The sequence below is a fragment of the Rhipicephalus microplus genome, chromosome 3 (genome assembly GCF_043290135.1).
Source record: "Rhipicephalus microplus isolate Deutch F79 chromosome 3, USDA_Rmic, whole genome shotgun sequence".
Taxonomy (NCBI): Eukaryota; Metazoa; Arthropoda; class Arachnida; order Ixodida; family Ixodidae; genus Rhipicephalus; species Rhipicephalus microplus.
Genome location: NC_134702.1, coordinates 155,405,682 through 155,549,860, shown reverse-complemented (window position 1 = coordinate 155,549,860; position 144,179 = coordinate 155,405,682). Strand labels below are relative to the sequence as shown.

The 144,179-nt window shown below is 46.4% G+C and overlaps 1 protein-coding gene across 1 annotated transcript; it reads right to left on the bottom strand.

Moving 5' to 3' along the window:
• Positions 1 to 57,741: 57,741 nt before the first annotated feature.
• On the bottom strand, positions 57,742 to 117,831 carry LOC142803019 (monocarboxylate transporter 9-like). The gene is made up of 6 exons (XM_075888118.1): positions 117,705 to 117,831; positions 103,544 to 104,020; positions 102,506 to 103,108; positions 96,322 to 96,470; positions 58,826 to 59,026; positions 57,742 to 57,816 (listed from the first exon to the last, which is right to left on the bottom strand). The coding sequence occupies exons 1-6, from the start codon at positions 117,829 to 117,831 to the stop codon at positions 57,742 to 57,744; spliced, it is 1,632 nt and encodes a 543-aa protein (XP_075744233.1).
• Between the last annotated feature and the right edge of the window lie 26,348 nt (positions 117,832 to 144,179).

The following is a 144,179-nucleotide window of genomic DNA, read 5'->3' as shown; positions in this document are numbered from 1 at the left end:
CATGGGTCCAGGCGGTGAAGGCGGGTGTGGAGAAAACCGGGCGTATTCCGCATAGACCTTGCGACATCCTGCGCAAGCGTATTAATCTTTGCTGCTGCGTCGCTTCTTGATAGTGGAATAGGTTCCATCACTCCATTTTCGTGAGCATTCTTAGCTGCATCGTCGGCATGCTCGTTACCGATGATGCCGCAATGGCCTGGTAACCACTGAAAAGATATGTCATGTCCTTCGTCTATTAGGTGATGGTACAGTTGTCGTATTTCGAGCGCCAATTGGTCTTGAGGCCCACGACGTAGAGCATTGTGTAGACATTGGAGAGCTGGTTTCGAATCAGTAAAAATGCTCCATTTTTGTGGTGTCTCTCGATCAATCCTGCGGAGTGCGCTGCGGAGTGCCGCGAGCTCCACGGCTGTCGATGTCGTCTTGTGTGACGTTCTGAACTGGATGGTTTCGGCTCTTGCTGGGAAGATCACAGCTCCTGCAGATCCTCCAACAGTTGTCGAGCCATCCGTGTAAAGTTTGACATGATCTTTGTATTCTTCGTGTAGCATGAGTAGAATCATCTGCTTTAAAGCTGGCGCCGAGAGCTCCGCCTTCTTGCGAATCCCCGGCACTGTCAAGCGCAGTTTTGGTCGGTCCAAGCACCAAGGAGGTGTTAGTATCCGTTCCGGAGGCGTGTAGACTGTTGGAAGGCACTCACGGAAAGTCAATACTCTCTTACAGAAGGAGGCACTCGGTCGATCTTCTGGAAGCGAAGCTAGGTGGTGGGCAGGGGCGCGAGCAAGGTGTCTAATATGAGCTCTAAGCACCTCCAAAGTAATGTGCACTGTGGTCGGATGATCTTTGGCGATTGCGATGGTTTCCGCTGTTGATGTACAGCGTGGTAATCCAAGACAAACTCTGAGTGCCTGGCCCTGGGCGTTTTCTATTGTGCGTATACTGCTTTTGCAAGCGTTCGTCAGAACCGGCAAGCTATACCGCAGGTACCCCAGAAACAGCGTTTTGTACAAATGCAACATCGCGTGCACTGATGTGCCCCACGTTTTGCCTCCGAGGAACTTGAAAAGTTGTGCGATGGCCGTTAGGCGCTTCTTTAGAGTGGCCACATGGGGACTCCAGCAGAGATTTCGATCGATCGTGACCCCCAAAACCTGTGGGTCCTGGCGTAGCAGACACTGTGTCCATCGATGGCGATGGGATATGACGTCATTGCCTTCCGCGTGAACGCGACCAGCGCCGATTTCTCAGGAGAAATCTCGAGGCCTTGTTCTCTAAGGTACGCCGATATTGAATTCGCTGCTTTCTGGAGTCTCGCACGTACCTGAGGACGTGTTACACCTGACGTCCAGGCACAAATATCATCTGCATAGAGAGATATCTGCACAGAATCTGGTATGCGTTCCACGAGACCGATCAGAACCAGGTTGAACAGTGTGGGGCTCAATACACCACCTTGAGGAACACCACGGTGTGTATAATGTTCAGAAGTCGGCCCATCATCAGTTTGCATAAACAATGATCTCATATGTAGGTAGCATTGGATCCAGCGGTACACTCGCCCACCCAAACCAACTGACTCGAGGGTGTCAAGTATGGCTTCGTGAGAAACATTGTCATATGCTCCTTTGACATCTAAAAATAGTGCGACAGATAACCGTCTGCTCATTTTCTGGTGTTGTACGTAGGTCACCAGGTCAATGACATTGTCAATGGAGCTCCGAAGACGACGAAAACCGGCCATGGCGTCTGGATATATTCTATGGCGTTCTAGGAACCACTCGAGTCTGGCAAGGATCATTCGCTCCATCAGCTTCCCTACGCAACTAGCCAGCGCTATTGGGCGGTATGATGTCAGCTCTAGAGGCGATTTTCCAGGTTTGAGAAGTGCAACCAACCGGCTTGTTTTCCATTCTCTGGGGACCGTTCCATCTCTCCAAGACTCATTGAATACTTCCAGCAAAGCACCTCGTGCTCGATCACCGAGATTGCATAATAGGCGGTATGATATGCCATCCGGCCCAGGCGATGACGATCGATTGCATGAAGCAAGAGCCACATTAAGTTCTTCCATTGAAAAAGGCAGGTCCAGGTGCGGGTCAAGTGAATGTGGCGTGTAATCAGTAGTAAGGGCTTCTGTGCAATTTGACGGGCCCGCAATCTTCCTACAAAAATCTTCCGCTACCTCGATATCCCTTCTATTTTGGAAAAGAGCCAAGGCTTTAAACGGAAAACGTTGTTGGGGAAATATGCGTAGGCCTCGCACGGTTCGCCATATTTGAGAAAGCGGTTTGCGAGGGTCTAGACTCGCGCAAAACTTCGCCCACCGTTGAAACTCCAGTTTGTCTATACGACGCTGGATCTTCTTTTGCATGCGCCTGGCCATCCGTAGATCTTGAATGGATTTTGTGCGTCGATATCTACGCTCCGCACGCCGACGAGTCACACGGAGGCGCTCTAACTCCACGTCCGTTTCTGAGGGCCTTGAAGAATATGCCAGCGTGCGCATCGCACTCTGCGCTGCTTGTTTGATCGCTTGCTCAATGCCAGAGGTTAAGCCTTTTTCACAAGCGTGTTCAATGTTGGTTGTGAATGCTGAAAAATCGATCCTCCGTACGGTTTTCGGCGGGTGGTCGCTAGTAAAGCCTTCGATGGTGAGATAACTGGGGATGTGATCACTACCATGTGTCTCGATGTCTAAAAACCACTTAACGCTTGTGGCGAAGCGACGTGACACAAACGTCAAGTCCAAACAGCTGCTGTACGTTGATCCTCGCAGAAATGTAGGGCTCCCATCATTAAGTAGAGACAGTTCATGAGTCGATACAAATGAAGCCAGCCTCCGGCCCGTGGCATTGACTTTTGAACTTCCCCAGATTGGGTGGTGGGCGTTGAAGTCCCCTATAATTATCCACGGATCCTGGACGCTCGAAAGAATGTCATCCAGTCTTTGGCAATCAAAACGGGCTGAGGGAGATAAGTAGACACCTATTAATGTGAAGGTGAGGGTTTTCTGCTTCACAGTCAGGCAAACATATTGGTTCTCATCATGAGGCGACACAGGTTGAATGATGTAGGTAAGCTCCCGACGAATATACACAATGACCTTGCTGCTTTCGTTTCGGGTTTTGGACGGGATTGATTCGTAGCCGGATAGCCTGATCGGGTTTGATAATTTCGGTTCACATATTACGATGATTGGGAAACGGTTAGAAAACACGTACTGACGAAAATCGGAAATCCGTGATCTAAGTCCTCTTGCATTCCACTGGATGACTGATGCTTCTCTGACGTCTTTGCGGAACGATTGTTGATCTCCTGCCATGACTCTACGCGAGGGAGGCGAGGACTGGGCTCAGCGCGTCCAACACCTGTAACCCGCTTCGAGCGGTTGGAGTTCCCAGGCTTCTTAGTATGTCTGCCATGACAGCGACGAGGGATCGTAACATCGGGATGATCTGTCGATCGACCCTTGACACATCCTCAACGGAAGTAGACTCGGTGGAAGGTGTAGGGCGGCGAGGCCTCGCAGGAGGCTCCTTTGCAGGCTGCGTACGCGGAAGCGTAGGCCACTCATCCGCAGTTGTGAGCTTCTCCACTTCATTTCGCTTCGTGCTTACTACTTCACTTGTGCTCGGAGGAAATGGGTTATGCGCAACACTCTGTCCTACACGCCTCCGTCGGCGACTACGTCGCCGCCGTACCCTTTCAGCAGCCTCTCTGTGGGTTGAATTGTCCCTAACCATTTGTTTGATAATGGCGATTTCCTTCTTAATCCGAGGGCATTCCTTGGATGCAGCATCATGCGGACCATCACAGTTTCTGCACTTCAGACTTGTTGCCCGACATGCGTCTGCAGTGTGCGGCTCAGCGCATCGGGGGCATACTGTGGTGTTTGTACATACACTCTTGATGTGCCCAATTTTCATGCAGTTATGGCACTGGAGTGGTTTAGGGACAAATGGTCGAACAGAATGTCGGAAGTGTCCCACTTTGACATGCGACGGAATGGAATCTCCTTTGAACATTATCTTTACACAACGGGTGTTTCCGAGGCGAAGTACATTCGCGATGAGAACTCCTTCGTTCGTTGGTTTTATGAGAGTTGGGAGGTCCGAGTTTGCTATGGCCAAATCAATGTCGTAGATTACTCCCGCCACGCAGGCACCGTTCATTGGAATAACCGGTCGAACTTTGATGCCTCCCAAATCTGATACTCTGCGAAGCTTGTCTATGGCGCTGGCAGTCATTGTGTCCACAGCTAGAATATTCTTCCGCGTGTTCACCCGGATATCCTTAATGTCGTTTGGTGCTACCCCCTCAAAGTACATAGAGAGAGCTTGCCTGTTTACTGCTCGAAGGTTGATGGTGGAGTCCTCGGGCATGAATAGGATGGTGTGCGGCCAGCGTTCTCCTTTTGACTGAGACGTTAATGTCCCTGCTGGTGAAGACGGCTTGATACTTCTTCTTTTGGCCTTCCTGCTTCTCACGGTCTCGAAGTCGTCATCCGACGAGTCGTCGCCAGTGGCCGAGTACAGCTCCGTGTCCTCGCTGGTGCTCGACCAGGTGCTTCGTTTCCGCGACGAGCTTGCCAAAGGTGGTCTATGGCCGGACAGAGCCGCAGAAGGCTCCGCGTCCACAGCCATGAGGCAGTGACTATCACCGTTGGCCTCACTGGTTCTGGGCCAGGCGCGCTGATTTACCGAGGAGCTCGTCATAGCAGACCTCTGGCTGGGCGGACCAGTGGATGACTCCGCGTCCGTCGCCTTGGGGCAGGGAGCAGCGTCTCCCGTAAAAAGCGAAAAACTTGATAACAATGCTCGGAGCCGAAAGCAGAAGCGTTCTATGAAGAGACACTTCGTCCGCAACTGCAGTAATTCAATACAACGCAAAGCACGTGGCTCACTTATTAGCCACCCAAAAACAATACGAAATTACAGGAAAATTTGGCACATGAAGTTTCAAACACCATCATTATTCAATGCTCACAAACAAGGCAACCCATATGTTCTGAGACTGCCTGCAAAATCGACACTACACGTCAAAGACAATTGACGGCATGATTCCGAGGTCCTACGCAACTTGACAACGTAGCCAGCGTGACAAAGTTTGCAGTGAGCTGTGCTTGAGACAAATGAAGAACTATACGCAGTTTATACTAAGCTAGTTGTCTAGATGCTGGGTGAACGTAAATTTTACTGTAGGAAGCTTTATAATTGTGATCGACCGGCATCAGCGTGAACTTTTTTCAACTTTCTAGCATTTTTCCAGAAAAAAAGGCGTCTAAAAAGTAACTCTAAACTACGGGGAAATAGAGTTGTTCACCAAGACGCAAACGTAAAATATTTCGTGTGCCGCTAATGCATCCGTTGCAAAGAACTGCTTATGTTGAATATGTACAGTCTCACTAAATGCGCTCAACATGGCTCGAAGTATGGCAGCGTTAGGACTGAACTGCTAACGGAAAGCACACTGCTGCAGCTTCCCATATCTTGCAAAAGTAAATGATCTTTAATTAAAGACGATAGTTTTTTGGGGACCCTCGACGCCGAAAGTTTGGTCTGTCTGTCTGTCTGTCTGTCTGTCTGTCTGTCTGTCTGTCTGTCTGTCTGTCTGTCTGTCTGTCTGTCTGTCTGTCTGTCTGTCTGTCTGTGTTCATTCATTTGTCTGCTTGCCCGCGGTAACGATCCTCTACAGCACCAAACGATACCTCAAACGGCCAACCCCATCTGCAGCACCCACCAATATTGCTCAAGATTCAACGTCCATACTTGTGCGATTGTCAATTAAAAATCAATTATTGCGCATATCTGAGGCACCATAACAACACGTCGGTGTTTGTATATGTGCCTTTATACTAGAGAAGGCGCCCCGCCGCGGTGGTCTAGTGGCTAAGGTACTCGGCTGCTGACCCGCAAGTCGCGGGATCAAATCCCGGCTGCTGGCTGCATTTCCGATGGAGGCGGAAATGTCGTAGGCCCGTGTGCTCAGATTTGGGTGCGCGTTAAAGAACCCCAGGTGGTCTAAATTTCCGGAGCCTCCACTACGGCGTCTCTCATAATCATATAGTGGTTTTGGGACGTTAAACCCCACAAATCAACCAATACAAGAGAAGGCACACAAGTAATTCTAAGGACCGTAGCGTTTATCACGCATCGCTGACAGTGCAACGCGATGCTCATAAAGGCAAGTGTTTTCGACGCTTTCCTAAGACGACACTGTGACACTTGTCCGTCGCTTTGCGTTCTGCACCTTATCGTCTCCGAGACAAGCGGGCATCTTTTTCTGCGGACGCGCACGCCTTCCTGCGTTTTCGAAGATAACTGCCACATGGCGCTCGTGTCTAATGTGCCTCGATGTGCTAGGTCAACTTCGCCAAGCACGCTTCCAAAACACGATTCGCCAACTTTCTCGCCTAGAACATGAAATAAACGTTTTGTAGTTCTCTCCACACGCAAAGCTATTGTCTTTCGATGACATTTACAGTGACACGTGCAGATACGGGGACAATTGTTTTAGAGGCGGAAGCATCTTATACTCGCGCCTTGTAGTGCGCCGTCCGCACCGCTTCTCGAACATTCGACAGCTGACGCGCGCGCATGCGCCGTCGCGCCGTCGCCCACCATCTGTGCCGCGCGCGCTTCTCCTTCGAGAACATTCGACATCTGACAGCGCATGCGCCGTCGCGCCGTCGCCATCTGTGCCGCGTGCGCGCTTCTCCTTCGAGAACATTCAACAGCTGACAGTGCATGCGCCGTCGCGCTGTATATATACTCAAGGTCGGCGCTCGCTCGCTCAGTTGCCGCTCGTCGGTTGGTTTGTACGGCGCGTCGACGTCGAAGGTCGCGGTGAAATGAATTCCAACGAATCCACAAACACAATGATCGACGTCCCTTCGACCAGCGCCGTCCTTTCGCATACGTGTGTACGTGTTCACTCATTTAACACCCCCTCCTACAACCACGTTAACCAATTTAGCCATCGACCCAAGTAAGTCGCAATTTAACACCCCATTTCACAACCACGTTAACCAATCTAGCCATCGACCCAAGTAAGTCGCACTTTAACACCCCGTTAACCAATTATATGCTCCGCATCCTCCTCAGTGTTCCCCCGAGGGAAGCTGCGGGCAATTTTTTATTTGGGATGATATCCCTATTACATAAACTTGGTTTAGTAGCGGAAAAAGGAATGGTGGAAGCCATGCTAGATCTTGGAGCTTGATTGGGCATGTGTTCGGCAAGTCGTATTGAGGGCGACTGTGCAGCTGTCTTTGCACGTTCGACAGGAACAGTACAGCGAACGTTTCTCGCACAGCTGACTGATCAACCACCATGCCCTCTATATCACTTCTTAATCAAATGTATGGTATTTTATTAGTTTCAAGGAATATTTTGAACTATGGGTACTTATTATGAATGTAATTAGAAGCCGTAAGTTGTGAGGTGCCTCAGACGAGTGGGAGTAACTGGAATTGCAGCGGCATTTCTGGCTAGTAACGAAGGCCTTTGCACTTGAAGATTTTGTTTTTTTGCTTCCATTCAAGCCTATCCATCATTTTGCTGAACGTGTTGATTTCCGCGCATCGCTTTCTGAGAAAGCTAAAAACACTTGGAACCCTAAAAGACGTGTCTCATCCGCTTGGTCGCTTTTGGAATAAGAAACAAAAAAACAACAATAAAACGACTTCTAACGGTTCGCAAGCACCCTACGCTTCCGGTTTATTTGTCTATCGTGCGCTTATATTAGATTCAAGAAACACTTATAAATCAGTATGACGTGCTTGTTTCTTAGCGCACGTCATTCGATTCAAGGGACGAGATGAAGCATCAGCAACGTATTTCTGGTGCTTGCATTCACTTTTTGTTTGGTTCAAATAATTCCATGATGGCAGCGAAAAAAAAGGATGTTTTTCTCAGTTATTTCAACTCTCGTGCAGCCTCGTCTTAAAATGAGCGTATGTGGAATCGCACTTCTGCATGTTATTTCATTTCATTAGTTATGCGTCATGCCGTACCTGCGGGCACTCCCTACACCAACGTTACGGCTTAAATGCCAAGTTTTAAATTCAAATCACTTCTTAGGAAACTTCGGCGACTTTGAGCGATTCTATCTATCTATCAATCTATCTATCTATCTATCTATCTATCTATCTATCTATCTATCTATCTATCTATCTATCTATCTATCTATCTATCTATCTATCTATCTATCTATCTATCTATCTATCTATCTATCTATCTATCTATCTATCTATCTATCTATCTATCTATCTATCTATCTATCTATCTTTCTATCTTTCTATCTATCTTTCTATCTATCTATCTATCTATCTATCTATCTATCTATCTATCTATCTATCTATCTATCTATCTATCTATCTATCTATCCGCTTACATTTTTAAATTTGGGTGCTCGCGTGGTCAGTCCCTTAGCCCGGCATGAACCCAAATTAGCATGGGATGGTAAGGTGGGTTGACGATTATGACGCGCTGGTCAAGGCATAAATAATGTCACACTGTCGTCGCGTTCGTCGTCAAACTCTTCCCGCCAGGAAGTGACACATAATCACGAGCGGGTATGTGCCGCTGGTATGCTGGTATGTGCCACAGGTGATTGACACTTAGTAGCTACCCAGGAACAATGAGAACATAAATGGGCAATTTTAGCGCGTGAGCGTTAAGAAAAAACTGGCATCGGTAGCGTCTCCTCAGCAAGGGCATAGAATAAATGTTCGGGTTCCAGCTGCAATTGAACCCACGCATTTTGCGTGGCAATGACGCATTCTACCACAGAGCTACCCCAGGTCTCGCCACTACTTTTGAAATAGACGTTAATTTTCGTGAAACTTCAGTAGTGGTTGCAGAGCTGCCTACCCAATTTTATAAACATTACATATGTACTCCTTTGATACAGCCGTCATGTCGGGTTGACGTCAATTATGGTTAGGTGCCATGCGCTAAAGTTGACTTATGTCGCAGTGTCCAGGGCCAGCATACTCGCGAGCATCAGAGCTTCATATGAGCTTCTGGTGTTTTTTATGCGCATGTTCCAGTTGGCATCGTTGCTCAAGTGCTAACAACTGGTTATATAAACATCTGCAACTCTTGAACATAAGTCTGTGTGTGCAACAATCATACACATATTTAGCGTCATTTCAAGGCGTGTCGCTCAATAAAAATTTGCAACATGGTCACCTTCCCTCCGCATGCTTCGCATAACGTCAATTCTCATGTACTTGGGATCTTCCGATTTTTTTTGGACATTTAAGGTGTGCCCGAGTTTCTGCTGGTAACACAACGATGCTGGTGAGTGCGCAACTGGCGCGTGGCCTGATACAGCTGAGTATCTGCGAGCCTGCCTTGGTGTGTGAAAATTTTTCATCTTGGAGAGTTAGGTCTCTTAGATTAATTATTCTCTTCTGGTTTGGATAGCCAAATGCTACTGTTTTTCGGTGTTTGAGTATCCTGGAAGTCCCACAGCCTCCCTATATGCTTGTCTTGTCTGAAAGTTTAGATTTTCCATATTTTTCTTTCCTAACGTTAGGAGAACGAGTTGGTGACCTGACTGATTACAAAAGCATGGAATAATTTGCACAGGTCTGGTTCCTTCACTTCTTGATTTTTTTGTTGCTATTATCCTTAGAAGCCTTGTTATTTATTGTACTGCGGCTTGTAGCTTTTTTCTAGCTTCTGCGTTATGAGTGTTATGCTGGATGAGCATTCCGGACACACTCGAAACGGTAGAGCCAATGTTTACATTTACTTTGACATCGATCGCAGAGTGCACTTCATTGTGGGGTCGTCCTTCTTGCTCCTGTTTCTTAATACTAAGAACTCGGGTTTCTTTAGGAAACTTCTAAGCTGAATTTTCTGTACGTATTCCTGTGCAGTGTCAGGTGCTGTTTGTAATGCTTCACAAATTCGCTAATTTGTGCTTGTGCAGATAAATAATGTGTTAGCATCATTATCATACAGTCAGTGCCTACTTTGCGGGATCTGATCCAAGAGTGCGGACAGACCACGCATACTAATGTTAAAAAGAAATGTGGATAACACAACTTTTTGGTGGGGCCACGTGTTCCAAGGTGATTTTGTAGCTTCCGACGTCGCCTAGGCTTAGCTCCGCCATGCGTTCACGCAGGAAAGCTCTGATGCAATATTAAGTGCAGCTCCGACGTTCGTTTGGGGCAGGTTGTAAAGCCAAGCAACGTAAGAAACATTATCAAATATATTACCTACATACGAGCTTTAGATGGCCCGAGTAGCTACTTGTGTTTCAGACGTAATATGTAAATTTCAAGTTCTAGCTTCATAATTTGTGTGGATAACTGTTTTCGAAATTTCACCATAGGGAGGGGGGGGTAGCAGGTCATTCAATTTTACATAAGCTGTTAGTCGTCTTAGAATAACACGCTCCATCATCTTCCCCAGGCAGGGGGCAAGGAAAATAGGTGGAAGATTTTTCAGATATAGTGTCTTGTGCGGCTTAGGAATAAAGATATATTCGCGCATGTTTCGAATATGGACGAAGTGTCCCAGACGCCCAGTGTTTTATAAACAAGTCAGTGATTGCTGTAACAAACTTATCGTTGTTGCGTTTGTGCACCGCGCACCACTTATCAGCCAGCGCCCAAGTCTGTCTCATCTGTTCCATACGATTATCTGTTTTCGCGCAGGTGCCTTGATACATTTTGCCGCCCCTTGATTTACGGCCTTCCTTTATAATCCACTGTAGAGCACGCAATGGGGGCCAATCTTTTGCACACCGTCTTTCCGCAAGCATGCCGCATTAAAGCCCTAGTTTCTGCTTCCCACGGGGGCTTCCTTTACCGGCTTGAAGCCCGACTAGGGCAAACGTAAAAACAGCCGGTGGCTGCGGCGTGATGGCGGACCCCCGGAAGGTCGGCGGCAGTAGTCGGTGAGGCCGTGGCTTTGTATTGTGGTACACCGAGTGGTATAATTTCCAGTCACTGAAGTACAAAACGTCGCTAAAGAATATTTTTGCCGCAGTTACGGTAGCAAAAACAGATTGGAATAGCTTGCTACAGATTGCTTTGTTGGTCGTAGCAGATAAGCTGAGCTTAGAGGTTAGCAGAGCTATTCGGAGACCCGGATTTGTGGGCGAAATTGAAGCCTCTAGGGCGAGTGTCGACGACATTGCTGGAGTAGCTAATGAAGTGCAAACGAAGTGCAAGTAAAGCCAGGGAAATAGGTGAATAACTCAGACAATGCCAATTAGAGCAGCTAAAGCAGACTCTGGCCACTAAGGGAGTGCCGAGACCTGTCAGTTATGACATGAGCGGTTTATATCAGCCATTTGTTATTGTTATTAAATTGGGCTTCTTGTGACAAACTTTGAGCACACTTGCACAAGAGTGGGCTTTGAGCTAATGTCCTGGCCTCAGAGACTACTCAGTCTGTTGGCAGCGGAAGCAGCACTGATTTTAGTATTTTGTTATACAATTTGGCCTTCTCTTGCAGCAGCCGTCGTATAAATTTTATTTGAAGTGGGTCCTACTCCAGCCTCGGTGATGTCTTGATCTAGCTTCTGGTTAGTATTTGCAAAGTATTCTGGCATTTCCGATGAGTTTACATGGGGGTTGAGATACCTAGTGTTCATTTTTTGCACTAATGCTTGGCTGGTGCCCAGATATTTGTAAATGAGCTGGCGCATTTTATTGCCCGACGACTGTTTAGTCTGCCCAGAATCTAATAAAAGCCTGAGGAGCTGCCTGACTGTTTTTATTTTCTAACTGGCCACTCAGCTTGTCACAGAGCTGATCCCATTGTGTTTCACGAGTTTTCTTGAAATACTTCTTAATATCCCTGTCGAGTCGCGCTGGTCGGCACTTCAAGTTTCTATTGTGCTTCTGGCGAAGCCATTGGTAGAGTAAACTGGCTTGTGCTTCCCAGAGGTGCACAAACTTCGAGCCCGGAACGGGGCCGTTTCACTCAAATGGAGTTTCACAAGTAGCCCGTTCAGCATCACTACAAAGATCTGCAGTCCACTAATCGAGATCCTCGGTAGTGATGGTTGAGCGCTTGTCCCTTAGGATTGTAAAGACGTCCCATTTTTAGTGATCTGGTGAATTTTTTTCTTGTACAACCTTTAAGTACTTCGATGGAGATTCCATAATTATAACCTTCTAAGGGTCACTCAGTAATTTTTCACGTAACTGAATTAGCGTTTTTACTAAGTGTTAAGTCGGGAGATATGTTCCGGCTTACGCTGTTCCCACTCCTGGTCGGTCCGTCGAGAAGCGTGAGTAGGGTCAATTCCAAATCTCTATTCGCTTCCAAATATTAATTATTTTATTTGCGGCCACATTTTCGGTAGCCGCATTCGGTATGTTTATCAATAAAGTCACCCATTATTAGTAGTTTTGAATGACCAGCTATACTGAGCTTACTTTTCTTAGATGTGTGGCAGCGTGGGTATTTTAGATGCGGAGCATCTTATACTCGCGCCTTGTAGTGCGCCGTCCGCGCCGTCCGCGCCGTCCACACCGCTTCTCGAACATTCGACAGCTGACGCGCGCGCATGCGCCGTCGCGCCGTCGCCCACTCTTCCACCATCTGTGCATCCCTTCCTCCTCTACACACCGCGCGCGCTTCACTCCTCCACCATCTGTGCACCCTTCCTCCTCTACACACCGCGTTCGACATCTACAATTCTCCTGATTCTCCAGTGGACGCGCATGTGGCGTCGCGCTTCGAGAACATTCAACAGCTGACAGTGCATGCGCCGTCGTGCTGTATATATACTCAAGGTCGGCGCTCGCTCGCTCAGTTGCCGCTCGTCGGTTGGTTTGTACGGCGCGTCGACGTCCAAGGTCGCGGTGAAATGAATTCCAACGAATCCACAAACACAATGATCGACGTCCCTTCGACCAGCGCCGCCCTTTCGCATACGTGTGCACGTGTTCACTCATTTAACACCCCCTCCTACAACCACGTTAACCAATTTAGCCATCGACCCAAGTAAGTCGCAATTTAACACCCCATTTCACAACCACGTTAACCAATTTAGCCATCGACCCAAGTAAGTCGCACTTTAACACCCCGTTAACCAATTATATGCTCCGCATCCTCCTCAGTGTTCCCCCGAGGGAAGCTGCGGGCAATTTTTTTGTCATTTGCCGGACTATACAAGTTTAAAATGTATACACTGCTATCTGAGCGTTTGTGAGGAAGCAGTTTAACAAAAGTGTGAGCTATGTCTAGATAGTGCAGGTCACGTTGGTTCCAGGAAGTTCCATTGAACCAGCATGGCACTGGCTGGTCGCTTATCGGAAGTAGTAAGTTCGTTGAAAGCGGCATATTCAGCATGACATTGACTTCAAATTTATCCTGGAATATCCATATTGATAATGTTACGTTTCTTCATTTGCTTTACGTAAACTTTAACATAAAATGCTTCAACATAGACTTAAAACTGCTCCCACAACTGTTAAAATGCTATGCTACACTGCCCTTGTGTTACAAAAACTAGAGTACGCGTGCATCATGTGGGACACTTACGTTGAAAGTATTATTCATACTCTTGAACGCATTTAAAGAAAGGGTATGCGATTTATAAATAAAAGGCTTTCCCTTTCAGACTCCCCTTCAGATTTTTGCATAATTAATTTATCCAATGCGGAAGAAAAACCTAGCTTTAGACCCCCCCCCCTCCCCCGCGGGGAGCGAGAAGCGCTCCTCGTGTGCTCTACACAGATGTTGCCGAGGCGGTACATATATCTGAATACCGAATAAGGATCACCGTCTACTAGCATATGCATTTACCAGAGTTTTTATTTAATGAGAAGCCTTTTTCCTGCAGTGGGCGGTACAAGCTGATGATGATGGTGATGATGATGACTGTTATCAGTTTCGGCGCACCCGATTTGTTACATTGCCTCAGAAACGTATTTCATGCAGTATGTATTTTATTCAAGATACTATGCGCATGACATTTAAAAAGTCTCGTTTAGTATATACTTGACGAATACAAGTTATATACGATTGGCAACGTGAATGAAGGCAGGGTGTACTTTCAATTTTCATTGGGTGAGGTAAACTCAACTATCTCGTCAGCTCAAAAGTTCAGTCTCTCATTGTGGCATTAGCTCTCATTTTGCTTTACTGATTTATTTTTGATTAATTTGTTTATTCTTAAAAGATAATATGCAATTTTTTTAGTTTGTACATTTTTACTGGGACAACTATTCCGTAGTGTTCACACATGAGGTGCTTCAAGTTTTCCTGACCAATCACCCAGAGTGGTTTCGTGCCAGTGCTCACAGGCAGCAAACGAACAAATGCCATCGGTGTCTACATTTGAAATTCGGTGCCATGAAACCCGGGACTACGTCCCCGGCTATAACTAAGACGGAGATGACGAGACGGGTATTGATGAGATAGCGTTCCTAACCCGCAGGTTTGTGGTTCGGCTGTCCATCACGTTAACTTCGACGACGGTAAGTCCTTTCCCTTCAAAACGATGACCCGAGGTTGGCAAGACTAGGATTCCCATAGAAAGAGAAGGTTTGCGTCCTGCCAGCCCCACCCTCACAGCAGCTAATGGTATGTCGGCTCATCAGCAAGATTTTTGCTTCGGCGAAAACTACAAGTCTCGTGAGGCGAAGACAATGAGCTTTCATAGTGATGACGCCCGTCCTGCGGGCGTAGCCCTCGAAGCTACCGACTGTTCACTAGTGGACTTGCTTTCTTTGCGTAATGATACTCATTTCAAGAGTTACGAAGACAGAATGCTAAAGCTTTTGTAGGAGAGTAACAGGAGAAGCCTACCCTTGAATCAGAGTGTACATGCCAGCATTGCTGACTATGACACGTAGGAACTGTGCAACCGCGAGCTTGAAGAAGTGAGAAAGCACCGTAGCACAGAACATAGAGCTACTCCTAGTTATGCAGCGATCATTGACTGCAAACATTGACGTAGTCATGAAAGAAAGTAACAAAATTCTTTATTCTGGGTCACCGAAGGTCAAAAGAGTTGTGGCTGAGGGCGAGTTGGTTATCTATCAACTTAGCTTGTCTTAGCGCCTACTTTTCTTGACGTCTCTGCCGTCTTTCCTTTTGCCTTTTCTTATGTGCCGTGCTAATACAAGCTAAGTTCACCGAAGGTCAGTAAGCTCAAGTAGTTACACTTAAACCTCGATGTAAAAAGGCAGGACTTGAAAGTAAATTACCACGTTTATGACAATATAAGTCTTGTGGAACTGGAAAGTGGTGTCTAGAGCTGCGAAAACGTTGACTGCATCATCATAAGCGTAATATCAGAGCTTAAACTTCAATTAGCGGAATTAAGAAAAAGAGCACAGTATGCACCTGCCCTACTAACCAGAGTTTCATTGTTGATGTCTAAAAAGAACTTCATTTAACCTTGCGGTGAGGGAATGCCCAGCGATGGCAACGCAGTCATAAGTATCCCTGTGAGGAGCTCTCCTACCGATTCATGACACTGGGTAAACAATGCAGCATTCGAAACAAGTGGTACTGAAAGTGAAGAAACAATACAAGCTTCCATTGTGCAGAACCTGTCTGAAAGAAGCTCTGGCGATTGTGCCGAGAGTTGAGTCTTAGGAATTGATGCTCTATCGTCTGCCAGTTGTGGGAGCCGTAAAGGTATTTCCGGTATTTTTGAACGGGAGCTCATGAAGAATCCTACACGACTACGATACAAACTTCCAACGTCTGTTACGAAGGCGAGGTGGTCATACCTAGGGAAATTCAAAGTTCACGTGAGAGCTCACACGGAGATACTGTTGAATACGGCGCGTGGAAATTGGTACGAGTGAATCGAATCACAGTGACACTGAGCCTGAAGGACAGCCTGCACTTCCATGGTATATGCAGGGGCGCTGTGTTCATGCTGAAGGTTAAAAAAAACGACAACAGAGAAAACACCTTACCACTTGAAACTACAAGATAACTAAATAGAAAGGAAAGAAATCCAATAAAAGAAGGTGTTCACGTGCGACAGCGAAAGAGTGCCTGAAACCAATGAGACTAAGCACCCGCGAAGACTTCTAGAGACGTGACGATATTCCAAGAACGGGCGAGGCACAGACTAAACGATTGTGTGATGAGAGACTGACCACATGAAAACAGCGTAGTCATGCCAGAGGAGCAGCTGTAGTTGAGAGCTCCTTCTGGTAGTTGTGACATAGATGGAAGAGAAACATTTCCTCGCTAATATCTAGATAGCTTTCACTTGATCGCGCAACATTGGACTGATTTGAGACTATTTCGAAGTGGGTTTGATTAACTAAACTGAACTAAAGTATCGTCGACGTTTGTGGGTGACTAATCTGAGAACGCTAAGTAGTGGTTCGTGTAGAGATTAAGTGCATCACGACTACTGTAGCTAGTGATCGATAAGATCAGAACGTGTTACTGCGGTTGCTTCGCAGTGTTTAGTTGTATATACCTCGTCATCTTTCAATTTCGATTTGTCGCAAGCAGAAACATGTTGAAAATGGAAGATGGTGCCGCACCACGTGCCTACAATGAGCATTAGGACTAAGCCTGTTTAAATAAAGGTAAAAGAAAGCAGGAATGTCATCGGTCTCTTTCTTTCTTGAAGGGGCTTCGCCCGTAATATAAGAAGCAGGCGTCACATCATGCGAATACTGTAAACATGGCGTCACACAATACCAATTTCGTACGAGTAGTTCACTGAAAGCCATCACCCATTGCAAAGGGCTCCCCCATGATTCTTCATTGTCGTTAGCTATCGATCAGCTACCGCATCAATTTATGGCGTATCTTGCAAGCCTACTTTAAAAGCGTGCCTTTATTCGTTGGCCCAAAATAGTCTTATACGGGCTCTAGAAATTCCGGTCTTCCAGCTTTCGCTGTGACTGTGCGGCAGTATACGTCAATGCCTGGCGATTTAGGGGTGGAACTCCTCCTGCTCGGGGCAAGTTTCTCGCCACTCCATTCCTTTTTTATCGCCGAGAACTGCGTGAGTGAACTCATCACGAACACCTTAGAAGCGAAAGCAGTGTTGCGGAGAGCTCGCAACGCGGCTGCAATGCATCGGTACAGAACCGAATTAGAACGTGATTCAATCGTGCTCGTCGGAGGCTTCAACATAGACATCACGGCGGTTTACCACTGCTAGGTAGTCTCGCACATGATGTCCCATTACGGTCCGTATCGTGCCACTTATAGGTCTACAAGCGACGCACCACCATCAGAGGGACCTGTATTGACATTGACTTCTCCAACTTTCAACTACAAACTCTCATTCGTGATGCTGCCGTCATGTACATCACCGACCACAAAGTAGTAATCATCAAAGAAAAACGCGTCCACATCTTTGTAATCAGTAATGTATTTTTTGTAGGTAGTTCACCTATATGTAAATGATTACACATTGTGTGTATACCAGCGCGCACAATTCCATAAATATGTAAATAATAAACATTGTGTATGTAAGTCTATATACAATTTTTTTTAAAACACGCATGGACATACATAAATTACAAATGGACCCTTCCCCCAACTCGTTCGCAAAAAAACAACAAAATGTGGCTAGGCATGTAACTTAGAAGTGTGGCAGTTTGTGCTAGTTAGTACGACATGACGATAGTTATAGCGCGAGAACATAACGACGACAAAGAGACAGGAAGGACACGAGTTTGAAGTTATAGCTCGTGTCCTTCTTGTCTCTTTGTCGTCGTTCTGTTCTCGCGCTATAACTATCGTCATATCGTTGTGGCTAGGCGCCTGGTACGCGGGCGTCGTTAATAGCGGATGGCACATTTGCACAGATGAGTGCTGAAGAATTAAACTCCATTACAATTCAAGCTTTGTTTGTTCATACATCTCTGTTTTTTCATGCTAAATTTCAGACAGCTAGAGTTCACGGCTACGTGCAAGCCGCTCGCAGTAGATGCCAGTTGTACACTCTTGTAAATCTACTTCGCATCGTACGTGTCATCTTGCCGAGAGAACACTTTTGACACTGCCTCATGACAGTGCGCACATTTTACGATAACTCGTTTTAATGTGAGAGTGTTTAGCTTCGCCTTCACCTTTTGTATGTTAAATATTAAACAAATGCGTGCATAAATGGGTCGGTGCACGTCAGCAGCCATCACGTTGGTCGATTAATGACGGCTGAAAGCAAGCAGAAGTGCTCGTCATCAAATCAGATTCCTACTCACCCCTAACTTGTTGAGTATATATATATATATATATATATATATATATATATATATATATATATATATATATATATATATATATATATATACAATGAATTTGTGACATGAAAAAATAGATAAACATGAAGTTCATTCTGGTGTTAATATTGTAACAAGACCATTTCACAACCACAAACTAACACCATATGAGCATAGTGGTCGTTCAAAGTCATCGCATGAGTTAAAAATAATGCGAGCGAACGTCGAAATCAGTCCATATTGGCGCGATGCTACAAACAACGAAACTGCCTACGAATGCTAAAAAGCGTATCCCGAACCAATCAACCGATGACGACAAGTTGGTCCTCCAAAGTGATCTAGACCGTGCACGTTTCATGGCAATGTACTTAACGGAAACAACTTCTTTCTTATAGTGGGGCAGCTGTACATTTTATTGCGCGTTCACTGCAACATACCAGGTGCGTAAGCCACGCCCACTCGTAAATGGTTGTAAAGATCACTGAATAGGCTATTTGTGTTTACGTTTATCTAATATTGTCGTGTTACACCCTCGCAACACACCTATTACTGATTACGTCTGCTTCACTTTAACAGCTCAAACAGCAGGTGACCAGAACTAAGAATGTTTTAAGAAGAGAGAAAGAGTCCTGCTGAATTAGACCACGAAGACATATATGAATTACGAACGAGGAAATATTTAGCCTAGTATGGAGATGTTGCTACTGACATCATCAATTGGTCATGTCACGTTAAAACTTTGGTATTTAAAATGCACATGCAAGAGCACAGGTATTTTAATATCTATTCCAATGGCGATGAAACGTTTCCCTCCAAATTTCGTTTTGTACGTGCGTACATGATTTACGATGGTTCTTGTTAACACTCCAGTTGAACACAGTTTTTTTCCTGCTAGTAGTTCTAATTAACGTTGATGCAACTTCCGGGTCCTTACTGCCGATGCATGAGGAAGCTCACCGTACCGCCAACGTAAGTAAACAATTGCAACAAATCGTACGACTAGCCAGCTCAAGAGCGCTCACGGGGTGCGCGCACCGCAACGCACGAGAGTTTCCTTGCGCTATGACTCAGAGATAACAGAAAAGACAGATTAATTGGGGCACGCACTCCGGCGACCTTTACCTACAGGCTTCCACCTGGAGCTTCGCCCCATGCTGCGCACTATGTGCGGCCGTCGAGCGCCTTATCCCACGGAGACGACGGCGATGGCACGCTGGCGTGCAACAAGCCGCAGCCGCACTTGTCTCGATTCCCCGCCGCTGCTTGCCCAAGAGCTACTGTGTTCGAAACAACGCCGCGTCTCTCTACTCCCGTATCAACACCTGCTGCTTCGTGAGATGCCGCGAGCGGCCACCTGTTGCTCATTGGATCGCGAGTGCCGACAGTGAGCTCTTCATTGGCGCGTCACTGCCGCCAGACCCGACGTCTTGTTTGTGCTCGAACCCTTGCGGGATCGTGAAGGATCCGGATGGTACCGGCGATGAACCTGAAGGGTTAAATGCCCTCGCAAAGGGTATGATGTTGACACCCCGGTTTAGGTAGGCGTTAAAAGGTGTTTTTCAAGCAAGTCGTGACAGTGATAGACAATGCGCGCGTTAGTACGCGTGGAATGCTTCATTAGTGCACGTGCTGAAATACTGGCGTAAGGGAAGGATTTCAGCTAGTCGAGGTTGCAGGAACCTGTCGTTGCTTTCTGTGTAAAGTGCCGCGCTACTTTGTGGTAGTTTTCAGGCATAACGTGGCAGCGGAAGGCATAGGACTGGGTTGATGGCGGATGCATTTGCGGGTGGCGTTCGCGCGTGAGCTTTTGCAGCCGCTGTATTCATTGAGGCAAATTTTAGCCGGTTACTATGAAAAGTGACGAATACACTTTGCGGGCTCTTCACCCGTACAGCTCACGCCCAAGTTATTCGTCCGACAGCATAATGCGCAACCCGCGTCATTATTTAGGAAAATCAAATTCATCATAATTTCTACATGCTCTCACGACGTCATTCTTCGATGGAATTTTTTTCTCGCCACGGCACCCAGTTTAACAACGCACGAACCGAATCGGAACTCTCATCGTTCGCAGGTGTGGCGCCCGTAGAAAGCCCATCGGTGTCGAGCAAGATCCTCGTCAAAGACGATACCATAGCGCCTACAAACTCCTCTATACAGTTTTGTCAATCTATTGTGCCGGTCTCTCCGACATCGTTGTACTCCTTTTGCTAATGACTCGTTTGCACGTCAAAATTTTGCTGACGCCATTTGTGACCGTGCAAGTCAAAGAAGTATCACTATTTTTTTTGACCAATCCATCCACGTTCATGTTTTCACTGGCGTGAGGCAAATGTCAAAGCATAGTTGAACCACTCAAATGCGCACACAAGTTATGGATGCTCGCGATGACGCACACTATCCCAGTTCCTGCGCCCTCAGTGTTGCTTCCACTACTGACTCGTCTCCCGCTGACATATTTGGTTCCTTGATTGTTAACAAACACGCACAGCCCCGCCGCTGTGGTCTAGTGGATAAGGTATTCGGCTGCTGACCCGCAGGTCGCGCGTTCGAATCCCGGCTGCGGCGGCTGCATTTCTGATGGAGGCGGAATTGTTGTAGGCTCGTGTGCTCAGATTTGGGTACACGTTAAAGAACACCAGGTGGTCGAAATGTCCGGAGCCTTCCACTACGGCGTCTCTCATAGTCGTATGGTGGTTTTGGGACGTTAAACCTCACATATCAATCAAACAAACCCGAACAGATCAAGCGTTCCAGGTTCTGAGCCGGCTGGAAAAATTCCCTTCTTGTTTAAAGATCTGGCGCATACATACTTCTTTCTGCCGCGGGTCCACTGTTGATACTAATGCTGTTGTCTCATGTATACAAAACCAACACTGATATGTGGGGTTTAACGTCCCAAAACCACTATATGATTATGAGAGACGCCGTAGTGGAGGGCTCCGGAAATTTAGACCACCTGGGGTTCTTTAACGTGCACCCAAATCTGAGCACACGGGCCTACAACATTTCCGCCTCCATCGGAAATGCAGCCGCCGCAGCCGGGATTCGAACCCGCGCCCTGCGGGTCAGCAGCCGAGTACCTTAGCCACTAGACCACCGCGGCGGGGCGCACAAAACCAACACTGCGACAACGTTAATACCGTGTCTCCCACCGAAGGTCAGGTAATTCATAACGAAGACAACGATACGCTCCGATGCGAAGTTGTACAACCCCTAGACAGCCAATAGGTGTCTCTTGTTGCTCTAGTTGCGAAGAAGGATGGTTCGGTTCGTTTCTATGTATACTACCGAAACCTCAAAAAGACCACTCGCGATGATGTTTATCCACTGCGACGAAACGACGACGTAATTGACAGCCTGGCAGGAGCAGACTTATTTCCATCTTTAAATTCACCATAGTGCTCACGCCAAGCTTGGATTATTTTTGTTCCTAGAAAGTAGCGAATATTGGTCTCTTGCTTATTAGAGTAGGATGTGTGGTAGATAACAATTCGGCTTCCCACTGTGTTGGAGGACTCACTATGCAGTAATAATGCCCCTCTACATCCCCCCTCCCCCTGCCATAAAAAATAACATAATCAGGACGTTGAAGATCACGCTTGCATTTAAAGGCACGCCTCGAATCTACTTGCCGTTTTACTCGTAAAAACCTTTTATGATTTGTCGCAATATTTTACTCTTGTTTGGTTTTTGCTCTTACAAACTTTATGAGCCCAAAATGTTTTGTGCATTTGTGCCGAGATTTGCGACGCACGCTTGATAATCTGAGGCCATAAATTCAGTTCGCCAGGCCAGCGAAAAAATTCTTAGTGCATTGCTCTTATATATATTATAAATTTTGTGTGTGGTGATGTAGCTAGACAAATACTGATAACCACGTCTGAGTCAATTTTTTTTTCTATTTTACTGAGTAGTGTGTGCCAGAGTGCAGTGTTATTGATGAAGTGATTAGCATTGTCCTTCGCAGCGGGAGCGAAGCATGCGATGAGTCAGCGAGTTATCGCGAGAGAGACAGAGAGAGTAGACTTTATTTGCGACCAGGCGCCCGTTCTCTTCGCCCAGAGGTGGGTGACTTACTCAATTCAGGTAGGCAGCAGACCAGCTCCGGCTGGTGGAAAGGGTTCGGGCGTCAGCAGTTAGCCGTGGCTACAGCGAGAAAAAAAAGGCGCACGACTGCCGCACTTTGCCGCAGGGGTGACATGTGCTTCGAACTGCGCTGAGACTCGTGCATGGAATCGTTGGCTCAAATATAGCAGTTTTGTTTAAGATACGTTCGCTCTCTCTAAATTCTGGACAGTACTACCGCGATGGCGTGTTAAACGCAAGAGGTATTTTAGCTGCGTTCGAAATGCGGCTGTCATGTTGAGTGCCTGATTTGAAGGCTGCTTACTGATATCTGTGTACACGTGTTCGCGCCACAGGTGCTAATGTGCGTACTGCGTCAAAATGGGAAAGGATGAGGATACACACAAAAGAAAACGTGCGCGAACACTCATAGTAGAATATTATTTTGCAGTTTCCCGCTTCTTCGTTTTTCTGTGCAGTGTGTTAAAAATGAAATCGCCTTCATTCTAACGCGATAGCGTTACAGAGCTCATGGCACACAAAACCCACCGCCGGCGTTGGCCCGATTGGTTGTGAGCGAAAAATCGCCTGTGCTTCTGTGACCGAAAAATCAAGTTACCTAGATAGCTGCGGGAGGCCGGTACTTGTGAACGCGTGCGCGCGCGATCACACTGAAAAAATTGCGCATTCGAAAAAAAAGTGCCCAAGGTCACGAGGCGCGGCGGTTTCTTTGCCCTGCCACTCCTCCCTGCTTAGCTTACAGCACTTTCGTCGGGACAAGGGAAGAGATAATGCAATTGCAGCATGAGACAAGCCTTTGTAACTACATTCGCACTGGACGGATACTTAACATTTTTGCGGCATTGAATTACTGAGGCAATGAGATCTTTTAGTGAATTCAATTCATTGTTACTTTAATAAGTGTTTCAGGGCCCCTTTAAGGCATTTTGTTCGACAAGTGTCCCGACGAAAACGAGCCCGTTTGGCGTAATAGCGCGCGCTGGTCCAATCAGCTGTGTGCGTGTTTGTGTGCGTGCGTGTCTATGTAACTAAACATATAAGTAAGTATGCACTTAGTGGTTGAAGGGTGAACTACGGGCCGGAATGTACTATCACGTTCAACTCCTAAATGCGATTAAGGGTCCCCCAATGTTTATTATACTGATATGTAGGACGTCTACATAAATCAATCTCAGCCCCACTGCCATGACGAGCCCCATTCAGCACAGTGTAGATCATACGTGGCAGAACAATGTTGCACAGGCTAAGCTTTTGAACAAGTAAGCTAGGGGCCAGAACACTAGGTACCAATGGTATGTTCGCTTCCAATGTGCTCATTCGTAAGTATGCACTCTTATAAAATCTCTCACATAGGCAATTATCAAAATCAGAAAGCCTTTATTTAGGTCAGGCGCTGCTACGTGTACATCTCGGAATACAATTTTGCTTCACTTTAATTGCTTTCATCGCGCTATTTTTTATTGAGTAAGAATGAAAATGAGGTACGCCTACGGGGAATATGCGTTTAGACCAGATAGACAGCTGTGAGATATAAACGTGATCACGGAGGTTATTTTTGTGCTTGCTGAAATCATACAAGTAAGTCGAGTACTGTGAATCTGTTCTTTCATGCTACGTTTTCCCTTTGTCAAAACGGCTGAGAACTTTCAGACAAGGCATTTCTTTCGAATACTGAACAGCATTATGGTACACAATAGCTCGCTTTACTCAAGTTTTTTCGACGTGAAATTGAACTTGTTCACTGTAACTGTATTTCAGTTCATCGTCTCGATTACCACCGTCATCATCGCCAGGCTGACTACGCCGACTGCAGAAAAAAAAAGGCCGCTGCCATATTTCACCAATTAAGCCGGTCCAGTGCTAGCTGCTTCCATGTTGTTCCCGCCAACTTCTTAATCTAGCCTACCCACCTAACTTTCTTTCACTCCCTCCGGGCTTGGTTTTTCTGACGAGTCTCTTACTCTGAAAGGGACCGACTACCACCCGGAAGGTGAAATGAGATAATTCTACCGATTGAAAGATAGTCCGACACACCAACGCAAACCAACCTGGCTGTTTTCACGATAGAAGGAATTAGAGTTTTTATTTCTTAATTGAAACACGCAAAAAAACTAAATTTGGCGCCTCTGGTGGCCACAGAATGAATGGTCTTATGTACTCAGTCGCGTGACAGCTGATTGCTATACGTGGTTGGTGATTTTTTGTTAGTATTGAAATTTCATCCGTACTTTCATATTACACAATATTATGCCACAAAAAACTCATATATATTTGGGTTAGTAGTACGTTTTAAAGTGACGCTGTCTTCACGTGACGTAGTGATCCCATCCTCGTGGGCCTGTCTTGAGCTACTTCATCGCGCTCATACAACTGTGCATGCTGTTTCCAGTTCACTATAAGGTTTTGGAGCGACATTGTTTTGCTACCTACACTTCGTCTCATAAATGACGTACGCTCTTACATTACCCGGCTGTGCATATGCGTAGTGACATTTTCGAAGCATTGGCTTGGCTTGTTCATCGAGTGAGCCATGACGCTGGCGCAAGCCACCCATGACACAGACGCGAGCAACCTTGGTCATAGGTGCACACACCGCCGTACAAATACAGATGCGTATAAAGGCACACTTCATTTCATTGTATTAGCTCGTTATTGTCAAAAACAGTTTTTTTAATTCAAAAATAGTTGAAAAGCTGAAATTATTGGGGGTTAGCATACCTTCAGGAATTCCCGCGAAAGCAGATTGACGACCGCTTTAACGAAGTACGAGAAGAGAAAGCGGCATCGTTATCAATTATCAGCGTTACGGGAGGAAATTATGTCGGTGTTTGCAGCCTGCAGATGCAAACACTGCGAAGGGTGAACTTTCTATTGCGCCGTAAAAAACGGCGTGAAGAACCATCGGTTGCCGGCGCCTTTATTGAGCGGCGCTTTTTTATTAAGTATATATATATATATATATATATAAAAATACAGATTCGTACCGATAGGTTGCGCTGGCTACTCCTCTTTTCTTGCACAGCAGTTATATCGCATATTATATAACAAACACAATGCTATACTTAGGTACATAGCGCAACACTTACGCAGTGAGTCCACGTTTCTCAATACAGAAATCTGTCCACACGACACATATTTAGGAAAACCACAAGTAACCACGCAATTAAAATGTGCACACTAAACGTGAAATTTCAATAAAATGTGCAACGTGATCATGTCTTTCGGGAGCACTGTAATACGGCACTATGTGACAAAGATTTTTACAAAAACATTCAAGTCAAATACAAAACACAACAATACTGTAGTGAACCATACCGGTTAACAATACCGCGAATACAATATTTTAGTTTAGTACTCTTGAGATACTTCTTACTCCTCAAGAAAGTAAACAACTACACGCGCAGTAGTGGCTTGTAGGTTTCCTTTTGGCCATGGGCCCAAGATTTTGATATTGATGGAGGTCACTCATCCAAAGAATTTAGTTTTGGTAAAGGTTTCTTTCGAGGTCCGCCAAGATTTTTACAATGGAGAAAGATGTGCTCAGCGTCGTCTTCAGCTTCTCCTCAAAAACAGGTAGGACTGCCAGCTTTTTATGTTGCCCGCAAGCTACATTCCCTGTCCATGCCGATTACTTCTTGATTTCAGGTTAAATATACTTAGCGCCTGTTTATTCCCACACCCACAGTGCTGTATTCTTGTCCCTTATGCTTACACCCACCATTTTCTTTTCGATGGCTCGTTGAATCTTTCTCCTTGTGAACTGAACTGATTTCAAAAGCATATAATTGCATGCGGTGGAGGGGGGGGTGACCGCCCACTCTAGTCACGTAAGAAGAAAAGGCACGAAATGTGCCACACACTGACTTAGTGAGGAGGAAAGGGCACTGCGATTAACTTTTGCCCCCCCCCCCCTTATGGGGAACCTCACGCTCACCAAAACACCCGCGCTTCTGTTAGTCACTAAGTACACTGAATAAAAAGCAGAAATCTGGGGTTCTACTTAAAATGAAGACAACACAGTCAGAAGTTGATAGGTGCGAACCTACAGGACAGGATGAGAGTAAAGTAGGTCAAACAACAAAGGGGTCTTATAAACATCATAGTTGAGATCAAGAAGAAATGTACATGGACAAGGCACGTAGCGCGTAGGCTGAATAACCTCTAGTAATTGAGGGTAACTGACTGGATCACAAAGGAAGGCAAACGCGCGAGAGGGGGTCAGAAAGTTAGGTGGTTATGTGAAATCCAGAAGTTTACGGGTATGACGTGGCACCATGCAGCAAGCTCAGGGCCGAGTTTGTTGGCGGCACATGGGAGCTCTTACCCTTCAGTGAGTGTAGTCAGGCTGATGATGATGATGATGATGATGATGATGATGAAATAGGTGTGGTGCAGCCATTATAATTCTTTCTCGATGATACTGGTAAACTGACGTTCATGATATGAAGACAGCTGCCAAATGTGCTCCACTCTATGCTTATTCTTCTAGTTACCTCAGCCTCACAACTGGTATCGGAGGTCATACACCTGCCCGAGTAGGTGTATCTTTATATATGTTCCGGTGTCTCGCTGCCTACCACAGACCATTGTTTCCCCAGTGTGAAATATATAAATTATTATTCATAGATGTTGTGCATGAACTGCAGCACGTCTTCTTTTGTGTACCTGTACCTGTCAATGCAGACAAGCCACACAAAGCGTGCATCTTGAATTTCTTTATCAGCAATTCTTTACCTCGTGAAGTTCATAGCTCGAACTTAAGTCTTTTGTTTCTGCTGTTACTCATACAATTTTTTTTTTCAATTTAGAGCATTGTGACACAGATATGCCTGTCTGAGTGTAGAATTCCAGAAGCTCAAAAGCCGCCAAAAAGCAGCGATCTCCATGAACAACTAAGGGCTGTATAAAGACCCCGCCAACGGGCCATGGTCTTCTGACCCAAACGTGGGCGTGGCTTGATACTAAAACTCTGTTGTTCCTTAAGAACCGAATCGAGTTTGACTGACTGATTGAAATAACTTCAGTCATAGCTTTTGAAATTAACCTGACATAGGTCTTAGGCTGCGGTGCAGTTTGAAGAAATCGCCCTGATGTCGTCTTAGTTCTCGTACTGGCAGCATGCAATCTCAACCCTGTTGTCAGGTATGCCTTAAGGTCGATACACTTCAGTAAAGCACGCTTCATAGTTAACCTACCAGCGCTTATTCACCCGTGAGCGCCAGCGTCGCCGAAAAAGTTTGTAGCTTGAGCCGTGAACATGCGAAGGCGTTGCGCTGGCGGGAGTCTTGCTTCCCGAAAGCGCGCGCCATTCAAGTGTGGATGTCGTTGGCTTTCTGCGGCGCTTTTTGTGGCAGTTCTGATAGCCGATGCTATCCTTCTCGAAGCCATAGGTGGTAGAGGAACTTTATTATCTGTGCATATGCGCTTGTAAAAGCTGCTTTACCCTGACAGACAGCTGTCACACTACAAAAAAACTTAAAACGAAGCACATAAGTTAAAGTCTATGGTGCATCTTCAACAATAGCGCAGCCAGGGCCCTATCGCTGGCACTTAAGCTGGACTAACTGCGTCATCACCGAATTCCTCCCAGGTGTCGGCACTCACTGGTGTCACGACCCAATATTTCACTTCAGCACTCACAGACGGCAACACCGCATTGCGAATAAAGAGCACTATGCGAGAGGAAATGTGTGAGATATATGAAGTTCGTTTTTTAGGGGCGAAGCTCTTTAAGGCGTGGGTCTGTTCGTCCTCCATCGTTGTCGTACGTAGCCACCGAGATGCGAGATAGGAGATGGTGGTACTAGAAGTGTTCACTAGATGGACGCACGAACGTACGCATGGACGGGTGGACAGACAGAATAGCAGATGAACGAACGGATGGATGGACGCGAGGAGCGGGTATTCGCCACAGGGGATGCGAGATGTGAGATGGCGGTACTTGGAGTGTTCACCAGATGGATGCGCGGATGGACGCATGGACGGGCGGACAGACAGAATAGCAGACGGATGGATGGACGCACGGAGCGGGTATGTGCCACAGAGGATGCGAGATGTGAGATGGCGATACATGGAGCGTTCACTAGATGGACACACGAACAGACGGGCGGGCAGACAGACTACAAGACGGACGGACAGATGGATGGACGCGCGGACGTATGGACGAATGAATACACTCACAGACGGATGGACGCAGAGATGGACGCACGGATGGTCGCATGGACGGACGGAAGCACGGACGGGCTGACGGACGCTTCTCCCCACTCATCATCATTCACTCTGTGGATATGCTGTGATTTTTTAACTGCGTCTCATGGCCGCTCAATAAAAAGAGGGTGTGGTCTGTTGTGCCGCGCTGAAACACAATGGCACAAGTTGACAGATCAACCAGGGTGGTGCAAGCAGAGGTACCGTCGAGCGCCTTCGGAACACAAAGAGTGAAAAATGAGAATCGCTGTGTGCGAAATACGCTGTCGCACCGAATATGAGCAAGCCGAGTAGTCGCTATCTTTCGTGGTATATTGAACGACAAGAAAGGGTGTCAGCGTTTTCTCCCTCAAGCTCTCAGATGATATTAAAGGATTTTAAATGTGAAATAAGATATCTTTGTTATCTTTGTCTGTCCTCAATCGTTCTTTCAAAGCACAGAAGCTAATAGACCCCACAAAAACGTGGGCACCTGATTTAAACAGCGCCTCTCTAGATGAATTGGGGTCGCCCGATTTCTAAGCCTTATACCTATTCATGATTATGGCAGTTTTGAGTCACGACAGGCATTTAACGTCAAGCTAGACTAGCTTCGCTCTTTAAATAAGGGAAAAAAGTATGGCTGCTGCACTACAGTGAAGCCCGAGGATCTGCGTTGAATATGCATTTAGTGATAACCGTTTGTATAGCTCCCCCTGCACTGTTAGGCAAAGCGTTAATGACACCAATGCTAGAGGTAAACATGAAGGCTTTCCCCGGCATAAGTAGAGTCTTGTTAAGCACATACTTCCTGCTGCCCTTTTCCGATTTCTCTCGTGTGATTTTCTTTGTACCAACGCAGGAGGGATGCAGCGGGTGGGGCATTCACTCAAACGGCGAGGTTGTGGTGCCCTCTCTTGCTCTCCGCTGAAAGCAGGCCCATGTTTTCGAAAATTCATAATAACTCATTTACTTTATAACTATTTTTGACAATCATAGTATTTTAGGCCATTTCGTTTATTTTGACCAGCGTTTTAGCACTGCTACCCTTGTAATAGCCTGTAGTGAGCACACTTCTGCTAGCGTGATCATGCCGCCACGAAGGCATGACAAGTCGATGTACCCATGGAGTTCTTTGTACATAAAGAAAATAAAAGCGAAAGTCAGATAATATATACTTACAATAAGGAACTATTTAAAAGATCACGTGGAAATGTCAGTAGCGTTTTAGAAAGTACTCTCTCTATAAAAGGGTTTGTTGATCGTACTTTGCTTTGAAGGTTGCCTATAAATGAACCGATGACGGTAATATGAAAGCACAGAGTTCAGCTCAGGAAAACAATTTTAGCCACTTTACGCGTCAAAGCCACGATATACTTACGAGAAACACCGCACTGTATGGAGTTTCAAAACCTACGGCCCTCTGAGGTTCTTCAACGTGAACTTAAATTTATTCACACGGGCCTCCAGCAATTCCCCTTTATTGAAACGTCGCCACAGCCACCGGGATAAAATGTTGAGGTTGCTTGCATGCTAATTCTCAGTTTAACTTTTAATGACAAACGCAAAACCCGTGCTGGTGAACCCTGCTTGCCTATCCCGATATTCGGTTTGAAGCACGCATCTGTTCGTGCATGAGCTCCCTGCTGGCTTGGCTTGATAGAAATATGTCATCTCCTCAGCAAGCTTGTTCGCTCAATGTATATAGAGTCAGATAATGTGCCGTAGCAAGTTTAGTTGCCTCAGAGTGATCGCGTCATCACGTTCGCTTGCAAAAAATACCCTGGTAGTCTATTGCAAAGAAGTGTGGGAGTCATTTTCTCACTTGACGCTTCCAAAATGATGAATCAATCAACTGGGAAGTGCGTTTTGCCATTTGCCGTCTTAAGTTGTCACTGACTCCTCAAGCGAATTGGCGAGCTATAGCTTAGGTTTTAGTGCGAAATTTTTTGCGAATACGGGCATTTGTGCAAGCATTATTCAAGATTGCTGCCATCTACCGTTTAGTTTAAAATATTGCTGAAGTGGGCTAGTTGATATGAATGCATAACAGAAGTCAACATTGGGAAATAAATGAGACAAAAAGAGAACAGCAACACAAGGCAAGCGCTGAACTGAGAAGGGAAGCATTTATTGCGCAGGGCCCATGCCTAAATAAGAAACCTGCGTGCAACATGTACATGATGGGCTGCCCTTGCTCTTGCTGTTTTTGTATCCTCTTTCCTTGTATTTTTTTTTCGATCTGGAGCCCCGTGTACACCTGGTATGTGCATTTGTTATTAAACCACGAGTTTCACGTCACAAGTGTGGCAGCTGGCAGTTCAGCGCTTGTCTTTTGTGTAGCTGTTCCTATTTTGGTCACTCGTTCTTTTCGTGCTGTTAATTATTATTATGCAGCTGTCGTAGGTTAGAAGCAGCTACCATTTCGGCGCTATGTGGTGCCCTCTACAATTTACTGAAATTTTACACTTATTGCGTTTACAATAACTGCGTAGGAATGCCGCGTAAATAACAAGAGGGTATATGTTTGTCTCCGAACATACACGTAAGCCTGTCGTCGTTGAGGTTGAAGCTAAGCAAGAGGACATTAATTTAGCTCGTTTTCTGCGTAGCGAAGATAAAGTTATCAGCTACCTGAATATGATACGTGTAGTGCGCGATGGTAGAAAGGAGGATTTAGCGTGCAAGACGACTAGGTACACCGATGACAGTAAGTGCTGTTGACCGATTTGAAAGCCCGTTTAACAAGGAACTGCCTGCGTTGGCCTGATGTACTGTGCCTCTCATTTTAGATAAAACGTTGTCCTCTTTTTTTGTCGTTAACACAAACATTTCACTGTAGCCACCAACGTATGTTATGCGAAGAGTTAACCGTCAGCATTATCAGTCTGACTACGCTCAGTGCAGTGCAAAGGCCTCTTCCGTGTTCTGCCAGTTAGCCCGGTTCTCTTTGTCCCGGCAATCGTCAAACATTTTGACCTCGCCTGCAGGGGGAAGTGTCCTCACTGCGAGATATATTCCTGTGACAATTTCAACAAAACTTGGCCATACCAAAAAAAAAACTACAAACCTGATTCTTTAGCCAACCTTTCCTGAGAGGGCTGGAAGGCAGATCTGCTCGGCTGCTCTGATCTGATGGTCCAAAGGGTCTTAAGGGGCGTGCCCGGGGTGCGGCCGACAACAACGGGCTCCCTTAAAAAGAAACTCACGTTGTATTTCCAAGGGGGACCCCTTAACCGATACCAACCCTCCCTGTCTAGCTATTATGCATCTTTTTCCACCCATCCTGTGCTTCGTGCTGCCTAGATTTACCGCATGATTAAACAGTTTGGCTTTTCACGCGCCTGAAAAGTGAACATGAAAAGCGTTAGTTGCTCCAAGAAGTTTAGGTACATATTGGATGGTATTTTCATTAATATCTTTCATACATCTACTCATAAATAACCCGATACGCCAACAATTATTTCGCATTCATATCGTTTCTTTCGGTTCCTACAGGGGCCTTACTTTTTCAACCCGTTTGCAGCAAGGTCGTTTTGCTTTGACGACTGAACGCTTTTTAAATCCACCTCAGCGCGCAACTAATGGCAGCATACCGAAGGCAACACACTTGCCGGAGTAGTATTTTTAACGCTTCATACGAGAAGTGTTAGACACAACTTGAGCACCTATTAACATTTTGTAGTGCACAGGGGTGCATAAAGGATGTTTTCTAAGGTGATGAGCCACGGGGAGAACTGGATATGTGTTTTTTGCATTAGAACTAAACGATAGAAACAAGCGGGGACGAGGAGGTCGTGCGATCCAGGTCGCCTCTCTGAATTTAGCAGTGATAGCACGTACAGTGCTTGACAAATACACATAGTGAAGCAATACGCACTCAAAGCAACCCACCAAACGCTACCTTGTTAAACTGTATAATCGAAGGCAAAATACAAACAACACACTCCAGGAAAATCAGTTCCTTATTAAAGTTACTATATGACCATCAATGTCGCATTTTTTTTGCAAGGTGACAGCAGGCTCTCAGAATGAATTGCAATGAAATATTGGTATGATGGCGCAAGAGAACATGTGTATTATGTGACTATGAATTGTAGTGCGGCCACCATGCGGTGGTCAATTGACATGGGAAGCACCTCATGAAATATACAACGTAAGTTAAAATCACCACATATAATTACGGAATTATGATCAGATCTACACACTGCAGCCAATGCTGCGTATGAAACGTTTGCTTGAGGGTGCACGTAAACACTAACTACAGTTACAGTAACGTTACCAAACTTCACCTTCCATCTAACAAATTCAGGCGCATCTGTTTTTGAAGTAGCCACAAGTGTCGATGGAATATCGCGTCTCACACACAATATCACTGCTTTTTGCAGCAGGACGTTCTGCTTCGTACATCACATAATTGGACAAGCGAAAGTTAGTGGATACTCTTGTTTCGGAAATACACAAAATCGAAAATCCGTGCTGAGCGACGAATTTCCGAAAATCTCCACTCTCATACTGCAAACCGTTGCAGTTCCACTGGAATATTGCACTTCTTTTGTAACAGTTAGATAGTCTGGTAGCCATGATTACCACAAGATAAGATAGATCTGATGATGATCCCAAAATTATATGCTGTGATTTTAACGCGAACCATGAATTGTGGGTTAGTGAGCGTTGTAATGTAAGGGGATCTGCTATAGTAAAAATATGCGAAGACTATGGTTACACTATACTAAATGATGGTTCTCCGACGTTTCTACGGGGACATAACTACTGCAGCGTACTAGACATTACTGTGTGCTCCTCTGAATTAGCGGCTGGAGCAGACTGGACTGCAGACACTGACACAAGAGGCAGTGACCACTTGCCAGTATTCATATATCACCCAAAGTTGAAGAAAACGAAAAATAACCGCACAACAAGAATTACAAGTTGGGCAATCTTTCGAGAACTACAGAGACAAAATCTTGAACCTTGTTCTGACGCAGAAACTTATGCATCGAAGATTAAAAATTTTCTCACAAAATCAACTCGTGTAGTACCCAATCAAGATGGGTATTCGGGTCTTGACTTTGTGTAGTTGATCCACACAGAAAATTTTCCATAGCTACAGACCTCCCACGGCACCTAGAGACAATAATCCACCGACTTCGATTGGAAGTAGCATACACAAACAGCTTCCTGCACAAGATACATCGATCCAACTCACCGAAATGCCATTATGGTAATGCTGAAGAAAATGTTCGCCATATTCTTTTGGAATGCGTAAATGCGCGAATGAAAGAGAAAAATCAAAGAACAAATTAGCAAGTTTGGACTGATGGCCCCTCAAAATAAAAAAAACTACTTGGACCATGGCCTGAGATGCAGCTCCAGAAAAAGGCAATAATCTTCCTTACAGACGTTTTAGTGGAGACCGAACTGGACAAGCGCCTATGACAGACAGCCAGAGATGGGTATATATAAAATGTGGTCATGTATATACTGACAGTAGAATAGTTTATGACTGTGTGAACTGCGCTAAGAAAACTGTGTATTGGCATGATATTTGAACTGGTTTCAGTGTGCTATTATGTTTTTTTTTCATATTGTTAATTATCGGGTACCGTTCTGTATTATTATTTTATTTTTTGCTGCAGAACTTTGTGATATGGAGTAGCCGAGGCAATAGGCACCTCAACCTCTCCACAGCGAAACAGTTAAAACAGAACAGAACAGAACAACGCAAGTTTTTTGTCAATGCTTGTACATTTCTTCTTCAAAATGCTTTAAAAAAGCTAAGCACCCTTGGTGCGATTTCGCTACCTCTGCCATTACGACGACCTTTGGTTGGTTGATCACCCTAATGTGCCTGAAAAATAAACAGAATCAAAGAATAAATGCAGGCTCGATAAGCCTTGCCAATCACATATTCGGGAATCAGAGGTAGAATGCCCGAAATGTGTCAACTGCACTGCCTTGTGCGAGACAGGCACAGTATGATGAAATGAAAGGAGATAATATGACGATTCTGAGCAGCATATGTAACTGTATTTGTCACATGCTGAAGCAGCTACATGTATGTGCTCTGGTGCATAATGTCTGAACGTAAGCATGCAGTGTAGCCAAAAAATAATATTATATCATGTAAATGGAGCCCACAGTGCCATCAACCCCCCATGCAGAACTTATAGTAACAGAAACGGCTGCACATCATGTGGAGCAATAAACACCTACACCATTCCAGAAGCTCTGCCATCAGTCGCATGTACACCACGATGATTCAGTATAGGCTACATACGTACTGTGGCAGCTGTTCACTTTTACATACCTCATTGCCATGCTCTGATATTTTACCCTTTTAAACGTCATTCTTTACTGCCTGGCACATGGCTACCTAGGACCCTTACCACACATCCTTTGTGCAATGAAGTGACCTTTTACTATCGTGAACGTCATGGCAGAAGTTCATCCCCTAACTGGCAATCGGCCATAAAGGGTGGAGCGTTGCGGTGCCAACATTTTCACTTTTACCCCCCCCCCCCGCTTTCTCATCTTTCCTTGTTGTGTTTAGCGTTATTCTGTATAAATATGCGATCACAGCCACATTTTTATTACTGGTCAGGCCAGTCTCTCAATCAGCACCCAAAGAATTTCCAGTTGTAAGATGATAAGTGAAAAAGAAACATTACATCAGCACCTCGGCAATTTTCGAGCCTATGTAACAAATGGGATTAGAGTGCAAATGAAAAAAAAAATTGTAGTGATTACTAAAATAAGCTTGCGATCTGCTCAGAGTGCGGTATGTATTTCATTCCGCTTTCATGGCACCAACCAAAGACCAGGTGAGTATTGTGTCTATGATAACATGAGAGTTTAGGTTTTGGTTGAGAAAAGTTAGATTTCAATTTTGGAGATTATCTAAACTTTCGTTTTCGAAACCCGGTTTCGATATGCCATAATAGCCCAGTGCAATGCAGACTCAATCGCTCATGATGTAAACAAAGCTCCACCGGAAATACATCTTTTGTGACCACCTAGCATATTCTGCAACCTGAGAGCACCAGAAGCTTGTACGCTCACAGCAGCGAAAAACCTCGCTGGCTGCTTTTGCTCAGGATGTAAAAGCCCGGGTATTGGCGAAGAGCTTAAGTGGTGGGCCTGAGTGCCTACTAAAGCCATCCGGCAGGGTCATAAAACTCGCTACTCTTTTTACCATAATAATGTTTCAGGACCGGCAAGCAGTAGAAGTGAACAAGGGTCTGGCAGCTTACGGCAACATGAGCAGACATGTTGCATTTCCACTTATTGCTCGCTTCCTTTTCGCTTAAGCTCGGTACAAGTAAAAATAGCGCACACATTACATTAATTTAAGTGCTTGTCCCATCCGGTTCTTTGTCCTTTACCTTTTCTTGCAAAAGCCTACTAAACAAACACTTTGTATAACGGCCAGGAGCACTATCTAGCTGTGCTGAAATGGTACCTAGCCAAATATGAACATTTCAAACTCACGCTGGCCGTGTTTACCACCTGACGACCATTATGCTAGAAGAGACTAACAAGTCCGAAATTTAGAAGTGGGTATCAGTTCAAATTAAACTTTAAACCTTTTGGTTCTCTCGTTGCTTAAATTTCTCTTCGTCAGAGGTTGCAATAACGCAGGAACGCAGGATGATTCAGGGCCATATAAGTACAATCACTTACAAAAAATTGGCAGATCCTACGTACAGTGGTAATGGATGCTATGCGAAGCACAAATGAGAAATGTTGATATGTCACATTAAAATCAGCGCAACGTTACGAGGGGGAGGTAAACCCTATCGCGAAAACCAGTGGCACTGGCCCAGCGCCATAACTGATTGCTGGACCAGTGTCCAGTGTGGCGCTGACACTGGGACAGTGCCCCACTGCACACTGGGACACCCATTATCGGCCAAAATCTTGCTTTTAAATCGTGTTTAGAATTCGTGGTCATGCACACATCGTAATTAAGGCTGAAACACTCACGCAGTGAAAAAAGAAAAAAAGCGAAAAAATGAAAAAGAAACAAAGTGAGCTAAAGTCGAACCTATAACCCTACCACATCAAGTATTCCGAGCCAGACGCGTCACCCACTACTCCACTTTTTTTTTCTTTATTACCGGTTTTCCATTAGGTACACACATCAATATAGGTCTCTGTATACAATAACATACATGACAGAAGCGATGACAAAACAGTCGCGGAACCATTAGTGGTTACAAAGCTAAAATTCCTTCAGGTTAACCAAGGGTTCAATCCTGGAGAGCCATTTCGGAACAAATCTTGTTGTTTGAGTATATCAATGTACTGAGCAATGCTTTTTGAGAGAAGCATGCGCGCCGGACGCCTGTCAGGGTCGCAGTAGTAACCGGCTATTTTTGCCCGCCTTAGACAATGGAGGCCAAGCAGCGTTATAAGATCAAAAGGCATTCCCTCCTCTTTTTCTGCTGTTAAATTCTGATACCCAGTGAATGTAAGGGAAGTCACTTTTTTAGAGTTCTCTGTAAAACATCCCAGAAGTAAACCCCTTCCTAACAATGCAAAAAAAACGTGATCTATTGTCTCCGGCTTTCGGCAGATCAAACAGATCTCTGCACAAACGTGTAATTTTGTTAGACATTCGGTAGGGCGAAAACACAGCGGTGAAACAAAGTAAAGTGCTTCCTCCTAAGCTACTCACAAGCTAGGTGCCTTGTTAAATCATGCAGAGCTGAAGCAGTTGAACAGACGAATGAAGCCTATAAGCAGAACAGTTCTCACCTTTACCCGTGGACTTAGTCTGCAGCTCCAAGCACACACGTGCGTTACTTGGTCCCTCGTGTGTGTTTTGCAGTAGGCCAAGCAAGAATAAGAGAACACGGCGAACCGAAACGAAGGCTTGCCAAACTGACGCGAAAAAGGCACGAACGAAAATCAAAACGTTGGAATGTGCGGCGCAATCTCAAAAAGCTCTTAAAATCCATCAATAGCGGCGGCAGGCAAAAAAAGGACCATGGTGAGTTTTGTTAAAATGCACGAGTTGCGGAGCTACTCAATTGTTTTTTAGCGGTCGGATAGGTTAGTTTGAATGTATTCTGCGAGGAACGCTCAACGCGGCAAAAAATTTTGTTTCCTAATGTATCAAAAGATGGGTAGAGGCATAGTTACCACGTTGTTTTTCACAAAACTAGTGAGCATTGGTTTTTGTGTTACTGCTAATAAAAATGCAAAAGCTTCATTGCGTTATTCCGATTATTTTGACACTCTAAAAGCGGCAGCTAATTGGCATCAATTAAATTTTGGTCAGTTGTGTCGTTCAAAATGTACCACGGTAGTTTTCTTCGGTCGGTGTCAGGCACCTTCGTTTTAAATCGACTTCGATATTTCAATGCCAGTTTGTGCGCCAGACTTCACATGCCGCTACCACAAAGCAAACTTGTTTACAGCCATGTCATCTGTGGCGCTTCGCTGACTTAATAAACGGCGTTGGGCTACGCAGCATAAAGCGTGCAACTTCAATGCCGGAAAATAGCCCGGAGACTACGAACAAAAACTGAACAATCACGCACAATGTGGGCATGTGCAAACGTGAGTGAAAATGCACAGCTTTCGAGCTAACAGTTCTTGTGGTTTAATAAGGTTTCTCGACTTGTCCAGCTAAAAAATGCAGAGCTTGCAAATTTTATTGACTTTTCATGAGATTAATTATTTCTTTCTCAAATTTGCTGTGAAAGACTATACTGTTAAACTATGTAGCACAGATTAAATCGTAACAGCTTCAGTTTTACTTGTGGCAGCACAAAGTGAGTCTGCTGCAATATATGCTCATAAACTCAATGCATTGCAGAGCCAAGTGAACTTGCAGTATGTGCAGTATATAAAAGCGTTTGTACATTTTTCGCAAGTTGGTCATCAAGCGTATGACTTTTCAATAAACCGTATAGTCTATCTAGATGGGTGATTAACTGGCTTTGTCCCCTGAAGCACGTCACTAAGGCATATTCACAAAAAAGTAATGTGATTTCCGTGCTTCCTTTTTTTATGCGGTGTTCCCATACTAGTTCTCTTCAGACATGCTTCACAAATCCATTGACACTTCTCCCAGAGTAACCACGACTGTTTCCCCCTCTCTCAACCCAATCGCAGCCTTCAAGAAACTGCTCATATCAGCGACGCCTGAGTGTTTTATCTTTGAACCTACCTCAAGTCAGTGGAAAATGTGTCATCACTGAAAGCGAACTCGTGGGCCCTATTCCTCGCAAGGTATGACCAGGGTCCTTCAATACTATTGAAGGACTTGAAGGACTTGAAGGAAAAGCATTGAAGGACTCTGGTATGACTGAAGACACTTTATTTTTTGAACCAATTTTTGTTCATTATTTTCTGTCTTGCCCTCCTCATCAGTTTTGTTTATTTTTTCTTCTGAAAATTTGGACAAAAGAGAGACCATTCTTTTTCAAGCCACCCTAATCAAGTCAATAGAAGTTCTACACTTGCCATGTAGAGCTTCCATGTACCACCGTTATTTACTAGGCAGACGAATGGGAGCCTTAAAGTGAGAAAAAGTTATTGTGTACAGTGTGTTCAAGCTGTAAAAGTTTTGGTGCCCAAATTGTTGCTTCTGCGTTTATGAATTACTCAGTTTAAAGGAAGCGCGCAGATTTCAAAAGTCTTCGATAGTCCATGTGATGGGGTGCACATAGAGTACTTCACTCTACGTGTCAAACTTTGCATATAGTATTGCATATTATAAAGAAAGATTTATTGAGCAGAAAGGTTGATGCTTGGAAGGCTTGGAAGGTGATGCACCAGCCACAATTTCCGAGCTCGAGCCGCCGCTGCACGCTCGATGCTGCTGCCTCTGCGCCGGAGTACTGCCTCTTCTTTACAATGGCCTCACGCAGAAAAAAAGGAGCCATCCTGGCGACTTAGTCCTGTGCAGGCGGCGTTGAACCATGGTACTGCTTGAGCCTCTGGACACGTACAACCTCGCGGTTGCGACGTCGCAAGTCTGATGGTGGCGTAAGAGGCTTAATGAGGTAGTTTACTGGCGAAGTTTGTTCGAAAATACGATATGGTCAATCGCACTTTGGCAGAAGTTTGGAAGAGAGCCCAGGTGTGCGATGCGGCACTGACAGCCACACAAGAGCACCCGGAAGAAAAATGGGAGTGGAGGTCTGGGCACCATGAATTGATTTTTGCCTGTTTTGGTCATCGCCGGTAAAGCGACGAGCTAAAGGGTGACATTCTTCTGCGTGTCTGGCGGCGTCCAAGATTGGTAGGCACTCGGACGCGTCCGGTCAATAGGGCAGAATGGTGTCAATGGTGTGGGAGGGGTGACGGCCGTAGAGGAGGTAAAAAGGGGAGAAGCCTGTTGTCGCTTACGTTGCCGTATTATAGGCGCATGTAATGAATGGGAGGACTAAGTCCCAGTTAGAGTGGTCAGGCGTCACATACATAGATAGCATATCACCTAGAGTACGATTAAAGCGCTCGGTAGCCCCATTGGTTTTAGGGTGGTAAGCGGTACATGTGCGATGTACAATAGTACACTCAGCGCGCAATTTTTCAATGACCTCGGACAAGAAGGCGCGGCCGCGGTCACTGAGGAGTTCTTGAGGGCCTCCATGACACAACGCAAAATGACGCAGTAGGAAAGTGGCAACCTCATACAATCATACAACTTTATTTATTTATTTATCGTGAGCTGTGCTCACGATAAATGTGTGCTGGAGCCTGTGCTGTAGCCGTTTGAAGAGCCGCGGTCTCAGCATAGCGCGTTAGGTGGTCGATAGCAACTAGTATCCACTTGTTGCCAGTCGGAGTCAATGGAAGTGGCCCATAAATATCTATTCCAACCCGTTCGAAGGGTCGAGAAGGGCATGGTAAAGGCTGCAGTTCACCGGCGGAGGCGTTTGGTGGAGATTTTCCGCCCTGACATTCGGCACAAGAGCGGACAAAGTTGCGGATGAAGGTGTACATACCACGCCAGTAGTAGCGATGTCGAAGCCTTTCGTAGGTCTTGAAGACTCCTGCGTGGCCACATCGTTGGTCAGAGTGAAAATAGGAACAAAACTGCGACCTCAGGGTTCGTGGAACGACGAGCAGCCACTTGCGTTCCTCTGGTGCGTAGTTGCGTCGATAGAGAAGCGTGTCACGTATCGAGAAGTGTGGAACCTGGCGCCGGAGCGTTCGCGTCTTTGGGAGTTCAGGAGTGTCGGAGAGATGATTGAGGAGAGACGCAGTCCACGGGTCATTGCGTTGTTCGATAGCAATAGTGTCAAAGTCAAGCGATGACAATGTGGAATCGCAAGCTGAGTCAGCTGTGGCATTCTGGGACAGAGGGGAACTGGAAAGGGCGTCGGTGTCAGCATGCTTCCGTCCTGAGCGATAAACCAGGCGTATGCCATAATCTTGAATTTTCAACGCCCAGCGAGCGAGGCAGCCAGATGAGTCTTTTAACGTCGAAAGCCAGCAAAGCGCGTGGTGGTCGGTCACGACGTCAAAAGAACGACCATATAGATATGGGCGATACTTTCCAAGGGCCCACACAATGGCCAAACACTCCTTTTCTGTGACGCTGTAGTTGCTCTCAGCCTTGGTAAGTGTGCGACTAGCGTATGCCACGACGTATTCCTAATGCTCCGGTTTACGCTGTGCGAGCACAGCACCCAGGCCTACACCACTGGCGTCGGTGTGGATTTCAGTTGGAGCTTCAGGATCGAAATGTCGTAGAATGGGTGGCATCCTGAGAAGCCGTCGCAAGGTGGTGAAAGCTTCGTCGCAGGCAGGGGACCACGATAAGAGGTCTTTACAGTTGCTGAGAAGTTGCGTGAGAAGTGATATAATAGACGCGAAGTTTCGGACGAATCACCGGAAATACGAACACAAGCCGATGAAACTTCCAAGTTCTTTGATGGTGGCAGGTTTAGAAAACGCCGTTACATGTCGCAATTTCTCAAGATCCAGGAAGATGCCTTCCTTGGAAACAACGTGGCCCAAAATTTTCAGTTGACGCATGGCAAATCGACATTTTTTTTAGGTTTAATTGCAAACCGGTGTTACTTAAGCAAGTAAGGACGAGCTGAAGGCGCCGTAAGTGTGTGTCAAAGTTAGGGGCGAAGACCACGATATCATCCAGGTAACACAAGCATCTCTTCCATTTTAGTTCATTTAGGATGTTGTCCATCATTCGCTCGAACGTCGCAGGTGCATTGCAATGTCCGAAGGGCATGACGGTGAATTCATGTAAACCGTCTGGGGTGACAAAAGTGGTTTTGGGGCGATCGGCCTCCGCCGTAGGCACCTGCCAGTAGCCTGACCGCAACTCTAACGAGAAAAAGAACTCGGCACCCTGTAAACTGTCCAAAGCATCGTCAATGCGCGGTAGTGGATAGACATCCTTCAGCGTGATCTTGTTCAATCGCCGGAAATCGACACAGAAACGAATAGAACCGTATTTATTTTTGACGAGGACCACCGGAGACGCCCATGGGCTCTGTGAAGGTCGAATGACGCCTTTGCGAAGCATGTCGTCTACTTGGTCAGCAATGACGCGGCGTTCTGTAGCGGACACACGATATGGTCGTTGTCGCAGCGGTGAGTGGGACCCAGTGTCGATGTGGTGTTCTACTGCTAAGGCACGGCCGAGAGATGTTTGTTCCACGTCGAAAGAAAGGCGGTAGCTCTCAAGAATGGTGAGGAGTTGTGAACGCTGCGAAGATGTCAAATCTTCAGCGATGAATGGTTGAAATATGTTCGCCGACGTTGAGTCTGCCGCTGAGACGACAGCCAGTTCACAGACGGAAGTAGAAGGCACCTCATCGGGGACGGATATAATTCTGGAAGAACTGATTGTCTCGACGTGGCCAAGGCACTCGTGACAAAGTTGGGATAAAGACGATGACTCATGGTCATTGTGGTTGAGCCTTCTACAAGGTCGAGAGCAACAAAAGGCAGGGGGAGGGCTCTTCAGGCGAGGAATATTGGAGAAGGTGTGAAGAAGACCGTGCCGTCGGATATGGCGCTGCATGAAACTGGCACGAACGCAAAAGAGCATGGAGGGATGTAGGTGTCATCGCTAACGACAAGTTCAGCGGCAGACTGGGTGTCGACGGACGCTTGGTCATCCAGTGAGCAAAATTCAACCTCAGCCCTAGCACAGTCGATTACGGCGTTGTGACGCGACAAAAAGTCCCATCCCAAGATAATATTATGGGAGCACTATGAAAGAATCACGAACTCTATCGTGTACAGAACGTCCTGAATTGTCACGCGGGATGTACATACTGCGGTCGGTTGAACAGGTTGAGCACTGGCTGTGCGAAGCGATAATCCGGAGAAAGGCGTCGTAACCTTATGAATTGAGCGGCAAAATCCAGCATGTATAACAGAAACAGATGCACCGGTATCTACAAGAGCAACAGTAGGGATAATATCGACGAACACATCAATAACATTGGTAGGTGACAAATGAGGACTTGGGCAAACCGAAACTTGCGCAGTTCTTGCCTCAGGAACTGCGTCGTCTAGTTTTTCCCCTCGTTAGGCGCGGGCCGTCGACGCATAGGAGAAGGCGAGCGGCGGTGTGGAGAGGGCGAGTGAAGACGTCCCGACCGAGGGTGGTGGTCATCCTGGTAGTGGGCTGGCATTGGAGTAGAGGAACCGTATCGCGCGTTGAAGACAAGCGGTAAGAAAGGCTCACGGCGGTTTTCATTGGTGATATGCGTCCGGCAGCGGCAATACCTTGCGACGTGTCCGGGGTATCGACAAGCGTAACATATCGGGCGACTGTCGAAGGTGCGCCACGGGTTGGCGGTGTTAGTGCTGGTCCAGTGAATTGAAGCTTGGGGATAGCTCGCGCGAGGCTGGAACGGAGGCGCAGGCGTCTTGTGAGTTGGCATGGCTGCAGCCGCGGCGTAGGTGAGAGGAGCAGCCACAAGAGTAGGCTCGCGAGCAGCTGGTAAGGCCTCGGTGACCTCTCCTTGAATGACGCCACGTAGAGACGATGGTAGAGTTGTGGTAGGTTCTGGTGTGAAAGACACCAAATAAAGCTGTCGTGCGACTTCTTCGCGGACAAATGCTTTTATTTCGGCTATTAGTGACGCTTGGTCATGACCACTGATCACACTAGACAGCGATGCCAAATCGTGCACTGGAGGACGTCTTGTCAGAGCTCGCTGCTTCCGCAATTCATCGTAGCTTTGACAGAGGCTAATTACGTCGTTAACAGTGGTCGGGCTTTTCGCCAAAAGCATTTGAAAAGCGTCGCCGTCAATCTCTTTGAGGATGTGCTTACATTTTTCAGCTTCCGTCATTGCGGCGTTCACGCGTCTGCCCAAATCGACGACGTCTTCTATGTAACTTGTGAAGGTTTCACCCGTTTCTTGTGCGCGTGTGCGTAAACGTTGCTCGGCACGAAGTTTTCGGACGGCAGGTCGATCGAAGACTGCTACAATCGACGCTTTATATTGCGGCCACGTTCGGACGTCTGCCTCGTGGTTTCTAAGCCAAAGGCTGGCTACACCCGCGAGGTACAACGACACGCCTGTCAACTTGTCCGCGTCCGTCCATCTGTTTAAAGTGCTCAACCGTTCGAAAGTCGAGAGCCAATCTTCAACGTCGTTGTCATCTGTTCCACTGAAGATTGGAGGCTCTCACTGAGAAACACTGCCTGGACAGGTGGCCGGAAGAGATAGAAGCGTATGCTGATCGGCGTCCGGCATAGCAGAAGATAGCCGTCGAGAACGGAGTTCCAGGATGGTAGCGGGAAGGTGTGAGAGACGGTACCCGGCACGGCTCCACCAATTATAAAGGAGATTTATTGAGCAGAAAGGTTGATGCTTGGAAGGCTTGGAAGGCGATGCAGCAGCCGCAATTTCGGAGCTTGAGCCGCCGCTGCACGCTCGATGCTGCTGCTGCTGATGATAATGACCTCTTAGGGATGGCGCTCACCCACAGAGGGGATGGGCCAAGAACCGGGCGACAGGATACTTAAATGAAACTGAAATGAAAACGAAGCCAATCTGAAAAAGTAGTTCCAAAATAATACTACCAAAAAACAAAACTATTTGCTGAGCAAGCAGTCAAACCATCTCTTGTTTTTCATAGACATAACTACGAATTATAAACTAAAAATCTGAAAAGGTTGGGGTTCGCTAGCACGGTAATCTTTTAGTTACATTGATGTAATCAAACACAGTGGAGCATACATCCCCGTGGCAGTAACCAAATGAAGTTCCGCCTAGTGATAAAATTACTGGTAGATTTACTTGTATTCCTAGCTTTTGTAATGGGGCTACTAAAAATCTCTTTCTCTGATAAGAATAACGATGGCAGAATAAAAAGAAATGTTCAATTGTTTCAATTTCGTTGCACCAAATGCATAGCGGTGATGCCTTGAGTCGAGCTTTGTTAAGGTAATAATTTAGTTGTGGAACTGCACAGCGCAATCTGGTATAAGTGACCTCTAACTGGCGAGATACACACCACTATTTATTCCAGCAATAGCTCAAATGCTTGAAATCTTTGAATGTATCCAAATTACATTTTCCCCACTGCAGGCAAGCGTTTCGGAACCTTAGCGCTGTCACGTAAGCCGTATCTGGCAAAACTGGGATGGTGGGCCCACCCAGGGATGCTGCTGCTAAAGAGTCCGCGATTTCGTTCAAATATAATCCGCGGTGGCCCGGTACCCAGAGCAAATGCAGTTTTTTTTTCGTTTTTCGGTACTAAATGCCGAAACGTATTCATGAGCTCTACATTTACTGCCGCAGAAATTGCATTACAAACCGATAATGAATCTGTAATGATAACTGCTAATAATTCGCTTGAGGGCAATTTGCGTTGGGCAAGAACAATGGCCAATAAGTCTGCAATAAATACCGGGGTATAATCTGGGAGTCGAATCGAAAAGGACCAGTCCAAAGAAGGAGAGAAGATGCCAACCCCAGCCTTTTCTTTTGACACAGATGGATCAGTCGCAATGATATTGCTTATTTCTAGGTGAGCTCAAAAATCTGCTAACTGGTCATTTAAATACCTATGTGCCAATTGTTTCGCGCTATGTGGAAATATATCATCAAACTGTATGCTAAGCATTGACATTAGGTTGTATATTGGACCAATATGTTTAGTTTTTACATTTAATTGCTGTAGTAGCGCTTGTGCAAATACTATTTGCGGGGTGTGTAGTCGTGACCAATGGGTTTCGAAAAATAAAGCTGGTTCTTGAATGAAAGCGTAAACTGAGAATCTTTGGTGTGAACTGTATATCTTTAAGAATGCTTGCACAGTAAGAATTTTAAACCTATTTAGCAGAGAATGTAGGTGAGCTTCCATATACAACACGCTATTTGCAACAAATTTTGGTAGACCCAGACACAAACGCAACGCTTCTCTTTCCAGCAGTATTAGGGGTCTCATTTTATAAGCTGCGCTGCCAGAAAATAATACACATCCGAATTCCATGATGAGCCGCACATAAAGTTTATATATCATTATTAGCACATCTCTTCTTAAACCCGCTTTACGGTTTGCGAGCTTCCGTAGCCACCCCATGGCCCGTGTTGCCTTGGAGTGCACATACTCAATGTGACTTCTCCAATTTAATGTGTCATTATATAGGATGCCAAAATATTTAAGGAAACTCGCCTGCGGAATGAGCTCATTGCTGTACATTAACGAGATGTTGATAGGCTGCAGAAAACAGAATGCAAGGAGCCCACTTTTCTTTACGTTCAGGGTCATATGAAGGTTTTTAAGCCATCTTTCTATGATATTAAGATAATTTTGTAGACTCTGGTATTGGGATTGAAGTTCGGTATTACTTGCAAAGAAAGCAATATCGTCCGCGTACACATATAACTGAATATCCTTAGTTCATAGAATGGAGCTTTAGAAAATGGTAAATAAAACTGGCGACAGGATAGCCCCCTGTGGGACGCCACATGTGTGCTTATATCTATTCGACGAGTACCCATCTTTAAAGCAGTAATATTTTCTCCCTCTTAGAAACTCCGACACCCACGCAGTGATGTAGTTGGGAAAGTGGTGATATTCCATCTGTTTTAATAAAATTGAATGCTCAACCCTATCGTACGCTTTAGCCAAATCTAGAGTAACTGAAGCACAATATTGGCGCCGACGCCGAGCCAGTTGTATTCAGCTCTATGAATCAACATGCGCACACCATATTGAGCAACCGGATCTAAAACTAATTTGACTAGGGTGTAATATTGCGTTATTATCAATATATTTCATTACCCGGGCATTCAGAACTCTTTCAATTAGCTTAACCAGATTCGACATGAGTGATATTGGCCTTACATTGTCAGGGGCGAATCCTTTATCCTGCTTTTTAGGAAGTGGAATCACTTTAGACAGCTTCCATTCCGCAGGTATCCAAGCTTTTGTCAAAGAAAAATTCGCCAGATTATGTACTTCAGTTGGACAAATCTCGAATATACTTTTTATCATTGCGTTTGTTACCCCGTCTGGTCCAGGTGTTGAAGGAGATAAGTGCCTTATTATCTATGCCAGCTCATCTAAAGTAACCTCTTCGAAATCCTCGCCTGCCTTTGGGTTCAAATGTGCAGTGGTATAGTTGACATATATCTATCTTGGAGCACTTTCGCAATACTTCCTACTAAATCAAGGAGCTCACGGGGGGAAAGAACAGAAGAGTCAATATTTTCAGCGTGTGATAACGTCTCTTGAGATCTTAAAAATCTGAAAAGCGCTTTTTTGTTTTTAGCCCTAAAAAGTTTGCCACGAACATATATTCAGAGATGAGCTTGAAAATTTCAAGTCAATAACAGATTTAGCGAGACCTCGGACAAAAGTGGCAGATTGCGAATTTAAACAAGATAAATTCTTGTCAATAGCCCATTCCCACAAATGTTTTCCGCTTAAATCTGTTTTAAAACCCCTAGCCACTTGATGTGAATTGAAGTCTCCAGTGATTAATATATCCTTTCTGCAGACAGAGAACATATCGTCTAGACTTCGTGTGTCTTGCACCCCGGCTGGGAAATACGCATTTACAAACGAAAAGGGAGAACCGTCGGGTAATATTATGTCTACTATCAAAATTTCACAATCTGGAGTCACACAGCGATAAGAGATTGTAGCTTTGTGACTAAACTTAGTTGCTACCAAGACAGCAAGCCCACCACCTCTGCTAGGTCGGTCTAATCGAAATAGCCGATAATTTTTTAGGTAAAACTTTTGGCTGGTTGAAAGCCAGGTTTCTTGCAGTGATATAATATTCGGGGAAAGTTGTGAAGAAAGGTATGATAGGTCTGTGGCCGCGGAAAATATAGATCTGCCATTCCACTGTAACATGATTAGTGAACCTATTTGGACGACAGAACCGTCGCAGAAACTGCTTGGTCCAAAATGTCCTTTCGCAAGAAGTCTTTCTTACACATGTTCTCAAAGAATTCTTTTTTTGGATAGATACTTTTTAGATTTCGAATTATGCGAAGAATTTTTTGATTGGGGAGATCGGGTTCGCTTCAGATTCCTATGAGAGTCCATATCCATATCTGCATATGCTTCTGAATCATCCGCGAGATCACCGTCTTCCGTTGTTTTGGAAGTCCCTGCATCAGCAGAAACCGCTCGCTGACGTGTTGTCGCACTTTCTATTTCCGTACGCAGCGCTACCAATGATGTCTGAGGATCCCAATCGTTCGTAGATGCTACACCTAGAATTTGAGATAGTTGATTGGAAATCAATCGTGCCAAGCATTCAAAAAGGTTGTTTGCGAGGCGTTTCATTTCCTTTTCCGTAGCCTTGTCTATGGCCTCTGCGATAGAAGTTGCGAGAGATGCATCCATGGCGGTGGTATTACGTGCTGCAACACCTGGATATCCTTTAAATCTCTCCTGCATTTCTGCAACGGCTTCTCTCCGAGAGCACCGCTTGCGTTCTACAATATCCAATATGGCAAGCTCCCTTTCTTTGCTGCACAGTCTGCGGAGTCTGCAGGGTGCGCCCCATTACATAAGCAGCACCTCTCCTTCTCAGAGCTGCACTCGCGGCTGTCATGATTTTCACCACACAGACGGCATCTAAGAACTAATCGACACCCTCTGACGCTATGTCCATATCGCCAATTTTTCAAACACTGCAGGGGTTTGGGAAAAAGGGGCTCTACCTTATAGATCAGTGGCCATGCCTTAGTTTGGGAAGGTCGGACTGTTTCTAAAAAGGTCACTATCACCGATTCCGTTGGGGATTTTATGTTGTCAATTGTACGGGTGCATCTGTATACTGAAATTACACCCGCCACCGAAAACAAATCCAGCACATCTGCAGGTGTCAGGCTTGTGTCTACACCGCGGACTAATCCTTTCGAGCATGCGAGGTGTGCCGGAATAAATGGGCTTACCGGATGCGCTGCGAATTCGGAACATTGCAGGAGCTCACGAATGCATTCGTGATCTGCGGAACAGCACAGGATGCCTGCGCGACCAAACTGGCAGACCTCAGTTATCTCATGGAAATGCGAAGTGGCTTTCCGAAGCTCCACTTGAATAGTCTTTGGGTTATTCATCAAAATACTGCCCCCATCTGTAGGTACCAGCGCCACAGGAACACTTCTCGCCCCACTGCGTAACAAATAGTCTATCGGCCAATCCTTGGCGGGAGTGGAAGCTAACCAAGAGGAGTGCCCTTGGCCGGGGGAAGAAAATGACATCGAGATCGAATGACTCGCTTCAGCTGAGAAAGACCGATACAGTTACCGCAAAATAACGAAATCTCAAAGAACAATAAGGAAACTGCCGCCTGATCCTGAGCCTGGGCAGCTCCTTCACAGTCGAGCCTCACAGTAGAGGTCAGGCTGCGTAGCCTCTTCACCGGGAACCCCTGCTGCCTCTGCGCCGGAGTACTTCCTTCTCTTTACAATATAAAAGTGTAGCGAATGAGCCTGTAGTATTGCCCATTTAGCAGCTCCTCTTTCTTCCACTGAGTATAGACTGGTGTGAATCTGAATGCTGTTGCGAGACAATGGGAGAGACAGCCGCAGTAGTGCTGAAACAAAACATTACCGATACCGCTTGCGTGTCGGTATTTGCACTGTCAAGGTTCTAAAAGAGGAAACTGTGTAAAATTACACATCTATAAATAATTTTGACGATATATATCGAAATCATACAAAAACACTTGCCTTCACAGGTAATAAATGACGCCGTGTAACAGAATTTAGAAGAGATAAATATTGTTACGGGTTCAGTGACTTCTTCGACCTCAAAAAGGCGTTCGACAACGTTAGCCATGCTGCGATACTTGAAAGTATACGAGCGTTGGGACTGGGCGAGAGAACGTACCACTACGTACGGGATTTTCTTACGGGCCGCCGGGCCCGATTAGCGATCGGCGGACTAGAATCGCAGGACATATACATGGGTTGTACGGGCACGCCGCAGGAATCCGTAATCTCGCCCATGCTCTTTAACCTCGTGCTTGTCGGATTACCACAAAAACTTGCTGAGATAGAAGGCCTCCACCATAGTTTGTACGCCGATGATATCACCCTCTGGGTTGCCGAGGGAAATGACGGTCACGTAGAGCAAACGCTGCAGGAAGCCGTCGACGTGGTGCAGGACTACCTTCGCGACACTGGCCTCGAATGTTCCGCCGCTAAATCGGAGCTCCTGCTCTATAGACCCTCGCGCAGGGGCCGTAAACCCAAGAACGCCGATTCCGCATTCGAGTGCGCATATAGAGAAATTAATGTACGCACATCAGACGGCGCTGTCATCCCACAAGTTAACAACATTAGGGTACTGGGCTTGCGCCTGTCCGCCAACGGCCACAACGGCGAAACCGTTCGCAGACTAGAGAGTGCGGTCAATGAAACAATCCGGTTGCTGAAACGAATTACAAATCGGCATAGCGGAATGAAGGAAAGCAATACCATTTGCCTGGTACATGCTTTCGTTATGAACCATATAACGTACGTCGCCTCCTACCTCAAGTGGCAGGCGACTGAACGCACCAAACTAGATTGTCTCATCCGCAAGGCGTACAAACGCGCAATCGGATTACCGGCCATTACCAGCACGGAAAATTTCTCGAGCTGGGGTTGCACAATACTCTAGATGAGATAATCGAAGCACACAACATCGCCCAGTACGAGCGTCTGGCGAAGACCAGAACTGGTCGACACATCCTCGAGACACTAGGTATCAACTACCATACGCAGCGCGGCGAAAAGTTCGGGAAACCCAGACGTATTCGCGAGCGCATCGTCGTTCTGCCGTTGCCTAAGAACATGCACCCGACACATCACATCGGTCGGCGCAACAGGCGCGCCCAAGACCTTGAAAAGAAATTCGGCAATAGCAAAGACACAGTTTACGTGGACCCGGCCCGTTACGACTGCCACCGCGGCTTCGCGGTCGCGATCACGGATCATGTAGGAACTTGCGTCACGAGTGCGACGATAGGCACGGAAGAGACGGAGGCAGCCGAAGAAGCTGCCATAGCCCTCGCGATAGCCACCACGGACGCCGAGGTGATAATAGGCGACTCGCAGGCGGCGATACGCAACTACGCCAGCGGCCGGATCTCCCGCGAAGCGGCCCGCATTCTCCAAATTCACGAACGCAACATCTGCCGCAAAGACGACAGTTTCCTCGTATGGACCCCCGCCCACACGGACCCTCCGCTTGCGGGCAACGCGACTGCCCACGCCGCGGCTCGAGGACTTACACGCCGAGCTGCGACGCCTGCCGACAGTCCCGATGTCTCGCACACTTCGACAGCGATGCGGGAATGGACGTGGGGGGATCGCATGACCACTTTCAGAGACATCACGCAACACTACAGACTGAACAGATGCAAATATCCACCACCCCACACCAAACTAAACAAGAAACAGCAGGTTGCCTGGAGACAACTACAGACACACACGTACCCGAATCCGGTGATCCTCCGCCTCTGCTACCCAGGCATTTATACGTCCGACGCGTGTAAGGCGTGCGGAGCCAGAGCGACGCTGCAGCACATGCTGTGGAAGTGTACCGGTAACGCGCAGCAGTCCCCTACGAACCCGGTAGACATGGCAGTCTCGAACCGCGAGGCGCGATGGGAGGCGGCTCTAAACAGCCATGACCTTGCCGATCAACTGTGGGCCGTCCGGCAAGCCCAGGATGCCGCCCGGGTCCAAGGACTCGAGGCCGTCACCTAGGCAGGGGTGCTTGTAGCCCCACCCCGCTCAATGACGCCGGACATGTTCAATAAAGTTTTTACTCACTCACTCAGTGACTTCTGCATAAACGCAATTACAGAGGAACAACCTCAAGCGAGAATCACAATGGCTGATTGGCACACTCGCGCGCCTGTCAGCTGACTCTGTCCTTCCTCTTCCGTTACTTCATCTCCGTAACAGGACCCCCGCGCGGTGGAGCGCCGTCTCGGCGCGAGTGCGACTGAAGTAGGGTTTCATGTGCGAAACATGAACAATGTCAGCAAGTGACGAACTTGGTGACGTATTGGAGTGCAATGGCGCTATCTCGTACTTGACGTCGGTAACTTGACGTAAGACTAAACAGGGTCGTGCGTATCGAGGCAAAAGTTTTTCGGAGAGACCTACACGGTGACACGGTGACCATAGGAGCACGCGGTCACCTAGGGCAAACGTTATATTACGATGCCGGTGGTCGTAGCGGGCTTTTTGCATATCCTGTGACCTGCTGAGACGAGACTGGGCAACTTGACGAGCCATGTGAGCCCGATCAATGGCTTCGCGAGCGTACTCGCAAGCAGATGGCTTGAGAGGTAAGGTAGTTTCAAATGGCAATATGGGGTCGCGACCATACAAAAGATAAAAAGGTGAGAATCACGTGGTGTCATGTCGAGATGAATTATATGCGAAAGTCACAACGTGGTGTACTAGTCACGATGATCTTCGGAGACGTACATCGAAAGCATCTCTGTGAGTGTGCGGTTGGGACGTTCAGTTAGGTCATTAGTTTGTGGGTGGTGGGCGGTAGATAGCTTATGTGCTGTGGCACACGATCGAAGGAGGTCGTCGACAGCTTTGGACAAGAAAGAGCGGCCACGGTCTGTGCGCAGCTTTCGGGGTGCACCATGGTGTAAGTTGACGTCATGAAGAAGAAAATCTGCGACATCAGTGGCGGAACTGGTTGGCATGGCCTTTGTTATCGCGTAACGGGTCGCATATTTTGTGGCGACGGCGATCCATTTATTTCCCACTGTCGTCGTCGAAAAAGGGCCAAGAAGGTCGAGTCCCACGCGATGAAATGGTTCATAGGAAAGTTCGATTGGGTGAAGCTGTCCAGCTGGCAGCAAAGAAGGTCTTTTCCGGCGCTGGCAGAGGTCGCAAGTGGCGACATATCGACGCATGGTGCGGTACGGTCCTAGCCAGAAGAACCGACATCGCACGCGGTCGTATGTGCGGGAAACACCGAGCTGTCCCGCTGTTGGTGCGTCATAAAGTTGTTCAAGTATGACCGGCCGTAGATGACGGGAAATGACAAGCAGAAGCTCAGGGCCTTCAGTGCTCACGTTCTCAGGAGCACTGAAGGCACCCTGAGCACTTCAGTGCTCAGGATGCCGTCATTCAGCACGAACATACGAAATTCGGCGTCATCGCTGTCAGACTGGATGGCGTGGATGATAGTGCGCACTGACTCATCCCGTCATTTTCAATGCGCATATTGCTGATATCAGTAAACGCTATCACGCGCTGCTCTCCAGGTCAGTCGCAACGGGATCAGGTGGGTCCACCGGATGACGAGAAAGACAGTCTGCGTCCTTGTGCAAACGGCCAGACTTGCAGCTGACGCTAAACGAAAATTCCTGAAGCCTCAAAGCCCAGTGACCCAGATGTCCAGTCGGGTCCTTCAGAGAAGTCAGCCAGCAGAGGGCGTGGTGGTCCGTAACGACGGAGAACATGCAACCATATATATATGGCCGGAACTTGGCGACGGCCCAAACTAAACCTAAACACACTCTCTTGGTGATAGAATAATTCCTCTCAGGGGCAGAAAACAGGTGACTGGCGTAAGCTATCACGCAATGTCTGCCGGGGTGCCGCTGAGCGAGAATAGCACCAATACCATGGCCACTGGTGTCGGTGCGAACTTCTGTGGCAGCAGAATGATTAAAGTGGGCAAGTAAGGGGGGGGAGGGTAGTGAAGCAGCCGATGAGAGCAGTGGACGCTTGAGCATGCTCAGAGCCCCATGAGAATGTGGTATCCTTTTTCAGCAAATCTGTGAGTGGCCTGGCAACGTCGGCGAAGTTTTCACAAAACGGCGAAAGTAGAAACATAAACAGATCAAGCTCCGGAAGTTAGATGTAGAACAGGGCACCGGAAAGCTACGGACGGTGCGGATCGTTTCTGGATATGGTTGGACGCCATCGGCGTTTACAAGATGGCCCAAATGGTAATCTGACGGCAGCCGAATTGACATTTCTTGAAGTTTAGTTGTAGCCCAGCTGTTATGAAGACTGCGAGAATCGCAGCGAGACGGGTCAAGTGGCTATCGAAAGTAGGTGAAAAGGCTATCACATCGTCTAGGTAACAGAGACAAGTAGACCACTTATAGCCATGCAAGGGAGAGTCCATCATTCGTTCGAATGTGGCAGGGGCGTTACATAGTCCAAAAGGCATCACCTTAAACTGGTATAAACCATCCGGTGTAATGAAGGCCGTCTTTTCGCGGTCCATCGCATCTACAGAAATATGCTAATAGCCGGACCGAAGATCAATAGACGAGAAGTACGTAGCGCCATGAAGGCAGTCCAACGCGTCATCGATGCGTGGTAGCGGGTATACGTACTTTCGCGTCATCTTGCTAAGGTGGCGATAGTCAACGCAGAAGCGCCACGTACCGTCCTTTTCCTTCACAAGGACGACAGGGGAAGCCCAAGGACTACTTGATGGTTCTATGACACCTTTGTTGAGCATTTTGTCAACTTTCGCTTGCATAACTCTGCGCTCGGTGTGGGAGACACGATAGGGGCGTCAGCGAATGGGACTGGCGTCACCAGTGGTTATACGGTGCTGAACGGTGGATGTTCGTCCTAGAGGTCTGTCGTCAAAATAAAAAAAAATTGTTCGTATACGACTCGAGAAGGTGATGGATGTCGTTGGATTACGCAGGATTGAGGTCGGGTGCAATCATTTTCGAGAAACGACTCGGCATTGAACAGATGCTGTTAGCTACAGGACACTGAAGTAAATCAATCTCGGTGGTGAGAGCGGCTATTTCGAATTCGTCAGCATTCAATAGACTGGCCAAGAACATGCCACGAGAAAGCCCTTGAGGGCGAATGCTGAAATCGAGAAGTGGGAGCGAGGTACAGTTATCAGCGACAGTCACAAGCGTATGGGGAATGGCGATGTTGCGCTCCAAGTGGACGTCGGCGAGAGGAAGGAGAACATATTGACCATCGGGAACCTGTGGCTGTGTGGTCAAAATGACGTAGGTGGCTGCCTGAGGTGACAGTCGCACATCCTGAAGAGAGCACAGGTGCGGCGGGGCAGTGTGGTGTTGAGCGACTATCTGAGGCAGTTCTAGCTGGAGGACGCCGGTAGCACAATCGATGAGAGCAAAGTAATTCGACAAGAAGTATAGGCCTAGGATAACGTCATAAGGGCAGTGGTAAATCACGGCTAAAATGACAGAAGCAGTGTGGTCCTTTATACTTAAGCGGGCAGTGCACAAACCGAGAACCATCGGCGTGCCGCCATCGGCCACACGGAGCATTTGTGCCGCCGCTGGTGTCAAAACTTTTTTTAAACGTGTGCGTAGGCTTGAACTCATGACCGAATTGCTTGCGCCGGTGTCTAGAAGTGCTTGTACAGGTACGCCATCTACTTCAACGTCTATTACACTTCGTCTGGTAGGAACGGAGAGAGAATTTGATGCAGAAGTCGTCAATGCAGCACCACCTGCGGGGGCTGCATTTCTCAGTTTTCCAGGACGATGCGGCCGGAAGCCACGGGGGACGAGAAGCGCCGTGGCTGCGGTGAACCGGACGATGGGCGACGTATTTGCGGTGAACGAGACTGGTGCCCCCGTGGTGAAGGCGAGCGGCTGTACCATGTGTTCCCAGAATGGTCAACGGCAAAGGACTTTTAGGCTGGTGAAAATGTGCGGGCGGTACCGCGGAAACAGGTCATATTGGTCGTTTCATGAGGTGCCGAGGACCATGTGTTGTGGCAGTAACGAGCAATATGTCCAACGCGGTGGCAGTTGAAACATATAAGGCGGTCATCTGCACTTCGCCACTCAGTCGCCTTGCGAGTACGTAGAGAAAACCGTCGGTCGGAGGAGGTCATCGCGAAAGGGCATTCGCGGACTCTGGGGGCGGTGACATGGCACACGGAATGCACACCGATGTTTTCAAGCTCCTAGCGCACGATGGCTTGAACAATAGGAACAGTAACAGGAGTGGTATCCGTACTGCGCGAATTGAACGCCGATTGCTGCCCTTTCGTGACGAACAATGCGTGTCAGGTCTTTTCCGGCGGCGATGGTCGTTGTGTTGCGGACTGGTCCTCGCCAGTCGATGTTGCAGCGGTGTTTGAAAGTCGGGCAAATGTTGCAGAATGCGGCTACTTTTTACTTGCTCAAACTGACGACACTCTTTGATGATCGCGTCCACGGTGGAACAGCCCTTGCACAGCAGGAGATTGAACGCGTCGTCGGCAATTCCTTTCAGGACATGCCCTACCTTGTCACCTTCTGTCATGTCACTTTCAGCCTTTCGGCAGAGGGCCAGCACGTCTTGAATGTATGCGATGTATGATTCTGTTGGAGATTGGGCACGGCAGGCCAATTTCTTTTTGGCGGCGATCTTACAACTGGTGGATTTGCCAAACACCTCTCGCATCTTTTCTTTATATTGGTCCCAGTTTGTGAGTTTTTCTTCGTTGTTTTCGTACCACACCTTCGCCGTGCCTCTCAAGTAAAACAGCACATTAGCCAATTGAAGTGTGGAATCTCATTTGTTCGGCACACTCATTCGTTCGAACATGGCCAACCAATCGTCAACGTCGACGCCATCGGTCCCACAGAATGTACCGGGATCTTTGAGTGGCGTGAAAACGTATGGTCTCGACGCCGGAGACGCTGACGTTGACGTGGAGGGCTCAGCATTGGCCAAGGCTGGAAATCCGATGCGGCGTCCGCTGCGGAGCTCCGTTGCCTGATAGTTACCCAGCACCTCTACCATTATATTACGGGGTCAGGGACTTCTGTATAAACGCAATTACAGAGGAACAACCTCCGGCGATAATCACAATGGCTGATTGGCACACTTTTGAGCCTGTCAGCTGATTCTTTCCTTCATCTTTCTTTACTTCGTAATAATATAATATATATGACAGGTACACATGCTTCACCGTCAGAAGAGAAATCTGGCATTGGCATTTTCTCTGAGGGTTTCCACTGGTCCTCGTCACCAAGACTTCCCGATTTCTTGTCAGTATTTTCGTCAGAATTTTCACCAGCCTCAAGTGTGGCAATAGTTACCAATTCGTTATCTTTGTGTTCGGCGCTCGCCTCCAATAGTGATTCGTATTTATCACGCAAGTTTAATTTTCTAGTCCCAGCTCGTTTAACATTAATCAGAATGATCTGGGTTCTGAGACACAATGAGATAAAACTGAATGAAATGGCGGACACTAGCGAAAGCCGTGCTCAGTGGTCCGGTACTTTCGATTATTGCCGCAACATCACTCATAATATGGGACAGATTTGGAATAGGTGCCATAATACAAGACTCTGCCAAAATATTATTCACTCACCTAAACGAATATTGTCACCTCTTGTTTACTTGGCGTAGAACGTTCTGAGCAACACGCAAAGAAGAAGTTATGTTTAAGAAATTACGCTTTATAGTTCCAAAACTAAATAACTTTATGCTTAGAGCTGGTCTGGTGCCTTCCCCTCTTGTTCATTCTGTAGCAGGGATGAAACAATCAAGCATTGTTTATTATCGTGTAGTCACTTCACTGACTAAGGATAAAACATTTCTAAAGCGGCTTTCAATCGAACTGTTTTGGAGTTTATCATTCCTAGTATCCAGTATTCTCTCCCTGGGAGCCTCCTCATAAGGTCATTGTCACCGGGATATCGGTTATGCTGTAGCAAGTTTTTAATGTAATGAAGGAGGTTTCAATTGACAATCTCTGAATTAGTGAAATTTGTTTTTCTAATCATTTTAGAAGTCATTAGATTTTAATAATATGTGATGTCACCTGTCTTCGTAGTAAGTGTGAGCCATTATTTTAGGCCATCATCATCATCACCCTTCATTAGGAGAGCCATGCCGTGCATAGGTCACCTGCACGTCATCCTCCGGGTTGTCCAGGTAAATACTCTGGAATACATAACGTTTGATGATGGGAGCAGAAGATTGAAAGCGTGCGTATAAGGACGTTTGGGGCAGTGTTCTATAAAACAGGCTGAGGAAATGGTAAAGCTTATGATCGAGTGATTGATCAAAAACTTTATTTTGGTCTTGAGAAGACGCAGGGGAAGCCCGCGCCACCCGGCTAATCCACGTAGGTGCTGTCAAGCCGAGCTTGGCGGCCCGTTCGTGGCCACTCTGGACGGCCAGGATTTGATCGTTAAGTTCGGGGCTCCGTAAGAGCACTGCCCACCTGTCCTCGCTGAAGGCTGAGCCAATGGCTTCCTATTGCCACAACACATAGTTTAATGTTGCTAATAGTTCACAGACAGGGCTATCCGCACTTGGATACCGTTCAGGGTACATGGCATGAAGAACCGCAAGGTAAGGGTACACTTGCTTGCAATAATCTAAGGGTAACTGCCTGCACCCTGCACAAGGCAGGTTGTGGCAGGAGCAATACCCGTATTTACAGATAGATGTGTTTTGTTATTTCATTGAACGTAAATAAGAGTTCTGCGCGAGGCAGAGTGACTGTGGAGGCGGCGTGGTCAGTGAGCCCTCACGTGGCCTCGTGTGCGCCCTCGTTAGGGTTAGAGGAAGAGTCCTCAATCAATCCCAGGTGAGCGGGAAACCAAGTGAGAGGATGGGTCGTGATACTATTGACACTTTGGAGAACGCAAAGTGCCTGAGGGGCTACCATCTCGGTGTCGTAGGCCTTGATAGCCGCCTTTGAGTCGCTGTATATTGACTCTCTGCGGCTATCTATCATAGCAAGCGCGATTGAAACCTGTTCGGCTATCACGGGCTTCGATGTGCGTACCATGGTGGAGCAAGTGAACCTGGAATTTGAGTCGATGATAGAAACAGCAAATGCCTCTTGTAGGGCATTTGGCGCAGCATCGGCATAGCTTGCATCAGTGGGGTTGCTACAGACGTGCTGCAGCAGAGCTCTACCCCTGGCCCTACCTCGACCGACCTTGTGCGCAGGGTGCATGTTGCGTGGAATGGGTGCGATGTTCAGTTTAGACCTAATGTCTTTGGGAATCCGCATGGAATCGGGGTACTGGTCAATGCAACTGAGGCCCAGATCGTCAAGTATCTTCCGGCCCGATTTGCTTCCCAAAAGCCTGAGCAGCTGTGAGGGCTGTTGCGCCTCGATAACCTCTTCGAGTGTATCCTGAACAAAAAGTTTGAGCAATTTGTCAGTGCGAGTGAATACAGGCAAGCAGAGGGCGAGCTTAAAGACCTTTCTTATGAGGGAATTGAGCTTATTCCTCTCTGCAACATGCCAGTTATGCATGGCCGCCAGTACGAAAGGGGGCAGACCACAAACGCATATATGATGTGGATGAGATTGCCTATGAAGTATTCTGCTCTCTTCTTAGCTCTGTTCAGTGAACTGTCGCAATATACTAATGGCAGATGTTAACACACACTGTACACAAAAAGTGTCAATCGCTGTTGAATTAGTGTAAGCAATTTGTTTTGTATATGGACGTAACCACCATACAAACAACACACAAAGTAAAAGATCTTTAATTCGTACTCAAAGGCTACTCTGAAATTGTTCAAATTAATGGGTAGCCACTAGGTTGAGCGTACATTGTACGAAATTGCATGGGGAAAAAACGAAGCCACATCTGGACTCATTATTGCGAAGTAAAAGCTACTACGAACTTGTAGCAGATCAATTCGTAAATAAGTTCATGGAGGTGACAGAATTGGTCATTCATTATGACGCTAAAAACAGCACCGACATGTGTGCGAGCAGTAAACCTTAATGTTGAAATATATGTCAATACTTATGCTTCATAACATGCTTATTTACATGGCAGAGTTACTGTAGGCAAAATGACAAGTAATGAGTAATTTGCATTTACTTGCGTTTCTTACATTGTGACTTCTTTTGTAGCATGTCGAAAGGTTTCATTTCAGCTTCCGAAATTTCATCTGCTGAGAAAGGATGATGTTCCGTTGTTTGACACCTCTAGTAAATTTAGTTTGATTTCATTTTTCAAATTATTGTGATCACTGTAGACAGACTTCTGCAAGCAGTGTCACAAACAAGGGGCTCCAAGTTGGTTTTATTTGGTGTATATATAAATGCGTTCAAATTACAGATGGATTTCTTTCATAGAAATACACAAGGATGTGCTCAGGTCAGTACATCATTTTGAATTAACAGTAGCTTTCAATTAGGCGAGTTTGAATACAGATTTTTATTGAAATAGTTGTTTTTTTATAACATACATTAAAGATGACGTGGAGGTTTTAAAGGTACCTTGATTTTGAACACAACAATAATTGAGTGCACTCGATAGGTATAATTAGGGTTGGGCAGTGTTTTTACAGCCACAACACTTTTATCATGAGCGAGAGAGACTAAACCACCCAATTATAAGCACCTTATAATGAAGCACGGTGGCAAAAAAAAGAGAATACGTGCATATGTGTGATGAACACTTCAGTGCAGCCGCCTTCGGCCACGCTTTTTCGAGAACTAGACACAAGGACGCCAGAAACTGGCGCTAATTAGCTCGGTGGTTGGTGCTCAGGCATTCAGGTTGAAAAAAAATGGGCGGGTGTACATGTACGTGATAATATCGCATACTAACAGCTATTTTATTGATATTCTTGTGTGCTATGCATCCAGAAAGAGCTTGTTTTGTATGACACCAATGTTAGGAGTAAGGCACACAGTTAGGAGGTAGTCAAAAATGAAAATGTGAATCCAGCTTCTGTTGTCGTCCATCGTTTCATCAGTACCCCAGGCTAGATAACTATGCCCCATTGGCCTCAAAAATTAGGACTCATTTAAGTATTCGTCAATGCATAGCATAACAACTTTACGAGGGTTATTTAAAAAGTAAGGGCCGTTTGGTTCCAAACAAGTAAACATTCATCAGCAAAGGCCTTTTTTATTGGATGGCTTACTTTAGCAAAAACGTACTTTACTTTTACACAGAAACACTGTTAACTTCTAAGCACTTATCGTACCACCACAGTAGTTTACTTGGTCCCTCTGCATAGAAGATCGCCACCTTGGAATTTAACCTGTTCTCAATGGTGATCTCGACACACAACAAGCTGTCGAACCTCTGGGCCCGCATTAGTTCGCAGAAAGCTAACATTTCATGGGACAAGAAGCACGCGCGGCTAGTTGTTGTTGTTGTTCTTGTTCTCCTATTTTAGTGGCGCCTACCCACTGTGGGGGATTGACCAAAAATCGAGTGGTTTCAAAATTTACTGTTCAGATTTGGAATGATGAAGGTTTAACAGAAAGGTTACCGATAGCCTAGGAAAGTGTGGTGCTTACTGTAATGCATACAAATATTTACATAAACGAATTCATTCTTAGAATAGAGCAAATATCTGATTTTATACCTATATAATTATGTGGACCTGTTAGGATAATGAAACTGGTTAATTAGTCAACCTATTAGTTTCATCAATATAGTCCCGGACGGCCGCGCATACTGTCGCATTAGAGAAACCAGAAATGGAAGCTCCAAAAAACAAAATGACAGGCAGAGATAAGTCCATACCAATACCACGTAAAGGTATTTCTAATAGGGTTTTTCTTAATGTGTTAAACCACCTGCACGTCAAAAAGAAATGGTCAATTGCTTCCAGTTCATCACAGAATGCACACAGTGGTGAAGGTGCCTGAGTAGACCCGCGTTTATAGAAATTTAGATTTGGTACCCGGCAACGCAGCCTTGTTGCGTAAGTCGATTCACGAAACGAAAAAACGTCGTAAGAGGTCATCGTTGTCACATCGGCCGCTGCAAATAAAGCGCGCTGTGACTTCCCGGGAATATGTCAGCGATGGTGATGCAGTTGCTATATTTGCTTACGTTACCGAAAAGTGCTCGTAAGTGGATTCACGAAGCGAAATTGTGCGTAAAAACAGCATGGCTGAGAAAAAATCCTAAGTGTGGTCCGGACCACTCTTAGGAACAATGTGGCTACTTAGAACCTGCTGCCGCGGCGGTATACTTTGGTGCCCTGGCTAGTTTTGAGTTAATTCACGCCCATTCACGACCGCAGGGGTGCCTGCGCAAGTAGGCGTTTGGTGTGTAGCGACACCACGAACCCGAGCTAACGGGGGAGTTTCGACTCCCTCCCACGCCTAGCCGTGCGTGGCTTTGCCGTGTCCGAGGAAAAGGGGATCCTGGGGGTTGAGCCAACGCTGGGTGATTGGACCGTTAAGGCCCCCCGGCAGAGGCAACAGACCCCTTTGGCCCCGGCTTCACGTAGACGGCACCCCTGAGCTGACCCACCCAGGGGAATCGGCAGTCGCCTTTTCCTATTTCTCTCTCCCTACATCTTCGTCTTTATCTCTTACTATTTATCTGTCCTGTCTTCTACTCTCTTCCGTTTACTTCCAAACTTCCTGGCGGCTAGCGTTAACCCTGTGCAAATAGCCTACCTTGGTCTAGGCGCATTGGGTTATAGTGGCGTTGTACGGCTGGCGTCTGCAGGTTTCAGCATTTGTAAACTTGTAGCGTCCCCTCGTTGGGCTCCGTCGTGGGTGGCCGCCAACGCTGCTGAACAACAATAAGGAAGACATGCATGGAGCATTCCCACTACTGTCTGATCGTACCGGCTTAAAGCCGGTACGCACCGATGATCTCACCAGAGAAGGATTGGCCACCCTGGTGCAGTATCTGGCCACCCCCTCCCGTAGGCATTCGTCAATTAACTCACGGCCCTCAGTCCCCACCAGCTGCGGAGCAACTGACCACGGTGGCGGTCAGATCTGCAAAGCAGCAGAGGGTGCTAGGAATCTCTGGATACGGACAGGCCACCATTGGAACTTGAACTTAGCAACGTTTAACGTTAGAACGTTATCTGGTGAGGGAAGTCTAGCTGTATTATTCGAGGAGCTAGAAGGCATTAAAAGGGATATAATATGGCTGAGTGAGGTTAGGAGGACAGATGAGGCCTATACTGTGCTACAGAATGGGCACGTCATTTGCTATCGGGGCTTGACAGACAGAAGAGAACTGGGAGTAGGGTTCCTAATTCACAGAAACATAGCTGGCAACATAGAGGATTACTATAGCAATAATGAAAGGGTTGTAGGCATTGTAATTAAACTGAATAAAAGATACAAAATGAAGGTAGTACAGGCTTACGCGCCTACATCCAGCCATGATGACGCTTCCGTTGAAAGCTTCTATGAAGACGTGGAATCGGCAATGAGTAAGGTGAAAACACAGTATACTATAGTAATGGGCGACTTTAATGCAAAGGTAGGGAAGAAGCAGGCTGGAGACCAGGCAGTAGGAGATTATGGCATCGGCACTAGAAACGCTAGAGGAGAGCTACTAATAGAATTCGCAGAACGCAATAATCTGCGTATTTTGAATACCTTCTACCGAAAACGAGAAAACCGCAAGTGGACATGGAGGAGCCCTAATGGCGTAAATAAGAACGAAATAGACTTTATAATGACTGCACACCCAGGAGTCGTGCAGGATGTGGAAGTGGTTGGCAAGGTAAGATGCAGTGACCATAGAATGGTACGGGCTCGAATCCGCCTAGACTTGAAGAAGGAACGACAGAAACTGATACGCAAGAAGCCAATCAATGAGCTAGCACTGAGGGGGAAAGTACAGGAATTCAGAGTGTCACTGCAGAACAGGTACTCTGCTCTTAGCGAGGAAACCAACCTTAGCGTAGATACAATGAATGATAATCTGACGAGTATCATCACGGAGTGTGCAGTGGAAGTTGGAGGCAGGGTAGCTAGACAGCACACTGGCAAGCTTTCCCAGGAAACGAAGAACCTAATTAAGAAGCGTCAAATCATGAAAGTGTCAAGTACAACAGACAAAATAGAACTGGCAGAGCTTTCAAAGTTGATTAATAGACGTAAAGTATGCGATGTAAGAAGGTATAACATGGAGAGAATTGAGCACGTTCTGAAAAACGGAGGAAGCGTCAAAGCAGTGAAGAGAAAACTTGGGATAGGCAAAAGGCGGATGTATGCACTAAGGGACAAAGAAGGCAAAATAACTACCAATATGAATAGGATAGTTAAAATAGTGGAGTAATTTTACAGAAATCTGTACAGTAGCCGAGACAACCACGACCTTGATACTATAAGAACTAGCAGTAACCTAGACGACACCCCACCGGTAATGATAGAAGAAGTCAGAAAAGCTTTGGAGAGCATGCACAGAATCAAAGCTGCTGGTGAGGATCGGGTAACATCAGATCTGCTGAAAGATGGAGGACAGATTGTGTTAGAAAAACTAGCCACTCTATTTACGAGGTGTCTCCTGACGGAAAAAGTACCAGAGTCTTGGAAGAACGCTAACATCATCTTAATACATAAGAAAGGAGATGACAAGGACTTGAAGAATTACAGGCCGATCAGCTTGCTCTCTGTAGTATACAAGCTATTTACAAAGGTAATTGCTAACAGAGTAAAGAAAACATTAGAATTCAATCAACCAAAGGAACAAGCAGGATTTAGAACAGGATACTCAACAATTGACCACATTCATACTATCAATCAGGTAAAAGAGAAATGCTCAGAGTATAACCAACCACTATACATAGCCTTCATAGATTACGAGAAGGCATTTGATTCAGTAGAAATATCAGCCGTCATGCAGACACTGTGGAATCAGGGCGTAGATGAAATATATATAAACATTCTGGAAGAAATCTACGGGAGATCAACTGCTACCATAGTGCTTCATAAAGGAAGCAACAGAATACCAATAAAGAAGGGTGTAAGGCAGGGGGACGCAATCTCCCCAATGCTATTCACTGCGTGTTTACAGGGCGTTTTCAGAAGCCTAGAATGGGAACAGTTAGGGATAAGAGTCAATGGAGAATACCTTAGTAACTTGCGCTTCGCCGATGACATTGCATTGCTGAGTAACTCGGGGGACAAATTGCAACTCATGATTACGGAGTTAGACAAGGAGAGCAGAAAGGTGGGTCTTAAAATTAATCTGCAGAAAACGAAAGTAATGTACAACAACCTCGGAAAGGAGCAGCGCTTTGCTATAGGTAATAGTGCACTTGAAGTTGTAAAAGACTATGTCTACTTAGGGCAGGTAATAACCGCAGAGCCTAACCACGAGATTGAAGTAACTAGAAGAATAAGAATGGGGTGGAGCACATTCGGCAGGCACTCTCAAATTATGACAAGTAGATTGCCACTGTCCCTCAAGAGGAAGGTATATAACAGCTGTATCTTGCCGGTACTTAGCTACGGAGCAGAAACCTGGAGACTCACAAAGAGGGTTCAACTTAAATTGAGGACGACGCAGCGAGCAATGGAAAGAAAAATGGTAGGTGTAACCTTAAAAGACAAGAAGAGAGCAGAGTGGATTAGGGGACAAACGGGAGTTAAGGATATCATAGCTGCAATAAAGAAGAGGAAATGGACATGGGCCGGGCATGTAGCACGTAGACAGGATAACCGCTGGTCATTAAGGGTCACCAACTGGATTCCCAGAGAAGGCAAGCGGGTTAGGGGGAGACAGAAGGTTAGGTGGGCAGATGAGATTAAGAAGTTTGCGGGTATAAATTGGCAACAGCAAGCACAGGACCGGGTTAACTGGCGGAACATGGGAGAGGCCTTTGTCCTGCAGTGGACGAGTGGACGTAGACAGGCTGATGATGATGATGATGATGAACGCAGCCTTGTGAGAGCTACTTCTTGTTTTCGAGTGCAGCAAAGTCTCTTCGCCAGGGATATAATAAATGGCGATATTCTGTAGAGTTTGTTAGTGCTGAACCTTTAAAGACTTGCATAAGCGTACGTCTGCGGAATCGAGCAGCAGTCACATAAGCGGATGATGGACAGAGCGGTAGAATTGATTCGTTGATTGACGACTTAGCTAAGGAATCGGCTATTTCATTTAGAAACGAACCTTTGTGTCCAGGCACCCAAAGTAATCGTACTTTTCTCAAATGCGCAGGTACTAATGCATGGAACGCCTTTGTTACGTGATTATCAGCACCAACAGAAAGTGCCGCACAGAGAGATAGGGAATCTGTTATTATAACAGCTGCTGTAATTGCTGTATCTAACTTGCGTAAAGCGAGCACCACTGCCAGAAACTCAGCCACAAAAACAGGTATGAAATCGCGTAGTCGAAGGGAATAAATCATATTTAAAATCGGGCTGAAAATACCAACCCCTGACTTTTCGTCGCATCGCGATGCGTCTGTAGCAATAATAACGTTCATTGTAATACGGCACAGGTGATCTTGTAGTAAACTATCCACAATATTATGGGGAAGTAATTTGGCATTATTAAGAAAAATGTCGTCGAATTGATTTTCCACTGGGGCTAAATTATCACGACTCGGCATGATGTCGCATTTACGTACGTTTAGAGGCTCCAGTAAATTTTGCATAAATATAATTTGTGGCGTGTGAAATCGCGGCCATCTAGCAGCAAAAAAATGATTCCGGGGTGGAAACAAAGGCTGTTTCTGGACGTCGTAATGGTGATTCATAAATTCTTAAGAATGTCTGAACAGTCAGAAGGCAAATCCTACAAGAAAGCGGGGGGACCCTCGATTCGAGATACAACACATTGTTGGCAACTGTTTTGGGAAGGTCAAGGCATAAGCGCAGAGCTTCTCTTTCCAGAAGAATTAGAGGCCGCAACTTGTAAGCTGGAACTCCAGAGAAAAGTAAACAAATAAATTCCAAAATGGGACGAACGTACATGCGATATATCATTACCAATGTGTCTCGTTCCATACCTGTGCGGTAGTTGCTTCGCCTACGTAATATGCCAATGGCCCGCACACCTTTTCCGGCGATATAATCGATATGAGGTCACCAGTTAAGCGATGTGTGCAAAATTACTCCAAGGTATTTAACAGATTCCACCTATGGTATATCCTCATGATGGTAAGACAGAGAGATGTTCACAGGGTATTGCAGCGGGAAAACAAGGAGGGCACATTTACTCGAATGAAGTAAAAAGCTGTTGCCAACGAGCCAGCTCTCAAATATATTAAGGTAAGTCTGCAGCCGTTCATATAAGGCGTGAATGTTATCTGCCATTGCAAAAAATGCGATATCGTCTGCATAAACATAATTTGTTATATGCTGTTTACGTGGAATGGTGCTCATTCGTAAATTAAATAGCACCGGCGAAAGCACCGAGCCTTGCGGTACTCCCCTCATTAGGGTATGAGTAGATGATGAAAACCCATATTTAAAACAATAAAATTTCCTGTCTGCAAGAAAATTGTGAGCCCACGCTACTATGTATGATGGAAAATCAAGGTATTCTAATCGATCTATCAAAATACAGTGCTCCACGGTATCATATGCTTTAGCGATGTCTAAGGTAACTAAAGCGGCATATTTTTTATGTAGCCGAGCTAATTGAAGCCGACTCTCTAAATCAACGTGGGCATCTCAAATTGAACAACCAGCCCTGAACCCGTTTCGACAGGGGCTTAGAATTGACCTCATGGTATTAAGTTCATTAATTCGTATAATGATGATTCTCTCAACCAATTTCACTAAGTTTGATGTCAGTGCGATCGGCCTTATGTAATCCAACGTGTATGCATTATTTTCATTTTTTAGCAACAATACAACTTTGGCAAGTTTCCATTCTGGAGGTATCCATGCGTTCTCTAACGAATAATTCACTAGTTCTAGCAAAAGATTAGGTGACTCCTGCAGTAAACATTTCAACATAGAGTTCGTAATCCCATCTGGTCCGGGAGCCGTCCTCGGTAAGCATAATACTGTCTGACTCACTTCAGCTAAAGAAACTTCTGGAAATTCATGCAAGTTTAAAGAACAGACTGAATAGCAAAAAAATTAGCAGTGAAGCGGCGTTCTAAACCTTGCGCAATGTCTTCTAGAGAGATGTTCATTTCTTCCGGCGTCAAGACACATGACTGCAACGTTAAAGGTGCTGGCAGTACTTCTCTTGTCCGAAAATAAGCGATCAAAGCACGCTTAATTTTATATTTGGAAAGATAATCAAAATATCTACTGTCGTATTCTTCTTTCGCGCGGTTCATTGTACGCTTAAATACGCCAGCAAGGAATTGATAGTCCTTCCAGTTTGTTGGGCTCTGATTAAGAAGAAGTTTTTTCCAAGCGGCTTTTCGTCTTTTATAATTGCGCGTACAGTAATCATTCCACCAACGAGAGGAGGATCGTTTATTGGATGGAATAGAAAATTCGGAATTTTTTCTACATCCCTCCGGCATTGAACCAATCGTAGATGCAATCTCCTTAGTACTGGCATTTCCAAGCTTGGAAATGCCAGAATGGAGGCAGGTTTGAAATTTGCTATAGTTGATGTATGTGCGTTTTGGCTGATCTAAAGTTATTGTTGGACAAGTAATGTCAAAAACTACAGGAAGATGGTCGCTGTTGCCGAATCCCGAACAGCCCATGACAAAAACCTTGACTGCATTGGAGCAAAACGTTAAATCCAATAGTGAGCTAGTTTGACCTCGGACAAATGTTACATGACCTTTATTCAGACAGGAGAAGTTGTGATCAGTAGTCCATTCCCACAGTCGCTTACCACAAGAATCTGTCCTTATACCCCAAGACAAATGACGTGAATTAAAGTCTCCTGTGAGTACAATTTCCTTTCTACAGGCTATCGAAACGCTGTCAAGATAACGCGTACTTTGCACACCGGAGGTGAAGTAACAATGTACAATTGAAAAGGGGTGGTATCCGGGGAGACACAAGTCAAATGCTAATATTTCACAATCCAAGTCTAACATTCTAAAAGAAATTTTCGCCCTATGGCATAATTTACTTGATACAAGGATCATTAAACCAACACCACGTGATGGGCGATCTAATCGAAAAGAACGAAAACCTGCAAGATGGAAATTTTTATCTGGTGTGAGCCAAGTTTCTTGGAGAATATGATATTAAGATTATAATTATTGCAAAAGTAATGTAAGTCGGTTGAGACTGAGAATATAGAACGGCAGTTCCACTCTAGTACCCTCAACTGACCTATGGTGTTGAGCGCACCGCAGCGGCGCATGTCGCGCCCTTGTTAGCATCTTCACGCGAAATAGCTGATTCATTCCGTTTAGATTTGGACTTGAGGTCAGTGAAGATAGGTGATCTGGTACGTTTATTAGTTCGTATATTGAGTTCCATATCTGCAGCAGTACTTGTGCTCGGCTGAGGCGAATGTCGGTCCAAGTGCACCTGTGTTCCTGACTGCTTAGCCTTTCCTGCAGATGCAGAAAGTTCGTCCAACACTACATTGCGTAGCTGTGTGGCATCGCTGGTAATGTCTAATACTGCAGGTTCTGTACTATTCTGTACTGTTTGTCCAATCTGGCTTGAAAGAATTTGAACCAAACAGTCGGAAAGATCAGATATGAGTTTATCCATTGCCTTACTCACTGCCTTTTCTACAGCAGTTTCAATAGCCTGCGATAGGTTTGAGTACATACTGGAAGTTCAGCGCGCTATAATACCAGAGTATCCAAAAGCCCTATCTCTAACTATGTCAATGGCTTCCCTTCGAGAACAGCGGTGGCGGTCAATAACTTCTAGGATTTGAACCTCCCGGGAACGAGCGGAACAGTCAGAGTTATCGGCGCAATGGCTGCCCCCACAGAGACAACACCTTTCCGCTGTTGCAGTACACTTGTTTGAATGATGGCTCTTTCCACAGGGGCTACAACGAACGTTAGATTTACATCCTCCCGCACTGTGGCCAAATCTCCAGCAGTTCTTGCATTGAATTGGACGAGAAGCGAGGGAATCTACTCGGAAGGTCAGTGGCCATAATTTTATTTCTGTCGGGCATTTTGTGCCCACAAATGTCGCGATGACAGATTCAGTTGGTACCCTCTCGTTGTCGACCAGGCGATTACACCGGTAAATTGAAATTACGCCTGCTCCAAAGAGCCTGTCTAGGGTCTCAGCTGGACTCAGCTTGGAGTGGACTCCCCGTACAAGGCCTATGGTACATGCAAGGTGAGGCGGAATGAAAGCACTCACCGGGGTAGCAGCAAAGGAGGTGCATTTGAGAAGATCCTGCACGCAAGTCTGATCCGGCGACCTACACACGATACCTCCTCGCCCACATGGGCGCATATTTGTGATGGTCTGTAAATGGTGTGAAGTTGTCTTAAGTTCCTTTTGAACCGCCTGAGGGTTTTTAAGTCTGATGAAGCCTCCATTTGTAGGTACCAGTGCCACGGGAATACTGTCGATACCACTACATAAAAAGGAGTCTAGCGGTAATTCATTAGACGGCAGGGACGCTGACCAGGCGGATCGCGCCTGGACAGGAGAAGTAGTCGACATGAGCACAAGAGATATGGTTAGACTCAGAAACAGATAAACTATAAAATGGGACTCTAAGACAGAAAGTTGAAACCACTCAATCCTCAGCCAAGAACACCCCAGCAGGTTGAGCACGGGCAAGTCAGGCTCCGAAGCTAGGTCGATACTTCTTCACCGTCTTCTTCGCCTAAGCATACCTTTGCGCGGCCAGTTCTGCGTCGCATAGTGGGCGTTATTTATTTAATTTTGTTGAGCTGTGGCAAGGTGTATATCAGCCGAACAGGACGCTGTGTTAATGATCGCCTTAGGGAGCATATCATATAAACTAAGAATGGCGTGGGTTCCCACCTGCCGTCACATTGTGCTTCGTGCGGCTGCACACCACTATTTCAAGAGACACATGTTTTAGGACGAAGCAAGGATACGTTAGCACGTGAAGTACTTGAGGCATATCACATACAAAGGAAGGGGAACGAATGCGTCGATGACTTTGCACAAGAATGAATACCTGTTTCTCAACTTTCATACATTTTTTTTAAATTTTTACTCATTTAGAGCATTCATTTAGTTGACTATTGTGCATCTTTACTCATTCTTTGTAAATGGTTGATTGCAATGCTATTATTGTCAATATGTCTGTAAGTCTGTTTGCCTAGTAATCCTATGTGTTATTTGTGTATATGATGTATCTCGTACTAAGTTACAGCCACATTTCTTGCTTTTTATTTAATTGCACCACTATAATAATGAAATTTATACTGTTTATTTAGGCGTGCTAGTGCTCTTGTTAATTATTCACCACAAGCAAGTGATTATTCTGTGCAGTGAGTGCGTGTATGGTGCTGGAGACTTAGTGTACGTTTCTTCTAACGTCACTTTTGGTCATCAGACACAATGACAATCTTGTAGTGTTGCACAAATGAAGAAACAAAAAATAAGAAATTGATAGCGCTGTGCTATAGCTTTCTTCTACTTAAGTTTTTGTGTGTGCAAAGTGATAATCACTTGTGCTGTGCTCCTTCCTTGTGCGCATGCTGAAAGCATATATCTTTGGGTGATGCGAGTAAAATAAACGAGTTGAAAGTGTGTTGTTATATCCTGTCTTCTTTTTTTCCTTGATAGTATCTGGTACTCTCCACCATCATTTTACTAAGCTATGCACCAATTCGGCCAATGTCACACTTTGCTAAATTTTAGGTTATGTACTACCTGTCGATTATATCGATGATCTTGATATTCCCAATAAAACTTCATGTTGTCACATTGCAACACTCACTCATGCGTCTAAGCCATCAAGTTCATCAGCTTTCGACAACGCCATAGACGTAGACCTTCCCCCCTCTCGTCCCCGCCAACTTGTTGCTCTCCTTAACGGGTTTCTCTGTTCTTTCGACTTTCAACGGCTTTTATAAGGCCGCACCACGAATATCAGTCGTACTATTGCCACCGACTCACACTCACCCCTGCGATAGCGTCCTTACCACGTTTCCGCCGAAGAGCGCTGCGTCATTACGGCGCAAGTAGATGACAGGTTTCAACATGAAATTATACAACCTTCTCAAAGCCCTTGCTCATCTCCTGTGGTACTGGTTAAAAAAATGTGGCACAATTCGATTTTACCCTGACTATCACCCCCTAAACAAGATTACGAAAAGAGACGTCTACCTGCTACCACGAAAAGACGATGCTCTCGACTGTTTACAAGGCGCCGAGTACTTTACATCCTTGGATATGCGCCCCAATTGTTGGCAGGTGCCAATGGCTGAATGTGATCGCCCTAAAACAGCCTTTGTCACGCCCGATGGTTTATATGAAATTATTGTCGTACCATTTAGGATCCGCAATGCACCTGCGACATCTGAGCGCATGATTGATACCATCTTGCGAGGCCACATGTAGAAGACTTGCTTGTGTTACCTGGACGACATCGCAGCCTATTCAGCTGATTTTTGGACACACCTTGCTCGTCTCCACAAAATTCTTACGTGTCTATCTTCTGCAGGCCTACAACTTAACACCAAAAAGTGCCATTTCGCAGCACGCCAACTAACCGCCTTTGGACATGTCATCTCAAAAGACAGCGTTCTTCCGGATCTCGATAAGCTTCGAGCTGTTGCAGAATTCCCAAAGCCCACATCGCTGAAAGCCCTCAGAAGTTTTGTTGGTATCTGATCATACTTTCGTCGTTTCGTGCGTAACTTCGCATCCATTGTCGCACCCCTGGCGAGTCTGCGTGCCACCAGCAAACATATATCTGCATGGTCGTCTGCATGTGACGACGCATTTCACCAGGTGCGCCACCTAATGACCTCACCACCTATCTTTCGTCACTATACGACCCGTCTACACTCTTAAAAAAATGGAGTGACGTTCTCTCCATATAGGGAGGAACGGCGATGTCCCCAATGTTCGTCTTTAAATAGAGAAACGTTGCTCCCTTTGCCACGGAGAAACATGTTACTCCCTATATAAATCAACATTGCTGCCCCAAGGCGAAGCGAGTAGACTTAGCAAATGCAACGATTATCGATTGATAAAGAGTACACGGCACTAAAACTTACAAAAAACGGTCCCTGTGAGCTTGATATTGAACGAAATGATTACAAAAACAAGCAGATGAACCTGTGGCGATGAAAACATCGCGAAAGAGAACGACGGAGCAAGCAGGTTTTGTTCGGTCAGCGAAGCGACATTCACTTCGAAGGACACGGATACTGCAGATTCCTCAGCTGAAGAGTGCATGCTAGGCTTTCTGTATTTATTTCTCGCAGATTCGCATAGTATAGTGACGTTATCTATGCGTTTATGGGGCCGCAGGTCACGAGATGTGCCTCCGAACCGTAGACCCGATCGCAGCGAAACCATTCCGACTCAGTAGTGCAGCTTTGATAGATGGACGTTCAACGTTATATGAGTAGCTGGAGGTGTGATAGCGTCATAAGCGTGAAGTAGGTGGTAGTTTGCGCCATCTGGAGAAACTGATTGATACTACAAAAAATAAAGGGTTGCCTGTGGCGACGTACGTTGTCTACCCACTATCACGGCTCCCTTGCGGATTGTTTACGCCTCAGCCTATTCAGGATTACTCACTGACACCGGACGCCTAATATGTGCTAAGGCAATGCATATAGTTACACATGCACACAAGGACACATACTACACATAGTACGCAAGAAGCACGCTAACACATACGCTAACAACATGCAACACGAGCGCAATCAACCACTCACAGCAGGGGCACACACTTCAATATGTTTACATTTTTTTCCTCTTTATTGCCTTCTCGACTACAGGTCAAGCTAACCTGACAATCACTATCACACGTGTTTCATGCGTGATAACACATCGAACAAAGATATTACATCTTCAACACAGCCGGTAGTCTTATACACATCTCCACTTTTATAACAGCTTCCAGGAAACACTCATTAACGGATAGAACTCTCACATCACAGTGTCTGTATTATTTATTATTATTATTTATTATATCCTCAAAGGTTCCGTATGGAACTTTACATGAGGGGTGGGCGATGAAAGGCGGTAGCAAAAGTAAAGGTTAAGATGCAGTTGAGTCTGCTGCTTGTATGGCATTCCTGAAGCGCGCAGAATCCCGGATGACAGCCGCCTCTTCCGGAAGGTCATTCCAGTCTCGGGCGGTGCGCAAAAAGAATGACTGTTGAAATGATGTGGTGTGAGCACGTGGCGGAATTACAGCGTTTGGATGACTTCTGCGATGGCCTCGATGGACTGGTTGGATGAGCTGGTTGTCACGTGTGGCTGAATGAAAGAATTTGTGAAAAAGGCACAAACGTGCAATATGACGACGAAAAGCGAGGGTAGGAAGCTTTAACTGGTTTTTTAGGTTGGAGATGCTGGAGTAACGGGAGTAATCTGAAGCAATGAATCTGGCTGCTCGGTTCTGGACAGATTCCAGAATTTTAATATGATTTGTTTGGTGGGGGTCAAAGACGGCAGATGCATATTCAAGTTTAGGTCTGACAATGGTGATATAAGCGAGTAGTTTAACGGAAGGTGGTGCCATGAAAATGTTGCGGCGTACGTAACCAAGGGCACGGTTAGCGGAGTAAGCTATGTGATCTATGTGGTCACCCCATGATAGGTCGCTCGTAAGATGGACACCTAGATATTTGATTGAGTTAGTAGCAGCTATAGGACAGTTGTTGATGGTGTAAGTAGCCGGCGCGTAGTTTCTGCGACGATGGAAAGAAATGAGCAATGTTTTATTCGTATTCAGAGACATCAGCCAAGTGTTACACCACTGTTGAATGCGTAAGAGGTCATGCTGTAGGGAAGAAACATCGGTAGAGTTATGTATTGGACGGTAAAGGACACAATCGTCGGCAAAAAGACGAATATTAGATTGAACAGAAAGTGGAATGTCGTTAATATATATCAAGAATAGGAGAGGCCCGAGGACGGTACCTTGGGGCACGCCAGACAGAACTGGGGAGAGGTTGGAAGAAAGGTTATTAACATGCACAAATTGTTTGCGGTTTGTTAAGAATGCTTTGATCCAGTTGAAAACATACTGGTGAAGGCTTAGACGCGAGACTTTTAGTAGGAGACGAGAGTGAGGCACCTTGTCAAATGCTTTTTCGAAATCAAGAAACAGTGTATCAACTGGGATGTTACGATCTATGTGGAGATGGATGTCATGCAGGAATAATGTTAGTTGGGTCTCACAGGAGTGACCTTTACGAAAGCCATGCTGGTTTGGGTGAAAAAAACTTGCAGATGATAAAAAGCTGGCAACATGAGAGAAGATGACATGCTCCATGATCTTAGAACAAACACTAGTGAGCGAGATGGGGCGGTAGTTACCTGCAGATAAACGATCGCCCTTCTTGAAGACCGGAATGACCTTCCCAATTCTCCAGTCCAATGGGACTTCACCTGTATCGAGCGACTGTTGGAAAATGATTGATAGTATGGAACCAGAGATATGCTTAGTATTTTTAAGAATTTTGGCATTGATGCCATCTATACCACATGATGAAGAATTTTTTAATTGATTGATTACATTAACGATTCCCTCTGAGCTGAACTCAATCTTCGGCATTTGCGGAAAAGCAAAATGCGGATATTCAGGAAGTTCTCCGCTAGCTTCGTTAGTAAAAACGGAACAAAATGCAGAGTTCAAGACAGATGGAACGTCACAATCGGCAATAGGGGATCCAGAATTGTCACAAAGAGAAAGTGTAGTTTTATCATCCGGTTTCATTATTTTCCAAAAGCGGCGTGGGTTGTCCCGAAGCATGTTGGGTAGTGTGGTTGAAAAAAAGTTTCTCTTTGCCAATGCCAATAATGCCATGTATTCTTTGGCTGTACTTTTATACTTGTCCCAGGCTAGTTGAGAGTTCGATTGCCTGGCAGAACGAAACTGTCGTTTCTTCTTATTTTTCATACGTTTTATATTGACATTAAACCAGGGAGAACGAGATCTTTCACATATAGTGATTGTTGGAATGTAAAGTTTGATCAAGTCCTGCATCTTGGATTTAAATAAAGCCCAATTAGATTCAGTGGATTGTTGATCGTAAGTTGAGGAAAATTCACTATAAAAGGCTGCTAAGTCGTTGTTCATAGCGACATAGTCGGCTTTGTCGTAAAGAGTCAGTAATTTCTTCGATTTGACGCTTTTTTTTATCATGTTACCGGGAAACGTAGTGTGGATCGCGGTGTGGTCACTGAGACCGCTAATATAAGAAAGAGAAGAAAAGTTATCAGGATGTGACGTAAGCAGAAGGTCAAGAACGTTGCTTGAATGATCGGTTATGCGCGTAGGAGAAGTGACAAGCTGTGATAGACCAAACGTTAAGCACGTGTGTAAGAATTCATTGGAGACATTATCTGTGTTTTGGCAGGTGGATAGCTTGGACCAGTCAATGAAAGGAAAATTGAAATCGCCAAAAAGCAAGATGGGAGTACTAGGATTAGTAAGCGTTATCTCATGTAATACGTCATGAAAATCAGATGCAAACGAACTTTCAGAATTGGGTGAACGGTAACAGACGCCAATGAGCATATGCGGCGTGGTTGCGTGGCTGCGGACCCACAACATTTCTAAAGGCGTTTGCACGCTTACAAGGGAACATTGCAATTGACGATTAGTGGCTATTAGTACACCGCCACCGCGAGAGCTGTCCCTATCCTTGCGGAAGATATCGAACTCAGGCAGGTTGGGAAAGAGCTCAGGACTTGAGACCAGAGAATTGAGCCAAGTTTCGGTGATTAGTACGACGTTACTAGAAGAGGATGAAATGAGGCTGCTTATGGCGTCACGTTTCGGTATGAGGCTACGAATATTACTGTAAAGAATTGATACATCATGTTTAGAAGGCTTATCTGGGTTGCCGACTTTCTTTGCTAGTTGCTAACGTTTGTACTCGACAACAGTCTGAGTAGGATGATCAAATACGTATGTTTTGTTACCACAGATAAGTTTATCGTAGCGCAGTTTGATGGGCATGTTTTGAGCCTTGCCGAATTCAACCAAGCGTCTACGGGCCAAGCGCGTATGCGGAGGAAAATCTTCACTTATACCGTAGACAGTGCCTTTCAGCTTGCCGCCCCTAGAAAGAATGTGGTCTTTGTCCTTGAAATGGGCAAACTTGACAATTATTGGTCGATTCTTTCTGTCTTTAAAAGCGCCAAGCCTGTGAGCCCTTTCAATGTTGCGTGCTTGAATTGTTATATCAAGATTTTTTTCGCAATGCTGGATGATTAATTCCTCTGAATCGCGCCACGTCTCCGTTTGTTTGTCTGCGAGGCCATAGAACACTAGGTTGCATCGGCGAGATCTACATTCCATATCTTCAACGCGAGCAGTCAGCTGAGATACCTGAACACCGCAGTTGTTCGTGACTGTTTCTATATTTTCAAGCTTGAGATTGATGCTTTGAATTGACTTAAGGTCGGATTCAATCTTGTAGAGTCTGTTATTGATGTCATTAAACTTTTTTTCGTTTTCGGACAGCGTCTCCTTAATGGAAGTTAATTGTTCGATCATAGCTGACTGCCCATTTTGTAACACTTTGAGCATTTCAAGTAAGTCGCCCGACGCTTTGGTAGCGGGGCCGGGATTAGTTTCGACATCACCTGCTAACAAAAGTACTCTCATCAGCATGCATGTACAGTCATATATTATCACGAGCGTCCGCCGTGGGCCCGGCAGCACAAACAATGCACGAGAGCTAGTACGCTTAGCATAGAGGCAATGCTGATTCGTTACCTGCGTTACGAAGAAACGAAGCCTGGCGTAGTATGCTATGATAGCATACTACGCCAAACAGAATGGAGACCAAGTAAAAATATAACATACAAATTTCGCACAGAACTATCACAAGGAACAAAACAAATTCCACATAGAGTAAGAGGTAAATCTTTTTTTTAAATGGAGAACTCTTACAGCGCATACAAGTACTTTCCTCCGTGCACCAGGGGTGTCCTTTAAGCCCTTTGCTTTTCGCTCTATTTTCGGAGCCACTGTGTCAGAAAGTTATTCACCACACAGAGATTAATGGTTTCAGGTTGCAGTCATGTGAAGTGCGTGTTTTGGCATGCGCTGACGATATTGCCTTTTTGCTGTTGATAGAGAGAGTGTCACTTAGTTATTAGGAATCACTAAAAGGTGTTGTGACACGAGTGGAAGTTTAATGAACAAAGAGAAAAGCATTGATTTATGGCATGGTAATTGGGACCTCACGCCCAGTTCCTTTGGAAATATTAAGTGGCTCACGACGCCTAGTCGTTACCTAGGGGTACCATTGGACAGGTATCAAGACAGTGAAGCATTTTGGCTTGAAAAGGCTGAAGAACTGCGCGCGACCGCCGAAGGATGCGGCGGTCGTGGCTTATCAATTTTCTCTTTGTCAGCTGTATGCAACGTGTTTCTGGCTGCTAAAATTATGTACCTTTTGCAAGTACTTAGTTGTACACGTGACAGCATTCACAAAATCCACAGGATATTTGCCACGTTCATCTGGAGCTCTACACGGGAGTGAACATCTAGAACAACTTTGTTTCGGCGAGTTAAGCAAGGAAGGCTGTCTTTGTGCCATCTGTTTCTTAACCAAGTATTATCACGTTTCCTGCTAATAGGAGACCAGAGAGACTATTTTTTATGTTCTTTATTTCACACAACGCTCTTACACCGCATGCCTGAATTATTTGTATCTCCAGACAGAGGAGAACGACACACCTTGTCACCGTTCTTGCGTGAAGTTGTGTTCTCATATCGTTTCTTAAGGGCAAGGTTTTCGATAGATTACCTAACTAATGTGAAAAGAAAGCGCCTTATGAAAGACTTAATATTTTTTCCTGTGCCCCTGTACCGTTCAAAGTATGAAAAAATCCTATGGTCATGACGTACTAAAGCGAGTGAAAACATGTGTATACCACCCAATGTGAAAACCTTCTTTTTTAAACTTCTTACGGGAAGCTTGCCAGTAAAAACGTGGCTTGAAGAGAGAGGGATGTATGTACCATGGGGTAGCAGCTGTCTCCTGTGTAACAAACCTGAGACCATTGCACATGTGTTTATTGATTGTAAGAACGCTATTCTCCTTCGGGACATTTTACACTTCGACATGTTCACTCACACCCAACTAAGAAAGCGCACAAGCTTATATAGCGATGAATTTCGACTGACCATAGTGGCACAGGTTACAATCAGGTTTTCTTACACTTTTTTTTACGTTTTGCGGCAATATCACAACATGCGCACAGGTAAATATATTGTATCTGATGTTTATACAAACGGAAGTTTATGAACAATTGCACAATAATGAACGGAATAATTACTAGAGCTTATCTGATTTTTACGAAAGCGAATACTCCCAAACCATGCATAAAATGCCCAACGCATTCCGAACGCTGCACCATCTCTCGACCACTACCACAGTTATTTTTTTTTCTTGAAGCCTCCGAGAACGCAAACGCTTGCCGCGCCCTAGCCATTTCGGAGGTCCCGTTTTTTTTTTTTTCTTCTTGTTACTCGGAGAGGGCGCAGCATGCAGACCAAACTTAGTCTCCGTCGTGGTAGGTATTCTGTGGTCACGTCGACCTCGTTTAGTTGTTTCGTGTTAACGTTTGCTTATATTCTTTTTACGTGCTTGTCACGAGTGTTACCATTAGCCATGGATACAGTACACCGCTAGCTCTTCAATGACAATGTTTTTGATGTAGCAACGGCCGTCCTAGCAGTGTATACGTACGTTACAACGCGGGTCTTGCGAGAGAAATAGGCGATGACCTCGGATCCAACGGTATTTTTTTGTGTGCTATGGCAATGGCTGTTGGCGTCGCGGCAGCTCTAATCAGTGGAGGAACTATCGCTGCAGAGCGCAAATTTACTATAACGTTATAGCTTGTTGTGCCTACACAATTTTCTGCTTCAGATGCCTCTCACGATTTGCCTCGCGTGTCAACTTGCAATCATAGTGCGTGCCACAATTTTGTTGTTACTGCTGTTGCTGTGGTGGTTATTACTCTGGATTTGGAGTACTCTTTTCACAAAGGTAAGTGAGCGTTAGTACTTACCTGCTGTGCACAGCTGCTCCTAGAAGTGCATTTTGTGTTGAGTTTCTCATGACAGAGGAGAATCATGGACGAGAAAGGCATACAGCACGCGTGCATGATTCCGTCTTGTCTCTCAGTGCATTCATGGGCAATTCGAAACGCATGCGACTGAGAATTTGGTTATTAGCTGACAGTAGTCATTGGTTTACTTTTCACAAAGGTTTAGTTATTATGATGTTTAAAACGTTACTGATGGTTGCAACCTCGTCTGGCGAACAAACGCTCGGTGAAACTTTGCAGCTTGTTTCCCATTGTGCTTTCACCTGCCGTGGTAGCATAGCCTTATTGGGTGTCGTGTTGCTATGCTGGAGGATGCAGGTTCGACTTCCGGCCACTGCGGCCTTATTCGAATGGGTGTACACTGCAAAAAACATACATATGGCGGTAGTGGCACGCATAACTCTATCAATTGAATTCGATCGTGCTTTCACGCATGGACTGTAGAGTGGTATCAGGTTTCCTAGAATGTTGAAAAATTAAGTGTGATGCTTTTTTATGCGCCTCGTTGAATTCATGAGTGCTGTTGGTGCCGTCCGAAACTAAAAAATTGAGTGGGGTTACCAAGTATGTCGACACCAAAAAAATTCATTATTTTTGTACACTCTAAGGTAATCGTAAGACAAGACTGCTTGGGAAGCAGAGTTCTTTGTATTCGTGACAAATTAGTAATATCAAACAGCACGAGACACACGTGGAAGTGTGGGGAGCATCGTGCGAGTGCCCGACGACAAAAAAAGAGAGGCTTTTACTCTAAACGTCACTCCTGCAGTGCTTACACCAATCTTAGGTAAAAGCAATCGCTCGCGACTGGCCGCGGCCGGCTAGGCTTGGCGTGCGCATGCGGGCGCGCAAGACCCCCGTGATTGAGGAGAAACTTGAACGATGAAGGACGAGCGTTGCTCCTTTGGTCCTTGCCGCGAGAAGGCGCGACGGGTAAAGCGCCCAAAAGGGATGAAGTCGCTGCGCCGAAGGGAGCCCGTTTCTCCATTCTCGCTCCCCCCCCCCTTTTTTTTAGAGTGTAGTCACACAGAAATTCACACCAATGCAAGTTGGGTTGGTCTTGGTGCAGTTCTGGCACAACGAAAAGACATTGAAGCTGAATACGTAGTCGCTTATGCAACTGGAGCTCTTAAAAAATCTGAAATAAATTACTCCGTAACAGAGAAGGAGTGTTGGGCAATAATGTGGGTGTTGACGAAGTTTCGCCCGTACCTTTACGGCAATCCTTTCGACGTCTTCGCAGAGCACCACGCTTTAGGTTGGCTTTCGACCTAGAAAGACCCGCCGGAACGCCTCGGCCGTTGGACACTTCGAGTGCGAAAATACGATATTCGTGTCGTATGTTGCTCCGGTGGCAAGCATACGAATGTCGATGCACTGTCCCGCTCACCAATAACACCGAATGTGGCTTCTATTTCGCCCTTTTTTACCACGTTCTCACCACTCGCCACCACTGACATGCTTTCGGAGCAGTGCAAAGATCCATACCTTGCCTTGTTACTGAACTACCTTACCGACCTATCTGCTGTCCCTTCCACGAGAGCGCTATGCTGTCAAGCAGCCCACTTTTCTGTGCGAAACAACATTCTGTACCACGGAAACTACATACCAGGTGGTCGGAAGGTGCTCCTTTGCGGTCCCTAGTCATATCCGCTCGGAAATCAGCATGAATTTCTATGCAGATGTACAAGCGAGATGACCTCGTTGCGACTTCTCTTATTCAATAAACCTCATCACACCTGGAACAATGTGCAAAAACAAATCATACATCTGTCTTATCGGTAGCAGTACGAAAACGCTCGTCCTCTGGACATCCTTTGGGGTTCGAGTTGGTCGCTAAGTATTCTCAGAATCTGGCTAGAACAAAAATAACGTATTTATGGCTGGGAATATCACCTACATTTCTGATTTATAGTAAGGCCAAGAAGGGGAACTTTGATGACTAACCAAGTGGAGTGCAATGTACACTCCACTTAGAACAGTTTGATCAGTGTAGATGGCGGGTGTGTCGCACCGATTTTTTTCACATTTGGCCGTTTTGGAAGTTTTAACACCATGTTCTGACAATAGCTTCACTCCTCATGGTTGCTACGTACGCTACGCACTACTCCCCTCAAATTTGAAAAGCCGATGATGTTACCGTACGCAAATATGTAATCACAGCATGGACCTGACAACAGGCTGGAGCAACAATATTCGCAAACGTTGTCGGCGTTCCTCGACAAGCAGATGACTACAAAACCAAATAAATCACTTCAGTACTTTCGCGCACAATCAACGGATTGTGCTGCGCATGTAACTCTTCAGTCTGATGTGAAGATGTTGATACAGAAATAGCCCGTACTAAACGAAGAACCATCGTAGAAAAACTAGTTATACAGCTAGATTTGATTGATGTGATTACTCCACTGTCTATTTTTTCTATCATTGCTAACATGGCGTGCGAGATAAGGGCGCGCGATGGAGCGCTCAACCCCTCCCTACACGGGGAAAGGACGCGTGGGAGATGAGCGCGCGCCGCCGCGTTGTGAATATTTGACGGCGCTAAGGTCCCTAGATAAAAGAAACTTGTTTCATCTAGGGACCTTGGAAGATGCGGGCTCATTCATCTTGTTGGTAATGCTGACCACACGGTAGTCCCCCCCCCCCCCCCGCCAAGATGCCGAGAACCAGCGGGAAGTGGTAGATATAAATAGCTTGCCATTTGCGAATTCAAGCACGGGCTTCTCCTAGCTTACCCTGTAGTAAATAAAATAAAAGCTCCTCCATAGCTCGTGAATAACACCTCGCGCTCACGACACATAGGTGCCACGTTCGATATCGCGCACCAGATTCTCGTTCAGAATGTTTTCTTGCGTTCTTAATATATATATATATATATATATATATATATATATATATATTCTGTACTGGTTGCAAAAATTGATTATTGAACCGTCGCGCCATCTGTTGCTAGTGCAGCAAAGCACTATGCACTGCCACGCAAGCAGACGCTCCGCACATCAAACTCAAACTCAATATGGCGTGTCACGCCATTTCGGCTGCGGTTCAATAATCACCAGTGCCACGCCACCTCACATTCGAAGCTATTTTGTCTAGACATCTACGCCTGCCAAACCACAGTTTTGAAAATATCAGCGTAACTCTTTTGCAGTACGGTTTCTTAAACAGGCGCGAGCGCGAAAATCATGAGGCATATTTTATTTTCAAATTTCCAACATTAGTAGCCGGCATCAACGAGGATCCCGGAAGACTGTCCTGCCTTCGAGGAGTAAGCCAGGAGGGTATTGGTGACAAAGATTGATAGCTGGAGACCTTGCTTGTTTTTTTCTGACTGACTCGTACGTGTACACTGTCCTTTCTTGTTTTTTTGTTTTCTCTCTTCTCTTTTTTTCCTTTTTTGCACATGCACATACAAAGTGTTTATGTTCGCCTACCACTTGATGACCATAGAAGGGAAACGGAAGAAGGTGAAAGGTAAAGAGCCGACCGATCCATTAAGGTGAAACCCTTTCCTTACGCACGCCGTCACGGACCCCTCCCGCCACCGCGGCGACAATCTTGGGTGGCCCGACACACGTCGAGAACTGACCAGCACGTGATAAAAACCGGATGTGGACGTACACGGACATTTGGTTTCGTTCTCAGTGTTGACAGTGGTTCTTCCACTTTTTAGTTTCTTTCTTTTCTTTCTTTTTCGTTTTTTCTTCTCTCTTTTTTCTTTCTGTCTTTTTTTAGTTCGCTCTCACTCTCGCAAACATCTTTCAAGGTGAGAGGGACGCGGCAGCAACGAAGTTTGGAAGTTCTTGTTAGTATAACTTATCCCCTGATGAAAGGAGGACCCCTCTCGAAACTGTTGGGAAATAAATATATTTATCCTTGTTGACAACGCTCCCGCTGTGCCATATCCCATACCTTCACGAAGACTAACTGGCACATTGAACTATTACTCCCTCTCTCTCTCCTCTCTTTATATATATATATATATATATATATATATATATATATATATATATATATATATATATATATATATATATATATATATATATATATATATATATATATATATATATATATATATATATATATATATATATACACGGTTTGTGATGGCGATGCCAGAGGCAAAATCCAGCCTAGAGTGTCCATAGAATTGCTATCACAATAAAAAGATTGTATATCTATAGAAGGGGTACAAAACTTCTAGGTGTATGGATAAGTATCTGCCGGGTGCATCACTATCGCCGTACGGTGCAACTTCGCGTAGCCCGCGCAGCAGCCAATCGAAGAGCAGCTGCATTGCCAATGCTATTTAGTGTACTTTCACCCAGCCGCCATATTGTAGGTACCATGGCCGGTCTGGAGGCATGTGTTGGCTTGCTTTATGGCCTGCGCATGGAGGGCCGTTTCTATCTATTACCGAAATCTGGTGGGAGAGCTCCGAGCCAACTTACTGCTGACCATTGCGGAGGCTAGCGCGCGCAATAGCGGCCATAGCTCAAGAAAGAAAACGCCATAAACCACATCTGCTACACACTCTAAGAGCCTGTTTATGTGCCGAGTGGAGCACTGGGGTGACGCGTGCCGACTAGTCGTGGCAATCAATTTTGGGCAAACGGGCGGATGTTTTAATGAACGCGAAAAGGAGGACAACCTGATTGTACGTAATATCGCTGGTGGCTTCCTCCTCAAACACTGCAAGCGCTGCGGCTGCACGCCGACTTTCAACGCCACCGAAGCTCTGAAAAGAACCAAAGATAGGACTAAACACGAGCTTGTTGAATAGTTTTTTATTGAAAAAGCTGCCGATCAATGTGTAAGCGCGCCTTCAGCTACACTAACGGACGCTGAGGTCGACTTTTTAGGTGGTTTTGTCTCACGTGTCGTTTCGCTTTCTTCTGCCTTTACGAGTGTTTTTGATCTTTTATTCTTCTCGACACTTGTTTTTCTTGACAAAAATTAGGGAAATTAAATATTTCTTTTTTACTGAGCGTCGTTTCTCTCCCAGGCGCCAGATCGGTCTGATCTATTTTGGTCTGTTCTTAGTTGCATTTTATTGCTTGTGTTTGGTTTTTTACAGCTCGAATTTTGCGGAAAGTGCAAGTAAGGTGTTGGTTTTAGTAACTGACGCCAATATTTGTTTACTAGGTTGTTATGTATTGTTGTTTCATTCCAACGTGCTTTCCGTGTTTATTGATCACTTCTTTTTCAGATACACACTTCTACTTATCGCAACGAACATGCCAGATTTACACCCGGTTTTTATATTCTGATATTTCATACTATTTACGCAAAGGAGAACAATAATGTCTTCAGGATATTTTAAATTTCATTGAAACTTGATTATGAGTTTAAACCTTGGCATCATCGAATTATTTCAAAAGATTTGCGAATTTAGGAATTATTTATGCTGCAATGAAATACTGAGGGCTTTGTTATGAAATTGTATGAATTAAAAGGGTATATACACATCGTACTCAGAGGTGGTGTCTCAAAATATTAAGGTGATTTTATTACGAACAGCGTCTTCTGAAACCTCTTCAAACCTGTCCCTGAGGCTCGGTATACAGTGGTTCTCAAAACATTTAAAATAGTCGTGGAAGGATTGGAAGGATGCACATAGGACATTGACATGTATTATGAAGCATTGTCAGAAGCATCATGCATTACGCAAAATAACTATTGCCGACAAACACCGGAGCAGAGGTTTTCTGGTATAGTGAGCTCTCAGTATACACTTGCACAAAGCGAGCTCAGTGCGTGCTGCCATATCGAAAATTTCGTCGCGCCATCTGTTGCTAGTGCAGCAAAGCACTATGCACTGCCACGCGAGCAGACGCTCCGCACATCAAACTCAAAACTTACAACTCGCTTACTGGCCGAGACGCAGGGCCTTCTTCAGGGCACCTCTCGAGCCCCCACGAGGAACAATACATAAGAAGTAGGCAGATTTTGGAAAACCAACGCCTTAAAGGACGGGAGCACGCCCCTGCGCACCCCATCTTGAGCAGCCAACATGCCAGGGACTGGCGCTGCCTTCAAAGTAACACATACCTACACATATCAAGACTACACGCAATTTTTCCTCAGCTACACGCAACATGGATATGACCCTGGTGTAACCATCCACACAGCCACACTTCAACACATCAATCACCGATGTGCAAAGCGACCAGCCCACACTGTGTCAGGCTGGCGCACTCACGCGAAACACTCACAACGCGGTCTTGGGAGGCACGACCTTCCGAGCTGGCACTGGGAAGCCAACTGGTGACCCTAAACCAGGCCCGGCAAGCCGCCGCGGCCAGTGGGGCTCTACAAGAGGTCTCCACCCAAAATAAAACCATGTACTGTCCCACAAACTTTATTCTCTCTCTGTACAACCCGAGTACAGTCGTTAGCATGTTTTGCACTGTTCCTCTTTCTTCTGCAAGTTTGTGCTGATTTCATGTGCAACGCTAAGGAGACTTTTCTCGACAGTCCGAAATGTCTACAGCACGTGTATTCAATACTGCGAAGCAACTTCGTCAGGTACGTACAATCACAATCGAAAGCAACGCGAACAGCAGAAGGCGTTGCTTTCGACTCAATCGAACTGCGGTGTGCGTTGAGTGAGACAAGGCAGAATTTTAGGGGCAAAGCTCCTTATAGCGGCACCCGTTCATCCCTCGTAGTCGTAGCCGTAGTCGTAGTCGTAGTGTGTAACCAGTCTTACATTTTGACTAGCAAGGTGGTGTCGGTGGGAGATTTCTCCTGTGTGTTGTTGAACAAAAAAAATTGTAGCGTGCGCGTCAACTAAAAGCCGAATTCTCCCGTCTCTCATTCCCCTATAGCAGCCATTGGCATGTACATTGAGCACTATCTGACAAGAAAGGGTTGCTACGTTGTACTCGCCAGGCGTAACCTCCTTGGTTTTAGAAAGGTTTAGCGAGAATTGGGCAGCAGTGTCATGAATACAGTGAACTAGTATATACCTTGAAGTCAAGGTGGTTAAAGGTAGGAAGTAGACACGAAGCGCAAGCCGTAAAAAAGTGTGCGTGTGCCACCTCTCGTTTAGTCCTTGGAATGTCCGCGGGATGGTGCTTCTGTATCGGGAATATATGCTGAAAAGATGCGAGATGGTGGTACTTGGAGTGTTGAATAGATGGTTGAACGGACACACAGACAGATGCATGGACGGACTCGCGGATGAATGCACCGACAGATGGACGCATGGACGGACGCAGGGGCGAATGCATGGACGAACGCACGGACGGACGCACAGATGGACGTGCGGATGCACGAACAGAAGCACGCACGAACGGACGAATGGACGCACGAACGATTGCACAGATGGACGCATGGACGGACGGAAGCAAGATCAAATAAACGGACGCATGCTTCGCCCCACTCTCCGTGGATATGCTGCCATTTTTTTTCTGTAAGCCGGGTCAAACTACCGCTAAAATCTCGCTACAACTTGAGTTCATGCACCGAATATGTTTTTCAATTAGCAGTCCTGCCGGGTATTGGAAAACACAGGTGGTGCGAAAGTGCCAGCCAGAACAAGATTTCAGAATGCTACGGTGACGCCAGCCGAAAGCACAGATTGGCCTAGTGAGAGTCCAGGCATCTCATTCTTCGACAGAGTCGAAAGCCATGCTTTCCGCGTCGTTAGCGTCTGTTTGCATTGCCATGATACGCTGTTACAGCTGTACTAAACGTGCGCGGCGCGTCCATCCGAACGTGAGTCGTAATATCTCCTATCGTTGGCATGCGATCTGCAAAATAGTGCAGCAATGATCTGGTGCCGCCTACTGAAGCCATACTGCATGCAAATCACTGCTGTAAAGCGAAACAGTTTGCGTGACACTTGAATATACACAATAAATATACTTACCCGTGCACATGTACCGGGCTCGTAGTGTTTCATGCCGATCGCGATTATATCGACTGGGGGCAGAGCTCGGCGCTTTTTGTTGGGAAGAAAATCTGTGCAATCAGAAAACCCCGCACCGGCATGAATGCCACTTCGTATCCTGATTTTCACAGAGAGTGCTGAGCAAGCTTACTCTTGCGCTGGCTGTTTTCGTATGCGACAACGGCGCAGTGGTGCCAAGACGACTTCTTGTAAGCGCGGTAGTTGGCGTTGCACTTGAATAAACGCAGTAAACGTACTTATTTGTGCATATGTACTTACTGTTCAAACCACCGGATCGACTTCCTGCTGTGGCGGCTGCATTTTACATGGAGGTGAAACTGCTGTAGGCCCATGTGCTCAGATTTCAGTGCACGTGAAAGAACCCCACGTAATCGAAATTGCCGGAGGCATCTACTACGGCATCTCTCATAATCATATGGTGATTTAGGAAAGCTAAACCCTACATATCAATCAAGCCTGTCCTGTTGATGACATTTATCCACTGGCGTAGAAGCTCAGAGCTTTTTGTCGAGAATGGGAATCGCTGAAAGGTAAAAGCACCGAACCGGTACTTTTTTAGTTTTAAAGTTCAAGAGCTACTGCTTGCGATGCTGGTGAGGCACTCCTCGGCCGTTCGAAATAAATTTTGGTGTGTCTGGGAGTGAGACTATATCACCGAAGGCGCCTGGGTGCGAGATAGGCGTGCTCGTCTATAGACAGAGACACCAGAGGCGGGCTCAGGCAATTGGTAGGTACGTCAACACTTGATAATTTTATCGATTGATTGTCTGTGACATATTTTGATTACTCACAAAAGTAATTTTTAACATAAAAAATCAAACTTGCTGGGTGGTATTTTGAGGACATTACCTTTACCATTAATGCACAAAAATAACCTCTAAAACAAATAATGCCTGCGTTTAGGCAAAACAAGAAAATTTAACGTATAAACTATCAATGAAAACAACCAGAAGCTTGATGCTTGAAGCAATCAAAAGCTTTGCACTCTTGATAAATTTATCTCGTGTGAGCCATCTTTTCAAGCAAGACATCTTTACGATATTGCAACCACTTATAACTCGTATTCGAAGATGCTGTGTCAAAAGGCACCAAAGCGAGCTTATGGCATATGATATTGTTGATGAAAAGCATTCACACCATGGCCGAAAAGCCTAACTCGCGGCTAACGGACTCATGAGTCGTGTCCCTTGGACCTACTGAGACTAAAGTGGAACCGCGAGCCCAAGTAAGGGTGATTTCAGTGAGAGGCAGTTTTGTGACATTGAGTGCGAGTAAGTCCAGTTGAGAAATGTTTTAGTGAATGCTAGTCCGAGTGAAAATACTAGAGGAACGTTTCGGTGAGTCCGATTGAGAGCAAGCACAAAGCGCAAAATATATTTCGTGATTGAGTCGGACTAAGCTCCTCAGTTTTGGCCGACCTATGATGTCTACATTTTTTTGTTCACTCTATTTTAAAGGTGTGTGAATAGCGAATTATTGAACCTAATCAAATACGAATACAATACAATTTTCACCACAGGCCAATCATTCTACAACTTTTGATACGAATATTTTAAGCTTTGAAAAGGAATATTATGAGCCCTTCTAGTCGACAAAAAATACCGCAACTATTAAAACATGGGAAACATAATATAAATTTTCAAATAATCCCAATAATTCCACAGCGTTTCTAAAGGAATATTTTAACATTTGCAAGAGGGAAATTGTGAGCACTTCTTGGTGACAAAAAAGTATTCTTATTACTTAAACATAAGCAAGCTAATATACATTCTGGAAACAGCTTATTGATTCCAAAGCATTTTTATACGAATGTTTTAGGGTATGAAACAGGAATATTGTGAGCACTTTTAGCCGACGAAAAAAGTACCGCAATTATTTAAACATAGGCAAGGTAATGTATTCATACACACCCAAGTTCATGTCTGGTAGCGCAAGTTTATCGCGATGACTGAAGTTGATGATCAAGATTAAACCTTTGTGGTAACTCAAGTTGTAGCATATACCTATTTGCACAGCGCAAGACAACGAGTAGATATGACGTAGCTACACAAGAAGAGACAAGGACAGAAAGAGCGCTCTTTCATTGCTCTTTCTGCCCTTGTCTCTATTTCTGTAGCTACGTCGTAACTACTCGTAGTCTTGCTCTGTGCAAATTTGTTGATTCACAATCACCTAGCCCAAGCATCTGTCTTATCATGTAGCCTATAGCTGGTCACAGCGTAAGGTGAATCACCTGCGATAAGGACATCGACAGGAAGATAATCACGAGTATTAGACATGCGCCAAAGTAAGCCTTGTTATTTGAGGAAACTAACGTCGAGGTGTGCGCTCACCAGCAACAAAGTGTCCTACACTTCTTCAGTACTTCACTTCACCTCCCCAATACAACGACGAAAAGAGTACTCCATTTCACCTGTCCAATACGACGATACCGCACCACGCCAGCGAACATCACTGTCAAAGGGAGATGTGAAAGATACAAGGCATATTTGTATAGGCTCATGCATAAACGTCTGTGGCGCAGTCCGGTTAAAACGCCTAAATCCCATCGTGGCAGAGCGATACGTCGTGGGTTCGACTGCCGGGTCATACAAACTGACATAACGTTTTCTGCTGCTTTTCCATGCCATCTGTCTGTGTACTTTTTACTAGAATTACACACATGACGAAAATGATGTCAGTGGAGTCTTCGTGAAGCCCGGCAATAAAAAAAAATAAAGGACCCGAAAGCTTCGTTTTTAGGAGTTCAGAGTGATAGAGACATCCTATTCCTAGTGCATACTTCAAACACTTAGTGCATGAAACATTTCTGAAGTGGCTACGTAACCATTACGTGGACTTAAGTGAACCGGCGCACTAGCATGTGTGACATTTGTAGTGGTTGACCAGCTTTAAACCACGGAGCCAATATGATAATCACGCGTGAAAAACGAAAGTGCCAGGCCTCCGCAGCACACGTTACACAGTCACAGCGAAAGCTGTAACTGTGGTGCGTGTACCACGAAGAAGCGAGATACCATGCCAAATATCTGGAAGGCAATACGGTAACTTGGCTGATTCTTTGGCTTATGATGATCGAAAATTGTGAGTTAGTCCTTTGTAATTAGGGCGGGCAGCTTCAAGCAATCCACTCATTGCCTATGTGCTGTGTGACACCTTATGTTACTTTAGTCATGTACGACGTTATACTACACGTGTTCGATTAATTTTTCGCCCAATCTGACGACTGCATAGAGAATTTGAGCGAAACGCCGGTGGGGTATTGTGGAAGAATAATCAACGGCTCCACAGAGTGGTCAAGTTGAAAACCCCACACAGGCCTGGATTTTATTTTCTCATTGCGCGTGACGGCGGTTACTGATACTGACCGTGACCAAGGCTGACAAATACGCGGCCAAAATTAGCTGTTCTAGTGACTTTGTATTAGCTTTCGCGGTAAAAGGCTGCAAGGTGGAAGAGGCGCGAAGAGAAAAGGGGGCAGAACGGTATGGCGAAATGTTGCGCACTAAAGCAGATGGCCCCGCCGCGGTGGTCTAGTGGCTAAGGCACTCGGCTGCTGATCCGCAGGGCGCGGGTTCGAATCCCGGCTGCGGCGGCTGCATTTCCGATGGAGGCGGAAATGTTGTAGGCCCGTGTGCTCAAATTTGGGTGCACGTCAAAGAACCCCAGGTGGTCTAAATTTCCGGAGCCCTCCACTACGGCGTCTCTCATAATCATATAGTGGTTTTGGGACGTTAAACCCCACATATCAATCAATCACTAAAGCAGATGGCGCCAGAGTAGCGGGCGTCCGCTCGATGGGCAGTGTGTGCATGCTCCTCAATAAGATTCACTAGTTCGTGGTCACGTGACCCGTTCATTACTGTCATTCACGACGTTTTCGGTGGAGTGGTTGGGTCAGTCACTTTCGAAAAATAATTGCAGTGGTGCCGGCAGCATGTTGCTGCTAGCCTATCTAGCTAGTAGAAACAGTATTGTCAAATTAGTGAGAACCGCGAGGCAGCATGGCGTAATTTACTGCCCTATCCGTCACTTAGTGAACGGCCGAACTACTGCCATTGATGAAAAAAAACTACACCTGCCGCCAGTCACCCTACCATTGCAGATACTTATTCTTGTGATTAGCGGCTTTCTGGGATGAATGCTCTGCGAAGCCATACGCGGCTTGTAGTGCAACATTGTAATTCTTCCAGAATGTCCTGGTGGGTCCCTGCCGATTCATATTCAAATAAGGAGCATGACAATAAATGGGTAGAAATTTCATTTAATGAACACCTGCTGTGCCCTATAGCTAGTGATCAGAATCTTCAACATAGCTGCTGCAATTGAGTCTAATTTCACTGAAAACGGAAGCGGAAACACTTCATTTTCTTGTGGGTATTCGGAGTTGGATTCTGATTGAGCTGGAAAACCGATTGAATAGCTCCCAAAAGTGACGCAAAAGGCATTTGTTGTCGAAAACGACCACGTGGTGCAAGCCGCAGAACGTTTTCAGGTGCTAACCGAATGGAGGGACGTCGTCCTCAGTACTGCACGTCATCCGCCACAGCACCACAGCTTGAGCGGCGCCTCCGCGACCAGCTCTTGCAAAAGCACAGACGAAACGAGTCACTGAGGCCACGGTCGAAGACACAGCAGGTGCTTTTTCACTTTACACTTGGCTGTTTGTCAGCATGGCAGATGTTGTAATCCAGCTGCAGAACTTTCAGCGTCTTTTTGCGTATATGACGCTCGTGTAGTGCATAGACAGCACTCTCGCAGTCCGGATTGGTTCTGATCACTCAGCGGCGCGAAAATTTCATGGGTCTGAGTGTATTTTGGCTCTGCAAAAGGCACTGATGAGTGTAGTTACTTTTCCACGCCCACACTTTCGGCGGATTTTCGTGGATGGCCCAAGACATACTAATATTTTGCGTACTTTAATGATCCTGCTGCAGCTACCACAGAGAAAATTGCGACATTGTCAACAACAATGTCGGTCCTTGTTAAACACAGTTTTACTAAATTTTAACGCTTTCCTATCAACATTTTTCAAAAAAGTCTAGCTCCGGCAGAAGCTGAGTACTTGGATCGGTCCAAAGCGGTCACATGCGGTTACGCAAGCCCAATAATGACAGGGATTAGCCAACAGCTCGACAGCTTGTGCGTGCTGTATTCACACCGCTCAATTTGAGTTGAAGCTGTAGACAGCAAAAAGGTCGCTAGGCATTACATAGCGGCCGCATTTGCTTACGTCAGTCTTTTGTTCAGTTATGACAGAACGAACTATCAAGGTACGAGCTCCCAGCCATAGTTTGCATACCATTTGAATTTGCTGGTGTGGCGTTCACTGCTTCGTTGTTCACAGCAAAACTCCTAATTTTTCAGAGAACAGTGATATAAGTGTACAGCGTATAGCTTGGTTGACATAAAAAACAGCTCCAATAACGAAAGACAAGAAAAGAAGGAGACAGACAGTGGCACCGTTGTAGCGCTGTCTGTCTACTTCTTTTCTTGCCCCTCGTTATTGGCGCTATTTTTTTTTGTGAATCATGTCATACCAACTCGCCCAAGCAACCACGTTAGCCACTTTCAAGTATAGCTCGGGCCGTAATGAAGACTTTTTTGTAAAGAAATATGTTGTGCAAAAATTTAAAAAAAGACAGAAATATTGCGGGAGCGCTTATATAAAACGTATTCTTACCCCGTAAGCGCTCTGAGAATGTAGTGAACTGCATGCACTGTAAAGCAAGTACATTAGTGTGCAGAATGCTAGTGGCAAGTATTGAATGCTGGTCAGCTGATTGATTGATATGTGGGGTTTAACGTCCCAAAACCACTGATGATTATGAGAGACGCCGTAGTGGAGGGCTCCGGAAATTTCGACCACCTGGGGTTCTTTAACGTGCACCCAAATCTGAGTACACGGGCTTACAACATTTCCGCCTCCATCGGAAATGCAGCCGCCGCAGCCGGGATAATGCTGGTCAGCTCGACGGCTGTAAAAAGTCGGTGGCATTACGAACCAACACCCATGTAACATGCAGTGACAAACTGAGCAATATTTTTCACAGTGGTGACGAAGGGAATTCCCCGTAAATAACCAAAGATTTTGGATAAGGCAGGGAGAAGGGGCAACCAACGTGCCACTTACCAAGTGTGCCTATGAGATTTGAATGCGCTACTATGGAAGACCCTTAGTACTAGGGTATTATGATAAATAAGAGAGTTCTTTTAGGGGCGAAGCTCCTTCAAGCGGCACCCGTTCATCCCTCGTAGTACGTAACAAGTCTTACGCTTGACCTCCGAGGGGGTGCCGGTGGGAGATTTCTCCTGTGCGTTGTTGAACAATAAAAATGTCTCAGCGTTTGCGTTAACTAAAAGCCAAATTCTTGTTTCTCATTCCCCATTAGCAGCCATCGGCATGTACATTAAGCAGTATCTGACAAGAAAAGGTCGCTACGTTATACTTGCTGGACGTAACCTCCTTTGTTTCAGAAAGATTTAGCGAGCGTTGGGCCGCAGTGCCATGAATACAGTGAACTAGTATATACCATGAACTCGAGGTGGTTAGAGGTGGCAAGTAGACACGAAGCGCCAGCCGTAAGAAAGTGTGCGTGTGCCACCTCTCCTTTAGTCCTTGTAATGTCTGCTGGATGGCGGTGCTTCTATATGCGGAATATATAATGAAAAGATGCGAGATTGTTGTACTTGCAGTGTTGACTAGATGGACGAATGGACACACAGACAGATGCATGGACGGACGCACGGATGGCTGCACGAATGGATGGACGCATGGGCGGACGCAGGGCGGATGCATGGACGAGCGCATGGACGGACGCATGGATGGACGTGCGGACAGACGGAAGCAAGAACGAATACACGGACGGGTGCTTCGCCCCACTCTCCATCATCCACCCCGTGGATATGCTGCAATTTTTTTTAATCTGCTTCGCGAAATTCGGCGAATAGTTGGAAGTTTATAGAGTTCTCCGCAGGCGTAATAACGGAACTCACGCATGTAGGTGACTGATGAATGACGTTATCGCGACGTAGACTGCTTCGTAGACGCAAGTGCTCGTGTTGCGACCACCGCCCTCGATGTCGAAGTGACAGAGCACCACGCACATGACACGAAGAGCAGATATCATGACTACTAAAGGCGCGTCGCGCTTTCGCATTGCAATTAACTTGACGGCTGGGATTAGTCTCGTCTGACGTCAAAACCTTGGCTAGCACCATGATGGTATAGATGCAAGTGGCACGAAGAGCTTGTATTCTGTTGCGGCTCATTTTTCTATAAATTATTGCGAGAGCCTCGGAAATTAAAACATTATTATAGTAGGCTTTGTAAAATAGTTCTTCAACACTGTAAATGCCTTTCTTACTTCGTATGCCCAAGTTGCAACACAATTTTTGCGTAAAGATAAACCTTTGATGGGAAGTTGTGCGTGAAATGTCACTAACGCAATTTTGCATTACATACGTGGGAATCGATTTCATGCATAGAAGTGAGTAGGTAGCAGCGGACATGCATCACTCGTTTTTAACTTGAGCTCGTCTTTAATTATTACTTCATTATTATTTTTTTACATTCATTCATCACCTACACCGGCCAACGCATTTTGTAGGCGGAGATGGACATTGGGGACAACATAATACAATTTGAAAAGGATGCAAACATACATTAAAACGTTTGAATTTTATTGAACGTGAAACGATCTTTATTTGCAACAAGTACCACTTGAGAAGGAAGTTTATGGACGCTGAAGGTGGGACGCGAAAACCGAAATAAAAGCATCAGTCCAATCCTCTGTTTCATGAGTTCCGTAGAACGCTGTGGCAGTTGCAATTCATCTAGACCAATCAAAAGGGTCAGCACATGTAATTGTATTGTTCCGCGCACTGTCGTCTGCTAATCGTCTGGAAGAAGCGAGCAATGCTAGCGGTGCGCTTGAGCACCGTCTGTATTTTGTTTTTGTTTTTTCATTTGGCACAAACTGAGCCCGTTTTTAGGCAAGGTTATACAAATAGCTTGTACTTTAGAGATGAAACTTAATGTATGCGATACACAGTTGCGTAATTTCTTCCGCCATTTGCAAGACTTTCAGTGAACTCCCTTGCCATGTCCACAATAAATGCAACATCTTTTATGCTGCAATCTGTCAGCCTCCTGGTAAGTTTTCTGGTCATAGATCAACCATCTAGAGATAAGTTTGTCCTGTGCCCAAACACTGCAACAAGGTCATCGCAATAACAAGAATTTACTACCAATAAAGCTATTGCGGATGCCTTCGTCAATTTCGCTGTAACGCTGGCACCTCATTACCTTTCGTAAACTACCCTCTGCGGAAATTGCCCAGAACTGGCTTTTCACAGTTCCGCAGGGAAATGTGCATCATCTACTCCTTAGAATGGTTACTTTATGAATAGTTATTCGCGTGTACAGTAAACCATCCTTTAATATATATTGGCAGTGGATGCTGGATCACGCAATGTGTTACAGCGCACTGTAACATAATATTGAGCGGCTACGAACAGCCACACAATTGTATTGTATTGCGCGACTTGCATTTTGCTCTTCCTCGTGGCAATACTTTAATTATATTTCTCTGCACGTTACTTTTTATGTGTACGTGTGCTCCTCCTTGACCATTTTCGTCGGCTGGGGAGTAGATACGAAAGGGCCCTGTATGGCTTTGGCAGCTCTTCGCTCCTTGGGACGGTCGGTGATCCAAAGGCCCAGGGAGAACAAGAAGGACATGATAAGCATGCCACCGTAGAAGCGAAACACGCCATTGTAGCTGCCGTAATTGTCCCGAAAAAACCCTGCGATTAGAAATGTCGTTATTATAAGGAATAAGTATTTAAAGCATGAAAAAAACTAAAATACTTGCTTTCATACGTCCATCAAGGCTTGATGTACAGTTCGCCCACTTCATAGCACCAAGAAGAAGCAGATTATAGCAGAAGAGCTCTGCATCGCCGTCAGTAATTGCGAAATATTGAAAGGCACTACACCTGTGTCAGAGCTTTGCGATAACTTAAGTTAAGCAAGCTATGTTACTACGAGGTTACCATTTTGCAGCAAGCAACCTGACAACATGATTTTTATCGTATAATGCACTGTTTTTCGGGGCTATAACAACTGCAGCTTCATGATAAGGACATCTTAAAAAGTTCGCGCAGCCCCAGAGCTTTAATGATTATGGAGTGCATACGAGACCAGCACTTCAAAGTGCTTAGTTGTTCTCCAGTTGTACGTGACAAGTTTAGCGAAACAATGACAAATCAAAGTAACGCAAACCTACACTCTTGATTCAATAAGTTGTGAGGTGGTTTAGTATTGTCGTCGTCCTATTTATGGCTTCTGTCTCGAGCGTTCTGCTTACGAACATTACGCTTATTATTGTGTGAATATGTGCGTATTTCAACGAGGTAATTGACCAGTTTGAAATTCGGGTGTACTTGAACCTTCAAACGCTGACTGATATACCGGTGTCTCAAACGGTGAGTGACATGTGACACCGGCCTCTAGCTAGCATCAGGTTACTAGACGCATAATATCTGTCTGCCTGATCAGAACGGTGGGGTATTTATGGCTTGTTACCTCATGCTCTCCATCATTTAAAATGCACAGGAAACGCTGACAACAAATCTAGATTCCATTAACCGTGTGAAGATGTTTGTACATCAAAGCTTTCTACGTATGATACATTGTGCATTTGGTAGGCAACTGTCCTTTCTTTGCTGACAGCCTGGCATAATTCAGCTGCCCTATGCGACATGAAGGTCCGGCTGCTGCGTCACCTGTTCTTTGGTGACTACATGATATGGCCCATACTCCGTTTCATACATGAGTAGCAGCGCAGTGGAGGCTATAGTCCAATGCTCCTAGCAGCCGTACTGTAATTTTGTTTTCGTCCAGGATGAATAATAAGCGAAGAGGCTTCGTATCGATGTCAGACGTTCAAAATGACCACACTCAAGCACGATACAAGCCCACGCGCGCATCTTGCTGGCCGAACTTTACAGCCTCCGCAGCGTTGCGCCTGATATATGAAGCGGAGCATAGCGAGACGCTGTCGAATAAACGTGCCGTTCCTGCTTATTTTGAGAGCTTTTACTGGCAAACTCGACGCTATCACTTCGAATACAACCTTCAAGTTATATCCATCTTATAACACCGTTTATTCTGTCTACCGCGAACACAACAGCAATACGAAAGTAAAAGCAGTGGTGTGAACTTAGTGCGAAAGTAGCTAAACTTGGCATCCTTTCAGTCGTGCTAGCAACAATTCGATCTCTTTGGAGACTTAGCGAATTTATTCGGGGGGGGGGAGTGAGGGGGGACTTTAAAACATGCGGTAATGTTTTAAAACAGACATGGAAAATTAAGAAACTATGAAAACAGTGCTAGGCTCGGAACATGCTTCAGAAAATGAAGCTGACTACAGGACCAAGCTGCTTGGGGTGCTGCGGTCTTTAGCTTGCAATGTGGCCTTTCCGAGCACTCGTTCTGTTACAGTTAGAGATGGAATAAGTGACTTTGAACGGCTCAGATCCTCTAAATTAACTGAACCGGCTCAGTTGAACGGCTCATGGTTGGACTGCAGTTGCTTACCAGCTCACAGTGGCGTTGCCAAGAGGTAGCAGCGCAGTAGAAATCCATTCCCACTGCAGAAACTGATTTAAAATATGTTTTCATTAAGGAACAACCTCTTCGCGTGCTGTATTAGGGCAAAAACCAAATACCCGGGAAAATGTATGATCATCATCATCATTTAGCGACTTCGAGCTGGAATTGGTGACGTTTTGAAATCCTGTCGGCTTTGCCAAAAAAAAAAAACGCTTAACATCACTGTGTGAGAGTGGAGCGTACTTGGAAGAGTTGTGTTAGATAGGAGAGTACTTCTAGTGTTACCAAACCACAGCATGGGTAAAAGTTAGCTGCTGACATTCGTCGCTCTGCGTAAGGAGAGGACGCGGACAGATTGTGTTCATCGACGACCTTGAGCTACGAGTAGTTTCCGTTGCGTGAGGGGGAGATTGTGGTTATAAGAGGGAAAAGAAGAGAAAAGTGAGCCCCGTAACTGTCTGCATCAGCGTGTGACACCTCGACAGTAGCTCACAAGGGATGGGGGTGAGGAGGGATTAAAAAGATAGAAATAAAGGTATATATATATATATATATGTACGTGTGTGTGTGTGTGTATTGTGAAGAAGATGTGCCTGCCGCGAGCAGCATCACCAACGCCTGGCTCTCTCGGCTCGTGCTTCGGCTCACTGCTGTGCTGATCTCTGCTGGACAGTTCTTCACGCTGTCTTGCCGTTGTCGTTCTGTGACGAGGTTTATTAGTCGATAACGACAACGGCAAGACAGCGCGAAGAACCGTCCAGCAGAGATCAGCACAGCAGCGAGCCGAAGCACGAGCCGAGAGAGCCAGGCGTTAGCGATGCTGCTCGCGGCAGGCACATCTTCTTCTTCACAATATATATATATATATATATATATATATATATATATATATATATATATATATATATATATATATAGAGAGAGAGAGAGAGAGAGAGAGAGATGCGCAAGGAAAGCGAGTGACGACATAAGAGAGATAGGAAAAACAAAACACGGTAACAGGAGTCCGAGGACGGGGAACTACTTGCGAGAGCTCTTGTCGGCGACAGGAGATGGCGTAAAGCTAATCCAGTCGGCCAGAGCTGCGCTGTCGTCGTCGTAGGGGACCGGCGGCAGGAGGTGGCATAGGATCAACCCAGTCGACCAGAGCTGCGCTGTCGTCGGAGATCGCGAGGGCACAACCGGTCAGCACGGAATCCAGCGAGCGAGTCCGTCACGTGAGTTGAAATGGCGCTTCTGCATGAGGCGTCAAGTACTTGCGCGGTGCTCATTCTAAAATGAGCGTGCATAAAAACATTGCCCAGAAATCGCCATGTGCATGGCATTTTGTGATTTAGAAAGATGTTGTCCTGTCTCTGGAAGCCCGTCTAGAGGATTTGTTTAGCTGATTCGTGCTTTGTGATTTCGTGCACGTATACCTCGACGGTGCAAATAACTCCGAGTGCGCGTCAGTGGCCTTGTCGCTGGCTGCGCGCTGAAATGGGCAAGTGGTGCTTGTACCGAATCGCAAGTCGGGGTACCGAACTTGTACGGAGCTTGTGTCGCTTCTGTACCTCCGCCTGAACAAGAGCGCTTGGATAAGTGGCGACGGGCAATTGCTAGAGCTGACAGAGCTTTGCAGTGTTTTTGAAAGAAATATACGTCCTTAGTGCGCACGGAACGTTTTCAGGAAGAAAGAAAGAGCGGAGAGATGGGACAGAACGTTCTATCTATCGGCTCTATCTTCTTTTGGCAAAACGTTTCCTGCGCGTTAAAGAAGTATATTTTTTTCAAAAAGGCTATACCAACCAGTCCAAGTAGCCGCTATTTTGCAGCATACTGAGCCCTGACCATGTGTGCGCGAGCATTTCACGGAACAAATCTCTGCCACATATCATGCAGATAAATGTCCTGCTTCACGCCCCAAAGCAACCTACGCTCAGTTAGGATGATGTGTCTGTTAATTTTGCCGGGGCTGCCCAAAATACCAGACCGTGCAGAAAAAAAACCAGCAAAGCTCAACAAAGCCGGCTGGCTATATTGCCGACTTCTCCAAAGTGAAGGGAGCCAGAAGGTTTGAATGCATGTGCAGTACCAGCAGTACGACCGCTGCAATAAGACCGCTGAAAGTACGTCAAATTTATTTCGCGTCGAGACCGTGACTCCAAAGCATGGTGATGATGAATCGACAGGCATGCATGCAAAAGGCAGCGCCTCGACTTCAGGAGTGAGGGGCACCATCAAGAGGAGAATCTTCTCAACACGACCCTGATAGTGTGGGCCTATGCGCTACCGACTTAGTTTTTCGTGACCCTGGAAAAGCAATATGTTGTTTCAAGTTCAGATGCCACTTTTTTGAGCTGCCTCATCTATGCCTATTTGGGCAAAGAAAAAAGAAATGTTGTAGAACAACGAGTGAATAGAAATTGTTGTATACTCACTATTTGTGCGATGCAGCCATGTTTTTTTACGTTCACTTTCATCAAGTGATTATAATTAGTTGCCATGCTTGATATCATAAAGCCAGGTGTTCTCGTCTTTGAAGGTCTCTAGCACTTAATCGAGACTTTCTTGGAACATTGCAGCCGCACTCCTGGCCAAGAGACTTACGACACAACAGCATTTATTAGGGCGAAGGCCTTGAACAGCCTTAGTTGTCTCATGAAACGTGAATGATGATTCTCGGCATCCCGCATCGACGGTGTAAGGAACGAGGTGCACAGAGTCTACTGTTTTAGCAATAGTGTGCTCGCTTTCACAGTCTTATAAGCCCTTTATCAAGTTAAAGTCCACGCGGCCTTAAAAAATGCACGAAGTATGACTAATGGCATTGGCCTGATAGTCCCGTCATGGGTGTGGTACGGGTTAACTTAGGGTCGATCTTCGAGATCCAATGAAGTTATTTCCATCATGACATGCTGATTACACAGACGTTGCCTTACCCTATCAAAGGCCATAATGGAATGATATGCTTGACGCTAACAGCAAGATTGCCAAGGGTAGCGCTTCATCAAGTTCTTGATAGAATGCATGTAAGTTTCGTGATACATTAGTTGAAAGTTTCCTGACAAAGATTTTCGTTCATTTCGCTAACGAAACAGAACGCGACAACCAGAACGCGAAAACACGCACGCGCACACGCAACCACGTACACGCACAAACACACGCATGAAGACTATCTCGTTCCTAATAGCTAGGGTGCCCTTGCTTTCGGACTGCTTGCTATCTCTGCTGCAAACACCTCAAACATTCTTTCACGAAAACCGGTACACTTTCGTTCTGAACCAAAGATGCTGACGCCAACACCGCCTACGTCGAACTCAAAATTTCAGCCATACAAGCTCTTTAGTGCTGTCGCGTTAAAAGGGGATCACTCTCCTTGCGAACGTATGCTTCTGTTGGAGCATTTATACGACAACACTGTTAGAAAATAAACTACATATAAAATTAGGAAATGAATTTCGTTAGAGCAGCATCACAGTGTATTTATTTATTGACAATACATGTACATGCATTTATCGAGAGTAATGAACAAGCGTGGCTACACAGCAATCACCGTCTACACGCGGATCGGAGTCGCTCCCCAGCGAGCATCCCACCCACTCTACGGGAGCGCCATCTGTCACGTAAAATGGAGACGGCCCAGGCGGCAAACACAATCTGCACGTGGCGTTGGGCGCAGTGCCTTCAACTAACTTATTCTTAGACGTTGTACAAACTGATTGAACTTATGCCGTTTGCCGCGAATACAGCAGCGACACGAAGGTGAGAGTAGAGCGCATGATAAAAAGTTGTGTTTAATGGGGAGTACTGAAAGTGTTAAACTAATGAATTGAATGATTGGTGTAAATTTTTGTGAACTTACTGTACAGTAATTTCAATAATTATTGTATTTAGTAGTTGACAATTGAAATTGTCTGGTCACTCATTTTCATTAGACGATACCAAACAGCATTCTTGGCGAGCACCTACTCTGCCCAATGGCTAGTAAAGAAAACGCACAATTGTCTACACAAGACATGGGTGCAGCAATAAAGAATACTCGGTATTGCAAAATCGACAAGGTTATAAAGATAAGACGAGCGCTTCGACAGACCCAAGGAAGTCTTTCGCACTAAAACGCTGATTATCTCAATGTAATGACGTCTCCCTGGCGAAGCGAAGTAGCTGGCTACTGGTCACGCTACATAACACCGGTTTCGTTTTGTTTACTATGTTTCTGAGAGCAAGATTTCCTTTCACTTACCTATGAGAAGTGGCCTCACGAAGCATCCCATTGCTGTTGCCGTGTTCATCAAACCATAAGCGATTGGGAGGCTTGTGGAGTCTATTTCGGTCGAGAGGATCTGAGAGGCTCCCACCATTATGTAACCAGCTGGCAAGCCTAAGGCTGCTGTGAGGGCCCAGACACATTCCTTTCCCCGTACGTGTGGTGCCACGTACTGTAGGAGACCTAGTACTAAGTAAGCGATGGTGAGCAAACCGCAGTTCGATATCAGGTTGTAGTCACTCAAGTATGGGATGAACAGCCGGCCCACGGTGTCTGTGGCCGAGAAGAAAGTGAGCGCATGCACAGCGTCGGCACGTGATACGCCGGCGTCGTGTGCAAAGTCGAATATCACGGACAAGAAACAGTCAATGAAAAAACCCCACGACAGGTAGCTGAACGCGTGGAAGTAGAATCGCGGATTTTTGAGAACTTCCAGTATATTCTGCTGCGTAGACGTAGAGCAAGGTGCCTCTTCCTGATCCCAGGGAAGTCCATGGTTCAATGAGTTCCTGCATAGTGGTGAGGCGTCAAGTTCCAGCGATTTGCTGATGCTGGTGACCGTGGCTCGGCGAGACAGCCCTGTATTTGACGCAAAGGAATGCCTTGAAACTTTGTTGCTCGTGTACATCGATCCAGCGACGCTCAGCATAGTTCCTCGCCTAGCACGTAACTCGTTCAAATCTGGTGTGTCGGTCCGGAAGGCTGAACTTTTTATGCCACCGCTGGCGAAAGTCCCTCGCCTGAATATTGCGGAGAGATGAGCAGGAAGCACCGTATTGCCCTGGGGCGTTGTATCTGCGTTACGTGTAACATTTACCATTATTTCTTTTTGGAATTCAGTGATGCTTGATGGCTTTTCAGCTTGTGACGCTGAGTTCTCGTAAGTGCAACTCGTGAAAGTCGCTCGCCTGAATTTGGTCGGGAAGCGTCCAGACAGGAGTGTACTAAAGCTGGAGGGCATCGTCGCATCCCCTGTATTGTTCACGATGCTTCGTCTGTGGCTTTCGGTAGTACTTGACTTTTCATTCAGGCTGATGACGGTCCACTCGCTGCAGATGCCTTCAACACGATGTACTTGACTTGCTGGAGCCGGTTTTATGCTCTGTGATGACACTAACGCTGGCCGTTCAATCTCTAGGTACAGCTTGTCATCGCCCTCGTACACAGCTGCTCTCACTGGAGCACTGTATGGCTTCGGACAACTGTCCTTGGTGTCTGCGCTACTGGTATTTCCTTTAAGTTCCTCTACATTCCATGGAGGAGCCTTCATAAGCATTGCTAAGGGTACCACGTTCCCCATGGATGCTCCAATAATGAGAAAGGTGCCGTGAAGACCGTATTCAGCGAGCAAGTACTCGTACAGCTTTGGGAACACTAGAGACGCAATGGTTGCTCCGGCCAGGTTTAGTCCCAATGCAGCTCCTCGTCGCTTGTCGAAGTATTGAGTCACGCAGACCACGCTGCTGCTCAAGATTATGCCATGACCAGAACCTGAAAAACACCGAGGAAGTTGATATTACAATTACTGTTACTCCAAGCAGGTGTGAGCCATGGTGAAATATGGTAATTAGACGACTATAAATTCGCAATGAAAATAAAAAAGCGCGCTAAAAGTTTTTCTTTTTGTGGCGCTCGCCATGATAACTTGTGCTTCTGGCACAGAAATACGCTAGTTGCCCGCAACCTTATGATGTCAGAATTTTGCGGTAAAATGAAAGTTCTCTTTACGGGCTTATAAATATTACATGGGTTTGAGGATACTTCAAGTTTTATGCCTTTAAAAGCAGAAACTTTATAGAAGTGAGAAATTTATTAGTGAAGAAAGGCTGTACTAGGTGGGGAATCTGTAAGTTCACAATAAAAACTTATTGAACTGATAGGTGTATGTGTATGGTCTGGAGTGATTATGGTGATAGTCCCAACATGGATTTGTTGGAAGCAGGCTACGTTTTGACGAAGCCCCTGGTTAACACAACTTTTTCCGTTGACCAAAGTAGCAAACACGCAGCTAAATTGCAAGATCATGCGGCATTCACAGCGACTGAAAGTGATCGAGAGAGCAAACGATTTCTAAACAACTCCACTTGATTGGTTAGTTAAAACCAGCTTGTGGCAGATAGAAACAGAGAGATAAATGGTAAGTTAAAGAAAGCGACGTTCACGAGAAGGAAATTTGGGCTGCTATCCAGTACAGGGGAAACGGCAAGAGAAATGAATAGGAAGAAAAAGATAAAAAGGCTAAATAAACTATGGCGAAAAAACTCGCAGGCGCAATCAAGCCTAAGAGTGTCACAGCGGTCTAGCGAGGCCGGTTAACGGCAGAAACTTCAGCAGCCCCTTCACCGCTTTCTAGGTGGAAGGTCGAGCGTTTAACGCAGCTGCCACCGACATTAACTGTTTGGAGTGGCAGTATGCCCCTGACATTGATGTGCGGTGCCCTCAACATGACCTGAGTTCTCAATTCACCTGACGCCACACGACTCTGTCAACGAATACTCATCATTGTCGAGACTATAGTTTATGAGATCAAATGTCTACGAAACATCGCTTGGGTTAAAGTACAGTTACTAGGCGGTGCACGTTTCTCGGCTTGTGTTTTGTAATTGCCATTGAGACGACCACAACATTGAACAAAGCGGCATATTTTGCGGTTACATTGTCACGAACAATCCATCTAAAGCACCTGAACTATTTGTTTGCGCAAGGTAAGGTGGATGGTACCTTGGAATTCAAGAAATGATTGCTTTCGAGTTCTGTGGGAAATATTTTGTAACATATTATGGTAGCAAGAGTTTACTTGGTAGTGCACTTTAGGTCACGCATCGCAAAAGCTGTGATTGTTCGATGTCTCGTCAACAGGCGTAACCACCTAAACGTTCATGGATTGTAGTCTCAATAACAAATATGTCCCATAATTCGAAATACTAAAACGCCGTTTAAGTATTTTAATCCATATATTTGTATGATTTTAAATATTCTTGCCGAAGTCAGGTAGCGTACCGTTAGTAACGTCTGAAGCTTATGTGGCCCTTAAATAGCCAGAAAATACAAAAGAATCTACAGCATCTCCACGAAGTGAATGACGGTGAGTGGGCGAAGCACTGTGATTGCTCGGTGTTACCGTAAATCGTCGGTGACATTGGCCACATAGAGCAGTAAATGAGTCACAAATCAGTGAGCAGCTATATACTGTGTTTATTAGCCCTAAATAGTATGTCGCGTTGAGCGCTTGGCTCCAATACTCCTTTACTACTACTGCGTTGTGATCCGCGAAACGTATAGCCAATGCTTTTTTTTCGCATAAGTTTTTTGGTTTCGATTGTACAAGGTGCTACCGCTTTGGGCTTGTGTGAGGTGCTTCGCCCCTAAAACAAGCGCGTTATTATGCCTTGGTGTTTCTCGCCCTTGTGGCGCCATTCGTGACTAAGGACAGCCAGTCAAATGACGCCCTTATGGTACGTCAACGCCTTCTCTACTTTATCAACGCCAGCCACATACGCCTGATCCAGCTGTTCACTAGTCTCTTCTCTAACCCTTTCCTGCTCTCGTCCTTCTGCTAGCCTGCGCGGGTGCTTTGCAATAATGAAGGAGATGACCCCTCATGCAGTGCCTCACGACCCAAATTATATAAAGGAATTTTTTTGTGTTCAGTTGTGTGCAGATCCGTAGGCGGCGTCTAGCACTCCTCGCGTTCACAATGTTGGTAATCCCGCTGGATTTGTAAAAGATACGGTGTTTTCAGATAGCGTGTCGCTGTTCGTGGTGCTATGGGAGCAACCGATCGGGAAGCATCGCTGCAATGCGTCTGCATGCGCTGCTCTGTGATGCGGCGACGGCATTGCTTCGATCCACAAAGAAAGAGCGCGATATAGAACAGATGTGACAGACATAACAGATTGGAGTGGAAAACACCTCTATCACATCCATGGGGGTAAGCACTCGGAAGCACATGTGATGCAGGCAGCGCCACCCGTCATGTCACAACAAGGCCACTCCCTGAACTGAGGAGGGCTCAGGGCTCCCGTTCAGAAGCACGCGTTTGTACTGGCGTTGACAGAAATCAAGGTGGCATTGGACACTTACTCTCGATTGGGCGCACATAAGTGAGGCATCCGTTGTGAATGAACTGTCACCTACAGTGCTTCGTCACGCAGTCACTCATCTGTCCCCTTTGTTATTTCGGAAGAGGGACGCCTCTTCCCCGTACAATTGACTCACTAGAGAGGGCGCTGCGACAATGCTTCGTACCCAAGAAAGGGAACCGTGTGCCTGTTTATAAAATAAAGAGGTACGGTACAAAGAATACAACTTGGGCTGTTTGGTAAGACATTCTAAAATGTAGTTTTACGTTTGAAATTCAGGAAGAAATAACGACAAACAGGCCATGTAGTGCGTACAAGTACGCCATGCTTGTCCTGTTTTCTTGTCGTTAGTCCTTCGCAGTGTTGGTTTTTGTGCATTTCCATGAGTGCTAATACATTGAAATTCACAAAACAGCGGCTTAATTAAACGTTTATAAAAACAGCTTTTGTCACATGGGAGGAGTGGGGATAAGCCTCAACAACTGCAGCCCCCAAAAACGCACGTAATATGCGCGTTTCGCAGTGACAGCAGTAGGTGGTGGTGGTGGTGGTGTTGTAGCAGGCGGGGTTAGCCTGGCCTGCATGGCCGGCAATTGTTCCGCCTGAGCATCTCCTGAATTTGGAAAATGTCACCACGTGTCAGACAGCCCAGTGTCTCGCAGGAAGACTAACAAAATTCGTTGCACGTTCCTCCTAGTTGCCGCGGGTCCTTCAGTAAATATGATGTCATCAACTGTCCGGTGTCTATGACAGCCTTTTCGCAAGGTGCGGATCATCACTGCTCTTTGCACATCAAACTGTGGGCAAAGCCAAATGAAATGTTCAATATCCCCAATGTCACCACAGAAGGCACAGAACGGGGAAGCGTATCTCCCAGTCTTGAATGACCAGGCCGGGGTGTATGTGGAGCCGGTTCTAATGCGGTACAACAGCGTCGCTTCTTCACGAGAAAGTCCATGAATTACACATGCTTGGTGTGGAAACTTGTAGATCGCCTTGAAATGATTGCGTATCACATCTTTGTTGTTCTGGCAAGTCTTGGGAATTCTTACTTTTGGAAACGATGTACGTGCTTCGCAAGCAAGGGCATCAGCCTTTTCATTGCCCTCAATGCCAACGTGGGATGGGATCCACTGGAACTTTATAATAAAACTCTTGCCATTTAGGTGTTTGATTAGTGCCAGAGATTGCCTGGTGAACTTTTCTTGAGGTAGGCCATGATGCAGTCTTTGTAGCGCCGATTTGGAGTCCGTCAGCACTACAACATCTCGTGCAGAAAAGGATCGCAGTTTTCGCAAAGCCGCCGTAATTGCAGCGCTTCCTACCGTTGTGGACGAAACCACGCGATCCAGGCGGCCCGACCATGACACACCCAGGCAGGGTATGCAGAAAGCCGCTGCGCAGCTATCCGTCTGTGTGCACACTGATCCGTCGGTGTACACTTGTAGGTGGCCGCGGTACATGGTGCTCAAGTGGTCCAGCGCAAGAAATTTTGCTTCCGCGGTTAGAATGGTGCGCTTCGCTGGTAGCTTGGGTACGCTGAAGTTGCACGCAACATCCACAAAAGACCATGGCGGGTCCTTAGGGCGCCGTTTAGGCAGTTTCAAGCCTAAATAATGAAATGTGTTTAGTGCCGCGTTGAAATGTGAGCCAGTTCTTGCTCTTAGCCGCCGGAGAAGCGCCGTGCCTGCGAATGACTCGCCCAGTCTTGACAGCTGCGTCAATAAGGCCTGAGATGCCAAAAGGCGGAGCGGCAGAGACTCGGCTTCATTGGTGACCTTCGTGTTTGAAGCCACCTGAGGGACTCCCATCGCCAAGCGAAGGCCCTTTCTGTGCACTGCCTCTAGGCGTTCGAACTGGCTTGGTGATGGTGATATCAGGGGCAGCTGATAAAAGATGCGGCTTGTTATAAGCGCATCATTTAATTTAAGCATGGACATAGGATTGTTGCCTCAACGGACCCCTGCCATGCGACGAAGAGCGTTGATCCTTTGCACTGATGCAGTGACTATACCATCAACCGCACGTCGCCATAATAGCTTGTTGTCGATGGTAATGCCCAGGAAACGGACACTTCTTGCACAACGAATCGAGTGGCCTCGAATATTCAGCGACAGACGTGTTGACTTCCGTCGCGCTCCCGAGAAGAGCATGAAGGCCGATTTTTCCGCTGATAAAGATAGGCCGAGTGTCAACAAGTGACGCTCAATGATTGAAATAGCGCTCTGTGCTATCCGGGCCAAACGTTTGTGCTGGTACCCTGGGATCCAAATGCAGATGTCATCGGCGTAGATGGATATTTTAACTGCTTTCAGAGCTAAGTGCAGAGTGTCGGGAAGGCTGGCCATGGCAGCGTTAAAATGCAAGGGAGATAGAACACTTCCTTGTGGAACGCCGAAGGAAACGCGTCTCTCTTCGCTCATTACATTTCCCAGCTTAACACGGACACAACGGTCTCTGAGAAACTCATGTATGAACCGAAGAGCACTTCCCGACACACCCATGGCTTGGAGCCCGTTCACGATGCCTGCCTGAAGCACACAATCATATGCCTTGGCAACGTCCATGAAGACGGCGAGTGTCGAGAGTCCGCTGACACGGTGGTGCTTGATGTGGCTTAATAGGTCCAAAACACTGTCCTGGGCACTCAGTCGTGGGCGAAATCCAGTCATACACGATGGCCATCGTCTTCCTTGTTCAAGGTACCAAGTTAATCTTGTACATATTAATCTTTCCATCAGCTTAGATACGCATGATGTAAGAGATACCGGTCGATATGACGCGAGGCTCGCAGGATCCTTTCCGGACTTTAATACTGGCACCATCCAAGCTGTCTTCCAAACAAATGGGATCTCTCCCATGCTCCAGACATGATTAAATATGTCCAAAAGGGCCCTTTTTCGCTCATATGGCAGATTTGTCAGCATTTGATTGCTGATCAAATCAGGACCCACGGCACAGCGTCTTCTTAATTTGCTAAGTGCCATATCCAGCTCTCGGAAGGTGAATGGCGTATCCATCGTGTGAAAAAACTAGGGTGACAGAGGAATCGCCGCTCCTGCTGATCTACCAGATATGTACACGTCGGCGAAATCCTCTGCAAGGGTTTGCACATCTATCCCTTGTTTCAAAGCGAGTGCTTCGAATGGCCTGTGTGTTCATATCTTCCCAGAAAGACTATTTATTACTGCCCATATCTTTGTCACGGGCGTAAACGTTGATAAACTCTCACAGAAAGCGGCCCTTTGATTTTGTCTTAATTTTTTTTTGTATGGCGACGAATCGCAGCGTTTATCCTGTTATATTCGGTTTTCGCAGACGGATTTCCTTTTGTTCTCATTAATTTCCGCTCCGCCCGTCTACGTGCTGCGCAGAGGTTCTTCAATTTCAAGTCAGGAGCAGGAAAATGGTCGGGCAGTTTCAGCAATGAGGTTGCTGATCGCTTGCCTTGCAACATATCCTCGAACAGCTCACCAGTGGATTTGTCCAACACTTCTCTGTTGGTGTCCCAGCGTGTTACATTGCAGAATTGTCGACCAGCAGTTCGAAATCCCAGGATATTGGTGAAGATGGGGAAATGGTCGCTGCCCATCTTGTCTGGAGCCGTGGTCGATGATACCAGAAGGTCCGTGGAGTGAAGTACAAGGTCTATTGCACTACATGAATCTGGTGGCCTGAAAAATGTAGGTTTACCATCGTTCGCCACACATAAGTCGGCGGCATCCGCAGCTGCTAGAAGTTCCTTGCCTCGAAAATCGACACTCTTATCTCCCCAGAGTGGATGGTGCACGTTAAAATCACCACAGATTATTCGAGGTGCGGGACATCGAGTGCAAAGGTCCTTTAGGAAAGTCTCCATAGAGACCTTTTTTCGTGGGCTTATGTACACCGATACCACACTCAGTTTTCGGTTTCCCAGGCACACTTGCACAGCAGTGACTTCCAGTGAGTTGGAACAGAGGTCTTGCACTGGTAAGGCGACGTGAGGGATTTCCCGCCTTATGTATATCATTGCGCTTCCATTTGCAAACGACGTTATGCTCGGGTTGCCGTGTCGGGTGTACCCTGGGAGCGTCCTTGCATTCGATAGACCGGCTTCGGAGAGGGCTAGAATCGGTATTGGAATGTCGCGCAGGAAAAGGTTGAGTTCGCACAGGCGTTTTAGAAGACCGGCGCAGTTCCATTGCATTATTAAGGGCACTTTTGAAGGACGAAATAGACCAGGTGGGCGAGACATTGCCATTATTCTACTGTGTGTTTGTGGAAGCAGAGCAAAGTAACACTGACTCTAGAGCCAGGACTGCTTCCAACATATCCTTCGTTGAACTCGCAGGCATCTTAGCGACGTGTGAACGTAGTGCGGTGAACAGAGCGCGAATAACGTGCACGAGGTTTTCTTGCTGTTGGCTTCCAGATGGTACTTGAGGTGGGCTCAGTGCATCAGCGTAGGTGCGCTTGGCGGACTCTTTCGTGATACAATTCTCACCAGCGTTGAGCACTTGCGTTGACTCAGTACCAGCTCTTGTCGGCTTTAGGCGCGGAAAATTTCCTGCGTACTCGTTATCCGAACCGCCATGCTGTGGCGCGCCGGACGTCTTCTTTGTGAGCGATGGTTCGTTCACAGTCTTCGGGCCGAGGACAAACGTCTTATTTCTTCGCTGCGCAGCTGTTCGTGCTGGACATCGGCCGTAGCTAGCTGGGTGGTCGCCGCCACAGTTTGCACACACAAGTTTTTCTTTACTTGTACACGTCTTAAAGTCATGAGGCCCCCACAGCGCTTACACCTTTGTTCCCCACGACAGTGCTTAGCAACATGTCCAAAACGCTGACATTTAAAACAGCGTGGTGGCGTCTCCACGTAGTCTACCAACTCGTGTCTGGTGAAGCCAAGGTTGATCTTCTCTGGGCGTTCCGAATTTGGAGCGAATGTGAGAACTACAGAGTCAGTGCGCCTTGATTCCCATTCGGTGGATGAGGTTTGGACTCGTCGTATGATTCTTTTGCGTGGTATACTCCCTGAGGTCTCAGGTAGGTTAACAGCTCTTCGTCCGAGTACCATCTTGGGACCCCTTTTATAATGCATGTATTTTTCATGTAACTGTGTGGTACACGGGCAGATATGGCAAGGCCGCAGATAGTATTGGTCTCTAGAAGCATATTAGCTTCGTGTTCTGTCTCTATATCCAAGAGCAGGGCTCCCTGTGCTGTGAAACGGCTCTTAACGGGGGCTCCACCGAGAATCGTTTCAATTTCCGAGTATAGGTCAATAGGATTCACTTGCCTCAAGTTAGCTCCATCGGATGTTGGAGCAATTAACACAGGAATGCCCACCGTCCTGTCTTTGCGATGTCGCACAAGGCGGAAACCATTCTCGTCCATGTCTTGATCTGTGAGGTTCACCCCGTTGTGGTCCCCGACGACAGTTGATTCGTCCTCTGATGCAACGCTGTGTTGTCGCTTGCCGTCAGGTATGCTTGCGCCAGCCAGCTGGTGCTTCTGACCTGGTGTCACACCTTGGGAGGTCATGGCGGCGCTCCCCCGATGCTTGTTTCGTTTCTTCTAGCACATTTCGACGCGGCGGGCAGCGCAGTACCCGTCGGTCGCCGATACGGCAGGTACCTTTTCGAGTCGTCTGACGTCTTGAGCAGTGCTGAGCCGTAATAAAAACAAAAATAAACGATAAATGCAGACAGAGCTACTTAGCCAAGCAGCAACAGCTTCGTCCTGACAGCAGTAAAACTTCCCCAACAACAATAATTCAGTACAATAGAGTAAAAATAAAGAAAAACGCAACTGGCATAGCGTCGCTTGCGCCTTTGAGAGGTGTTTTGCAAAAAATGAAGGAATGGGTGACTTTTTTGCCTCATGGTCATGTTTTGTGAAGTTGATGATTGTATACAGTGCTTATTGTTGGGAATAAGCCACTGACGTATCCAAGTTAGGGGAGGAGGTATTGTGCGTTTATTACATTACTCCTGATTTTTTGTCCAACTTCGAATGCGTAGAGATACATGCATACGCACACAACCAAATACTTATGAATATGTTCCGTACGTGCGTTCATGTGCTAACACACAAATCACCCCGAAAATAACGTTCGGCCAATGCCCTTAGAATATTCCGATGCTTCACCTGCAGCCATGCACTCCATAAATGCCTTAGGGTATGACCAAACTATGTGGCCGTAATTGAGATATGCGGCTGTAGTAAAAAAAATGTATAGTGAAATCGCGATGACTCGACCTTGTTTTTACTACAGTAAACTGTATTTAGTCGCTGAATCTGCATAAACACTGGTTTACTTTTTGATATTGCTGGACCGATGAAGGGTCAATGGTCGGCCACGCATACATGCTGATTACAGAAGTTTCGCAACAAGATGTACAATTGCTTTCATTTGTTAAACTAGGTTGGTGTGCGTTTCGCATCACGAGTTGCCATATAAGCGAGACTGCCCATAAAATCTTAACTTCACCGGGCGTGGACCGTCATGAATATCGCCATAAACTAAAATTTTAGTACTCTCTAACGTGGTGACTACAATAAAAAGGCATACTCACCGGATAGAAATCCAGCTGTGAAGATGAGTACCGTAATTTCATTGGCAAAAAAAGATGCAGAGAGACCCAAGGTAAGGCAAGTGCCTCCTATGATAGCGGACATACGCGTTCCGTAGGCCGGTATGAGGATGGCGGCAAACAAGCCTGGCAGAGAGAGGGGAGAAGTTACTGAACAAAATGCAGGTAAATAAATCCTGCGAAAATTCATACGCAGTCCTAAACTACCGGAAGACTAAATCCTAGAAAATATCAAAGGCAAATAAATTCTGAAAAGACAACACTGACGGCTTGAACTTCTCAGCCTTACTCAGCTATTGAAAAAGGAGCCAATGTGAAATAGGGTACAAACTAAACTAGATGTGGTGTGTACGGAACGACCTTATGTAATTAACCGATGTGGGAAGCATCGATATCAAATGGGTGACCAGTGAGCGCCACCAATACAGCATCGTACTGTTTGGTGGATAGAGGCTTATCCACCAAATAAAAAATACATACAGGCGAGTATTCACGAGACATTCCCCTACCATAAGAAAGTGAGTGAGAATTTATTAGAAGGCAGAGAAGTAGGTCGGAGCTATAGTTCGTTTTAGGCTGATCCTCTGCACGGGGGATAAAGGGGGAAAGAAAGAGAGATGAAAGATGAGTAGAGGGACAAAAAGAGGTGGTGCATTTTTACATTAGTCAGTTAACATCGCACCCTAGAGCTTAGTATATAGTCCAGTGCGTTTGATAAAGTGTAAAACAGCGAGATTATTTAGGAGAATATTTAATGAATAGCAATGTGCTGGGAACGTCAAGAATTAACGCGTAGAGCGCTGGCGTTATGGCAGAGTCGTAACTTTTATGCTTCGCATCGTTTCATTGATTCAAGTACTACATATATGATAACTAGTTGATAAACAAGAAGGTGAACCCCTTGTCGTTCATAAGCTGCATTCGATTCTCGCCCTAAATGAGCGATGCTATTTTTGGCCATCCCAAAAATTATGAAAAGTTGACACTATGAAACAAAACTAATAATAAATGCGAAGCATTTCTTCGTGTACTACAAGCTTTCTCTTTCTATCTACGTATCTATCTACCTACACACTAAACAAAAATGACCTGAAATAACCTAAAAAACTGGGCAAACCATTAGTGCTCTAGCGCACTACCTCTCCTGGGTTTTTTTTACCATCTACTATCGAGATAAAAATTTACTCTCGTGCTAACTGAGTTTTTGAACGTAGGGAGAGTAGTAATTATTTAGCCAGTGAGGTTTTGAGCGAGTATAGAGAGAGTAAATTTTTACAGCATTCACAAGGTTTTTGAGGTGATTTCTGAAAGTTATTTTGGTGGTAAAAAATAAAAATCAATGGGTGCATTCGCCCAGAGCCGAGTAATTTAATAAATAGCAGAATTGAATAAATTTATTAAACGACAGAATTGGTGACATAGATTTACATACAGACAAACACGCACACACAACAAATGCAGAATAATACATCACTCGAACAGACTGCACGCGTTGCTCAACTACACTTTGACAATCCGGTATATATAGGCACGACTTTTTGACCGGCTCTGTAGGACCGGTAGGAGAGCTCTTTTTTTGCATCGATTAACAACAACGGTTGGAGCTTAACAACAACGGTTGGAGGATGATAGCACATCAATCAAGCCTGCAAGCTAGTTTGCAGTGTTGAACACCTTTGGCCACTCATTGTGTATGGCACTGATCTGTAACCAAGAGGGTGTGTTTCGTCGATCAGTTATGTGGAAACACCCGTGTCAATTATATTAGGCGGATGGGAGAAAGCCTGAATGACTAAGGTGCATAGCCGGAATGAATGACTGATAGTCCACCATGATGCACTTGAGAGCGAAAAAAAAATTCGACAGAACTGAAGTATTATGAGCACCGATGTAATGCGAAGCATGTGAAGGTGGGGTGACTGGGTTGTAACTTTCTTTTTATACGAAGCTTTATTAGTTAATTACAGCCTCTTAATGACGCCAGCATTACATGGGCACTACTGGTGCCAGAAGCGGTAAGCTGATATGTAGAGATTGTGCTTACATGAATGGCAACCCCGTAAAGTCCTACTTTAACCAACTACACTATACACTAAATGGTGCTTGACTATACAATTGACGTTGATTCGCTATCGAGCCACCCTAAGGCAATTAGTAGTAGTAGTAGTAGTAGTAGTAGTAGTAGTAGTAGTAGTAGTAGTACTTTTTATTTACAGCAAGCCGGATACAGAGCTCACTGTAGGGGCAAAGGGCTAAATGCAAAAAGCCTGACAAAGGCCCTTGTCCCTCCTTATTAATTATTCACTAAATGTTAGTCAAGGTGGCGAAAAATTCTTCTCGGCGTTCGTCCACGAAATATTGATTGATACGTGGGGTTTAACGTCCCAAAACCACCATATGATTATGAGAGACGCCGCACTGGAGGGCTCCGGAAATTCCGACCGCCTGGACTTATTTAACGTGCACTCAAATCTGAGCACACGGGCCTACAACATTTCTGCCTCCGTCGGAAATGCAGCCGCTGCAGCCGGGATTCGATGCCGCGAACAGCGGGTCAGCAGCCGAGTACCTTAGCCACTAGACCACCGCGGCGGGGCTCGTCCACCTGTAGCTTTCTGAATTATTTTCTGATGTGTTGAAGAAGTGTTTTTAATAAAACATACAAAAACTTAATCAACCCAACTCGACAGGTTATGAGAACTTATGACCAGCGCTTCCTGTGTTGAGATAAGTTCAAAAACACTCGCTGATTAGGTTTTGGAAAATGCGAAATTGGCCGACTAACTAAGGGATAGTACGTCGGCCCGTTCGGATAATAAAATTTTGCCGGATCTTAGCAGTATCTCGTAGGCTACACGAATTTGACATTCAACAGTGGCCTTCTGGCGTACGGAGTGAAAAGTTTCTCAGCTTGCAGGGCCACCAACAGTGCCAGAAGAGATCTCGATACATGGTTCTCCGGTGAAACTAGTGCATGCTGGATGACCTCGAAAGTATGCTTCCGTCTGGTAGAAACGGCAGGAAGGTTGAAGTATGGAGAATCGGAGGTGTTATGTGTTCAAATAACTGTGCCTGTGTCTAAATGTGTTAGCGTGTTTCTTCTAGAAATGTAAAATACACTTTCTTTGTTCTAAATTTTTTGTGGTCGATGTTATTCTAAATTATTGATGGGTTGAAAATAATGCAGAATCATACTTCAAGTTTGAAAGAAAGCGAAATTTACGATAATAAACCTTGGATGCACCGAATTTTCGCCAGAAACTAACTTTGAAGAACACTTTGAGAAATTCGATATTAACGAAAAAAAAAGTGAAAACACGTACACCTAGTTGTGACAAGAGACCGCGAAAACCTACCAAAGGCACATAAGCCTGAGCTAGTATGTTAAGTTTGCAGAAGGTATATACCGTTCAAGTCGCTGCAAACATAGAATTGCGGACATCTATGATGAGCAGTCTTTTCTTGAGTGCTCTTAGAGTTTATAATTTAAGTCTTCGAGAGGAATATATATTTGGTTAAGTATTTATACGTAGTACCGTTGGAGATCAGTACATTCCACCCGAGAAACTGAAAAATGAAAACCACAGAGTAGCAAATAACTCAAATATTTTAAATGAAAACACGAACAATGTATGGAAGAAATGAAGTTGGCACGTCTATTTTTCTCCCTACTTATATTCTTCTAAAGCAACAGCTGCTGTGGTGGGTCACCCATTATGGCATTTGGCTTCCGACCAGAAAGACGTGGGTTTTATTCTGGCCACGATGGTTCCGTTTCTATGAAGGCGAAATGCTACAAGTCATTATACTGCGTGATGTCAGTGCATGTTAAACAACATGATTTTTTTTATAAATGAAATGGAGTCCTGCACTACGGCACCTCAGGGACACTGAACTCCATGCGCAGTTGATTCGCAGCAACCATGACGACACTTCTTTAAAACCATTCCAAGGAGCTACGCTTAGTGTTCACAAATATGGAAATAAAAGCATGTATGATAACCATCTCGATCATGCCAATCACGCTTAAAGAGCGCTGAAGGTTGTCTTTGTTAAGTGGAGAAAGGGTAACATTCTGAGCGTTTGCATAGATAGCAGACCGATGACAATGAAAACAACTTTTCAGTGTCATCCCCAGATGTTGTTACAAATGAAAGCCACGAAGGTGGTGTTTAACTTATTTCAATGATCAGACTTCCAGCGGCGATTATAGATTGACGTTGTTTTAATCTCTGTGAGGCACGTGACTTTCTGTGTGCGTGCTCTTTCCTCTCTCTTTCTTCATTTTCCACACTCTATCATCCCCGCCCTAGCTTAGGGTTGCATAGCAATCTTTCTAGACTGGTTCACAATCTAGTCTTTCCTTTCCCTGCTGTTCGTTCTTTCCTTCGTTCATTTGTGGAACTTCTTGGCTATGCTGTGTTCACGGCGGCCCTAAAACACTTTGATAAAAAAAGGGTCGTACCTAGTGACGAAGCATGATGCTTCACGAAGAAACGTGGAAGACAGTCTCACCGGACAAGAACATGAAGCCTATGTACACAGAGAGTGGCAGAGAAGCTTCAGCTCGAGACACGTCGAAAGTGGTCATGAAGGCAGTGAAGAAGAACCCCAGGCAGCGGCCGTAGCTTGCCGAGATCATAGAGACCACGAAGGAGACCACAGCCACCATCCAACTGAGTCCACTATCAGGCCCGGATGCCTTAGTATCGTGCTTTCTTGCGAAGTCACAACAAACACAGTTTTCCGGAAAGGTCAATACCACAGGACCACTGCAATCGCTCGAGACGTTCTTGTGACCATTCGTTGCACTGTGCTTGTCCAGGCGGTGGACTTGAATTTGTTCCTGGAAGCCAGTGAAGAAATCATTAGATAAAAGGACTGAGCAGCGTACGAAAAGATTACGAGAATCGATCTAATATTAAGTTTACGGTTAGTCCGAAGACTCAGCACGTCTACGGATAATTCCTTAAACTTCAGGCCTGACAGCTAATACTTGCAGGGATTTCAAAGCGGCATCTTTGGCATGTTGCTGCGGCTAATAAAAACGCCACGTACAAGTTTCAACTCGGTGCTTCCGCTGATATGAAGAGCATGATGCAATAAATAGAAAAAAGCAAGTACTTTTCTGTTATGGCGCCATATGCTTAATGAAAAAGCTCAACTTCACACAGCGAGCGTCGCGAAGGCTGCAGAGAAATGTTTTGGCTTCTTCAAAGCTGATCAGTGATCACCAACACTATAACTGAGACCTGGCTCCAGTGAATACTTTTTCTGAAAGTTTAAATACTATGTTTGATGTATGTGGCGTGCGTACATTCATTGGTGACTGTCGGCATTTTATTACACTAAAAGAAGCCCGAACGAGTCAGCAAGTATAGCTCAGGGCTATGAATCACTACTGGCCAGCGGTCCACGCAAAAGTCGTGCTCGTTCCATGGTGCTTTTTTGGCCAGTGCCTTCGTTCGCCGTTTTTTGTCGTCCCCTTCCAGTAAGACATGCCAATTCGAAAAATATACTGCTGATTATAAAGTAAATGGTAGTATCTATGGGCATACTGAAGGACGAAGTTCGGACAATTTCTAGAAATGCGTAATACGCTAGTTTATAGGTACTGTACACTGACAGATTGCTTTAATTTCTATTGTTGTTAGAGGATGGTCAGGCCAGAATCAACAGTACATAACATGACATTAAAGTAGCATAAAGAGCAGCAATAAGACTGTTCACTGTACAAAATGGTTCAGTGCAACAGTAATATCAATAAGATAGATATGGTAGACCTATATGATAGAAGTTACCGTAATAAAAGGTAATACGTAACCTATAAGTGAGACAGATACGAGTATTGAAAATGTATGTCTCTACTAGAGGTTACATGGCCAAGAGTGTATAAACAATGCGAAAATATCGCACTACAGGGGGACTGCACAGTGCTGCCAAATCAATTGTGCGTCCCTCTAAGAAGTGAGCACTAGTACAATGGTAATTTCATACTTCCTATGGTTACGAAGCGGTGGCTCCCGTTTCATGTGAAGCCCGCGGTCACCACCAAAGGTGCAGCTGTTCTTAAGAGGGTATGCGAATGAAGCTATAGCTGTGTTGGTGTGTGGGACAACCTTGGTATGTTAACTATCCGAACTTCTGCGAAGGTTGAATTAGTTTTCAGGTAGCCACTTTTAACACGCAACATGCGTTAATGAGTGCCTGAGGGCGTCATGAGTCTTAAATATAGCACTTAGGCGAAAAAAGTAGCCACAGAGACAGAGCAGCTCCTGGTGGTTCAAGCTGAACACACACAACTTGTGAATTTGATTGCCATAATTAATATATTATTAGGAAGCATGGCGTACTGCAGACTCGTGATTTAATTGAGATCATCGAAAACGTTAATTTAAATAAAGGACCCTGCATTTTTTTTCAACACGACTAAAATGTGACCGCCGGGGTTCGGTGAGAGCCGTTGCTGTACACGTGAAACCTTTTACACTGATGTATTAGATCTCCCTTTATAAGGTTTGCCTCAAAGCAGTTCCCCAGTGGGACCATTGTGAAAAGAGGCAAGCTTCTTGACTTTTCTACCTACACTCAACCGTAAGAAATCGCGAATAACTGACTGCAATGTGTTGGAAATAGACTAGAGGGGAGTAGTCGTGGCGATAGGTGCTGGGAGGAGAGGAAGAGAGCAACAAAGTGGGATTCTGGGCTAACCCTTTGTTCAGTAAAGACGTGTCCAGCTCTGCGATCATCGGTCCTTGTTTTTAACGTCTGGTGCCGTGAAACCGGGGAACTGGTCTGTGCTGGACAGCAATGTACTTGACTGAGCAGCTTCGAAATGTGCGTGGAGTAAGTGTCAGTATCTCCCGCACCTTTCGTTAGGGTCCTCAGCACTGCTGCACGACCCCAACACCGAAGCGCGCGAGGTCAATAGGCAAGTCGCCGTTTTAAAGACGAAAGAAGTTGAGATCCGCCAGCTAGACAAGGACATTCTCGATCTCACTGAAGTAGAAGTCGAAGGCGCAACCGAATACCACGAGAAGATTCTGCATGCGATTGCTTGGGCGCAGTTCTTGCCACAGCACCACCAGGAGACAGGTGTCAGCGACCCATGGGTGAGTGAACGTAATAGCGACCGAATGCCAGCAATGCAAAACAATATTGAACCAGTCAGTACGCCGTGCTACCGATCGGTCGCGCTTCCGACGTTTCAATTCCCGGCGTACACCAGTTGATTACGTCAGTGTCAAGAATTCATGGACCGTTAGAGCACCACGATTCACGAAAACACCGAGTCGCCGCCCACCGAGAATCCAAGTATTCACACATGTACCTGATGGGAGTGGCCAAGCGGGCTATCGAAGGCATCAGGCTGGCTGACAACAACTATGAAATGGCCGTTAGCACACTGAAAGAGCTCTTCGGTCGAAAAGACTTACTAGTCTATGAGAACATCGACCAGCTTCTTGCATTGTCACCCGTAAGGAGTTCCCAAGAAGTGAAGAAGCTTCGGGTGGTGCATGACACCGCGTCTTTCCGCGTAAGTGTACTCGAAGGCCTTGGTGTACGACCTGAGCAGTACACTGTGGCGCTGCATCTGGTGCTAATGAGGCCCTTGCCAGTAGGCTTGGCGATAACGTACCGACAGAAAACGAAGCAGGAGAGCACCCGCGGTATTAATAAATCAGGAGAGTCCACATCCCCTGAAGCGAGAACACAGAAGGCGACCGACATTTTAGCGTTCCTTAAAATCCAGGTTGACGTGCGTGAAGAAAGAAAGCCAGAAATGGTGCCATCGTATACGCTCGACTCGACCACAGTACCTGATGACATGAGGTCGCCAACAAGATGTTCACAGGGCATTTCATCGGTATCCGCGCTAGAGGCGACGGGATCCCTCCAGCAGCGCACACTTTGTGCACTAAGTGTCAGCCGAGGTCACAGCCTGGCAGAGTTCATGGTTGACATTTCCGCCGGCGAGAAACGGGCCAGGTTACTTAACGCTCAGTGCTCTTACGAGTGCGGAATGCGCAATCATGTCGCACGGTTTTGCAGAGTCTCTCAGAACCTTACGTGCAACAAGTGCCAACGCCGACACCTAACGGTCCTTTGTGAGCTCTCACGAGCCGTCACCATGGTGCACGACCACTACTCCTACACCGGCATCACCGATCGCCTCGTCTGGCTCTACATCACTTATGGTACCTACGGCTTAAACCGGCGCTACAGAAGCTTGACAGCGGGAGCCAGCGTTCTTTAATCCGTAACGACACTGCCAACAGGTTGCAGTGTGAAGAAATTGACACGGAAGAGCAAGCCAAGCAATCCTTTACGTTGTTGACGCGTCTCTGTCCCGCTGCGTGGACGATTTAATGGCAGCACCGTCACATTGGAAGCACTTGAAGTCCCCGAAGCGTGCACCGTGACAAGTCCACCACTGAACCACGAAGTGCTCGAATTATTGAGTGCCTGGGGGTATCATGCTGCGGACATGTTTCACCCAGAAACTTGGCACCCAGAAGACGTCAGCATACTAATTGCGTTGCATGCTTATTGGAAGGTAGCCACTGCAAAAATTCATCACCTCAACTAGCAACTCACTGCCTTGGAAACGTCGTTCGAATGAACTGTGCGGGTCATTCGCTCATGCTACGAAGCTGCAGCAACTAGTGTCTTTTTCTTATCGGTTGATGGTTCTCCTCAAAAGTGCGATGAATTGGCTATGTGGCGCTTCGACACTATTGTTCCTTGCTATGCCTGCGAGTCCGCAGCGAACGTCCGTGTTCCGGAAAAAGTAAATCTGTGTCAAGGCCAGCACGCGAGCCCGCCTGACGCGATAAACAACTTAACAGCGTCATCACGCGACGGCGCCTTTTTGGCGCGCACGTGCAGTGAGTCACCTCAGCCCGCGAGCCCATCGAGTAAACAACCGGCGTCTTCCTGTCTGGCGGGTCTCACGCAATGCCTGGCGACGTCACTCGTCCTTGGGTGCAGCCACCTGCAACGCAGCCTCTCCAGATTCGATGAGAAAGAATGACGCGGCCCAACGGCGACCCCATTGGAGGATTCTGACCTCACGACCAGCGGCGTTTCTGGTTGGACATTTGGGTTGGACCCGGTGCATATAAAAGAAGCCCTGCGGCGCGTCGAGAGCAGACCGATGTGTTTGAGAGGAGAGCTCGGCTCTTCGAGTCTCTGTCGGCCCCAGTGCCGAATTCGTAACGCCTCTGTATATATGCTGTACATAAACCTTGTTTAACTCACTGTCGTCTCGTCCGTTCGTCTATCAGCTCTGCGCAGAAGCAGTCGCGAGCTGAGAAACCTACGCTACCAAACGGCTGGTGACCTTCCCGGCGGAGTTCGAAGCAGTGGCGCCTTCGGGGCCGTGTTGGTGTCGCCGTCTTTCGAAACAGTGGTTGCAGCGGTGAGATTCGTAGCGCCCTTCGTAACGTCGTTGGAGGAGCGCTTCGCAACAGTGGTGGCAGTGGTGGGATTTCGAGGCGGCCTTCGTAACCTCGTCAGAGGTGCGCGTCGCAACAGTGGTTAGCAGCTGCAGGATTGGCCGGCGTCAGCGACATCGATGCGGTGAGTGCCTGATGTTTTCCCCTCAGTTCACCAGACTACTCTAGCACAGGTTATAGTAGTTTAGAGAAGGGCTGTGTGAAGCATTGAAGTGAGCTTTGATCGTTTCAAGCCAAGTCGAAGCGCTTTGAAACCAAAGTTAATGCGGAGGGTGTAAACACGGGAGTGTTAAAAGTTGCTTGCGCGTCTTGCTAGTAGGCTTATAGTGGGTACGGCAAGTAGATTCGTAACAGGGGCAAACAGCAAGAGGCTAGTGTGAACGATGGAGAACCTTAAAGTGAAGGAACTCATCGAAATTTGTGAGGAACTCGGCATTACTTTGGGCCGTGCGAAACGAAAGCAAGCGATCCTTGAGATCATGAAGGATGAGGGAGTGTCGGCTGAGGAAGTCGATGAGGCCTGGGTAAATATCAAAGCACGCCGCGAGGAGACTGAAAGGCGAGAAGCTCGCGAACGTGAAGAAGCTGAAAGGCGAGAAGCTCGCGTACGTGAAGAAGCTGAAAGGCGCGAAGCTCGCGAACGTGAATAAACTGAAAGGCGAGAAGTTCGTGAAGAAGCTGAATGGCGAGAACGCCGCGAGGAAGCCGAGAGACAGGAGCGGCTTGAGTTGAAACGAATAGAATTGGCAATACTACAATGTTCGCAGGCACCTAGCGTAGCTTCTCCAACAGTTCAGGTCAGTGGTTAGAGAATTCGGGACCAACTGCCACCATTCGTAGTAGGCGAGGACATGGCGAAGTATCTCGTCAAGTTTGAACACGTCTGTGAGCGAAACGCTTTGGAGCGGTCTCTTTGGGTGCAGAACCTGTTAGCTCTTCTTTCCGGCGAAGTGTCCGACGCGATAACTTGCTTGTCGAGGGAAGCGTTTGAGAGCTATGACGAGGTTAAAGAAGTGCTCTTGAGACGTTATAAGTTGTCACCCGAGGCTTTCAGGCAAAGATTCCGGTATGCTAAAAAGGGGAATGAGTCGCACGTTGACTTCGCGTTTCGTCCTAAAGCCGATTTAATTGAATGGCTCAAGGGTGAAGGTGTTTATGACGACCGCGATAAAGTGGTTGAATGCGTTGCATTGGAGCAATTCTACCGCTGCATCGAGGAGGATGTCAAACTTTGGCTGCAGGACAAACTTGGTGAAGTAGAGCTAAACAAGGCAGCAGAGTTAGCTGAGGAGTATTATACTCCCCGAAAGTTGCATAGCAGAGCAGTGCGCGTTGAAAAAGGTGACAGGAAAAAGAGCTTTTTAATGAAACTTCGTCAATGGAAGCCGCGAATCTGTCACAACTGCAGAAAGGAAGGGCACATCGCGATAAACTGTAAGCAAACGTTTGCGACTATTCGAGAATCGGAAAAGAAACAGAAGCCGCGAATCTGCTACAACTGCAAAAAAGAAGGGCACATCGCGATAAACTGTAAGCAAAAGTTTGCTTTTGCAACACTCCGAGAATCGGGAAAGAACATGCGGTTGTTAGAGCCGTATATCCAAGAAATTAGTGTGATTGGGAAAACGTGTCGAGCACTTAGAGACTCCGCTGCAACCATGGACGTTGTCCATCCTTCATTGGTGTCTCCGGATGACTTTACAAGAAAATGCGCGTGGATCAGGCAAGTCGCCGAGGAGCAGAGTGCTTGCTTACCAATCGCTACGGTTGTCATTGAAGGCCCGTTCGGTAAGCTTCGCACCGAAGCGGCTGTGTCTGCCATGCTTCCCGATCGTTTTCCTTATCTTTTCTCCAACAACTCAGAGCAGCTTCTCAAAGAGCAGGGTAAATCGTTCTTCCCCAACTTAGCGTACATGGCCCTCACGGAAGCAAGCGCGGAAGCTTTCGCAGGCGCTTGATCTTGTTCAATGCGGTGAACTCTCAAGTGACCTTGTCGGCGGGTCGACGGAACCTCAGAGAGGAAATTTTCCGCGTGAGTCATGTGAGCAGTCATGCGAGCGGCCCGTCGCCGAAGCGACCGGCGCGGTTTCCGTAGCAAGGGGAGACGACGTGGCGCCATTGAATGAGAGCGAGAGGGGCGCAACGCTCTCGCCTGTAGCGGAAAGTAGAAGTAAGCTGTTGAGGGTTGATCCAGAGACGCTCATTCGAGAGCAGCGTGAGGACCCCTCGATTAAAGCGCTAGTGGAAAGCCACAAAAACGCGGCACAAGTGCTGTCGAAGAAACACTACGAGAAATCGGTGAAGAAGCACGCTTTTGAAGTAGGAAGTCAGGTATTACTGCTGCGGCCGTCCAAAAAGAACAAGCTTGAACTTCATCGGGAAGGGCCCGCAAAAGTAGTATCGAAGCTTTCTGATACCGATTATGAAGTGAAATTAGGAAGGCTGCCGAACAAAATTTACCACAGTAACTTGATGAAACCATACGTTCAACGTCAAGCGGTCGTAAATCTCCTGTTGAATGCTTCAGAGGAAGACGGAGAAGAAATTTTGAGTTCTAGTGATATAATCGAAAAGGGATCGGAGGTAACCTTGGAGCAGTTGAACCTAGAGCCTAGCTTAAGTGAAGTCCAGAAGGAGGACCCGAGAAAGATTGTTTCCGAGTTTAGAGACGTGTTTGCGGACCGCCCCGGAAACACGAGTGTGATCGAACACGATATCCAGCTAAGCGGTGAGGAGTCAATCCGTAGCAAGCCGTATCGTTGTTCCCCTGTGCAACGTCGCAAGTGTGAGCCGCTCTTGGTACCGCATAGGTATCGTCGCCTAAAAGTGGCCGGTTACTGAGATGGAGCATGATACTCTAATTGCCAACTTTGACGTTCGCTAAAAAAAGGTAAACAAAATGCTAATGCAAGTGCATTGAGCCGTGCGTTTAGTTAGTACCTTCTCCACCTATCGGTTTCTCGCTGGCGATTCGGGACAAAATTTTGTCCTCATTACGGTCTTAGCTGAGCGCTCTCGTTCAGAGTGAGCTCAAGGAGCCGACTATGTTCTATTCTATTTCGTTAAGTTATTTTGCGTGCAAAAATTTGAGTTGTCATTTTAAGAGTCTTGTGTCCCACATATGCCTCTTGATGTAGAGGGAACGAAATTCCGATAGACATGTAGCTAGGTATATGTTGTACTATACTTTGTCTGGTGTTCTGTCGGGTGACCGAGGGCACTTGCTTGTGTCGTGTGTTGTCTGTTGTCGATCCGTTCTTGACAAGTTGCCGAACCATCGACAAGTTGTGGCGACAAGCCAGTGAAGCTAGGATCCATCCTCAAGAATGGGATGTGTTACTGGATGAGAGTCTGGAGCTGTATTCTCCCCATGGCCCTGGAAGCGAACCTGGAGGGACCTGGCGAACGAGCGCGCCTGACATCCAAGCCACGTGGAAGCAGCTCGTCTTTTCGGCGCATTGTCTGGCGGAGGGGGTGCTGTTATGCCTGCGAATCCGCAGCGAACGTCCGTGCCTCGGAAAAAGGAAATCTGTGTCCAGGCCAGCACGCGAGCCCGCCTGACGCGATAAACAACTTAACGGCGTCATCACGCGACGGCGCCTTTCTGGCGCGCACGTGCAGTGAGTCACCTCAGACCGCGAGCCTGTCGAGTAATCAACCGGCGTCTTCCTGTCTGGCGGGTCTGACGCAATGCCTGGCGACGTCACTCGTCCTTGGGTGCAGCCACCTGCAGCGCAGCCTCTCCAGATTCGATTAGAAAGAATGACGCGGCCCAGCGGCGACCTCATTGGAGGATTCTGACCTCACGACCAGCGGCGTTTCTGGTTGGACATTTGAATTGGACCCGGTGCATATTGCCGCGTTCCATTTCCCAAGTTTTTGTTATCGTCCCAAAACACCACACGATTCTCAGCGCAAACCGCGCCAGCAGTTTTCTAGAAGGTTCCGGACTGTAGTAGATCATTTCGATAAGATCACGCCCACTGTACGAACGGTACAGATTGTTCTGGAACCTACGCCACCGCCAGCGATAACGCTAGAACATTCGACGGCAAGAGTATAAATGCCGACGCGCTTCGCCGCTTGTCAGTTGTTGATCGAAGGCCGACGCTCCGTTCGCCGCTATCAGTCCGAGACTGCTATCTGTGCGAGACTGCTGCTGTAATTGGACTTTCCGTTTACCGGGCACAGGTTCGCCCAAATAAACAGTTGAATCCCAACACGAAGTCTCCTGTATTCGGCCACGTCACGACCCCGTGACATCTGGTGGAGGTGCTGCTTCGTTCATGTACTGGACGCCACCGTCAAGCCGTGAACCCAGCCCACGTCGCGGAGAAGACACCGACGCCAACCAGGAGCACCGAACAAGCCGCCGACAGCAAGGGCTACCACCGGAGTACGGGCTTCTGCAAGACAAGGCGCGGAAGACCAAGGCCATGACCGCGACTGCAGCGACAATGACAACCGCAGCGTCCCAGCCCACGATGGTCATGCATCAACCCAGGGAACCACCAATTTTCCATGGGTCATCGTTCGAAGACCCGGAGTCTTGGCTAGAAACATACGACCGTGTGGCCGCCTTCAACCACTGGGACCATGACGAAAAGCTGCGTCGTGTGTTCTTCTATTTGAAAGACACCGCAAGGACCTGGCTCGAAAATCGAGAGTCCACGCTCCGAATGTGGGATGTTTTCTGCGGCGCATTCCTGCAAACGTTCGCGAGCGTCGCTCGCAAAGAGAGGGCCGCTGCTTTATTAGAGACCCGGGTTCAGCTACCAAGTGAAAATGTCGCCATTTTCACAGAAGAAATGATCCGACTATTCCGTCACGCTGACCCATACATCCCTGAGGAGAAAAAAGTTCGTTTCCTTATGCGAGGTGTCAAACAGGAGCTCTTCGCGGGACTGATGAGAAACCCACCGATAACCGTCCAAGAATTTGTATCCGAGGCGACCACCATCGAAAAAACCCTGGACATGCGCACCAGAAAGTATAATCGTCGCCTGACTCCAGATTGCACTGCTGCTCAAGCCAGTGACTCCGAAGACCTGCGTGAAACGATCCGAGCGATCGTGCGGGAAGAGCTGCGCAAACTATTGCCTTCGGCGCAGCCTCAAGTGGATTCGATCGCCGACATTGTGCGAGAAGAAGTCCGGCAATCGCTTCGAATTCCCCAAACACCGCTGCCCGAGCCAGAAACTATGAGCTACGCCGCTGCAGTGCGCCACAACGCTCCTCCCCGTCCACGCCAAAACGCCACCCCGTCGCACTTCCGTCGCCAGACGCCACCGCCGCCACCACCCCCACCGACGTCCTACCGTTCACCAGCGGCCGAGCGCAGTGCACCGAGGAAGACTGACGTCTGGCGCACCCCTGACCATCGCCCGCTTTGCTACCACTGCGGCGAGGCCGGACACACATACCGCCGTTGCCAGTACCGGCAGATGGGACTGCGTGGCTTCGCCGTCAATGCACCGCGTCCACAGCCAGGAGAACGACCACGTGGCATCGCCGACTACCTGACAGGAAATCGGTGGACACCACGAAGCCCTTCGCGTTCGCCGTCGCCCAGCCGCCGCACGTCACCGCACCACCGGCAGTACTCTGGCCCAACGCGGGGCCGGTCTTCTAGCCCGTATCCGGGAAACTAAGGGCAGCAACCGGTGGAGGTGCGGTTGCTGTGCGACGAACTACCGAAGATCCTCCGACGACGACGACGCCGCGACGGAGCTTTCCGAACACAACGCCAACTAGGCAAAGCCCTGACGGCGAAAGCTCATTTACCGAAGGTGGCCTGACGACGCAGCATGGAAGCAGCGGAACCAGCCGACGCAGCCGTGACCCGACGCCACGCCCTAACTGTAATGCGAGACGGCGAACTAGCGACCTCGACGTTCTTATCGACGGCCACAGTGTGACCGCTCTCGTCGATACTGGAGCCGACTATTCTGTCATCAGTGGGTCGTTCGCCACGAAGTTAAAGAAAGTTAGGACAGCTTGGAAAGGCCCTGAATTCTGCACAGCCGGAGGTCATCTCGTAACGCCTGCAGGAATATGCACAGCGAGAGTCACCATTAACGGCCGTATTTATCCTACAGGCTTCGTAGTCCTACAGCATTGCTCGAGAGATGTCATCCTTGGCATGGACTTTTTATGCCTCCATGGTGCTGTCATCAACCTAAAACAAAGTCGATAACGTTATTCACAGAAGAAGCACTACCGCCGCGCACGCCGTCAGGACACCATGCCTTGAATGTGCTGGAAGAACAAGTCACCATTCCGCCTCGCTCAAGCGTCATTATCTCAGTCGGCGCTCCTAAATCACCTGACTTGGAAGGCGTCGTTGAAGGCAGTCAGCATCTGTTGGTCACCCGAAATATTTGCGTCGCAAGAAGAATTGCAGAGCTGCGGGGAGGCAAAGCAACGGTTATGCTCACAAATTTCAGCAATGAGTACAAACATGTGAACAAAGGAACAACGGTCGCATACATCAAAGAAATTGTCGAAGCCACCAGTGCTTTCGCCCTCGCCGATTCTGCGGAACCTGCTCAGAGGAACCAAGCCCCTCCCATCGCTTTTGACGTCAATCCCAGACTTCCGAACAATAAGCAAGAACAGCTCAAGGCCCTGCTCCTGCAATACGAAGATTGCTTTTCGTCGTCATCGAAAATTCGGCAGACCCCAATCACGAAACATCGCATCATAACCGAAGAAAATGCCAGACCACTCCGTCAGAGTCCGTACAGGGTTTCGACGCGAGAACGTGAGGCCATGAAGAGACAAGTTGATGAAAGGCTGCGGGATGACATTATCCAGCCGTCCAAGAGTCCATGGGCATCCCCCGTGGTGTTAGTGAAGAAAAAGAATGGGACCCTACGTTTCTGCGTCGATTATCGCCGCCTGAACAAAATCACAAGAAAGGACGTGTATCCCCTCCCACGAATAGACGATGCACTTGATCGGCTCCATAACGCCAAGTACTTTTCGTCAATGGACCTCAAGACTGGCTATTGGCAAATCGAAGTCGACGAAAGAGAACGAGAGAAGACGGCGTTTATAACACCGGACGGCCTCTTCGAGTTTAAGGTGTTGCCCTTCGGCCTTTGCTCAGCGCCTGCAACGTTTCAACGCGTTATGGATACAGTACTGGCAGGATTGAAGGGGCAGACTTGCCTTGTGTACATGGACGACGTCGTCGTGTTTTCTTCGAGTTTCGACGAGCATCTTCGGCGCCTTGAAGCTGTACTTCAAGCCATCAAGACTTCCGGACTCACACTGAAGCCAGAAAAGTGCAGATTTGCGTATGAGGAGCTCTTGTTTCTGGGGCACGTTATCAGCAAGTTTGGAGTTCGTCCCGATCCACGGAAAACAGCCGCCATCGCCGACTTCCCGCCGCCCACTGACAAGAAAGCCGTGCGCCGATTTCTGGGCCTCTGTGCCTATTATAGGAGGTTCGTGAAAAACTTCGCCCGCATCGCCGATCCTCTCACTAACCTTACCAAGGCCGACGTGGAGTTTAAGTGGGAAACGCCGCAGGAACACGCTTTCCAGGAGCTTAAACATCGCCTCCAGACGCCTTTGTTACTTGCCCATTTCGACGAATTCGCCGAGACAGAAATACATACTGAAGCAAGCAGCGTAGGTCTTGGCGCCGTTCTTGTGCAGAGGGCTGACGGACTTGAAAGGGTTATTAGTTACGCCAGCCGATCGCTATCCAAAGCAGAAGCAAATTATTCCACAACAGAAAAGGAGTGCCTCGCCATCATATGGGCTACGTCGAAATTTCGCCCCTACCTCTACGGCAGGCCCTTCAAAGTTGTGAGCGACCACCACGCATTGTGTTGGCTAGCCACCTTGAAGGACCCCTCAGGTCGCCTCGCACGATGGAGCCTGAGACTTCAAGAATATGACATTACTGTCATTTACAAGTCCGGCAAAAAACACTCCGACGCCGACTGTCTCTCTCGTGCGCCTGTCGACCAACCGCTACCCGACGACCCGTATGACGACTACATCTTAGGAACGATAACTACCGACGACTTCGCTGAACGACAGAGGGCCGACCCGGAACTTAAGGCCCTAATGGAATACCTCGAAGGCAGGACCGCCGAAGTCCCGAAGGTATTCAAGCGCGCACTTGCGTCGTTCTTTCTACGAAACGGTCTTCTACAAAAGAAAAACTTTTCACCGCTTCGAGCTAAGTACCTCCTTGTGGTGCCTTCAGTTCTGCGACCAGAACTCCTGGAGGCCCTTCACGACGATCCGACGGCAGGGCACCTCGGTGTTTCTCGCACGCTCGCGAGGATACAAGAAAGGTACTACTAGCTACGTCTTACCACCGACGTCACTCGTTATGTGAGAACATGCCGGGACTGTCAGCGACGCAAGACACCGCCGACAAGGCCAGCGGGCCTTCTGCAGCCAATTGATCCACCTTGCCGACCTTTCCAGCAGATTGGTATGGACCTACTGGGGCCGTTCCCGACGTCGGCTTTCGGAAACAAGTGGATCGTGGTAGCTACCGACTACCTCACCCGCTACGCCGAGACAAAAGCCCTGCCAAAAGGCAGTGCATCCGAGGTAGCTAAATTATTCGTCGAAAATATCGTCCTACGTCATGGCGCCCCGGAGGTCCTTATCACCGACAGAGGAACGGCATTCACTGCCGACTTAACTCAAGCGATCTTGGCATACAGCCCAACAAACCACCGCCGGACGACAGCGTACCACCCACAGACCAACGGCCTCACCGAGCGGCTTAACAAGACGATCGCCGACATGCTGTTAATGTACGTCGATGTCGAACACAAGACGTGGGACGCCATTCTTCCGTATGTGACCTTCGCATACAACACGGCGGTGCAGGAGACGACGCAGATATCTTCATACAAATTGGTCTACGGAAGGAGCCCGGCAACGACGCTCGATGCCATGTTACCCAACGTCACCGACGAAGAAAACCTCGATGTGAGCGAGTACTTTTAACGCGCCGAAGAAGCCCGACAACTTGCGCGTCTCCGTATCAAGAATAAACAGACGACCGACAGCCACCGTTACAACCTTCGACGATGCTTCGTGGAATAGCAGCCCGGTGAACGTGTTTGGGTGTGGACGCCGATACGCCGACGTGGACTAAGTGAAAAGCTTCTGCGACGGTACTTCGGACCGTACAGGGTGGTTCGACGGCTCGGCCCACTTGATTACGAGGTTGTCCCCGATGGCATTACGAACTCTCAACGACGCCGATCGCGACCTGAAGTCGTCCATGTCACGCGCTTCAAGCCGTTTCATGCGCGTTAACAAACTGAACTAGTGTTTTTTGTATTATTGTTGTATCGTAATTTATTCATTGTACTTTCTTGCATTATTATTGTACTTTCATCTTTAGTTAAAGCATCGGGACGATGCCTTTTTTCAGAGGGGGGCAATGCCACGTTCCATTTCCCAAGCTTTTGTTATCGTCCCAAAACACCACACGATTCTCAGCGCAAACCGCGCCTGCAGTTTTCTAGAAGGTTCCGGACTGTAGTAGATCATTTCGATAAGATCACGCCCACTGTACGAACGGTACAGATTGTTCTGGAACCTACGCCACCGCCAGCGATAACGCTAGAACATTCGACGGCAAGAGTATAAATGCCGACGCGCTTCGCCGCTTGTCAGTTGTTGATCAAAGGCCGACGCTCCGTTCGCCGCTATCAGTCCGAGACTGCTATCTGTGCGAGACTGCTGCTGTAATTGGACTTTCCGTTTACGGGCACAGGTTCGCCCAAATAAACAGTTAAATCCCAACACGAAGTCTGCTGTATTCAGCAACGTCACGATCCCGTGACAATATAAAAGAAGCCCTGCGGCGCGTCGAGAGCAGACCCATTTGAGAGCAGACCGATGTGTCAGAGAGGAGAGCTCAGCTCTTCGAGTCTCTGTCGGCCCCAGTGCCGTATTTCTAACACCTCTGTATATATGCTGTACATAAACCTTGTTTAACTCACCGTCTCGTCCGCTCGTCTATCAGCTCTGCGCAGAAGCTGTCGCGAGCTGAGAAACCCACGCTAACGAACGGCTGGTGACCTTCCCGGTGGAGTTCGAAGCAGTGGCGCCTTCGGGACCGTGTTGGCGTCACCGTCTTTCGAAACAGTGGTTGCAGCGGTGAGTTTCGTAGCGCCCTTCGTAACGTCGTCGGAGCCGCGCTTCGCAACACCCTGAACCCTGGTGGTCCAGTACTGCAAATTACCACTCAGACATCCACAGATTTGAGCACTGTCTGAGAAAGCAAGCTGGTCGTTACCAAGTGCCTCTGATGATGCAAGAGCCGGGTATGCCTGCCAGTAGTGACAACAAACAGCTTGCATTATGTTGTATAAATCTGCAGCGAAACAATTCAGGGAACAACCCGACCTGCTGAAACTGTTCTACGAAGCCATTACTGCTTATTTCAAGGATGGTCATGCAGAAAGGGTTGATGAAGAGCAGATTCGAGGCCCTAATATTCATTGAATGCCGCATCATGCTGTGATCCACCGAGATGCAGTTACCGCCAAGCTCTGGGCTTTCTTTGACACGTCATCTCATGCCGGTAAAAAACCGTGCCTGAATGGAGCTTTGTCGAAACGGGTGAATCTTGGTTTGACATCGTGCAACTATTGCTGTCCTTTCGTTGCTACCCAGTGATTCTTGTGGCAGATGTCAAGAAAGCATATTTGCAAATGCTCATTCGGCCAGAAGACCGCAATTTACATCATTGACTATAGGTTCAGCAACTGCCAACCAAGAAAGATCCCAGACCACCCATTGTCGCTTTGCAAATGACTAGGGTTCCTTTCGAAGCAGCATCAAGTTCTTTTCTGCTTGCCGGCATGCTACGTCATCAATTTGTATCGGAAAAAATTTCCCATGACGGTGACCCTCCTGGAGAAGACAATTTACATGGATGACCTCATCTTTTGTGTGTCTACAGCAGAACACGCCATGTATGTGTACAAAGAAACACGGACCATTTTCGCTGAACCATGCCTGGAGTTACAGAAACGAACATCAAACTCCGACTTGCTAAAGCAGCAGTTTCTCCAAGATAACGTGGCTATTGAGATTGAAGCAGGAGATGACCATCTCATGAATATTTTGGGCATGCCGTGGGAGCGTAAAGGTAATACCATCGCGTTGACAGTGCGCAACGCAGCCTCCTTTGCCACAAACAGACCAACCACCAAGCGCACAATCCTTAAAACAGTCACCAAAGTTTATGATCTGCTTAGTTATCTTTGCCCATTCAACGTGACAGGGAAGCGTATTTTCAAAGATTTGTGGAAGTGGAAGCGCTCCTGGGATGACAGGCTGCCAGATGAAGTACAAGTTCCATGGAACGCGTGGTGCACCGAGTTGCCAGATGTCCAGGCACAGACGATACGTGTTCCTGCATGACAGCAGCGTAGAGCTGGCATTTGAGCTGCACATATTTGGTGATGCCAGTCCTTAGGTTTATGGTGCGTGCATCTACGTTCGGGTGCTTTGTGCCAACGGGGCATGCGTTGCTACGATTGCTCATAAGCTGAAGTTGCGGCGCTCCGCTCGAGACAATGTCCCTGTCTTGACTGGATCTGATGGCCTGCCTTAGTGTAGCACTGCTAGCTGATCACGTACGGTTCGTGCCACCTCTTTAGCAGGCACCCGCTCATTTTTGGGCTGACTCTCTCGTCGCCTTTCACTGGATCCGGGCAAAACCAAGGAATCGAGATCTTTTCATCAGCAATCGTGTGGCCGAGACAGGCAAGCTCACCAAGCCCGACACCTGGGTGCATTGTAGCAGCGGCGGAAATCCTGCCGATATACTCATCAGCGGCGTCTCCGCAAGGGTGTTTTTGGAGTTGGATAAATGGTGGCATGGTCCCCTTCGGCTCTCGAATGATCCTAGTTTGAAGCTGGATGACCTTCCGAACGACAGAGACATTGAGCCTCTTTTTGAGGCAGCCACGACGATCTTTCCATCGATTATTTCATCGAGGACTTCAATTGTCATTGTGGAAGATTTCAGATCGCTGAATAGGCTTTTGCGCGTTACCGCTTTCATGCAGCGATTCGTCCACAACGCTTCGAGAAAGAGCCCTCCCCGCACTGGAATGCTCACGATTTTGGAACTTTAAAAGGCCGAGTGTTATTTCTTCAACTCATGCAAGACTAGTGTTTCGGAGCTGAAATACGATTTATTGAGAAAGGAAAAGGGCTGCCATCAACGTCACCGATCCTACGCCTTGCACCATTCCCGGATACGAATGTACTTCTCCATGTCGGTGGTCGGCTCGACCTGCTTGACACCAGTCCAGACATCCAGCATCAAGTTCTGTTGCCCACAGAACCCAACTTGACCACACTGATTGTGAAAGCTTCTCATGTCCGCACTCTGCATGGTGGCATTGAGCTCACCCTAACAGAACTCTGAGCAAGATTCTGGGTGTTGAAGGGAAGGAAGACCGTAAAAAGTGTGTTTCCTCGATGTTTATCGTGCCGGAAACGTCTATTGAAAGCAGCGTCTGCTCGAGTAGCACCATTGCCACCAGACAGAATAACCAGGGCTCAGGCATTTTCAGTTGTTGGCATCGACTATTGTGGGCCATTTTACGTTCACACGACCAAAAACTCGTAGATGTCATACATACTGATATTTTTATGTGCCTTGACACAAGCTATTCACCTCGAATTTACCTCCGACATCACCACAGTGATCACAATGCTCGCTTTTCGTCGGTTTGTTGTGCGGCGAAGTTTTCCAGCCATGGTGTACTCGGACAACGCCCTAATCTTTCGTTCTTGTGCACGGAGCTTCAAAGCGGTCATCCCTGCGTTGCAAGAGTACTCCACAACTGCGCACATAGAGCCGAACGTTATAGCGGAACGAGCTCTTTGGTGATGTGGATGGTGGAACTGCCTCATCCAAACTACGTAACACCCTTTGAAGCTGACCTTATTGCGTAGCAGCCTTGATGTAGAAGGCCTCTTGACAACAATATGTGAAGTTGAAGCCGTCAATAATAGCAGACCCCTGACCTAACTGAAGAATGACCCCAATGAATTGCAGCCTTGAACTCCGGTGCATTTTCTGCTCGGAAAGCGAGGAATCACCATGACGGAGCCGGGTGTCACAGCAGAAACACTCCAGCTACAACGACGATTGCATCACCGAAAGCGGATCAGCATGGAGCTTTGGCGAAGATGCAAAAGTTCCTACTTACTGCTGCTGCGATCAGCGCACTGCCACCCAACACAAGGTTCCTCACCAATTCACATAGGCGACGGTGTGATAGTGAACGAAGACAACACTTCTCCGGCGTTCTGGAAACTCGGACGAGTGATGTCACTGCATCCCGGACGAGACGCGGTAGCTAGAGCATGCACCGTACGTTTGGCTACAGGCCACGTGGTGAGACGGCCGTTGCAAAAACTGTGTGTTATGGAAGCCACAAAATGACTGACAGGGGTTTCGTTTTCTACCCCTCCGAGAATGCTGAAAATAGACAAATCTTGTTGGTAGGTACTGGGAGAAAAGGAAGAGAGCAATGAAATGGGACTTTGGGCTAACCCTTTGTTCACTAAAGACTTGTGCAGCTCTACGATTACGGGTCCTTGTTTTTACCACATTGAGTACCAGTTTTCGTCCAGCAGGGCTGTTGAATATCACGTTAAGTGGTAACAAGTGTTTCAACGGGACATCATTACATCAACAATACTGTATGGGCTGCTTCTGTAGAATGATTTTTTAACAACGAAGAAAATAAAAAAAACAGATGTGTTCAGCTAGCCCCAAGCTCTCTCACCGACGTGATGTCACTTCTGAACATGATTTAAACAATTGAAATGATAATCCCAGGCAGCAAAGATGGCCACGACATCAATGTCTTTTGGGCACTTAAACATGCTCATCAGTTCAAAATTGAAATAACCGTTATCCACCAGTTATCTCGCTATGCAACTTCTTATTTAGTGGAGCGAACCCGCATTTTGTTTTCTTGTAAACGAAACTACGTGCTGGCACTGTGAACTTGTTAGGAACGGTAGTCCACAAACAATCTTCAGCTGTCTCAAGAATAAGGCAGCAGCTGCATCGAAACCACCGTAACGTAATCATCAGCGCTCATTCCACAGCTCAAACGCTTTGGCACGCGAGCCATGCTTTTTCGGCACAGTTTCGCCTCGCTGCTGGAGCCTTGGCCACTGTATGAGGTTTCCCCATAGAGTCACAGCGAAGTTTCGTGACCACTAGGCTGTACTTACACGACGGACCAAATAGCGATTGGAGTCCACGGATTGTGTACTACGTCTGCGCACATCAGTAATTCCGGCTTCCGTTCGCGTGGAGCTATTCGTGCAGCAGTGGAAGCCCAAAGTACAGTTAGGATCCTCGAGGAGCAATTGGGAATTGTTGCTTTAAAAGGAGATGGTACTCGAAGACACTTTTTTAATATCCACCCTAGAGCAATGAAACTTGAGCTGTTTATAAAAACTTTTATGTTGATTTCAAATATATTATTCTATTTCTTGAAAGTTACACACATTTAGCTCTGCAACATGACAAAGTGAAAACCTTAACCTTTTTGCCCCCCCCCCTTTTTTTCATCCCTTACCTTCTGTACAAGTTTATGATTCATAGTTCATAATGCTTCAAATAAAGCGTAAAGTGCACATAACTAGTCGGAAAGCATAAACAAAATATGTGATACGCGTGAAAATTAATAGACGTAAAAAGCCCATATTTCACCTACCATAGTAAAAGTATACATACAATATTTTATTATGCAATAAAATATTGAACTTAAACTAAGTAATGGCATTTGCCAAACTTTGAAAAAATTTGGGCAAAATTTCATGCAGATCCGAGCATTAGAAGTGCCCGAAAAAGGCGGGGCACATTGATAAAAATGGCAAAATTTGTGTTTTGAGAAAAACGAGTTTATGTTAAAATTGAGGTTTAATTTATGAAAGGTATCATTAAATCATGTGAAATTTGCACACCAAAAAGAACAATCCTTCTTGTAGTGGCCACTGCAACTAAAATACGCCAGAACCATAAGTTTGTTCCTGTGTGCTTTTTCGAGCCGACTTCTCACAGACATTTCGCTCACAGACAGGGCGATAAAACGATGGATGGATAGATGGATGGATGGATGGATGGATGGATGGATGGATGGATGGATGGATGGATGGATGGATGGATGGATGGATGGATGGATGGTTGGATGGATGGATGGATGGACAGACGGACGGACAGATGGATGGGTGGATGGATGGATGGATGGATGGATGGATGGATGGATGGATGGATGGATGGATGGATGGATGGATGGATGGATGGATGGATGGATGGATGGACGGATGGACGGATGGATGGATGAATGGATGGATGGACGGATGGATGGATGGATGGATGGATGGATGGATGGATGGATGGATGGATGGATGGATGGATGTGGCTGTACCCTTTAGATCGGGCGGTGGCTAGTACCATCAAGCCCTGATACTTAATGAACCAAAAACTAGATTTTTTTTCTTAAATAGTGAGGTTTAGGATTCGTACTTTGCAGTGAAGGGTTGAATTTTCACTCGTGCTTTGACTTTAGCCACCATTCAGGTAACCTCCTTCTAGTTAATTCTACCCACCTAAAGTCTATTTTGCCCTCCCTGTCCCTAAACCACAGGCTTTGAAAAACTCAGAGCCATCATCCTAAACTATAGGGTGAAGCCCTTTACAGAACATTATCAAGTGTTCGGCAGTTTCTTCCTCTCCACACGCACTGCATACGGTGTCTACCCCTTCGTATTTGGCCCGTTATGTCTTGGTTCTCAATACTCCCGTCCTGGCCTCAAATAGTAGAGAACTACCCCGAAGTATTATCATAGATTCTTTCCTTGGCAATTTTCTGCTTAAAATTTGATAGATCTCTAGTGCGGACTTTTTAATCGTGCCAATTTTCTACACATCGGTCTAAGCTTTTTTCACCTTCTTCTTAACCGATAATTTTTTTGGCTTGGCCTTCTGCTGTTTTCCGAGTATTTACCAGTCAGTTTTCTGGTTCACTTCCTCCAGTTTGTATCGACATTCTTCATGTACAAGTGGCTGAATACCTTTCTAGCCCAATGCTCGCCTTCCATTTCTCTCAATCGCTTCTCAAATCTTATCTTGTCGCTAGCTTCCCTGCCGTCAAATAATGTCCATTCCATCTTACCTTGCACTCCCTGATTTGGTGTATTCCCGTGAGCTCCTAAGGCAAGCCTACCTATTTCACGTTGCTTAATTTCTAATCTTGCTTGAACTTCTGATCTCATGCACAAGACCGCATTGCCGAACATTAGACCAGGAACCTTGGCCCCTTTCCATATTGCTCTCACAACATCATACCTATTGTAATTCCACAGTGCCCTGTTTTTCATTACCGCTGCATTCCTCTAACTTTAGTCGACACGTATATTTGGTGTTCCTTTAGGTACTCGGCCCAACTGCTTATTCATACGCTCAGATATTTGTATTTATCTGTTATATCTAGCATCACCTTCTGTATTCTAAGCTCACTACCTTCATTGTCATTAAAAATCATGACTGCTGATTTTTCCTTACTGAATCTGAAATCTAACCTATCTCCCTCATCACTGCAGATGTCCACCAATCTCTGCAAATCTTCTTTGTTGTCGGCCATTAGCACTATATCATCTGTGTACATCAATGCTGGTAGTGCCTGTTCAATTAGTTTTCCTTGTTTGACAAAAAAGAGCCTAATGCCCTCTAATTCTTCTATCTAACTTGGCCTCTAATCCTTGTAGGTACATTATGAATAATAAGGGTGACAGGGGCACCCGTGCCTAAGCCCTCGTTTTACCTCTGCAGGCTTGGATACCTGTTTTTCCTATTTTACAATTACCTTGTTACCTTTGTAGATATCCTTCAAAAGATTAGTCACTACATCTTCCACGCCTAGTGCGTCCAGTATTCCCCACGATTGCTCTTGAACCACGCTATCGTACGCTCCCTTGATATCCAGAAATGCTAGCCATAGGGGCCTGTGTTCCTTTTCTATTATTTCGATGCACTGCGTCAGTGAGAACAGATTGTCTTCCAACCTCCTGTGTTTCCAAAACCCATTCTGCAGTTCCCCCAGCACACCCTCATCCTCTATGCATGCCTGCAGTCTTTCCTTTATAATGTGTATCGCCAGCCAATAGACCACTGATGTCACTGTTATAGGACGGTAGTTGTTTATGTCCGCTTTGTCCCCCTTTCCTTTATAGATCATGCTCATTCTGCTAAGTTTCCATCCATTGAGAACTTCTCCATCGATTATTATTTAGCTCACTGCCTCTCTAAAAACCTGCTTAGACGTCAGACCTAATGGCTTTATCAGCATAAGTGAAATGCCATCTGGGCCTGTTGATGTACTTCTAGGAACCCTTTTCTCAGCTCTTTCCCACTCTTGTTGTGAAAATAAAGCCATTGCGCAACTATTTATCCTTGTCTATTGTGGTGCATAAAGCACTTTTTTGTTGAAATTTTTCTGTCAACCGTGTTCTTATATATTCAATAGCTTCATTCCCTTCTAACCTAGCACCTTCAGCTGTAGTTATAAACTTTTGCTCTAGGCTTGTTTCATTTCTTAGGAAGCTTAGATGGTTCCAAAATTTCGCAGCTGCCTTTCTATCTTTTTTATGTACTTCTGCCAGTCACTGAGCTCCCTTTCTTCTAATCTTTTCATTGATCAGAAGGGATGCATTCCTTCTACAGCTTAGAAATATTTCCCATTTTCTTTCAACATCATCTGTCAGTTCACCGCGCTGCTTAGCATGTCTGTGTTTTCTAGAGGCTCCCTGACGTTTTACCTTGGCTCCTTTACTTCCTCATCCCACCAACTTTTGGGTTGGTGTCTCATTTTCCGGGGTGACTTGTCACGTGCCTTAGCAAGCTCTAGCTCAGTCTAATTAGATTCGTATATGTCTACACTGCTTTAGTATCCCCAGTGATTACTTTCTCACTTTGTTTAGTGGCTATTTCAATTTGCCTTTCTGAATAAAAAATTTCCTGTAGTTGCTCATCTTGTCTCCTTCCCCCTTTCTCTGCTCTTCGAAAACTTAGCTTGATACGTTTGTGATCACTACCCAGACTTCTGGAGCCACCTTAATCTGTGTGCGTTCCCCTGAGCTTATCATACACACTATGTAACATCAGTGTGTAAACTATCGTCGACTGCAGCCTTCCTACCTCCCATGCTATTTGCCCTTCACACTTTTCGGTACTGTTGCAAATGATCAAATCAAGCCTTTCAAACATATCTATGATCATTTTGCCTGTCGGGTCGGTATACTCATCTACATCTTCTGAGTGCGCATTCATATCTCCTAGCATAATTCGCGTGCCAAACGCTTGCCAAACTAACGCTTGCCAAATATAAACATTTGCCTAACTTCCGCTCCACCTGGCGGAGCCTTGTGCCAACTGCGAGCTAGGAAGTCTGACGGGGCTGCGAAATCAAAACTAAGTCCAGTGTCGTGCCATTTTGCAGCCATATTTGTGCCACATACCTTCGTACATAATGACAATGACGTCTCTGCTAATTTCTCTCACTGCGAGCTCTTTCGACCTCTCAAGATTGGTGCTGACGTCATTCATTGCCGCATCACGAACTTTCCGGCTGACGGGTGTGAACGACTTTTGATGCATTGGCATTTGCAAGCCGACAACTGCCGCAAATCGGACCAGCTGCTCGTAGCATATTCCTACAGAGCGTGCCGCACAACGTCTTTTGCTTGCGAGGAATGCCTTTTTCATTCATAATGGAGATAATCACACGAGAAAAGCATTGTTCAGCTGCGCTGCTCGACAAGACATGGACCCCGCAAGTAGGCTTCACAGCACATACAGGCACGCAGCGCCCAAAGGAAGGAGGAGGAAAGTTAAGCGGAAAGACAGGGAGGTTAGCCAGTTTTTAGACCAGCTGGCTACCCTGTGCTTGGGAAAGGGGTGAGGGGAATGAAAGATGTTAAAAAGAAATGTTGCGACGAGAGAGAGAAATTACACAAAAATTGCGATAGAGGAAAGGCAATATCAAAGAGTATAAGACACTAAAGTCTGTCTCTGAGGCCAGTTGTCCGCAAAAAGCGCAGCAACAAAAAAGCCTTCTGGGCTGAGGATGGGCTCGGCCAATGACTCAGAATCTTTTGTTCCGACAAAGGCCGATCATCCAGTCTATCCAGAGCTGCAGTGAGTTCTTGTCCTTGCGCGTTGAAATGGGTGCACTCACACAGAAGGTGCACGATGGTTTCTTCGCAACTGCAGTAAGTGCATGTAGGAGAGCTGGCCATCCCAATAAGATAAGAGTATGCGTTCGTGAAGGCCACTCCAAGCCACAGGCCGCATAAAAGAGTCTCCTCAGCTCGAGATATCCTTGGGGGAAGACGAAGCTGCAGATTGGGATCCAAGTTATGCAGGCGCGAGTTTGTGAAGTCTGTTGAGTTCCACTGTACCAGTGTGAGGTCACGTGCAAGCGAACGAAGTCTTGTAGCTGCGTCGGTACTTGAGAACGAGATGGCTGTGTATTGGGTACCATCGTGTGCAGGTCTAGCGGCCTCATCTGGTGGTCCCCAATTTGTACCATGTGATAAGCTAGTCGCGGTGCTCGGAAAACGCCCAGAAGAGTGCTTATTTTTATTATTTCTTGCGCTGCATCAGCGAGAGAAACTGTTGTTATTTTAAGAGTTAGGCTCGACTCTTCGACTCATGCGATCAACAATGGCGAGCGGGGCGCATTATAAGCGGCAAGGTGCTCAAAGACGGCACACTTTCGACCTTTTAACAGGCACCTTATGCTCTTAATATGCAATTTTAAAGCATTTCCAGTCAAGTCTCGCCCTGTATTATTTTTTATAACAGTAGAGGTATTATTCTTATTAAAACAGGCGAAAATAAAAATCAGTAGTTTAGAAAAAAAATTGCGTTTTTCGACCCGCATCTCCCTTTAAGCGCGAATCATGCTCTTTCATGTGAATGCTGGTTGCAGAGATTTGAATCACGTCATGTGTCACATGGCTGATTCGTCCGCAAGCATGTCCGCTGCATGGACACAGCTTTGAGGTGTATTCACACGAAGGACGTGATTAGAGGCTTATCAGTCACGTTACATGAGTGTATGAGTGTTCTGTGAGTGTTTTGACGCGATGAATGACGTTGTTGCTTTGGTTAAAAAGTGGTGCTAGTGTGTTTCGCTCTGGTAGAGTTCGTTTACATTGGCATTTCCCTTGCCTTTCTTTTCTCGAACTTGTGAGCTGGAAGCTTTCTTCCGCTACCGGTTGGCTTGCACTTATTTTTCTCGAAGCAAGGCTTTCCTTAATAGAACTCGGCGCTGGAGGTCTCGCACTAGCTCCCGTCACTGCCGCTCGAGTCACGTGACGTCCATTGCCCCACCACAGTGCAATGAACACATGATTTGGATCTGCTCGTGCCTGATAACATCTTCTCCTGATCACGTAACTTGACCTTGCACCTTCGTTGTACTGTCCCCTCCTCTGATGGTCACGTTGCCTGACTCTACACCTGCAAGATATCGGACTACAAAGTGCCGACATAATAGTCCTACTGTGAAACAACACCCAAACAATCGTAATTTGATTATAGCTTCGAAGCGTGTTGTACAGCTGTACCAGCATGATTCCAGACGGCAAAAAATGAACGTAACAGTGGCGCTATTATTCCGCACGAAAATTGTCGTTATCTGAATATGGTTTTAAGGGGTGTTATACAGCAGCATCTGCATGATTCCGGGCGCAATGAGTGGACGTAACAGTTCCGCTGTTAATCAATATACAGATGTCGTTATACAGTTATAGCTTCAGAGTGGACTGAACAGTTGCGCGTGCATGATGCCTGACGGCAAAGGCTTGACCTAGAACCACTGTCCTGCTAATTAAGATGTAAAGTGGCGTTATTTGATTATTCAAAACCTGACCACAGTGCCCTAAAAACCGCTGACTGTGCGATAAAATGAAAAACGATAAAAGAAAAATTAAGAGCAACTAAAAGAGCATGGCCAACAGGAGAACCGTGAGTAGAGCTGTCAGTAAAATTAAATAAGATGAAAAGGGGGATTCGGCCAGGTAGCTAAATGCCAAAGACCAACAAGCGATGTTTAGACTAAGCAATGGAAGGTATTGGAAAAGATAGAAGGCTAACCTTGGGTGGCAGAGTGTCAGCTGCAGACAAACTTCCTCAATGAATGATGGCCGAACATGAAAGCCGCACTCTTGGTTAGAGAACCATGTTTTAGCGAGGATTCTCAAGTAAATTACCCCATCGCGCATTTTTATTGATTCAAAAGAGTGTCTGTGCTCTCTCTGTCGCCATTGTCGAGTCAGTTTTTCCCGTGTTCTCGCTAAGTGCGGGAAAACTGAAGGAAATCCTCAGTTGATATTCACGGGCCCCGTAAGGACTGGATGACCGACAAGAGGCTGTTGCGGCAGTGAAGGAATTGTACCAATCAACACTGCAGCTCGCGAGGGCAGCCAC

What these genes read in the sequence shown, in the direction of transcription:
- LOC142803019 (XM_075888118.1), bottom strand. Translation starts at nt 117,831, where the DNA reads ATGATCTCGGCAAGCTACGGCCGCTGCCTGGGGTTCTTCTTCACTGCC. An exon ending in AGGCTTCATGTTCTTGTCCG is followed by an intron (nt 104,021 to 117,704) that starts GTGAGACTGTCT and finishes GGTGTTTTTCAG; the next exon opens with GTTCTGGTCATGGCATAATC. An exon ending in ACATGCACCCTGCGCACAAG is followed by an intron (nt 57,817 to 58,825) that starts GTCGGTCGAGGT and finishes TATGTATTCCAG; the next exon opens with AGTATTTACCTGGACAACCC.